This window comes from Nicotiana tabacum, chromosome 2 (genome assembly GCF_000715075.1).
Source record: "Nicotiana tabacum cultivar K326 chromosome 2, ASM71507v2, whole genome shotgun sequence".
Taxonomy (NCBI): Eukaryota; Viridiplantae; Streptophyta; class Magnoliopsida; order Solanales; family Solanaceae; genus Nicotiana; species Nicotiana tabacum.
In genome coordinates, this window is record NC_134081.1 from 86175887 (window position 1) to 86320065 (window position 144179).

Below are 144179 nucleotides of genomic sequence, written 5' to 3' on the forward strand. Positions count from 1 at the left end.
TACTTAGAAATTTTCTGTACATGTGTCAGTGAAACGTACGAAGTAGCAAAGAAGTTGGAGCCCCAGAAACTACACGGAACCCCTATTTATGTTCTCTCCTCCTGTCCTCCAGCTCATTTCTTTTCCAACCTTTCCCTTTTTAATTCGACTTAAATTATATACTTAGTAAAGTAGTATACAATGTAATAAGTATATAATATTATTTACACTATCAATATATTTTACTTTATTATAATAAATAGTTTTAATATTTATTGGAAAGTTTTGCCTACAATCAAAGAGCTTGTTTGTACAAGTACAATCAATACATAAAATTTAAACTCTTTTTTATTTGGTACTCACTTCCCACAATTTTGTTTGTCTTTTTTGGTTATCTTCTGGAGTACTTGCCCATTTTTATTTCTTTAACATTTCCTAAAAGGCATCCCTTCAGTCAACATTTGCTATTTTAAGTTCAGAAAACCCATAAAGACTGGACCTTTCTGTTCTCAGTGAAAGAGTAGCTGTTTATGTGTATGTTCTCATTAGTTTCAGGAATCATTTTATTACCTCATTATTATTAAGTGGGTCTTAGCTCTAGACATCAAATCAAATCTATTATAGTGTTGCATTTGGCACATCTGTTAGGTTACTGGCACAAATCAACAACACCCTTTTTCTTGCTGGACTTCATAATTTTTGCAAATTGAACACATCTTTTTTGAAAGTTTCAGTCTCTATTGGAAAAAGTTCAGAGTTTCTCCTCTACTTAGTAGGTAATGTGAAAAGGTTTAAGTAGAGGACAATGCAAGAAAGTTTTGATTTTTATGTCAGGAGTACTTCCCAATCATGTGGATTGCAAGAAAGTTGTAATTTTTATGTAATTGGTGGTAGAGTTTGATTCAATTGTGGGATAGATCAATTTGAAATTTTTTTTCACTGGGAATGGAAGAAGGTAACAAAGAACTTCGGTCATTGGCCTTGACACCAACATGGTCTGTTGCTTCTGTATTGACTATATTTGTTGCTGTTTCACTCCTTGTCGAGCGATCCATCCACCGCTTATCTAATGTAAGCACAATTGCTCCTTTGATTTCTACCCTTCTTCACTTTAGTAGTTTTGTTAGTTTTATTGGAACATTGCTCTAGGACTAATTTTTTGTTTGATTTTTGGGTTAGTGCTATTCTCAGGCTTATTGAAGAGGTTGGGGGGATGTTATAAGAATAAGAGGTTCTCTCTGTGACCAGTAGGAAGGGTCTAAGTATTCATCAGTAGTTCTTGGTCATATACAAATTTGCTTTTGATTGCTGAAACTGCTTAAACATTGAGGAACTTATCCTAGATTTTCTGGTCTTGGATAGTTGCTCATATTTAACAAGCCCCATTTTAAATTCCAGGTGGAAAGAGAAATATAGGGAACAAATGCGCAACTTCTTTCTTTTCAAGATCATAATATTTGTTGAAACAATTTTGTTGTATTTGGTTGATTATGTTTCTTGTAGCACGGATGATTATGTCTTTAAAAACTAACTACTTAACTTTTATTACTTTCTCATGTCAGTGGTTGCAGAAAACCAATAGAAAGCCATTGTTTGCAGCTGTCGAGAAAATGAAAGAAGGTACTCTGTGTTGAAAAAATTTGGAAAAGTCTCTTTGAAATTTGGAGTCCTCTCATTCCATCCCCCAAAGCATTGTTTTTCGTGTCATAACCGTTTTCAATGTTTGGCATACAGAGTTGATGCTTCTTGGATTCATTTCTCTCCTACTCACGGCAACTTCCAGCATCATATCTAGTACTTGCATACCGTCAAAGTTTTACAATAATGTATTTGCTCCATGTACAAAGTCTGAAGTTGATGAAGAAATGGAGAATAAAGATTTGAAGGAGCGTAAACTTTTGATGGCTTTTACTCTTCAGAGGAGAGTATTAAATACCTTCAATCAAAACACCTGCGGAGAGGTAAATTTGATTTTCCATGTGGCATATTAGACCATTATTTCAATATCTTGTTCGATTCTATTTCTGTTTCCATAATATGGATCTGCAACTGGCATCCTCAGAAATATGTACCTACAACTGATTATCTTACAAAAAGGAAATAACTCTTAAGTTTTCTAAAATTGTTTCTGAAGTAGTAGTGTCAATAATCTGAGTCTAACATCTTGTCAGAATCATGAACCATTTGTATCATATGAAGGCCTAGAGCAGCTGCACCGCTTCATCTTCGTCATGGCCATTACTCATATATCTTACAGCTGCTTGACAATGCTGCTGGCGATTGTTAAGGTAGTATTATCTATTTTACTTGAACCTTGCTAAACAAATGCACATTGTGTTGATGAAATCTTTAAAGTCCAGTTTTTTTTTTTTTTTGTATATGTTAATCTAATTGTCCATGCTTTTCCGAGTGGCTAGTTTGATTGGACGTAAAAGTAATTTGTGATGTATTGATCTGGCTTGCAAAGTCTACAGTCATATAAAAAAAAACTACAATCATATATGATGGTAATACAATACATCCTCACTTATTTCCCCTTCACTTAGTACCTTGTGGACCGAAGATTTCTGCTTGAGTTCCTGATATTCTTAGGGATTGCTTGGTTAAACGGTTAGGAAAGATATACTCTGCATAAAATAATAAAATATTTTGTTAGAGGGATTAGGAAAAATAATCCCTGCATAACTAATGTAGCGCTTGGTTGGTCGTATAAGAAAAAGTAATCCCTGCATTACTAATACAGCTTTTGATTTGCTGTATTAAAGCATAATACTCACATTAAGTTATGTTGGAATATATGTAATAAAATGCAGGAGAGAATTTGAAATAAGAATGTGCATTATCAATACTGAGATATAATGTACTTATTCTATGTCTTAAGTCTGGGTCCTTTTGCTAATATTGGTTATGAGGAAATATGTCCATTCAAAAGTTGCACTGGTCTACAAATATGTAACAATATCTGTTTGAACATTGTCCTCATACAAGATTTGCTGCTCTTATTTCGACATTTAAGCATATCATCTCTAGCAGTTTCATTCACTCTGCAGCCAAGCTCGTCTTTGATTTTACATTAGGTGAACATCCGATTGTCTATATTGAAATTGGTGAATGTCATGCCATATTGGCTATAATCCAGAGTTTCATTTCTTTATCACTTCCTAATTGTGTTAGCTACTAGCCACTTCCTTGCAGAAGTAGCCATTTATCTGTGAAATACCTCTTTTTGATCTTTATCCTCATTATTATCACTGCTCTCTTCTTGTTTTCTTCTGTGTTTCCTCTTCACATGTTCTTCATTGCTAGCTGACTGATAACTGAAAATTTGGCCAGATCCACAGTTGGAGGAAATGGGAAGATCAAGCTCAAATGGACAGACATGATGTGCTAACCGGTAAGCTATACTTGCATATGATTTGTCAAAATGTAATCTTGTTCTCTAGCTTCTACCATTTGTGGTTTCCTTGTAATCATCGTGGATAAAAGCTGCTTATTTTTTGGGGTAAGGAAAATCTGCTGATTTTAAATTCTTATTTTAACAAGAGATGCAATTTTAAATGTGTTCAGAACTAGAAAGCAAAAGCCTTTGTATAGTTTATCTAAAAGGAATTATAAGGCCTTTGTACTAGAAAGAAAGTCAGCTGTGTCAAGAACCATGCATGTGTTATGATGGAGATGGAGCAAGGCAAATTAGCAGTTTAATGTATGACCCTTTGTACTGTAAGTATAATTTGGATTCTGATAACTGGAATAGTTCTGGCTAATTCAGGGCTAGACGTTGCTCTACATGATACTTATTATGTGGTTGTACATTTCCATTATGTACTTTCTATGGGAGCCGTTTTTGCTTTATTTGCATGATTTCACTATTGGGTAGGTAAAATCTTTGGTCGGACATACCCTGAAACTTTAGGTCAAATCCATTTTTGGATCACTTTTTTCGGGGAATCTTCAGAGACTCTACTCACTCTTGAGAATGTACATGCATAAGCTGATGTCTAAAGTGAGTATTTGGAAACAACCCGAAAGTTAAAGAAAGCTGATGGCTTTCCCTCGACTTGGTGAAGTTCTCCTTATTCTAATTTAAGATCAACTAAAGAAGAGTATCAAGGGTTCATCTTTCATGTAACTGTAGAAAGGTGAACTGGTTCTCTCACTGTCTTTTTTATAAACCCTTGTATTCAGTAGGACTAGATCCAAGTTTAAAGATACATCTTCATATCGTCATAAGAATTGAAGCAAGCTGGAGAAAGGCCATTACAGATTTGATTAGACCAAAGCAGAGAACCAGTGTTATTAAAGTTGGAAAATCATACTGAGTTTTGGGTTAATCTACCTACTGCTAGTGTCCAAGATCAGTGCCTTCCAGTTAATAGTAGATGTGGTAACATGCTCTATTCTTGAGAGTTCTTCACAGGACAAGGTATGTGTCTAAATTGGACACTGCTTGGACTTGCAGATCAAGTAAGATCGGATAGAGCCATAGAGAATTGATTATTATCTCATATTTTTCTCCTTCACTTTGCTTCTGTGCTTCTGTTTATCTGTATTTATACTTCAGTACCTGCTTGGTATTCATTGAAGAGATCAGCGATTTATTCTTCTAGAAATATGTCTTAAAACCTCAATTTGTGCCCCTTTGAATGGCTTAATGGGGAGAAATCCATCATGCTCTCTATCTTTGATAAAACTGAAAAAAGCTAGTAAAATAAACTGAATTTTTTTCCACTGCAGAAATTTCTAGAGCCAAGACATTCCGAAGGCAGTCGACTTTTGTCAGAGTTCACACATCAAGTCCTCTTGCCAGGAATCATTTCCTTGTTTGGGTGGTTAGTTCTCTTCTTACATATTTCATACTAGCCCTCACATAATTTCATTCTCCAAAATAAATAAATAAAAGCATTTCCTCTTTAATAGTTAAGCTTTTGGATGAGGTGGTTCACACAATTATGTGGTATACTACTCTGGATTTGAATCTAACCAGTAACCACCACTTATTTTCAAAGTATCCCACGTGCTTGGCTCAAGAAAAAGGGGAAAAAGTTGCAGACTTTAAAATGTAAATAAAGAAAAAGGGGCCACGTTGCCGACCTAAAGTAAATAAGTAGGTGTATTCCTCTCCAACAACTTAAGTTTTCTAGACGAGGCATTTCACACAATTCAACAAATTTGATTAACGATGGATTTAATTATTCAATATCTATATCATTTCTCTCGTGAAACAAAATAACAACGGATTTTAGTTAATTGATTTTTTTTTTAAAATAGGTACAAATACAAGCCTTAAACTTTTCAAAACTATAGTATTTCGTTTTGAGGATTTTGTTATTATCTTTTTTACTACAATTTTTTTACATTTTATTTTTGGATATTAGGTTTTCTAGTTAAGGTATTAAATTGAAAGTTAAGTCCGAAAGAGGGCATGTACAAATCTAACCAAAGGAGCTCGTTAAGTGCGAAAGAGGAGTTTGAGTGCTTAGATTACTGTAAAAACATATAAGGGCTTGCATGATACTATGGACTTGAGGGCTTGTATTATCATTTTCCCTTTAAATTGTGATTTCCAATCTTCTAATTGTCTATTTATTAGCATTTTCTTGATTAAAGGTTTTTTGGCTGTGAGTTTGTATTATCATTTTCCCTTTAAATTGTGATTTTCAATCTTCAAATTGTCTATTTATTAGCATTTTCATGAATAAAGTTTTTTTGGCTGTGATTTCCCTCTCTATGGGTACTTCTCTTGACAAGCACTACTATGTTTACTTAAATAAATTTTCTTTTAAAACACATTTGTGTATCTAACTGATAAATGCTTTTTGAGACATTTCATTCTTCATTTTACTTTCTGCTCTCAATCAATAATATTTCAGTTGCAATCAATGGTTAACAAGAGGCGCAATGATGACAATACCAATCTAGCAACACAATATACATCCAATAATGTCCACCAATATTTGTTGCAATGTATCTAAAGTTACTTGTATTGACTTACTCTCTTTCTTTTTCTTTTTCTTTTTAAGATTGACATATAACCCTTGTATATTTCTATCAAATTTTGCAGACCTGTTTCTTTCGGCAGTTTGGCCGCTCAGTTGTTCGTGCCGATTACCTTACTCTACGCAAGGGTTTTATCACGGTATGGATCCAAGACAACTTGTAAAACCATGTAGTGAAAAAAGTTAGTGAGACATGATGTTGAATGCGTGCATTTGTCTGCATGCAAGAGGGAAGAGGAGAGAGAACTTGAAACATTTTCAAGCAAGAACCACTTCCCTTTAATAACCAGGAAAAAAAGAACTAATCACTTGCAAAAGATGAAGTAAAATATTCTAATGCTTTTGAAGGCAGTCTTGCAAAGTAACTTAAAATTCAAAAAGTAGTTAGGATGTGGAATTTCTTAGTCTAGGTTTGAGGAAATTACCAGGTCAAAAAAGGACTCAGTCTGATGATTAGAAGAAGCAGTCATAGCACAGTGTAATGAGCAGGAAATTTCAAATAGATGATAAACAACAACAACAACAACAATATGAATCCTCATTTCTTTCGTTAGGCTCAACTTTTATCGTCATCATGCCAAAATAAATTATGAGTAGTAGTGAACACGCACACACACACACACACACTGAACATAAATTTTATATATATATATATAATGGTAATAATAATACAATTGATGCACACTATCAAGAATGGAACACTTCCTTTCATAGCTAGACATGAAACTTACCCTGTGCTCGTTTATCCAAAAGATTAGAATGCTATATAACAAGTCCGGTTCATTACGGGCTCTATTTTAGGGATCTTTTCTGAGTTATCTTCATGTTTGTATCACTGATTTTCTTTTCCATCACAAGAGTGTCTCTTGATAAGATAGAGATTTCTGTTATAGATTACTAGTTACGACCTTTCTCCTCTTATTCATGGCAGAATCACAACCTTACATCAAACTATGATTTTCACAGCTATATGATTCGCTCAATGGAAGAAGAATTTCAAAGAATAGTTGGTGTAAGGTAAGCATATAAAGTACTCCTTTCACATTTTTCATACCTCTTCTTGACTAGGCAGAGAGTTAAAAAGTTGTTTAAAGAGAAGTGGTCCCAAATGTGGAGAGAAGTTGATTTTGATTAGTTCTAAGATTTGATGAAAAAGTGGATCTCATATAATACAACAATCTTTCTTTCTTTCCATCATTAGTTTCTTGATTTAAACTTTCTGTCATAACTTTTTTGATGTATATTTGTAGTGGCCCTCTCTGGGGATTTGTGGTGGGTTTTATGCTGTTCAACGTGAAAGGTACTGCGTCCTCCATTCCTTGGTTTTTGGTCATTAGATAAGCTTGCATTTTCTGCTTCCCAACAATTGTTGTAAATGAATGACCAATTGAACTTCAACATGCAGGATCAAATCTGTATTTCTGGATAGCGTTAATTCCTATCATTGTAAGTGCTTCCACTGAAATTCTATTGTGCGATTCTTAATATATGCATGAATATGTTTGTGTATATAAAAGTAAAACAATGCCTATTTCCTTTTTCTCTTATTCCTTCTGGAGTAGTCGCCTTTCTTAATTTAGGACTTATAGTGGGTTACAAGCATATCGGTTGCACGGTTTCTTTTTCAGGAGATACACTTGGATTAAGCCCTTCAGCCACGTAATGTTTTATTTCCCCCAATGAGAGATATTGAAAGATTAACTGGGATAGAAGAGGACTATAGTTGAGTTAACATACATATATGTGATAGAACATATGCTTGCTTTAGCTAGAGGGTGAAAATAATTTGCAGTACTGTAGCCCAAACATTAAAATCTCCTCCTTGGGATAGTAAGATATTTATCTCTTCCCTTACATTCTGAATTATTTGTATATTAACTTATGGACGTGGTAATATGATAGAGATAGTCGTTCACTTGTGCTTCTGTGCAGCTTGTCCTACTCGTGGGTACAAAACTGCAGCATGTAATCGCAACCTTGGCATTGGAGAGTGCCGGATTTACTGGCTCATTCTCAAGGGCAAAGTTAAAACCACGAGATGAACTTTTCTGGTTCAAGAAACCAGAATTACTTTTGTCCTTGATTCATTTTGTCCTTTTTCAGGTTTGTTTTATTTTCATACTTCAATTGTTAATTGTTTTGACTATCTACTAACATAGTTTAATGACTATATATTCTAACTTGTTTTTGCATGCTTATTTTTGCAGAATGCATTTGAGCTAGCTTCATTTTTTTGGTTCTGGGTATTCACTGTTCCCTTTCTTGTAGCTTAATTTTTCTATAACTTAGAACTTTCATTTAATACCTGGTCAAAGCATTTTCCTTTTAACTGTATTAACATTCTTGATCTTTAGCATTTGACATTGTCAAATTTTCTGCAAATACTAATACTTGTTTCTTTTTAACTCAAATCCTTTCTTAGAGTTGAATGAAACGACGTTTTCTCCCTGAAATAATTTCTTAACATTGAGGGCTTTTTTCCCTTCACCTGTGGATCTCGCTAATACAATCTCCTATAGTTTTACTAATAGAAGCGTGCGCACAGTACTGGAACACTGGGGTGAACACCCGTTCTTTTTCCATTTTTGTTGTCATTTGCTCAACAAAAAAACGCAATTTTTTTTATTTTTGTAAGTCAAAAATATTCTTTTTCTTCTGTGTATATAACCCTTGGATTATCAAAATCTTGTCTGAGTGTTCTTCTGAAAAACTGTAAATATCCTTGCTTCAAGTTAGTAATGCAGTATTTCCAAATTTCATTTGACTCTTGTCACCAGGAACCAATAGACACCTTGTGTTTTCTGTCATTGATAATTTCTCTCTCAGTGCACCCTCAGTGTTTTGGGATCCTATAAGCTGATTTTTCACAAAATATTCTGTATCCTGTGAGCTTGAATAATATGTTCTACCACATGCATATGTTGTTTCTATGTGTAGTAGACACTAATATTCTGAATGTCTGAGTTTCGACAATGTTACATTTTTATTCCAGTGGCAATTTGGGTATAACTCATGCTTCATAAAGAATCACACACTTGTGTATCTACGACTAATTATGGGGTATGTGTAATTACAAACTGTATTTTTATCTCTTATTTAAGGTTTTACATTGTTACCAATGTATATCTGTTTAGCACAATTGTTTGAGCTTGTGCTGTTGTCACCCAGGTTTGCTGGACAATTCCTTTGCAGTTATAGCACCTTGCCACTCTATGCTCTGGTTACACAGGTATATGTCATGACGGATATAACCTAAATTAAGAAGTCAGAATTAAGTATGATATTCTCTTTAACTTTCCATTTTGCATAATATTACCTCTCTGACCTTCTACAATATTCTCATAACCTTCTTAAGGTTTATGGACTACATGGTTAAATCCCTTCCAGAATAATTAAACTTGGTTAGAAGACAAAACTGCTCTGGAGTGGACTTGTTCTTCCCTCGTCTTTCTTCCTCTCTTCCTTTTTTTTAAAATTTTAATTTTCGATTCTAGTTCTTTTTTCTTCTTCCACATGACAAACGAACACTATAGATTGGGAGACAGCAGAGACTGGAGTAGGTGAGGAAAAAAGGGGGGTGATGGCACAGGGGAAAGGGAAGGGGCTTTACTTTTTTCTATTCTCTTTAGGTATATGTTAAATCATGAAAGGTTATTTTCTGTCTAAAATGTGGTACTTCAAAGTGGCGATGGATGTTATGAGATCAAGGTAATCGTCCTCATAAAATCTTCTTGATCATCCTAAAAGGTGGTAGAAGTGAACAATTGTAAACATTAAGCTTTATAAACTACTGCACAACCTGGTTCACTTTCCTAATTACATCCATGATTTAAGTCTGATCCTTAGCTCATTTTGCTTCCAAAAGAACTTGAAGATAAACCAACATAATGATTGTGACGGCCAACAGTCTGAGTTATTAAGCTGCGCCTGAAGTTCATTTTTTCCTGTATCTTTATATGGGTAATTCATGGCTGAAGAAAGGAACAAGTCCATTATTTGTGGTCTTGTTTAGGAAGTTGAATGGCACTGAAGTCAAAAGTAAAAAAATATTCATAACACAAGGATGATGAGTTTAATTCTTGTGTTTCTAGTTACTTGTATTCTGAACAAGTCTCTAGGTCATGTATACATCAGACATTCCAAATTGTAGATGTACTGCTCTTATGCTGTGACCTGTGAAGTAAATTCTTTATAAACAATTCTTCTTTTCTTTATAAAAAAGTAAATTCTTTTCTATCTTCACTAAATATTGTGATGTCTACATGTAGTTCATCATGTTAGTCTTCTACCAATGGAGGGTGCTTGAAAAGTAAATTCTGTTTTATAATACTTGTCTGCATTGCTAATTTCTGGCCATTTAGCATATGATCTAATGCAATTCACCTTGCTAATAACTCTGCACGTTGCACATCCTCATTGAACTTCCGAATAATTTTCATGGACTAATAAATGAGCTTGTAGTTGTTCATATTTTCACTAGCCAAGAGCAAAGCTTTGAGCATGCTATACTGTCTCCTTTGCAGATGGGTACAAACTATAAGGCTGCATTGATTCCACAGCGAATAAGAGAAACGATCCATGGATGGGGAAAGGCAGCAAGAAGGAAAAGGAGGATGCGCATGTACCCAGATGATTCAACTGTGCGCACTGATACAAGCACAGTGATTTCACTCGAGGAATACGATAACCAGTTGGTTGATAGCCCTCGAACAGTCCATGGTGCAGATACTGAAATTGAGCTACAGCCGCCATCAATTGTCACGGATGATCATCATTCAGTAACAATTAACGAAACTTCAAGTCGTGTTGGTACTCCTCTCCTTCGGCCCTGTGCCTCTATTTCTTCCGCAGCTTCCCCAAGATTTCCACATGAAGTATTAGCAAGATCATCTTCAATGCCTGCTAGAGGAGATTTGGGTAAAGATTAACCGCCACAGCAAAGTTGAACATGACATGGAGTTGGTGTTAATACTTTTGCAGGCTGTTTAACTTGGCATATAACAATATACTTGGAAAATGCTTACATGTGAATGTGTATCAAAGAAAATCTGCAGATAGTAAAGAATAGTTTTTATAGTTACAAAAATATTTTCTCTCAAACGCTTTATATAACCGCTGTTTCTCTATCTAGTTTCCCTTGTACAATCAGTTAGACGTATGAGATGGCTAGGTAAGATGGAGCACCTTAAAGCTTGCATTGCTTATTTTTTCCCTTAAATAGTTAACGGTTCAACTTATATACCATTAGTTTAAAGAATTTTTACATTATCCGTGTATTTTAACTTGTTGCAGTAGGTAATTTACCTTATTTTTATGGTTACGAATTTCATTTTTTTTGGATGATTACATACTACTTTGACGATCTGACATAGTAAAACTCTTTTTATACTGTCTCTATATAAAATAGAAGTTAAACAAGTCACAAACTCGAGATACTATGGTTCAATTGGACTTGCAAGCTTGTATTTCACAATCGATGTATTTGTCAATCCTGTATGATTTCCAATAGTCATAACATTCATAGAGACTACAAAGTAGAAGAACCAGTACATACTGTATTATTAAGGATGCTTAGAGACAAGCATCTTTATTAACGAAGGTGCCATTATTAGTAAAGGCTAAAGCCTTGGCCTATGCAGGTGTCAGCTTAACTGCTCCAAATTAGTCATGTTTCTCAAAATTGGGTGACACTTGTTCCTCCCTGTTTCCATTTTCTTGATCACCACCATCTTGCTTTTCCTTGTCAGTCTGCTTTGCATTCCCAACAATACAGCCAAAACCTGGTGGCTGACATCCATAAGGGCAAGGATATTGGATTGGTGGAGTTGGGCAATTGCATACTCCACCAGGAACACCAATTCCAGGGGTGTGAATCCACCCCGGAGTTCCTGGTTGGTTACAATTTCCACTTCCACAAGAGCCACCGTAGCCGCCGCCTCCTCCACCACCTCCGCCTCCTCCACAAGGAACACCAATTCCAGGGGGAATATACCCTGGAATTCCTGGTTGGTTACAATTTCCACTTCCACAAGAGCTACCATAGCTGCCGCCACCTCCACCACCACCTCCTCCACCTCCGCCTCCGCCTCCTCCTCCACCACCGCCTCCTCCGTTGTTATTGCCATCGCTTCCCCAACCCCAACCAAAGCCTCCACCACCGCTAGACGGTTTTGTCACTCCATTGGGGTTTTGGGTGTTTTCTGGTTTCTCGGCTTTTGTGGGTTCCAGGAGGACTCTATGAGCAGAGCCAAGGCTTAAACTAATGAAGAGCCATAAAATTAAGGGAATACATCTTTGAGAAGCCATTGTGGCGATAAATAAAGTAGTGAATTGGAAATGCTTCTTTTGCATGAAATCCCACTGGACTCATCTGTACTTATAGCTTGCTAAATGCATGCGAAAATTCATCTTGAAAGAAACACCCTTGACATTGCTCTAGCATTACGGGAGTCATCAACCTTGCATGGATACAATATAGTGTAAGCTATATGTCACCATTATTGCCGCTAGTCGTCAACCTTGCATATATATTTGTTCTTTTTTAGATCTTTTTTCTTTCATGATCAACAAGCACAAGACATACAATTTGACAAACGAGATTCCTCAGCCTCTAACTCAGATCACCGTCAGAAAGGAATTTTAAAAAAAAAGGATCAAGAAACCAAGCTAGTCCAGACTGCACAGTTTATTATATTTTTTTTTTAAATCAAGAAGCTAGTAGAAAATGTCAAGGAACTTATTAAAGAAATAGAATATTCTTTTCCACCCTGATACGTTGGTATCTTCCAGTAATATACCTGAAAACAGACACCTAACTGCAAAACAAAGTTCAATATAAGTACGGTTTCTCCTTTATGCTGCGCAAACCAGAATTCATTGTATTACCGATGTTCCCCTCTTTGCTGCTCTGATGGTAGCAGCCACCAATTTAATTTAGGACGAGCAGTTTCTTTTCTTTTGCATTCCTAGTTCCAAACTTATGCTGCGCAAATGCTTAAAGTACCAGAGTCCCACATTTCCCAACTAGAATTCTTGTCCACCAATGGGTTTTTCTTTTTGAGGATCGTGAGTATTTATTACAACAGAAATAGTTTCTAAAGCATGATCCAGACTGGCAAAAGATAAGAAAAGCCCCATGAACAAAAAGGAAGTAAGAAACCTAATGACAAGGTACTAGCATTATCACAAGTCCATATTCAACTTCTGTCGCTGGCATCTATACTTGATCCTGCATCCGCCAGTGCTTCAGCCATCATCTTTTCTCTATTCTGCATTTGTCTTTCCACAGCAACCATATAGAAGCCTAAACAAGTAAGATATCAATAAAGAACAGCATCAAATATTCAAACAGAAGAGCTAAGAATAATTTAAGAACTCAGAAATGATAAGTTGCAGTAAACGTAAATATATATCAAAATCTTAGTGTATCATTATTATTCATAATTTTTCATTAGTCAACGACAATCGGTGTGTATACTGAGACTAGACTATTAGAGGGATGGAAAAAGGAGGTAGATTATCTCAGCGTCCATACCCCATAATGTCCCATAGCACCCCTCAAGACCTATACAAAATTAAAAGAATCTGAAAATTGGCATGTAAATAAAATCTAGAGAATAAAATTAAAGATACAATCCACCGCTATCATGAAAAAAATGAAAGATATGATTGAACTTTAATGGTTTTAGTGAATAAAAGCTGATCCATTCGGCCAGCGGGGTTTTGGTTCAGATTTTATCATTACTTTTTAGTTAACCAATTCTAATTAGCACAAAGAAAGTCGAAAATTAGTTATTCCAAATGTTTGAAAATTTTAAAACAAATTATAACATAGAGCATTGAAGAACAATATTTCAGTTATCTAGGAAGAACTTCTCTATGTCTTGACTGGTAGAACATTCTTTTACCCGATAGGATGTTTCTATAAGCTCTTTTCCCAATAGAGTAAACACCTTCCATATTTTAACAGATACCATCAGTTGACGAACATCACATGCAACAGTTTTAGGATGAATAAATAAGCACTTAGCAGTCAAGTAGGTACTTTCTAGCTTAATAAAGAGCTTTCGTTGTGGATCATCAATTAATATGTGGAGATTTCTGACGTATGACATTATTAAGTTTTGACGACGACAACAACAAACCAGTATAGTCCCACAAGTGGGGTCTGGGGAGGGTAGATAGTATGCAGACCTTACCCCTTCAGTGAATGTAGAGAGGCTGTTGCCAGGTAATTTGTTAATTATTTGAATTTCTGCCAGTCTATTACAGGCTTAAAATACAAATCCCTTGACTAAAAAAATCTCAAGAAACACTCAAAGAAGATTGATAGCCATACCAATTGCACTCCCAATTGCACAGACCCATAAAAGCCTCCCTGACCATTTGTCACCAACTATTCCTCTATTCCCAAAGCCCATCAGCTAAAACTGGAGCAAGGAAAACACGTATTAGAATGTGAATTTCTCGTCATGAACTACAGGGGAGGAAGGAAAACAAATTCAAACAGTAAGAAAATAGAAAAACCATGTATAACAGGGAAAAGACTTAGAACTATGAAAGAGATATTTCTCGTAGTACACCAGGTATATAGAACAATAAGAAAGCAATTAAAGTTGATTCCATGATTCCAGCTATGCTTAGCGTTAAGGCTGGTATCAACTAAATGACCCACTAAGAAGTTTCTGGAGAATATATAAACAATTGTTCATGAATATGCTTCTTATGATAGCATCTGAATGTTTTGTCCTGTATCAAATTTTATAATTTTATGACTAAAAATACCTCAAGCGTTAGAGAACCCCTAATGTATCTTTAAAGACAAATTATTATTGGGATGAAACAGGGCCCAAATAAAGCTGAAGAGATATTGAGGATTCATATGGCCGACCCCAACAAGTTTGGAATTGTGACATTGTAGTATTAGTTGTTGCTGCTGTTAATCAAATCATTAGAATTCTAGCTGTCATCATGCTTTCAAAAATTACACCAGGAATCCTTTCTATTTTAGTTTTTTCTTTCACGGGGACAGAGACATTTGACCAATACAACGGCCGCACAGCAAAGCTAAAAATAATAATTAATTACCATCTTTTTCAATCAGTAAAGGAGAAAACTAAAAATTTAATTATCATTTTACCCAATGATCAAAGTTCATAACTTTTGCTTTATAGTAAGGTCCAGTTTAGCAATCAGATCAATGAGTAAAACCAAGATATGCAGCCTTAGAAGTCCCAGAAGATCATGTAAATACTAGCACAATTTTGAAGGAAACGAGACACTGTAGGGACTATAGATCAGAATCATTCTGGAAACTGCCACCACTCCCCAACACCAAAAAAGTGTCTAAATTGGACGAATGAGAGAGCATTATGTAGCTTCTATGCAGCAAATCAAAGCTGATCCATTGGATGTTTGGATCGCTCTTCATATTTCCTAATTAGCTCCAATAGCAAAAAGTGAAAGTTCACTTAGATACGAAAGAAAGAGTAGGGAGCACTGAAATAAAACAATTGAAAACGAAAAAAGAAGACCAAAACCCACAAATACAAAACTATTTTGCAGAAACAATGCTCGAAAAGGAGAAGCAAGCGAGAGCAACAAACATAATAATAAATGAAATCCAAACACTCAGGTGTGAGAGAGAGCGAGACTGTCAAATTGTTCTTCAAGGGACCAAACAGGTCAGCAAACTCAATGCCAGTGCCAGATAGTAAAGAATGAATACTATTTTCAAGATAGCTATAATTATTGCAAGAACATTCAGAAAGTTATTAGATACTTAGCATGAGAAACTATAGGGAGCGACTAGGTCAGTAAACTCCAATACTAGTAGCAAATAGTAAAGGATGAGTATTAATAAACGAAATACGCGAAAACCATTTCTATTTATTTTCCCCTCAATTACAAAATCAGTTAATAAGGGGAATGCAGCATTATGAAAAAAGAAACATCTTGAGTCAGGGCTTAGATAATATAAGCTGGACAGAGTTAAAGCACTCTAGTTTGGCACCTGGAACCAACTTGGAGTAGTCTAATACTCTAATATGCATCGGGAGTTATTGATTGAAGAAGTTCATTAGGGTAACATTTGGACGACGGAATCTGGATATACAAAGAGGATTCCAAGTCATGAATCTTGTATTTAAGGGTATGAAACTCTTGGCAATTGAAATCCCTTTTTTGGATGTTGAAAATGATTTCATCATTTGAAACCTAGGAATTGAAAGGAATGGAACATAGTGGAAAGTTTTATTAATTGATGAAGCAGTTCCTAAATTTTTCTTTTCTAGGGAAAATGGTATAATATTTCACATATGATATGAGAAGTGGAGAATATAATAGAGAACTTTGTTTCGAGAAAAACGGAAAAGGAAAAGAAAGAAGACAGAGAGAGGAAGCAAATAACACCAAAACAACTGTTTTTTTTATATGGTAACTTTAAAACAACTGAACTTGTAAAAGCGCAAACAAGATAGGTCCTTGAGATGATTAAAATCAGAATAAAACCAATAGCAAAGCTACAAAACAAGAAAGAGCTTGAAGTTACTCCTAGCTAAAGAAGCATATGTATTGAAAAATCAAGGGCCCTAGACCATCCAATTTTCCATCTCCTTACTTCTGAGGTTTAGGCACTAAAGTTCAAGTTCAAGGCATCTGCAAAATTCCATTATTAGTACTTTGCCTGCTGAACTAAAGTAGATCAAACTAACTATCCAATTGGATGATCACTCGGTTCGCAGCAAGATCATATTTTTCCATACATTTTACAATAATTTTAATACTAAAACATTGTGATTTATATAGAAGTATTTTCTTATTAAGTTTCTGAATATGTAAATTTTGTATTGCAACAATTAAGGATGCCCAATGCAAGACTATATATGGTTTAACCCTCATCCTTCTTCTGGAGAAAAGAAAAAAAAACTTAGTACTTTGAACTTTTCATTTTCGAAACAGAGGGAATTAAAAAAAATGCTCAAATTCAGTTTCCAAATCAAAATTATACAGAGTGGTTGAAATGAATTCAGGAAATAAGTCATAAATTCAGTAAATGAACTAATCAAATGAATAAAAAATCCTCGTACAACAAATTGCTCTAGAGTTCTGACATCCTCTATCAGGTCAGACACACAAAAGATAAGAAAAAGAGATAAAACATAAAGGACGAAGAATCTACCGTCTGATACGGTTAGAAATTGCTTAGCCACAAACTAAAGAGAACTGCGGTGCGAAAAACGGAAAGTCCTTCAGTCGAGTTTACTGGATCCGGAACTTTAACAAGCCCAAGACTTTGTGGGCGAGTTCTGTTAGTATTTAAATTTATTTTTTGTATTAATAATATTAAGTTCAATAAATATGATTAATACAGTTTGTATTAATTATTAGCTGAAGTTGCCAAATATACTTTTTTTAAGGGCATTATTTATGTTTTGTTTCTGTTTTAAAAGGTTTTGCACATATTCCCTATTTTTTGCTTTCATAATCCGAAGATGGAAAACTTTATCCTACCGTTTTTTTTACAAACTTTAGAGCAATGGCCTTTAGGTTGGTCATAATATTTGTCTCTGGAGCTCAACTTCTCTTGCGCGTTGAGCCGGACCAATGCTTTCTTTCAGAGGCGGACCTATGTTATCAAGTGAGGGGTCACCGACACCCGAACAGTTCGGCAAATTTTTTTATGAATGCATATATATATATTTAGAAAATATTAATATATTAGCAATGGCACCCTGTATAAAAAGTAGGGCGGTTCAAAATCGAACCGTAATCGTTAACCGAACTGAACCGATAGCTTATTGACTAATTAGTATCGGGTTATCGGGGTAATGGTTGGTGAACAGATTGAGATTTTATAATTAAGAGCTTAATGATTTGAGAACGAATTACTCAATTTTCTTATCAAATAAACCGTTAACCCGTTAAATTTTTTTTATACTTTTGCTCCTATGTATATAAAGTACTATTGAAATCCTAAATGGCTACATCCCTAATTCTCACTCTCAATTGAATTCATTCCGCAACAGAGAGTGAGAAGTCGACCAATCATCTCTCATAAGTCCTGTGAGCACCTAATTTTTGACTATATTTGAAATTTTATCACCTTACAACAACAACATAAACCCAGTATAATCTCACTAGTGGGGTCTGGGGAGGGTAGTATATACGCAGACCTTACCCCTACCATGAGGTAGAGAGGCTGTTTCCAATAGACCCTCGGCATCCTTCCCTCCAAGAACTCTCCACCTTGCTCTTGGGGTGACTCGAACTCACAACCTCTTAGTTGGAAGTGGAGGTTGCTTACCATCAGAGCAACCCCTCTTGTCTAACAGGTTGATCCAAATGTTTGCAAAATGTAAGTTCACTCCTATTATAAGAAATTATCTTCTTAATTTTATATGCAGCAGATCAGAGTTGTGACGAAAATGGTACGCACTTTATATTATTTTACCAGGACAGAGAAAGAGCTTGGATGTTTGCAGGAGATGTACCATGGCAGTATGTACTTACATTTTCTGTTCTTTTTAGTTATTTTATTTTAAATTAAAAAACGGATGGGGATTAAAAAATAGGAAAAGTAGAAATATAAAATTAAAAAGTAAAAGTAAAAGTAGGTAGAAATTGTTTAATAAAAAAAGTAAAAGAAAGTGAAAAATTAAAAAAATAAAAGTAAAAGAATGTGAAAATTTAAAAAATGAAAAGTAAAATAAAGTTGGAATAAAAAAAATAAAAGTAAGGGTATCTTAATTTATTTATTTTTAAAAAAAAGTAAAAGTAAGTGGGAAATAAAAAAAGAAAAGTAAAATAAGTGGAAAATAAAAAAAGTAAAAGTAAGTGAGAAATAAAAAAAGAAAAGTAAAATAAGTGGGAAATAAAAAAAAAAAGTAAAAAAAGTGGGATTTTAAATATATTAAAAGTAAAAAAAGTGAAAAATTAAAAAATAAAAGTAAAGGAAAGTGGAGAATTTTTTTTAAAAAAAAAAAATAAGAAAAATGGGAAATGAAAATTCTTTTTAATTAAAAATAAAAAAATAAATAAAAATCTGAAAATTCCGAATTTTTTTTAATGTGATGGAAAAAAAAGAGAGAAAGAAAGGAAAAAAAAATAGGGAGGAAGGAATTGAGAAAAAAATATTTTCTTCTTCTAGGATAAGGAAATTTCTACTCGTGTCATTCTTTCTTCGGCTTTCTTTCGAAATATCCAGCAGCTTCACCACCCCAAAACCACTAGCCCTTGACTACTTTTGAGCCATCATTAACCCCTCTCCCCTCCCCTCCCCTCCCCCCCCCCCCCACTCCAAAAAAAAAAACTCTAAAAATAGCCACTAAATCGTCAGTTTTGCAAGGTCGATTGAGGTTGCAAGTTGAGATTTGCCGCTCGAGTTTTTCGTGGTCCGAAGGGTCCAGTTGAGAGCTATCCGATCATTGAGTGGTTGTAATTTAAATCCACAATCATCAATACAAAGGTTCACTTCTCTTTCTATTTTGTTTTTTTTTCTCGTTAATGTTTTGGGTCACTCTGTTTTAATTTAACTTTGAGTATGATATGATTGAGTTCGCATCTGAGTGTGCTAAGATTAATTTGTTCTCATGTTGAGTATTTGTTAAGATTAATTTATTGTCCTTTTTAGTAGTTCATATGGTTAATTTTATTGATGAATATGTATTAATTCGTTACTTTTCTTGTTTATTCAATGAAGTAATGGCTTTCCATTTTAACATGCTTTAGTTTCATTTTGATCTCCTATCTTAGTGACTAAATTGATCCTGATCTATCTTTTCCTGCCATAAATTTAGTCTAATTTCAAATATTGTTTAGCAGTAAAATTATAAGAGATTAGGTTGGGCCATGATTGGTGTAAGACTTTAATTGAACTTCCCTAGCGTATTTATGGGCTAATTGTTGTACATGACCAAAAATAAATAAACATTCACAAGCTAGCCAACTTTTTCCATAATTAATTTACTTCATTTCCTCCGTAACAATATACATACCTCATGACCTTACAATAATGTCAAATTTAGTAATTGAATAATATTCGAACACCGTAGCTTGATTTAGGCGCGATTAATAATAAATTATCGTGACTATGGGTACGGTTCCTATGGCATAGTCATGATACGTAAACCCCAATTCAAGTGTGCGTTTCACGCGACTTGACCGTAACTTCAAATAATAATAAAAATAAACATGTTATAAATCGCGGGTGCGTTTCACGTGGCGCGGTTCGCAATGTGTACCAAAACGACAAGTGTGCGATATCGCGATTTGTTCAAATAAATTCCATAAATATTAAAAAGCGGTAAAAGACAAAAATGCACAATGAGTTTAAAACATGTAATAAATCAGATAATTACGCCAAGTATTAATTGTTAAGCGACCGTGCTAAAACCACGGAACTCGGGAGTACCTCACACCTTCTCCCAAGTTAACAGAATTCCTTACCCGGTCTTCTGTGTTCGCGGACCAAAAATAAGAGTCAAATTTCCTCGATTTGGGATTCTAAAATAAATCGGTGACTTGGGACACCATAAATTATTCCAAGTGGCGACTCTGAATAAATAAATAATCCTATTTCGAATAATGTCACTTAAATTGGAAAAATTCCCTATCCCCTATCCCCTCGGGAAAAAGGAGGTGTGACAGCTCTGGCGACTCTGCTGGGGATTAAGAACCCAGAATCTCTGGTTCAGGGTTCAGAATTCGAGCTTAGAATAGCTGTTATACTTAGCTTTTATTTATTATCTGATTTTTATGTGTTTGAGCCTAATGTGCTAAATGCCGCTTTTTACCGCTTTGATATTGCTTGAACTGTATATAAACTGTTACGAAACCCTCTTCTCTCTGAGTCTTCTAAATCTTTTGGGAAGCGTGTGCTTTGCGTGGCTTCTTTTCTGTTAGAGTCATACCCTAATTTTAGAACGAGGTTCGGACAAGTTGCAAAGCCGGTGAAGCTTCTGTATTCCCGGTACGTTGTCCCCCCTCGGCTCGAGTTGTCTGCTCGGGTAAGCCAGGTCTAGAACAATACACCTAGGATCTAAACCTAGAATAACATAGCCTCATGCCGGATCTCTAGTAGGAACGTTTATTTGCATCACGTGCATTTGACTTTGGGGACTCAACATAGGGGTTGGGTCCGTCTAGGATAGGTGTACCCAATATATTGGACCATCTTGATGCATTTTACGTGCTATTTGTGCATATATTTGTTTCGACTTGCATGTTGACCGGCTTCTAGAATAGGAAAAGGGAACCAAGAAAAAATAAAGAGTGAGGTAAAAAAAAAAAAAATTACCCGATTTTGAAAATCCAGGTATTTGAAAAATACTGAAACTCTAGAAAAAAAAAATCATTTTCAAAATAAGTTGTGTTTTCCTATTGCTCCAAAACCTACCGAACTACGCAGGTCTGATTCTCACCGGATGTGAGATACGTAGGCAACCCCTATCAGGTCCGACCACATTTTTTCAAAACTAACCAAAATAAGAACCTTTTGAAACATGATCATCACCAAAGGTCGTTCTTGTCAAAATAGCCTTAAAACATTCTCTTGGAGCGCCGAAAAGCTGTTTTCACAAAAATAGCCACAATGTAAACCCAAGTTAGTCTTTTCTCCTATAACCAACCTCAGTTGGCAGAAACAACCCTAAAAACTTTTCTCAAGTGTTGAAAGGGCCGTATTTGCAACAAAAAAAAAATATTACGAAATTTACCGATTTGGATTTTTAAAATTAACCACTTTGTGTTTTTGAAAAATGTGTTGTTTTGATTTTTGTCCTCAATTTGTGTGCAGAATGAGCACCGTTGAGAATGTACCTTTCGGGTCGTAGATGAGATTCCACTGGGACTCCACATGTGGTGGAATGACCTGGGGGAGGTCAGCAAGCTTTATGTGACAAAGGCTTTAGGTGGGCTCACCGGGCTTCTGAAAATTAAACCAAGGCTTGATATAATTGAAGCTTTGATACCGTTTTGGGACCCGACGCACAATGTTTTTCACTTCTCTGATTTTGAGTTGACCCCTTTGCTAGAAGAGATGGCAGGTTATGTTGGTCTTGACGGGAATCTCAGGCACCGATATCCAGTAGCACCAAGACCTGTAACTTCTCATAAGTTTTTGGACCTTCTGAGCATTAGCCGGCAGGTTAAAGATGGAAATTTGGTCAAAGGATTTTGCACATTCCACTTCTTATACAGCCGGTATGGGGATCCCCGAGGATTTGAGGCTCCGGACAATGGTTTGAGTCATCAGGGAAATAAACACAAATGGGAAGCACACAGAGGTTTAGCCTTCATAGTTGCCTTTTTAGGCACTCTGATATGCCCAAGGAGTGACAGACATATAGAGCTAGGACTTGCAGGAATGGCCAACTTTATGGTCAAAAAGGCCAACGGCACTCTTATACCGATAATTCTCGCAGAAATCTATCGAGCTCTAACTGCCCGTCGAGCTGGAACAAAGTTCTTTGAGGGTTGCAACTTGCTTTTGCAAATGTGGCTGGTGAAACATCTTTGCCATCGCCCGAGGTACATGAACTACGGTCTGACCGGACTCGATTCCATTGAAGAATACGGAAACCGGGTAAACGGTCATGAGTTACCGGAGGTTACTGAGGCTTGGTTCGCGTATTTGAGTTTTTTGACCGCAAACCGAATTGAGTGGACTTTCAGTTGGCTCACGGTCAACGAGGTTATTTACATGTCTGCCGGAGTGTGCTTTCTTTTATTGATGGGACTTCAGAGTATTCAGCCATATGCTCCGCATCGAGTCCTACGCCAATTGGGAAGATACCAAACAGTCCCTTATGATGAAGATTTGAGTCCACAGGTTATTGAACTATGCCCAAAAGCCGCATTCCCAGAAGAAAAGGTTCGCCAGATTTGGCACCAATGTAGGTTTCTGGAGCCACAGACTCAAGTACGGGATTGTTCCTCGGGTGAAGTAGAATCTAACTACACAACCTGGTATGGTAAGAGAGTTCGAGTCGATCAAGAGACAGAACATCCCGCCAAAAGACCCCATGTCCAACAATTCACCGATGGAGCACGAGAACAATAGGTTTGGTTAGCTAAAAAAAAGGAATACCGGACCACCATAAGCAAACTAGAGGATCAAATCAAAAACCTTAAATTTAACAGTAGTTTGCAGGCTGCCGATGATGAAGGAGAAAAGAAAAGGTTGGCCCGAGAAAATGAAGCCCTCCGAGCTCAGATTCAGAAAATGAAAATAGTTGCTGAAAACCCGGTAAAAAGCAAAAAAAATGAAAGACTCATAAGCAATCTGAAGCAGAAAGTTCATGATTATGGGTTTGATTTGACAAAGGCCGAGGATGAATTGGCAAAAGCTCAGGCAAAATTGGCGAATAATGCAGAAGAACGGGCAAGGTGTGTTCAGCATTTAAAGCAAAAGTATGATAGAGGGGTCGCGATCTTAAGGGAAAAGCTGACTAATCTCGAAAATAAAATGGTCCAACAAATAAAGGATTTCAAAGCTGAAAGAGAGCATTGCTATACATTGATTTCCCGATTGGAAGAAGTCATACAACAATTGCAAGACCAAAACCATACGGCCACACAAGTGTTGGAGGCCCGGTTTCAGCAAATTGGACGCTTGCTCCAAGAAAAGGGCGTTATTAGAATGAGGATTAAAGAAATCGCTGATTACGTTGCAATGAAATGCCATGAATGCGAAGATATGACCAGGTCCATGTTCTTTACTTCTGTGATGACTTTTGTCCGTCATGTGATGGATGATTTAGAGTATCTTCAAGAAGAGATTGCACGCATGCCCACGTCGAGACCGACTGATGTACCACGGGGCCCCGGAGTAGTATTAGAGGCTCTTATGTATTTCTGATTTTTTTATTATTATTATTTTTGGCTTTGAGTCTGTATTTTACCTTTTCGAGTCTATTTTTTTTTGTTTTGAGTATGTATGTTTAATTATCAGTATTTCCAAAATCTTTGTAATAGAAAAACCCAAAAAGATTTTATTTAATGAAATATTGAAAAAAACCAAAAACCAAAATTTTCTTTTCTTTTATTCTGCATTTATTTCCTGAACTACGTAATGATCTGATTCATGCGGCGTCATGATACGTAGGCAATCCCCATCGGATTCGATCGTAGCTATAGACAATCTGAGTGAAAAATAAAGAAAAAGAGAGGAAAATAAGGAAAATTGAGTGAACAAGAAAGAAAAAAGAGTGAAAAATAAAAGAGCAAAAACAACAATAAGGGAAGAAAAAATAAATAAGGATTCGAAATTTGAGAAAAGAGATAGTAAAGCCGGGATAAAACATACAGCCGTTGCAAAGACATTTAGAAACATTTAATTGTTTAAGTGCATGGCATCCCCAATATGTGATTCCTTATCTCTTAAAAATCTCAAACTAACCAGATTGTTGTGTGTGCAAATATCAACGGTCCTGTTTAGGTAGTTAGTTTTGTGGTAATCTGGCTTCCCATCCTTACTTCACGAGATCTAAAGGCAGTGTTCATATGGCCTCTGAAAGTCATCTACCAATTATTGAGCCTGAGGATAGTCCTGTATAGGCTATTCCACAGTTAGAGTCCGCAGCCACTGAGGGAAATAGGAGGTTGCGCGTCCGCATGTTAGAAATGTGGGAAGCTTGGTCTAATGGCAAAGAACCGCCCAGTATAATCCCCGGATTTCCTGAACTTCTTCCCAGGACGAGTGGAATCTCTAATGTCCCCATCCCAGTAACAAACCCATTCATCCCGTTTGGGTACCCCACTATATCGGCCAATTTCACCGGTATGCCTTCTGAGGTTCGCCCTCAGGCACCATTTTCAGGGGTACCTTCTACATTATTCACCGCACCACCAGTCTCTACTACGGCACAACCAAACAGTTCCCAGACCATGCTTCTAGCCTTCATCTTTCACTTTTCAAGTCCCGTAATTTCAGCTAGATAACGCTCATGTTACCCCAAACTCTTACCCTCAGCACCCGCAGTTTGAGTCTTCTATGGAACAGGAAAGAGCTATGAGAAACCCCGAGCAATAAGAGATGGTTCGGAACATGAAAAGCCTCAAAAAAGGTCTGAAGAACATGCAAGGCCTGAGTAGCCAAAAGAGTGTCTCCTACTCCGATCTGTGTATATTTCCTCATGTTCATTTGCCCGTTGATTTTAAAATACCAAAATTTGAAAAGTACGATGGGTACGGAGACCCGATCGCTCATTTGAAAAGATATTGCAATCAACTGAGAGGGGTAGTTGGAAAAGAAGAACTTTTGATGGCCTATTTCGGGGAGAGCTTGACGGGAATTGCGTCAGAATGGTTCATAGATCAGGACATCTCCCATTGGCATATATGGGATGACTTGGCTCGAGATTTCGTCAGGCAATTTTAATACAATATTGATATAGCTCCAGGTAGGAATTCTCTGACCAATTTCAAGAAGAAAACCGCGAAAAGCTTCCGTGAATATGCTATCAAGTGGCGTGAGCAAGCATCCAGAGTGAAACCGCCTATGGATGAGGCAGAAATGGTCAATGTTTTCTTGCAGACCCAAGAGGCCGATTACTTTCAGAACATGATGTATGCAATGGGCAAACCTTTTGCAGAGGCCATAAAAATCGGAGAAATGGTAGAAAATGGCTTGAAAACTGGCCGAATCATAAGTCAATCTGCTTTGAGAGCCACCTCCCAAGCCATCCAGAACGGCTCGGGAGGTTTAGCAAATCGAAAGAAGAGGGAAGAAAGAGCCATGATGACTTCAGGCTTGAGAGGCCCACATCGATCCCGCGATCATTCTTACCTGCCTTCCAGAACCCCACAACACTACTACCCCCATCAAGATGCAGCATATGTCGTGGTGCCGCCTCCCTATGCGGTGATGAATGCCCAACCTTATACACGGCCACAACAACACTACAACCAAAACTGAGCTCCACCTCCCAGAAATAACCATCCTTACCAAGCTCCATATAACCCCCGTCCCCCACAAAACAATTACCAACATAATACACGCCCTCTTGAGCATCCTAGGAGAAACGACTTCACCCATATTGGTGAGTCCTACTCTAGCTTGTTTCCAAAATTAGTCCAGATGGGTCTATTGCAATTTGTGCCTCCAAACCGGCAAAATCCAAAATCTCCATCATACCGGTCCGGTACTAGGTGTGCCTATCATTCAGGGGCAGAGGGTCATGATACGGAGGATTGTTGGACTCTCAAGAGAGCCGTTGAGAATTTGATAGAACAAAAACGAGTGGTGCTGAGGGACGAGGAAGTCCCCAATGTGACTAACAATCCATTACCGACTCGCAACAACGGGACGGTCATTGGAATGATTTGTGATGATAAAGAGTTTTATCCAGCTTTGAAAGCTATCATCGCCATTGTCGATTCAGAGGCAAGACCTAAAGCGGCGGTGAAACAAGCCAGAAATGAGAAGAAAATCACTCTAACTCCTCAAATTACAGAAACAAATACTGGGGCAGCACCTGCTAAGGACGCAATTCTCTATGTTCCTAGGGCCCCAAGGAAAGAACAACTCATGTTGAATACTCCCAAAAGATTTGAGCAGAGGAAAGTCACGCTAAATGTGCCAAAAGGGACTTATGTGGTGCGGGGCCGGTAATTTCACCAAGGCTGAATGAGCCCGTGGTTATTAGCCGCGCACCACAAAACCTTATGAGAGACCCCAGTGCAGTCTCCTGGAATTACAGCAAAACAGTGGTTACTTACAAGGGGAAAGAGATTATGGGAGAGGTGAACGAAATGAACCAACCTAAGAAGTACCACAACCTAGAAGAGCAAAAGATGTTAAAATTGAGCAAGGATAAACGGTTTTCGCCTAAGAAGCCTATGAATTCTGAGGAAGCAGAAGAGTTTTTCCAAAAAATGAAAACTTTGGAATATGCAATAATTGACCAGCTCAGGAAGACTCCTTCCCAGGTTTTACTTTTATCTCTTTTTATTAGCTCAAATGAACATCAGAAGGTACTCCTGAAAATATTGAACGAGGCATATGTCCCGGTTGAAACTTTAGTTGAACAACTGAAAAGAATGGCTGAACAATTCTTTGAAGTTAATAGGATTTCCTTCAGCCGTGATGATTTTCCCCAATAGGGAGCCGCCCACAACAAAGCCCTTCACTTGACTGTCAAATGCGAAGGTTATTATATGAAGAGAGTCATGCTAGATGGTGGGTCTGGGCTCGATATTTGCCCTCTCTCAACGCTCCAGAGGATGAAAATTGGAACAGAAAGAATCCGACCAAACAATGTATGTGTGCGCGCTCTTGATGGTGTCAAACGAGACACAATAGGGGAAATTGATTTGATTTTGACCATTGGCCCTGTGGATTTCGACGTAACTTTCCAGGTTCTGGACATGGATACTACATATAATTTTCTCCTAGGAAGACCATGGATTCACACTGCAGGATCTGTGCCCTCCACTCTTCATCAAATGGTCAAATTTGAACATGAAAACCAAGAAATTGTTGTCCACGAGGAGGATGAACAGTCCATTTACAAGGACCCTTTCAGTCCCATGTCTCGAAGCTAGAGAAGGAAGTGAGCACATTATCTACCAAGCCTTCGAAATTGTGATTGCTGATAAATACGAAGAAGGCGCCCCGTTTCCTCAACCTTGCTTATCTAATTCCTCGGTCATGGTTGCCACTGAAATGATTAAACATAGGTACAAGACCAGAAAGGGGCTCGAGGTATATCTACAAGGCATCATAGAGCCCGTTACGTCAACCGCCAATGAGAAGTTCTTTGGCGTAGGTTTCCGAGCTACAGAGGCTGATAGAAAATGGGCTGATGAGCACAAGAAAAATGGGTGGGTCCTGGCTCAGCCCGTTCCGCATCTCACCAAGTCATTTATTGATCCCAAATATGTAGAAGAATAAGAAGAAGAGGCCTTCACGGCTGAAGAGATTGAGGATATTTGTGAAGCCATGAAACGAATGATGTATGAGTCCCACATGGTCCAGCCGAGGGAAGGAACGAGCACTGCTGAGGTGTTATACATGGGGCCAAATTCCAAGCTTCAGAATTGAAAAGCTACCCCATTCCCTGTCAGGCGGGAATCCCGGTAGTCGAGTCTTGCCATCTTTTCTACATTACGAGTTATTTCAGGGTGTAACTCGAATGTTTTTATTTTATTTTCTTTTGATTTCGATGTAAACCCTTTTATCTTTAATTCAATGAAATGAAATCAATATTTCATCATCAATGGATGCTTCCTTTTTCTTTATTCTAATTTTACTATTTTTCTTATCTTTTCCTTTTCAGTTCTAATAATGCGGACTTAAATAACATGACATGCTTGCAGACTTCATGCCCAGATCCTAAAACGCCGTCTAACTGTGAAATAATGAATCAAGATCCAGAATATGATGAAGATGAGGCTTTTAGGGAAATAAATCGAGAATTGGAACAATTTGAGAATAATCCTAAGCCAAACTTAAATGAAACTGAGCCAGTTAATTTGGGTAGTCCAGAAGAGGTCCGAGAAACCATGATAAGCATTTACGCCGATGAAAGAACTAGGGATGCATTGATCCAACTTTTGTTTGAATTCAAGGATGTGTTTGCATGGTTCTATGATGATATGCCAGGTTTGAGCGTTGATTTGGTAGTACATAAATTGCCAACTTATCCCAGTTACCCACGTGTACAACAAAAGCAAAGAAAGTTTAAAACGGAAATCAGTGATTTGATCAAAGAAGAAGTCACCAAACAATTAAAAGTTGGTGTGATTCAGGTGGTCCGATACACCACGTGGTTGGCTAATGTGGTCCCAGTGCTGAAGAAAGATGGGAAAACCCGAGTGTGTGTTGATTATCGGGATTTAAACAAAGCAAGTCCCAAGGACAACTTTCCACTACCAAATATTCGTATTCTTGTTGACAACTATGCCAAACATGAGATACAGTCTTTCGTGGATTGTTATGCTAGGTATCACCAGGTTCTGATGGATGAGGATGATGCAGAAAAGACGGCTTTCACCACGCCGTGAGGCACTTATTGTTACAAAGTCATGCCATTCGATTTGAAAAAGACCGGGGCAACTTACATGAGAGCCATGACTGCCATCTTCCACGACATAATGCACCGGGAAATTGAGGTGTATGTGGATGATGTGATCATTAAATCCAGAATACAAGAAAGCCATGTGCAAGATTTGAGAAAGTTCTTTGAGCGTCTGCGCAGGTATGATTTGAAATTGAATCCAGCCAAATGTGCATTCGGAGTTCCATCTGGGAAACTTCTGGGGTTTATAGTTAGCCGAAGGGGTATTGAGTTAGATTCGACAAAGATAAAGTCTATTCGGGATTTTCCACCTCCGAGAACCAAGAAAGAGGTCATGAGTCTGCTAGGGAGATTGAATTACATCAGCAGGTTCATTGCTCAGCTTACTACCACGTGTGAGCCCATATTTAAGTTGCTGAAGAAAGATGCAGTGATCAAATGGACAGATGAATGTCAAGAGGCTTTTGATAAGATCAAAGAATATTTGTCAAATTCGCCAGTATTGGTTCCACCCGAGCCAGGAAGACCTTTGTTCTTGTATCTGACAGTCTTGGAAAATTCCTTTGATTGTGTCCTGGGGCAACATAATGTGACCGGGAAGAGAGAGAGAAGGCCATATACTACTTGAGCAAGAAGTTTACCATTTATGAAGCCAAGTATACTTTGTTGGAAAGAACTTGTTGCGCCCTAACTTGGGTCGCCCAGAAGCTCAGACATTATCTTTTGGCCTACACCACATATCTCATAACTAGAATGGATCCTCTAAAGTACATATTCCAGAAACCAATGCCCACGGGAAGGTTAGCAAAATGGCAAATCCTGCTCACTGAGTTCGACATTGTCTATGTCACCCGTACAACGATGAAAGCTCAAGCCTTGGCGGATCATCTAGCTGAGAACCCGGTTGATGATAAATACCAACCCCTAAGTACTTACTTTCCGGACGAGGAAGTAAATTCAGTTGAAGTAATTCCAGAAGACACCAATGCTTGGAAAATGTTCTTTGTCGGAGCTGTAAATGCAAAAGGTGTCGGGATTGGGGAAATTTTGGTTTCACCCACCGGTCAGCACTAACCGGCCACAGCGAGGCTTCGGTTCTTCTGTACCAACAACACCGCTGAGTATGAAGCCTGCATTATGGGCATGAATATGGCAGTTGATCTGGATGTAGAAGAATTGTTAATCATGGGAGATTCAGATTTGATCATTCGACAAGCCCAAGGTGAATGGGAAACTCGAGATATCAAGCTTATCCCATATAGGCAACATGTAGAAGATCTTAGCAAACGATTCAAGTCCATCGAGTTTGGGTATATTCCTCGATTCCACAACGAGTTAGCTGATGCATTAGCTACTTTGGCCTTAATGATGCCGTATCCGGGCAATGTCCATATTGACCCGCTGGAAATCCAAATTCGAGAGAGGCATGGTTATTGTAATACAATTGAAATAGAACCAGATGTTCAGCCATGGTATCATGATATCAAAAGGTTTATGAAAATAAAGAAATATCCCGAACAGGCTAGTGGAGACCAAAAGAGAACCATTAGAAGGCTTGCCAGCAGTTTCTTCTTGAGCGGAGAAATCTTGTATAAAAGAACTCGAGATCTGAATCTCTTGAGGTGTATAGATACCCTAGAAGCTGAAAAGATCATTAACGAAGTGCATTCGGGAGTATGTGGACCTCACATGAACAGATATGTCCTTGCAAAGAAAATCCTTCGGACAGGTTATTACTGGATGACCATGGAAAAGGATTGCTTCAGTTTTGTCCAGAAGTGTCATCAGTGTCAGATACACGGTGACCGGATTCATGCACCGCCTTCAGAGTTACATCCTATGTCAGCACCTTGGCCGTTCGTTGCCTGGTGTATGGATGTTATTGGGCCAATCGAGCCGAAAGCTTCAAATGGGCATAGATTCATCTTGGTTGCCATTGATTATTTCACAAAGTGGGTTGAAGCAGTCACTTTCAAAGCCGTCACCAAGAAAGCGGTGGTGGACTTCATGCATTTCCAACATTATTTGTCATTTTGGTATTCCTAAAACTATCATTACAGACAATGCTGCAAATCTAAACAACCACTTGATGAGGGAGGTATGCGAACAATTTAAGATTACGCATCGTAATTCTACCCCTTATCGGCCTAAAGCTAATGACGTTGTTGAAGCTGCAAACAAGAATATCAAGAAGATTCTCGAGAAAATAATTCAAAGTTCTAGGCAGTGGCATGAAAAGCTGCCTTTCGTATTATTGGGATATCGCACAACCCTGCGCACATCAGTTGGGGCTACGCCTTACTTATTGGTTTATGGCACTGAAGCCGTAATACCTGCAGAAGTTGAAATTCCCTCTCTTTGAATCATTGTTGAAGTCGAGATCAAGGATGATGAATGGATCAAGGCCCGATTGGAAAAATTAACTATGATTGATGAAAAGCGAATGGTCGCAGTTTGCCACGGGCAGTTGTACCAACAAAGAATATCTCGTGCCTACAACAAGAAAGTGCGACCCAGGAAATTCGAAATGGGGCAACTCGTTCTGAGACGTATTCTCCCGCATAATGAGGAAGAAAAAGGAAAATTTGCTCCAAATTGGAAAGGTCCGTACATTATAAGAAAACTATTGCCGAAAGGAGCGTTGTACTTGGGAGACATTGAAGGAAATGACCCCGAAACAGCTGTCAATGCAGATGCGGTCAAGAGGTATTATGTTTGATCCTTTTTTGTTTCTTTGATCACCCTCTTTGGAACCTGGAAGTTACTACGAAAAAAAAAAGTTCCTTGAACTACGTTTGACTTGATTCCGAAAGGATACGTACTTACGTAGGCAGTATCTCTCTGGGGTTCAGTCACACCAAAATAAAAATCTAAATTCCCTCAAAAGTGAAACTGGGGCAGATGTTATAATAGTTTGGTGATGGTTTTGTGTGAAAGGTTCCAAAGTTGTAATTCAATCCAAATCCTTTTTACCCAAATCCTTTTTAAGTCCTTCCGATCAATCGGCAAAGAGATTCAAAATGGGAGGATACAGTTACTCGGATCTGATACAACAAAATAAGAGAAATAAAATGAGAGAGTCTTATTGGTGAAAACCTCACGGGCACCATAAGGCGATGGTAAGCAGAGAAATTCAAAAATGAGAGAGTCTTGTTAGTGAAAACTCACAAAGAGCACTATAAGGCGATGGTGAGAAGAGAAATGAGAGAGGCCAGCTGGTGAAAACTCGCAAAGGGCGCCATTGATCGAAAAGAGGATCCTCACAGTCATTGTCATCGACACAGTCTTGGGCAAAGTTTCTCAGTCTCAAAGCAAGAGTTGTGATGAATTTCTGAGAGTTGGACGGTTTACACAGATCATGCATCTAGTCCAAGAGGCATGTCATGTTCATTGAAGTCTGTATATACTCCAGATAAGTCCTTCTTTCTTTTCCCCGAAAAGGATACCTCTTGTCTAAATTCATTTGTTCATTCCATTGTTTTCTTTTCTTTGAATCCTTTTCGGTTTAACTCTGTTCTAAAATTAAGACAAAGAAGGGAAGGCAGGACTGATTTACAGGGTTCTCACTTGATACAAGCCAATATGCAAAAGAAAAGGCACCCAATCTCGGCAAGGGCATCAAGTTGACTCCAACTGGCCATGTTGGCCGATGTTTAGAAATAAAAAACTGTTGAAAGAGGAAATTCAAAGTCAAATGCCCACAAGGGAAAAATAAAAGTTGAAAAGGTTAAGTCCCACGTGACTAACCATCATGGCAAAGTCCGAAAAAGCCAGAGGTTCTCCGAGGTTAGAAATGCAATCGATATTCAGGAAACAACCAGTTGCAACTGAAAGGATAGAGACCAAGTGACTGAAACAATCAAGGCCACAAAACCAACCACCGTTTCAAACTGACACATTGTTCTTTGTTTGAAAAAAAATAGGAAACGGGTGCAATCCAAAAGCAACCTTGCAAGAAGCAGGTGCAACCAAAACGAAATTACGCAAAGGCTAGAAATAGTATTGAAGCAACTACTGCAAAATGGAAGTCTTCTCCAAACTCTTTACCGCATTTTACTCATTATCTTAAAAAAATATATGAAATTAAAAAGAAAGAAAAAACAAATCATAGTAGTATAGGGTCTCCAATCCCTAGCTGTGTTTTCCAACATAGGGTCTCCACTCCCTAGTTGATAATTTTTAGACATAGGGTATCCACTCCCTAGTATCTTTTCCAACATAGCGTCTCCACTCCCTAGTTGATGTTTTTAGACATAGGGTCTCCATTCTCTAGTCTGCTTTTCCAACATAGGGTATCCACTCCCTAGTTGATGTTTTTAGACATAGGGTCTCCACTCCCTAGTCGCTTTTCCAACATAGGGTCTCCACTCCCTAGTTGATTTTATTTTTAGACATAGGGTCTCCACTCCCTAGTCGCCTTTTCCAACATAGGGTCTCCACTCTCTAGTTGATTTTATTTTAGACATAGGGTCTCCACTCCCTACTCACCTTTTCCAACATAGGGTATCCACTCCCTAGTTGATTGATATTTTAGACATAGGGTCTCCACTCCCTAGTCTTTTTTCCAACATAGGGTCTCCACTCCCTAGTTGATGATTTTCCAACATAGGGTATCCACTCCCTAGTTGATGATATTTTAGACATAGGGTCTCCACTCCCTAGTCTCTTTTCAAACATACGGTCTCCACTCCCTAGTTGATGATTTTCCAACATAGGGTCCCCACTCCCTAGTTGATGATTTTTAGACATAGGGTCTCCACTCCCCAGTTTCTTTTCTAACATAGGGTCTCCACTCCCTAGTTGATGTTTTTAGACATAGGGTCTCTACTCCCTAGTCGCTTTCGCAACATAGGGTTTCCACTCCCTAGTTGATATTATTGTAGACATAGGGTCTCTACTCCCTAGTCGTCTTTTCCAACATAGGGTCTCCACTCCCTAGTTGATTTTATTTTCGACATAGGGTCTCCACTACCTAATCTCTTTTTCCAATATAGGGTCTCCACTCCCTAGTTGATTTGATCTTAAATGCAGGGTACACCATTTCCCGATATCTTTGCCAATATAGGGTATCCCATTCCCTGGCCATATTTTCCCAACATAAGGTACACCAATCCTTAGTTGAGACATCCTTTTGACAATAAAAGAACACAATCCAAAAAAAAAATAACATTTTCAGGGTACACCACTCCCGACCTTTTATTGCTTTCAATAAAGAAGTAGTTTAGAATTTTCTTACAATAACTCACGAAATTTTCCTAGTGCAAACTAGGGCAGAAAAATTTCGTTCGATTGTTTGTTTTGGTGTATGAGTAGGTTTTACCTCGAGGCACAGGGTTCGAGATGACCAAAAGAAGAAGTCTCAATTCAGAATAAAAGAAAAAAAAAGTGAATTCAAAATGGAAAAGCAATTGAAAAGATGTGGAATGCTAAGACATTACTGAAGCCACGGGCATTGGAGTCCCATTTTGATTAGAAGAAGCTATAGAACAATGAACTAGAACCTACAGCTAGCGAGCATCAAGGTTTAGATCAGAGTCTGCATGAAGAACCAGTTAAGACTCAAGATCAAGTTTCTGAAGACTCATAGATAGGAATCTTGTAACTCATAATTGATAGGCTTGTTTAGTTTCTTTTTTATTTTATTTTGATATAATAGCAGGACCGCGGACCAGAGCCTCGACTGAACCTCACTCGACTCATCAACTCATTATTCCACCATTCTTCTTGAACTACACGTGACCTGATTCCCCTATAACCCGAGATATGTAGGCTGTCCAAAACCCAGTTCGGTGACTTGGGACACCATAAATTATTCCAAATGGCGACTCTGAATGAATAAATAATTTCAATTCGAATAATGTCACTTAAATTGGAAAAACTCCCTATTCCCTATCCCCTCGGGAAAAAGGAGGTGTGACAAGACTTAATTCCCTAATCAATATTTCTCTGAATCTGCTTGTGCTCGTCACTCGTCACTCGTCAATCTCGTCTCTCTCTTGATGATCTTGGACACCAGTTGCACGGGGGTAACACATGTAAAGGACCAATTAAGAGTAATCTAATCACCAGACCAACTAGTTGAAACAAGAAAACTATGCAGTTTGGCCGTTTGGTATTCACAAGACTAGCGCCCGTTTGGCCATAGATTTTGCCAAGTTTTTTTCAAAAATTATTTGGCCAAACCTGTTTGTTTATAGATTTTATCCATATCTTGGCAGATTTTAAAAACAAAAATTTCAAATCCCAAAACTAGCTTTACACCTGTTTTGTCCCAAAAAATTATCGTGGGATTTTTTTAACAATTTTAAAAGTTACCTCAAACTTTAGTATTTTATAAAAAATTCCATCATCTATTATGACCCAACTAATCCACCAGCTAGTTACTATCATTTTTTTGGACTGATGGATCATATAATATTATTGCAATTTGATGAATTATAGTAGTTAGTAATTATGTTATTGACATTTAATAGTAAAATAATAGGTTATGGTTTTAGGATAGTTGTGAGCACCTAATTTTTTATCATAATTGGATATTTTTACCACTTTTTAGTATGTAAATATTTTTTGATTTTAATCTACAAATTTTAGCTTTTGTTTCACTTTTTAATAGGTTTTTATTTAAGAAAATTAAAAATCACAAAAGAGTTATTTTTTTAGAGTAGTGGCTTTTATTCTCGCAAGGAAAGAAAAGTTTTTCAAAGGAAAAATATGTCTTTTTTTAGCTTAGTTTCTTAAGTTAGAATTTTTAACAATAAATATCGAGTGATTAGTAAGAAAACAAAAAGAAACGGAAGAATGAGTTAACGAAGAGGAAGAAATGAAGAGGTAAATAATTTTTGTCCTTCACATGCCTTTCTTCTTTTTAAATTTTTGTGGGGACTACTTAATTTGGCATTCTGCATTTTGCATTTTGCATTTTTGCTCTCCATTCATTCACATGGGCACGTCACTTTCATAGGATTCTTTTGCACAGCTCACACACGATTTTGGAGAGGCACAATCACATATCACACAAACTTGCTCACCAAGAATTGGTTCATTATATATTTACTCCACATAACAGGAGCTAAAAAGAAAAAGAAAACGCAGCAACGAAACAAAAAGAAACCAGTTGCCTTCTTCTTCAACCTTGAGCCAAAGAGTTTCAGCCATAAAAACAGCTCTGTTTCTCACGTCAAAAACAGCTCTTTCCCCCCCTTAAAACAGCCCCAAATTCCATGATTAAACTCACCAAAAACGCAACTCTAAAGCCACCATAATTGCTGCCAAGAAACAGCCATTAAACCCACCTGCAACGACCCCAAACCAGCCGCAAAAATTAGTCCCAAACCAGCTGAAAACATAGCATGAAAACAGCTCCAAAACACCTCTAGATCACCAAAAAAACGCAGCTCAAAAACCAATCCAAACAGCCTTGAATAATTTCCAGAAAACGCAGCAAAGTCCCGATTTGTTTTTCCTCATTTTGTGTGAGGTTCGAGAGGTCCTGTTCGAGATTTTAAGTCGAGGTCGCCGGCGAGAGGTTCTATCCGACGTCCTGTTTGAATTTGAGGTTCCTTCTTAACTTCCATCTTACTATCGGTGTGGCTCTGTTAATGCCTATTTTGTACGTTAAATTTGTAACTTACTAGTTTTCCTTCGTCTTTGTTCTAGCTTTATGGTATTCTTACTATTTAAATGAGTTTTGAGGGAAGTTTGTTTGTCGATTCGTGAACATTATTCCCAGATCTTACCTTATTTGTTCTTGAAGTAGAAAGCATGATAACTTTGGTTTTTCTTTCATGACTGTCGCTCCTTTTGATACAATTCTCTTTCCCATTATTTTTTGAGAAAAATACATTACCTAGCATCTTTCAAAAAGTATTTAAGAAAATGATATTAATTCTTGTTTATTCCGTATATAGCATATTATTTCACAATATTAGCATATGATAAAGATTTTGTGCACAATTAATGAGTAACACAAATTATGTGATAAGTTTTATCCTTATTTATCTTTTTACATTCTCTCTCTTACTATTTTCTATTCTATTTTAGTTGCTTGATTTTGCATTCAACTCTCTCTTTTTTTCTATTCTAAATTTCTTTCCTTTAATTTAGCATTCAAATATTCAAAGAATATTTGTAGCACTTCGAATATTTATATGAGTAGTATAAATAAAATATGTCATATATATTGTTTATACATATATTATACCCCATATATATATACACACACTCTGTTATAATACCATGTATATACTTATTCCATGACTGAAGTATAATGACAACAACATACCCAGTATTATCCCATATCGTGGGGATACTCCGTATATTAATATACTAAAAAAACTATTGTAATTTATAAACTATTTAATACTATCATTATATTGTGTAAAACATTTCTTGACATACAATTAAAAATATAACTTTATACCAATAGTATATATGAGTATAATTTTACCATTTAATTTGATATTGTTTGTCAAAAATTTGTGCGAGCGTATTATTCTCCAACAAGTAAGATACATAAAAAAAAAAATCGAAAATAAATGTACGATATGTTTTCAAAATGTAACAGAGTCTATTAATCTCATATATGCACATATCAACAGAAAATGCATTAATCTCTTCATTATTGTTTGTCAGTAATTTAATTAGGAAGTGTATTCAAAGGAGAATCGGAACCGCTTTGAAATTTTTTAGTAATTGAATGCTTTGGATTTTTTTAAAACGTGATTCTAGGTTCATATTTATAGCTTGTTGCTAAGAATATAATTATTTAGCTGCATGTTTTGTAAAATATCTATTGTTGCTAGGTATCTGAAATTTTTTCTTAAATATTGCCTACTTGTATTTTCCCCCCTTTTATGTTTTCTCATTTGTTTAGATCCAATTTAATAATGAAATTCAACGAAGACTTGGGCATATAATGGAGAGAATTTTACCTAGAATACAACAATCTAAAGAGTTATTTATAAGAAATACAACCACATTTAAAAAAAAATACTTTATATACAATTTATTACAACTTTTAACTTTTTAATTAAATTAGATAAAACTTTTGATATGCCTAAAATATCTCATTACGGAACTTAAAAATAGGGATTATGCCAACTAACACATAATCCCTTAAATTCAAAATAATCTCACAGTTCTCTCTCATCTAATCCGTGTAGACTATTAATTTTCCAATATTATATTTTATATACCATTATTATATGTAAAGAACTATATTACATATATTTTTAATAAATATAATATATTAGTATACTCAAATCAGTAACCATATATTATACTAGTATGTTAATATTCTATTACATAATTAATGAGTAAATATTCCATTATATAATCAATGGTATATTAAGTATTACATATTTTTTTTTTGTGTGTGTGTTTTGTTATTCCTTTTCTATTATGTATATCAATATTTGACTTTTATATATATATATATATTGTATTTCTATATATATATATATATATATATATATATTATTTCTTCTATACATTAAATTTATCTATACAAGAAATAAATATACCTCGAATAATATAATAAATTAATATACTTAAATACTCATATATTAGTATACAATGAATATACTATATAGTATATATAGTATAACAGATTTCATACTTACATTATATAGTATATTGTATAGATTATACAAATATAATATAATAATATAAGATAAATATGATATTACAGATTTCATACATTTATTATATTTGACTCCCATATTATATAGATTACATCTCTCACTCATTTGAATGGTTGCATTTGAATTGAGGTCGATTTGGTTAGGCTTAGTTTTAGGGATGTACAGATATTTTAGGAAAATTTAATTGTATTTGAATTGTAGTCAATTTGCTTAAGTTTAAATTTAGGGAATGTTAAGAATTCTATTAAATTTTGCTAAAATTTTGGAATCTTCATTTAACATAGGTTGAATAATGTCCGTAGAGAGAACCTTTTAACTTGAATATCTATTAATTATATAAAATAATAATAATGATGTTGTATAATATATATTAGTTGCAAATGATGAAATATACTATCTATAAAGTTGTAGTTATGTAAACTTCCCTGTAATGGACCATGAATGGGTATACCTTCTGTTTGGGCTTACTAGCACAAGAAATGAATTAGTGGCCCAGGTAATTTGATTCTTTAAGCCCGCTTCTCAAACAATTAAGAACTACCTATACATGCTCTCAAAAAATTGGTAAAATTAGCCTCCTCAAAAATACTTTATTCATCAAATAGTTTCATATCCATAACTCTTAAACCTTCACATTTCATCCCAAATTAGGGAGATAATAATTCTTTGAATATTCGCAGGATGCTTTAGGCGTGTTCTAATCTATTATAGTGATTGTGTACACGTTCGCGTGACATAATTATGATTTTTAAAATAAATCAAAGTACGCGTTCGCGCGACTTTGGCCAAACCATCTTAATAATAATAAAGTGTTATCAATTGTGTACATGTACGCGTGTCATGATTTTAGCACAATAAACATAATGGATATACACACATGTGATCCGTTTCAAAGATAAATCCATAAAACGCCATAATTAAAAGCGATAAAAAGAAAAACACAAATAGGTTCTAAAAATACAGAATTAAACAAATTGATTAAGCCATGTATGATTAAAGCGACCGTGCTAAAACTACGGAATCCGGAAGTGTCTCACACCTTCTCTCGGGTTAACAGAATTCCTTACCCGATCTTCTATGTTCGCGGATCATAATTCAGAGTCAATTTCCTCGAATTTGGATTTTAAAATAAACTCGTGACTTGGGACACCATAATAATTATTTCAAGTGGCGACTCTCATTAAATAAATAATCCTATTTCGAATAATGTCACTTTAATTGAAAAAACTCCATATTTCTCGGAAAAAATGAGGTGTGACAGTAGTGTGTTATATAGTTCGTCATAAAAATGATAATTTTGTGCCAAACTTATTTATGTTCAAGACTATGGTTTGTGATAATGATAATGAATAACACCGATGAAGGTTCTGCATATACAAGATTAGCAAGTTTTGTTTGTTTGGTATTGTTGGATATTTTTTTATAGTTTTTAGAATTTATGGGTATAATTTACGTTTCATATTTTTTCAGAAAAAAGTGAAATATATATTTTTTATCTTCAAAACAAACTTCACCCAAATCAGATTTCTTAAAACAAATTTGGGAATTTATGGCCAAACGCTAGCTAGGATTGTTCAAAAATTTTCTATTTGGTTTAGCCGACAAACCGCCCGATAATCGTTAATCCGATACCAATCCATCAATTATCTTATTGGATGACTAGCAGATTATTATATTTATAATCCGATAATCGATAAGCCGAAATATAATTATTCGCCTGATTAGCACCCCTAATACAAAACGGATTTTGGCCGAAAGCAAAAATACACCCCGGAGCTTCAAAATTTGGGTCTTCCTCTGCTTTCTTTAGTTTCTTAGCTTCCGTTGGAAAGATTTTTTTTCTTAACCTCATTTTTCAATGTTGTTTTGGTAAAAGAATGACGTACAAGAATTGAGTCATACGAGAGAATAGTGTTACAAGTGACAAGTAACTGAGTTGCACTAGTTGTTATAACCAAAATACGTGCATATATTTCAATTCAAAAATCATCAAGGATGGTTTTTATAAAGCCCCTTAAATTTAAACCTTAGTTATAACTAATTACAGCCCTAATGACGTAATTAAAGTAAAACTGAGATGTGAATGGACCCATAGGAGGGTGGTAAAATGATTAAAATATAATTACAAGTGTATGGTGGAAATGGCAAAAATAGGTGAAAAAATAAATAAAATTCCTTAAGACCTCTCGAGTTAGGCTTTCCTTACTTTTAAAAAATAAAACACCATTGACGCTCTTTAAATGCACGTGTACCATGAATTTGTTCGGCTCAGCCATATAAATGTCACATAAGGTCAGTCAATCGTTAGAGACGTTCAAATCAATAGTTTTAACCAACATGAGGAATCTGGTTTGAATGACCGGAGTCGAGGGGGTCGAAAACACAATCTCGTGCAATACGAACGTATGTTTGATTATTCCGCCAATATTTTTCAACAAAATATTTTTAAAAAAATATATATAATATTTATTTTTATATTATATACATCTGGCATCAAAGTCCACTATAAATTATGGTGATTTGTATTGCATAAGCATAAGACCACTAAAAATGAAGGTTTACGTTCATCCCTATAATTATTTTTAGGTAATAGTATAAAGAAATACGAAGAAAGAAAATTACAAGTGATTTTCTATAAACATACCAAACACACTTAAAGAATCTTTTGGTAATTTACCTTGGACACTTTCCGCGTGACTCGAGTCAAATAATTAGCAGAACAACACTTCTCTCTCCATTCTCTTTAACTTCTTCCTCCTTTCAGAAGCAGAGGTTGGGGATGGGGACTACGCACTGAGCAGAGCGTGGGGTGGAGGGAGAGAATCGAGACGTAAGCAACTTCTTTTCTTCCACTCTATCTGAATCATCGACCTTCAAATATTTTGTATGAAACTTTTTCTCTTTCTGCACACTGATTAATCACGTCAATTTTGTTTTTATTGGATGGAAAATTTAATCATTCTCCATAATTTTAAATGAATCGAGATGCATTGCATTGTGTAGCATTCGTAGAAGCAAGAAACTTTTCGCACAATGAATAAATTCATCGCTTTTGAGCAAAGCGTTGATGTTTAAGATTCCGAAGAATGTTTGTTTGCTTGTTTATCTTCGTTGATTGATTTCTTTTTGGATAATATCTTAGTGCATTGCCTTGTCAATTCCAAAACCTGCCTTTAATTTGTGAGTCGACCGTTTTTTTTTTTTTTTTTTGTGTGTGTGTGTGTGAAAGTGTATGTACAGTAGCATTGATCGTCATTTGTTAATGTACAGTATAATTTGATAATATGTGTTCTTTCCTTAATGAATGTTAGTTTATTATTGTTCACTATTATTTTTTTCAGGAATTTCTGTAACTTGAGGATTATTTTTCATTTTCTGAGTAATAGTGTGCTCAGCATCTTTTTCCATGGTAATATTTGTATGCAAATATTCAGTAATTTGAGGAAGAATATCGAATTTCTGGAAAGCTGAAATGTCAGTCTCACAATGTGCTTCTTTGCGATTTTCTTCAAAACTTGGAAGTTCAGACTTGAATGTGCCTTTATGCCAAATCTGAATAGTTCTAAAATTTGGTATTCTTAAAGGGATTTTATTGGGCTGTGGGCGATACGAGAAGTGAATTAGGTTGCAGCAGTTTCATATCATTTTCTCGTACCAAAAGGATTTACCAACATTGTTCTTATGGCAATGTGATGACGTTGCGTAGACAAGCTGGAGAGTAAAAAGTAATTCTTTGATCACTTCCGTTAGATCTAAACAATTAATTAGTAGTATTTCTCCATTTTTCTTATTAAAAATCAGTATTTCTCCATATTTACTTTTATTCCTTAGTTCCTTTTCTCCTATCACAGTTATTGGTTCTATTTAGGTTCTGTTATCCACGAAATGTTGGATTCTCTTGTTGTTACACTATCCAATTCCTGCTACTTCCTTTTCTTTGTGGTTTCTGTTACTTCAATATATGTTACACAGACTTTGATTAATATGGGATGTTCTCAATATAGTTGCTTCTTTACTCTTATCGGAGGTTCTTTATTTCATCTTATGCTGGAAGGATGAAGATGGAAGCACCTCCAACAGTTTTGTTTACTGATGATGATAGAAAGAACCTGGAGCAGTTGCTTGATGTCTTTGGACGTGTTGTCTCTCTTGATGACATTGCTGCAGCTTATTGTAAAGCAGGTCGGGATCCAACTATTGCGGGTGATATACTCGGAGATCTGCAAGCTAGCACCTATATAATTACTACCTCTGCATCAGAAGAAAAAATAGAGGATTCCTTGACACTGACTTCTGAATCTCAATTTGAGGAAGTAGGAGATTCTGTGACATTAACTTCTGAATCTGCATCCGAGATTTATGCCAAGAGAGCTGGTCCCAGTTCATCAAAGCAAAAAAAGTTATCAGTGTCTATGGGGACTGTCTCAAGCATGATCCCAAGAGACTATGTGACAAATAGGCCACTCATTCCAGAAACTTCTACGAGAATCAAGCCACTGAAATTAACTGTGGATGATTTTTTTACCCCAGAGATAAGGGATGAGAAAGCTCCATTAGGTGCTGCAGCTATGAGTGAAACCCTGCCAGGCAGTGTTGAGGAGTTCCTCTTCAAAATGCTCGGAGATGGATTCTCTCTTGACATGAGTGTAATTGAAGATGTTGTGGGTGAGCACTTTGCTTAAGTCTATTCTAAGTATTTGTAAGATTACTTGAGAAGTAGCTTTCATATATGGAGTGACGCTAATGTTTACTTTTAATGCCTGAAATTGTGTCATTTCTTTGATTCTTTCTTCACTTCTTTTTGGTAATCTTCCAATAAAACTTGCAACAGTCGGTTAAATGTTTCTTTAAAGTCTACTTTGGGACTTAATTTTGTGAGCTAGAATGCAACATGTGGATGGTCCACGTATTCCGGTTGTGCTTAATATTACCAAACCCCTTCCTGGAAAAGAGTATCTGCTTTATAGGTTGCACTGAGATATCTTTACTTTCCATTCCTTCTATTTCTTCCTTGTAACTGCATCCTAATTCCTATTGAGCTGTCACAATTTCTGGACAATTTGTTTGCTAATCTGATGTTGTTGGAGTTGCAGGCCAGTGCGGCTATGATCTAAATAAGGTTAGTGTGCTCCAATTCCATCACATCTTATACTTTCTATATCTATTTTGAGCCATCAAATGGTAATGTTATATTTGGCTCAATTTTATATTTACATTCAGCATCCGCATGTTTGCACTTAATTCTGTATGCTCTTACTCAGTAATTGGCAACACGGCATAATCGAAATAAGTCTTGAGCATACATGTGAAGGTTGTTCTTCTAAGCATCTGCATATACCATCTAGCCCGTCTATACTCCCACTCCCACATGTTACCTAGGTACTATTGAAAGCAAGTCTTGTGTTTGGTTTGAGTTGTGTCTAAAGTTTGATTGGCTATATGCTTCTCTAGGTTCTCTTTAAGGTTAATCCTGTTTCTGGTTTGGAAGTTTTATAAGCAGTTTTAAGGATTCAAGTGTGTGGTATGAAGTCATTATTTAATTTAAAAATTAATTATGCTCCATTGGATTTACCTAAGTAGCTATTAAACCTCTTTCATGGTTAAAGTAATAACCTCATGTACTTAATTAGAATTAGGGACTAATGAGTGGATTTCTTGCTGACTCTGGTTTACTTTCATGGTAAGAAACCACAATGCATGTGTGGAATCATGCAAAATTGCAGGAGGAATGAGGCCAGGTTGCTGTTAGACTTGTAGAAGCTTAGTTCTCATGCTAAGCAGACAAGACAATGCTCGGCTAGTGCTGTTTATCTTCTGTTTTTGAATAAATTGGCCTGTATTTTTAGTGTCCTGCTTGGGGTGCTTGTATGTTTGCCTTTTCCTGATTTTCAGAAACTATGCATACATACTACATACAGATTGATTTACTTTTCTAGACAGATTTGCTTGTCGCGTTAACCTGCATGTTTCCTTATATAAGACCTCCTTTCCTTTGAATATGCAGAGTATGGATAAGCTGCTAGATTTGTCAGCATCAACTTTGGGAAAGAGTGATGATATTTTAGACATAGGTGTTCAGAAAGTAAGTTTTCTTGTATGTCACTTGGTGTTGCTCCTGTCTGCTGTAAAACTGGATACAGATAATGTCACTTACAAATGACAATAATTTAGTGGTAATGATCTTGAGGCAGTCTGTTTAGCCTTGCTTTCATTCTTCCTGGCCATGGTCTTGTAGGAAAATGAGATTTCTTTTTCACAATAAAACTTGGGAAGGATGGTGCTTTCTCTTCTATTCTCCTCTTCCTCCCCCTTCCCTCTTTCCATTCACTCCTCACCCCAGTTTGTTCTCTCCCCCTGGCTCTCACTCTCACCTGGCCTGAGAAGGGTCCTAATGTGTGTAGTTATACAGATTGTTTTGCTTTGAGAGATGGGTTCCACGTCTATACAAATCTACATGGTAGGTAATCTCTTGACTGAATACCAAAGGCCAGGTCATGCGCTAGAATTGATGTGCAAAAATAGATTCAAGTCAAAATTAACTACCCCTTCAGAAAAAAAAATTAGCAATGTATTCCTTTTGGGAGGTAATTTTATAAGGATTTTATTTGTAGACAATAGATTTCTATGAGGTAACTTCTCTAAAATTGGAAATTGTTTTGGATCTGTAGCTTATGCAGTCCGTCTAAACCAAATTGACGTTGCTTCTAGCTGTAAAAAGAGCTTACACGATTAATAATGTTTGACTCACCATATAATTATCTGTATTCCCTTGAAATCTAGGAATTTTATTATTATTGGGCTGCTTAGATGGTCAGACCTGTTTCCCCGTCTCTCAAATTAAAGGGAACATATAACCAACCACTCGTCTCCTATCCTTTATTACCTGAGCTACTCCACCTGTAAGAATTTATTTTAATCTTTAGTGATAATTTTATATCAGTTCCAGATGCAATTGAAATTATCCAAGTATTCAAGTGTCAATCACATGAATTTTTTCTTTACTTACTATGCTTTATCTGATCTGATGTAACAGTCTGGGGAGAGTCCAGATTTTGCATCAGTTGCATCGCAAGAGACACCTTCAATGCAAGATCCAACCAGCCGGTACTTTGCCCTCCAGAAACTATCTTCTAGAATTTTTGTGTTCCTTTTTGTTAAATAGATTTCTTAATTTGCAAGGTTTTGTGACTTGGAGGTCATCCTTCTTCTTTTGCTAATGCAGTTCCAAAGCAAAGAATATGACTAAAAATGGGCTCAACTTATCTAAGAAGGAGAAGGTCAGGTATGAGTTTCAGAAGGAAGTTCTACAGACGTTGTTTAATGTGCCTGCAAGACATGATGATGTGGATGTTGTGATTCGTCATGTGAGGGAAGTTGAAAAGTCTAGGCGATTAAGTCAGTTTGTAGTGAAACCATTACAGGAGACTGTAGAACGCCAGATTCTTATCAGGACACCACAGAGTGATGCAAAAAGTAAGCACTTCATTTGTTTATTACTTGTGTTGTGCAGATGAAATAAGTGTATATGGTAACATATGGCTTCTTATCAAGGATTTCATATCTTCTTTTGATTGCCTTTTTCTATTGATTTTGTACTCTTTTTTTTTGATAAGGTAAATAATTTTATTAACAATTGGGGAGAAACCTCTGTATATAAGCCGTATACCAAAAAGAGAGAACCTGCAAGAAAATATGGTTCTCAACAAAAGAAGCCCAATCCTCTATACAAATAGGGACCTCATGCATACATCCAAAAAAAAGAACAAGAAACAAAAGACGTTTTTGCAATTTTACAAAGTCTGTGTTGTTGGCAATGATTGAGTAGTGTTGCATGATATTCAACCAATCCATGGTTGCACTTTTAGATGGCTTCAAACTGCTAAGTAACTAAGCTTTGTTCTCTCTCTTTTTTTCTTTTGGGTGGGGGGTGGGGTGGGAGGACTTATTTCTTTAATAGAATATCACTAATGAAAGTGTTTCATTCTCTTAGCTATTTTATTTCACTTTGTTACATAAACACCTCATAATTTTCTATTATTAGATGGTGAGGAGAATGAAGAAAGCTACGAAGTTCTCCGAAAAGCTGTAAAGGAGTATTGGCTTACAATGAAAGAGTACTATAAAGCAGTGAGTCACATAACCTCTCTTTTACTGTTTCATGATCAGAATAACATTAAGATACTTGTTATCCAAAAAAAAAAAATCACATTAAGATACTTCATTCTGTGTTGATTGAGGTGAAAAAAAGTTTAGTATGTTAAGTCATGACTGGTATTATAAACTTAAATTTTGTTCCAGGCTGCTGAAGAATTTCAAAAAGGAGATCATGTCAAGGCACGCAGATTCCTGGAAGAGGTATGATGTTTGTTCCTTTATCTAAAGTGACTTTCCTTCGTGCTTACATTTGAAAATGTTAGTGGAAATAACTGGGCTCTCTATGAGACGCTTTACTTAGTGGTATCGGCTGGGTGGATGGTGTGCAGTTACCACCTTAGCTTATTAAGTGGTCAGACTTAAGAGTTCTGTCATCTTCTGTCAAACTATCCAAATATCTACTTGGTTCTTGCTCTATACCTATCAAGGGAGGTTTTAGCTTTTAGTTAGCCGATACCAAAACACAAAGTAAGTTGAGGAGTATAAAATGCCTTTGAAGATAGTGCTGCCAGGTTCAGTTCTTAATATTCCATGACATCTTTCACTTCTAAAATACTCCAACATCACCTATCACGAAAAAAGGCTCTAAATTCGTGCTGGAGTACATGTCCAATATGTGTGAACTCTTCTCTTCCCAAAAGTTGATCTTGCCTTGGTTGATCCACTTGTTTAAATTTTCATTATGGTGTTGTGCTGGCATTTTACTCATAATCTTCTCATGAGACAGGGAAACTTTTTCATGACAAAGGCCCGAGAGACTGATGAACAATCCGCTCAAACGCTTCTTGAAAACAGGTTCGGCAGAGAACCACCTTCCTATCTCTTGCCTTTCTCTACTCGTATATTTTGCTTACAGAGTTTGTATTTACACCAATACCTTGGGTGCAGTTACAACAAAGAAATTGTGACTGTCGATCTTCACGATTTCGAGCCAAAGGAAGCAGTGCGCTGTCTCAAAATTCAGTTGACATCTCTTTGTGGCATCTCCTGTAGGTTATTGTCATTACATGCCTTCTTCAACTTTTTAATATAAGAAATGACATTGATAACTTTCCGTTCACCAGCTATTCAGTATCTCAAAATCGTAGTTGGGATCACCAATGAAGAAGCCAAAGGTCTTCGGAAGCGTGTGGTATGACCTGCTTCTATGTCTTTTTTTTTTTTTGTATGTGTGTGCTGATATTTTTGAATAATTTGGTCCATCTCCTTATCAGAAAAGAATAATTTTATCGATCTGCTGTTGTGTTTCTCATGGACGTACATTATCGATGATTGGAATATTATACTTTACAAAAAAAGAGGGTTTCTTAGGACCTAGAAATTGCTTTGTGAAGAACATTGCTGTTTGTGATTCTTCTGTCACTGCCATGTCATGCATGGTGTGGTCCCTTCTAAAAATCTAGATGGTTCAGAATATTTGACCTTGATGTCTAAACAATTCATACCAGATTGGTAATTCTAGAAGATTATAGACCTAAAATATGAGATGTGGGAAGTTTAAATACAAATAAGATGTATGCCAGTTCATCTTTTCACCTTTAAAAATATGAAAGGGAAAGATCACACTTTCATGAGCACAAGTCTTCCATTTACATCTTTCATAAATGTAAATCCTCAATGTTGAAGCAGCGATATCTTCTTCTTTATACTCGCTTGCTGGTAGCGCAACAGTGCTGAAATGGTTACTATTTAACTATACAGTGGAGCACCTTCTGGAACTTTACTGAGGTGTCAGTATAGTTAGGTCTAGTTAGTGTAATCATTCATAGCATCAACATAGGAAATTTAATGGTGATATTTAAGTTGTTATTTCTAGGAAATATATGATATGATTATTTCCAATATATATAAGAAAGCGTGTTGTAGAGATTGTTCTAGTCCTGATCTTCTCATTTCCACTATTTTGATCAAGAGTATTTTTATGCATAGGACTTTGGATAAAATAGGATTGCGAAAGGATGCATTTAAAAGGATTCAACCCATGCTGTGGGATTAGAAGGAATTTTTTTATGAATTTTATTCTATCTGATATCTGTTGTTTCATATCCCATATAGTAAATCTGAAGGAATAAATTTTCTTTGTTCTACTTATGTTACATGTCATTTCTTTACCTACTTGAATCAACCTTGGTTAAATATAAGTATGATACTGAGATATTTGAAGCAGATAATCAAACTTTTGGAGAGGGCCTCGATAGCATGGACGGAAGAAGATAATGGCAAAGCAATTGTGATAAAAGCAGATGAAATAGATCCAAGGAAACTGACTTTTGCTAAAAAATCAACTGTCTGAGCCTGAAATACTTCCGCATTTTTTTGCGCAGACGGGAAACAACCTCGTTGAAATTGGTCTTTTAGCCCCTTTTTGCTGGCAGAAAGACTTCAGAGGGATCCTTAAATTTTCTGTTCCTCTTAATTCTCAACCAATAAAGTTCTGCTTTGGCACCGTTTACTCAGACTAATGTTTTGCTCATTGATATCACGAGTGTGTGTGTGTGTATATATATATATATATCAATTCTTTTTACAAGATGCATATCAAAGAATAGTTAGAAATTGTTAATATGCATATATAGACATTCGAAAAATATTTGAAGCCTCTCTTTTTTTATTTCAATATACATGTCACGCACAATTTTTTTTTTTCCTCGTATACAACTATTTATTTAAACACTTATAAGTATTAGCGTTCAAATTTTATTGTTGGATATGAATGATTAAATTGCTTATTGAGTCCTTTTTTTATCTACTGTAAATTAGGTAATCAAGCATCTAAAATTAAAGAAAATATCCAAATACGTCATGTACTAATAGAAATTACTCGTTTTTTATATTTTTCAATAAATTCTTTGAGTTTAATAGATGGTCGTGGAATATGAAGGGTTGCAATGCATACTGAGTTCTCTTTTATCTACTGACTGAAAATTAGGTAATCAAGTAAGATGGCACCTCTATTACATGATCTCACTATACACCCAAAATACCTGGACTAAATACTCTAATGTTGCTTTGCGGAAAATGGGCATACAAATTAGAGGCAGCTCAAGCACATATGTGGCCTAAAGCCAAAATTTAATTTGAGACCTAAATTTTTAAAAGAATATTATGATATATATTTTTATTTGAAATCTATTATTTTTCTATCTTTGGAGATGCAAAGTTGTTAATAATTTTTTTATAATCGATTTCTCTAATAATTCCTTTTCAATTGATAGTATAGCCAACCTATTTAATCTTTCTTGAGACATTATTGATCTTAGGTAAGATTTTATCAATTATAATTTTGAAAAAATTATTTTCTTTGAGGCAACTATTATGGAAATTAAAACCCTACTTTTGTACTAAAAGTACTAAATATTTTTTTTAAAATATTTATAAACCTATTATTTCTAAAAATAGGGCCTCCAAATTTGGGGGCCTAAGTAACAAGTCTTACTTGTGATAACCTTAGAGCCTGTCCTGATACAAATGAAGTCCAATCTTCGTACAATCTATACTATGATTTTTCAAACAAGGTTACAGAATTTACTCACCTCTACAGAGTGCAGAAAGTTAATCCCTTGGCCCTGCTCACAATCACAAAATACTCCATCACTCAAGTACTGTAGATGGATAATCCACTGGAAAAATTCATCCCATATATATATACATCAACTAACAGTCAGTCACTTACTGTATAAGGCCAATCCAGTCAAGGAAAGATCCATCCCCGAATATAAATAATTCGGACAAGATCCATCCCTCAATATAAATGCTTCGGGCAAGATCCATACCCAGGGAAGATCCATCCCTCAATATAAAATCAAACACGCTCACTGTGGGGGTGCAGACTCCGGAGGGGCTCCTTCAGTCCAAACGCTATAATAGCCAGATCCAGACATAAATAAATAAAATATGTTGCGACGTGCAGCCCGATTCCATAAATTATCACTCAAAATCTCCAACGCATATGTATTTATTGCTTTTCCTTTGTAAAAGAAAGAAATGATATTTCGATTAGATAATCTATGGATGAATGGATCAGAAAGCAGGGACAGGGTAGGGGTAATTGGAAATATTACAAACTATTACGATACAATAAGTCCTCAGTTTTGTGGCTTTAATAGAATCTGTTTGCCAAGAGATTGGAACTTAAGGAAGAGATGCCTAATCTTCGAGGAATATTTTTTGTGTATGTGAATATATATATATATATATATATATATATATGCTACTCTAAGGAACCTATTCATAATGGTTAACTTGAGAAATAAATATGTGGCAGCAATACGGTTGGGTAAATCAATTTAAAATATCGGACTCCAGAATTCTTAAATCAAGAACAAGAGTATTTCATGAAAATCTTCAAGTGTGTAAACAGTTATTCTACTAACATGCCATAATACTCTTCTCCTCCATATAGTAAAAGAGGGCAGAGTGCAACTAATCGTTTCATGTGTATGATTTAGTGGGCGTTTGGACATAAGAATTGTAAAACTTCGGGAAGGGTAAAAAATAAAAAAATCAAATAAAAATGATTTTTAAAAATATGAGTTGTGTTTGGACATGAATATAACTTTTGGGATATTTTTGAATTTTTGTGAGTGATCTGAAGTGAAAATTTTAAAAAATAGATTTTTGGAGTTTTTTACATTTTCGAAAAATTCCGAAATTCATATTCAAGTGAAAATTGAAAATTTCATGGCCAAACACTGATTTCGAAAAAAAAGTAAAACAAATTCGAAAAAAGGAATTTTTTTATGGCCAAACAGGCCCTTAGTTTTTATTCAAATGTAAAGATAATTATTTCAATTTAAAAACTAGTAGCACCTGTCTAGCTATCAAATTTCCGAGGAAAGAGGTTTACTAAATCAATGTAAACTAACTGTACAAAATCTCCTTTTGACTCTCTGAATAGTTAATTAAGTAAACAAACAACGAAAAAGAGACATCCAACTTGAAACAGAACAAAGAAATTTACTTAAACTTTGTTGATGTAAGTAACCTGCACTTCCAACCAAGAGGTTATTAGTTCGAGTTATCCAAGAACAAGGTGGGGAGTTCTTGGAGGGAAGGATGCCGAGGGTTGCCGAGGGTCTATTGGAAATAGCCTTTCTACCTCATGGTAGGGGTAAGGTTTGCGTATACACTATCCTCCCCAAACTCCAACCCCAATAGTAAAATTATACTGGATTGTTATTGTTGTTGTTGTTATTGTTTCTTTAAAAAAAAGAAGGGAAACAAAGGCAAGCAATCGAAAAAAGAAGATGTAAAGTTTACCTGTTTGCAACACCACAAACAATAGTGACGCCGGCAGCCACCTTCTTAACCGAAATTGAACTGAACAATGACACTTTAAAAAAGAAGTATGTTTACCCGAAAAACGGATAGAGTTGAATTTATACGTAGTTCTAAGAATACGTGGTATAACTTGGTACAAATCGGAAAAGTAAGTAGAAATATATCGAATATTGATTGTATAAAGGAATAAAATACAAACCAAATTGAGTAAAGAACGATTTATAAACAGGCAAGATGAATCAATGTCCAAACTGAAAAAAGAATAATCCCAACTATATATCAATGTAATAATCTTTAGAATGTGAGTGTATCAATATTTTCTTCTCTGGATGTTGAATCTGCCCTAAACAGAAATAATACCCACTTTTAATATAGTAGAAGAATCTTACTTTGGATATAATAAAAAATATATAGTGGGGATCCCATGATAGATTAGTTGATCATCTTTTCCTTAATTTCCGCCGAGATTCTCTTCCTGGTGCGGCTACAACAGCTCTTTGTCTCTTAGCTAGATCTTGATCGGTCTTGTTATCGGTCGATCTCTGGATCTCGAGCTCGATATTGACTCGAGCTCAATATTGACTCGAGCTCGGTATTGGTTGGTCTCTGACTCTTGAGTTCGGTAACGCTACTTCATGTCATAGCTCGATATTGACTTGAGCTTGATATTGACTCGAGCTCGGTATTGAATCGAACTCGGTATCTTGAGCTCGATAACCCGGCTTTACTTCTGATCTCGATGTTACAATGACGACCCTCGGTTTATCACGTTCCAATCTCGACTAATTACATGAAGGGCAAACTCAGATTTGACCGTATACAGATAGTTCCCTCGTTTCTCGGAAAGAATGTGGCGAGAAACGATATGATTTTTTAACGACATGACTAGATACATAGTGACGTCTGCATCGAGCCCGACCATGACGTACGTGATAAATGTCCCGTCGGTTCAGTTACCAAGGCATTAAATGTGCGTCAGACGATGATCGGCCACTGCTGGTATTGAACCGTCATTGCCAACTCTATAAATAGCTCCTCTCTTCACCATTTTCTACTTTTAAATTTCTAATCTCCAAATCTACTAAGTTCTTTTTTTGCATATTCTGAGTTTTTCATTTGCAAATCTGCGATTTTCACTGCTAACCTCTTCTTAAAACACCAAATCTTATCATCTCCCTCTATTTTTAATCTTTAAATCCAAAATGGCGAAAACGTCAAAAACTGTTCCTCAAAAAGAAAACGCTTCTTCATCGCGGCCGGCCGGCGATAGAACACTGGTGGAGCCACGACCTGAGGAGTGCGTTCCCGGGGGTTGCGTTCTCACTTCTGATTTTAAGACCGACAAAGCCTCGCCAGTTCCCGGTCGATGCGAGCCAGTATCAAGGTATATGTGCTCGATAACTGAGGAATACCTTAAACATGTAAGGAAAGATTGCAACTGGAAGAACAAAGAAGTGATAATCCCGGCTTCCGAAGAAGATATTACTACTCATGTGAAAGGGTTTTTAAGTGTTTACACTTACTCTTTCACGTTGGCCCCCCTCGACCCTGTTGTCATCGATTTTTGCCGCCAATACCAAATAACCCTAGGCCAAATCCATCATTCTTTTTGGCGAATCGTTATTCTGATCCGTTTCTTCGTGAACAAAGTCGAGGGGATGCTTTTCACCCTCGACCACCTCATCAGGTTGTACAGCCCCCGCCTCTATCGAGGTGGGTTAATAAAACTCCAACGCCGGGCTACCAAAGTGCTATTCTCGAGCATAGACGAGGACAAGGACCGTGGCTGGATGGGCCGGTTCATTCGAGTGAGGACTTCCGACTTAATCCCGGCCGAGAAGATGCTATTTCCCGAGCAATGGAACATGAAGCGTAAGTATAATCCCCTAGTTAGTTCCTATTAATTGTTTTGCTCCTTTGCTTTTTCTTATCGATATCCTTTTCCGTGATGTAGCGATCGCTTGGATGTCCGGTGCAATTCCTAACCTCAAGAGCTGGGTTCGAGACCTAGCTTCGACCTCTACGTATGCCGAGCGCTCATGGCGCGATCTATTAAAGGGCCGATGGGAGGCCAAAACTCATGGTAATCCCCTTTTTTGTGCCTTTGATGATTTTGTTTGAAGCATTTCTTGCTTAATTTCCTTTCATACAGGCCTTGGCAAAGACGCTGTCATGAGGCCCTTATCTGGTGAGGGGGAGACTTCGATCCCGACACCAAAACCGGCGAAGGACAGAGAGAGGAAAACAATCTCAACCCCCGAGGACCCCGAACCTAAGAAGAGGGCAGCTCGTAAGCCGAGGAAGAATATCATCCTCCTAACTGAATACTCTGTTCGGCGTCTAAGGGATGAAGATAAAGGAGAGGAAGAAGACGACTCCGGGTTGGTAGCCCGAGTAGGAATTAGCACCGAGGCTCCAAAAGTCATTTGATCGGTGAAGTCTGCAGAGATTCCGTCTCGAGATGAGGGGGTCTCGGGAAGAGATTCAGGCGAAGTCCCCGAGTCATCGAGGATTGAGGATGCCTCCCACCATAATGAGCCAATGGTGGGAATGGTTGTAGGGGCTAGTCTCGAAGTCCCTCGAGATGCAAAGAACGCCCCGAGCGATCCACTTGGGGCAATAGAAATTGGAGGCTCCCCGATGCTTCCCTCATTTTCCGAGGAGATGATTCAAGAGGCTCGGGCCTTGAAGACCCTCTCTATCGAAGGGGTCCACGGAAGGGAGGATCTTTTTCGTGATTACCCAGCGAAGATGCTACCGGCCTGAGTGACTTGTAGGTCTCGAGGAAGGACCCGGGCGAGGCCTTGAGCCTCTTCAACGAAGCACATCAAGCTCTGAATCGGGTAAGCCTTAACTCTACATGTTGGTATTTATACTTGTGTTCGTTTTTCTCTTTGTCTAACTTCTTTTCTTCTTTTTGCGTGGGCCTCAGCGCTTCATCGGGAAGCATTTTCTCGATCTCGAGCTGAGCTGAGTCGGTATGAGGCCGATCTTCGAAGGCTCACGGAGGAGAGAAATGCCCTTAAACTTCTCTGTGGAAAAAGAGAAGAGGAAATCAAGGACCTCCAAGCCGAGTTGGCCAAAGCTCACCAAGATCAGTCCGACCTGATCGAGCAGGTAATAAAAGTCTTTAAAGCTCATGGGCAAGATTAGGGAACGGTGGCTAATATTTCAATCTCACAGCTGCAACAGAAGATCGAGGTGATCGGGCAGCTCCGCGATAAGGTCGATATGATGAAGGCGGAGACCTTGGGTTGGAAGGAAAGTATGGATCGCTTTGCTGCAGAAAAAGAAACTGCTTTATCCCAATTGTCATCGGTCGAAAGTCTGCTTCGAGGCATGAAAGAGAAGAGCTCGGCTCAGGAAGGAAAAATAGCAGAGCTCGAAGCTCGGTTGGCTTATGAACTTGAGAAGGCCAAATCTGAACCCGAAAAGGCTAAAGCTGAGGCTGATGCGATCGTGGCCGTCTACCGAGCCGATGCCGAAGCAGCTCAAGTACAAGCGAGAAAAGCAGCCGAGACCACTAAAACTCGAGCATATTAGATTGCTGAACTCGCAATTGCCAATTTCGGAGGGAAACCCTCGAGGAGATCCACGCTCGAGGTTTCGATCTTGCCGACGAGATAATAAAGGCTAAAAAGTGTGAAACCGAAGCTGCAATGTTGGCCTCTGATGATGACGACGATGATGACGAGAGAAAAAGCAGGTCCGAGAGCGGGGAGGACCTCGATGGAGAAGAAACTGCCCCCGGATAAAATCAGGAACCTTAGGATTTTTCATTTTTGATCTTTTGTGTAGGGTCTTGATCGGACCATGTAAATATCTTCATATATATAAATATCTCTTTCTTTTCCGTCTTGCCTTTATTTCATTCTGTGCCTAGTGAAAATTTTGTTTCATTGATGCCTTATGAAAATTTTATTCATAAGTTCGAGGCTTTAGGTAGTTTGATCGAAGTCGAACTAGTCGAGTGAGTACTTGCTCGAACTCGGAGTAGGGTGACCCTTAGAGTTTAATTGAGCGAGGATGATTTCTCGAACTCAAAAATAAGATGGCCCTTTAGGCTCTCGAATTAGGTCGATACGGCCTTTGTTTGATCATATAAAATCTGTTGTGTCTTAGAATTGAACAAGGGATTTGCTTGATTAGGATTTTCAAGGGTCGATATTATCCACCATTTGGTTCGAACTCGAAATAAGGTAGCCCTTGGGATTTATAGTCGAATGAGTATGATTTCTCGAACCCAAATTAATGGCAGCCCTTGGGCTCGATAGATAGTCCCCGAGTGAGAATGGTTGCTCGAACTCGAGTTAGGGTAGCGCTTAGGCTTTATAGTTGAGTGAGGATTTGCTCGAACTCAAAATAAGAATAGCCCTTAGGCTCAGTGGTCGAGTGAGGACTTGCTCGAACTCAAAATAAGAGTAACCCTTAAGCTTTGTAGTTGAGTGAGAATGATTTCTCGAACTCGAATTAAGCCAGCCCTTAGGCTTTTCAGTCGAGTGAGAATGATTTCTCAAACTCAAATTAATGACAGCCCTTGGGCTCGATAGATAGTCACCGAGTGAGAATGGTTGCTCGAACTCGAGTTAGGGTAGCCCTTAGGCTTTATCGTCGAGTGAGGATTTGCTCGAACTCGAAATAAGAATAGCCCTTAGGCTTAGTGGTCGAGTGAGGACTTGCTCGAACTCGAAATAAGAGTAGCCCTTAGGCTTTATAGTCAAGTAAGAATGATTTCTCGAACTCGAATTAAGGTAGCCCTTAGGCTTTTCAGTCGAGTAAGAATGATTTCTCGAACTCGAATTAATGGCAGCCCTTGGGCTCGATAGATAGTCCCCGAGTGAGAATGGTTGCTCGAACTCGAGTTAGGGTATCCCTTAGGCTTTATAGTCGAATGAGGATTTGCTCGAATTCGAAATAAGAATAGCCCTTAGGCTTAGTGGTCGAGTAAGGACTTGCTCGAACTTGAAATAAGAGTAGCCCTTAGGCTTTGTAGTCGAGTGAGAATGATTTCTCGAACTCGAATTAAGGTAGCCCTTAGGCTTTTCAGTCGAGTGAGAATGATTTCTCGAACTCAAATTAATGGCAGCCCTTGGGCTCGATAGATAGTCACTGAGTGAGAATGGTTGCTCGAACTCGAGTTAGGGTAGCCCTTAGGCTTTATAGTCGAGTGAGGATTTGCGCGAACTCGAAATAAGAATAGCCCTTAGGCTTTGTAGTCGAGTGAGAATGAATTATCGAACTCGAATTAGGGTAGCCCTTAGGCTTTTTAGTCGAGTGAGAATGATTTCTCGAACTCGAATTAATGGAAGCCCTTGGGCTCGATAGATAGTCACCGAGTGAGAATGGTTGCTCGAACTCGAGTAAGGGTAGTCCTTAGGCTTTATAATCGAGTGAGGATTTGCTCAAACTCGAAATAAGAATAGCCCTTAGGCTTAGTGGTCGAGTGAGGACTTGCTCGAACTCGAAATAAGAGTATCCCTTAGGCTTTGTAGTCGAGTGAGAATGATTTCTCGAACTCGAATTAGGGTAGCCCTTAGGCTTTTCAGTCGAGTGAGAATGATTTTTCGAACTCAAATTAATGGCAGCCCTTGGGCTCGATAGATAGTCACTGAGTGAGAATGGTTTCTCGAACTCGAGTTAGGGTAGCCCTTAGGCTTTATAGTCGAGTGAGGATTTGCGCGAACTCGAAATAAGAATAGCCCTTAGGCTTTGTAGTCGAGTGAGAATGAATTATCGAACTCGAATTAGGGTAGCCCTTAGGATTTTTAGTCGAGTGAGAATGATTTCTCGAACTCAAATTAATGACAGCCCTTGGGCTCGATAGATAGTCCCCGAGTGAGAATGGTTGCTCGAACTCGAGTTAGGGTAGCCCTTAGGCTTTATAGTCGAGTGAGTGTTTGCTCGAAATCGAAAATAAGAATAGCCTTTAGGCTTAGTGGTCGAGTGAGGACTTGCTCGAACTCAAAATAAGGTAGCCCTTGGGCTTTGTAGTCGAGTGAGAATGATTTCTCGAACTCGAATTAATGGCAGCCCTTGGGCTCGATGGTCGAGTGAATGTTTTCTCGAACTTGAAATAATGTAGCCCTTAGGCTTACGTGGAGCTTGATCTTGTTGATTTTTCGGTTGGCAGTCCCCGATTTATGGGGTAATTTTTCAAAATCCGGTCATGGTCGGCCCTTGAGCCTTTTTGCATAATAGATCATAAAATAGTAGAATCTTTTCGAGATATGAGATATTGGTAAAGAAGAAATTTTTCTTTACAAGTCATTATACATGTGTTCATGTTTTGTGCCAGGGCTCGAGCAAACTACACGGGCATGGTTCGTTTTGACCATTTGGCCCTTACAATTTTTCCCATCGAAACCCTATTGCTATGAAGTAACTTTCTTGCATCGAACATAATATATTCGAGGGTAATGCCCCCCAGTATTCGAGGTTGATTGTAAAGAGGCCTCGGATACTGTTGAGTTGTTCTAAGTTAGCACGATCAATGGTTGCCTCATTAAAAACCTTGCCAAAAAATTCATTTGGGATAAAACCGGTCTAAGGGAAAAAGAGTGCAACGCGTGCTTTCAGACCTAAAGGCTTCGGGTTGAATAATCCACCCCATGTTTCTAGTCGAACACCTGCAAGGGTTAATTTCAAAATATAAATGAACATGGGAGGGTCGTACCTTAGTAGTAATATCGTTTTAGGTGCAAAATGTTCCAGTTGCTCGGTAGTTGTTTGTCGTTTATCATGCCTAGCTTGTAGGACCCCTTTCCGACGATTTCGAAGACCTGATATGGTCCTTCCCAGTTCGGACCCAATTTTCCTTCATTCGTATTTCGGGTGTTGAGAGTAACTTTCCTTAGTACCAAGTCCTCAATTTTAAAATATCGAAGATTGGTTCTTCGATTGTAGTATCTTTCGATCCGCTATTTTTGGGCGGCCAATCAGACAAGAGCGGCCTCTCGTCTTTCATCCAATAATTCTAGGCTCGTATTCATGGTCTCGTTATTCGACTCATTTGTTGCATATCGAAGCTTGATGCTAGGTTCTCCGACCTCAAACGGGATCAAAGCATCAGCGCCATAGACCAATGAGAATGACGTTGCTCCGGTACTAGATTCTGATGTTATGCGATATGCCCATAGGACCTCGGGTAGTATTTCTCTCAATTTTCCTTTGGCTTCGGTCAATCTCTTCTTAAGATTTTGGATGATGGTTTTGTTGGTCGATTCAGCTTGTCCGTTTCCGCTGGGATGGTACGGTGTTGATAGGATCCTTTTGATCTTGTGATCCTCGAGAAATTTAGTTACTTTGCTGCCGATGAATTATTTTCCATTATCATATACAATCTCGGCTGGCACCCCGAATCGACATATGATGTGGTACCAAATGAAGTCTATCATTTCTTTTTGTCTGACTTTCTCGAAAGCCTGTGCTTCAACCCATTTAGAAAAATAATCAGTCATAAGCAATATAAACTGAGCTTTAGTTGGGGCCGATGGGAGGGGGCCGACGATGTCCATCCCCCATTTCATGAAAGGCCATGGAGATAGGACCGAATGGAGTAGCTCCGCGGGTTATTGAATCATGGGTCCATGTCTTTGGCATTTGTCGCATTTTCAAACGAACTCCTTCGCATTTTTGCTCATATCGTTCCAATAATACCCTGCTCTGATCGCTTTATGGACCAGCGAATTGGCACCAGAATGGTTTCCACAAGTTCCCTCGTGAATTTCCCGTGGTATGTAATCGGTATCTCCTGGTCCCAGACATATTGCCAATGGTCCATCAAAAGTCCTTCTGAATAGCGTTCCGTCTTCGGATAAGGTGAATCGTGCTGCCTTTGTGCGCAAAGCTCTCGATTCCTTTGGATCTGATGGAAGCTTCCCGTTCTTGAAGTACTCTATATATTTGTTTCTCCAATCCCAGGTTAGACTTATGGAATTTATCTCGGCGTGTCCTTCTTCGATCACCGATTTTATGAGTTGTACGACAGTCCCCGAGTTGAGTTCGTCATCTTCGACCGATGAACCTAATTTCGCAAGAGCGTCAGCCTCGCTGTTCTGTTCTCAGGGTACATATTGCAAAGTCCATTTTTTAAATTGATGTAGAGTCACCTGTAGTTTATCCAAGTACCTTTGCATTCGATTTTCTCGGACTTCAAAAGTCCCGTTAACTTGGTTTACCACGAGGAGGGAATCACACTTAGATTCTATGATATCTGCTCCCAAGCTTCTAGCTAGTTCGAGACCTGCAATCATGGCCTCATACTCGGCCTCATTGTTAGTCAATTTCGTAGTTCTGATAGACTGTCTAACTATATTACCTGTGTGTGATTTTAGTACAATGCCTAATCCGTACCCCTTCGCGTTCGAGGCACCGTCCGTGAAAAGGGTCCAGACTCCCGATTTTATATGTAGCTGTCTTTCAAACTCGGGCACGAGGGTTGGCGAAAAGTCAGCCATGAAGTATGCTAATATTTGAGACTTGATAGCGGTTCAGGGTCGATACTCGATATCGTACCCACCGATTTCTATGGCCCATTTGGCCAATTGACCCGAAAGCTCGGGTTTGCACAAAATGCTTCGAAGAGGATAAGTCTTTACAACATGTATCGAGTGAGATTGGAAATATGGTTTTAATTTCCTAGAGGTGCTTATTAAAGCAAGCGATAATTTTTCTAAGTGTGGATATCTAGTTTCGGCCTCGCCTAAGGTCCGACTAACATAATAAATAGGGAATTACGTACCTCGTTCTTCTCGAACCAGGACTCTACTTACCGCTATCTCCGAGACAGCTAAGTACAAGTAAAGTTGTTCGTCCACTTTCGGGGTATGAAGCAGAGGCGGGCTCGATAAATACCGCTTTAGTTCTTCCAAAGCGTATTGGCATTCTGGAGTCCATACAAAGTTGCTTTTACTCTTAAGTAGTGAGAAAAATCGGTGGCTCCTATCTGAGGATCTCGAAATGAATCTTCCCAAGGCGGTTATTCTCCCCGTTAACCTTTGCACGACTTTCACATTATCTACTACCGTGATGTCCTTTATGGCTTTGATTTTATCGGGGTTTATTTTGATTCCTCGGTTGGATATTATGAAACCAAAAAACTTGCCCGAGCCAACCCCGAATGCACATTTTTTGGGGTTGAGCTTCATATTGTACTTCTTTAGCACGTGAAAGTTTCCTGCAAGTATTTTAAATGGTCCTCTACTCGCAGGGACTTAACTAACATGTCATAAATATAAACTTCCATTGATTTTCCTATTTAGTTTTCGAACATTCGATTTACTAGGCGTTGATAAGTTGCACCAGCATTTTTTTAGACCGAATGGCATTACGTTATAACAATAGGTGCCGTACTTGGTAACAAACGAGGTCTTTTATTGATCCTCCAGGTTCATTTGTATCTGGTTATACCCAGAGTAGGCATCGAGAAAATTGAGAGTCTCGTGTTCTGCAATGGCATCGATCATACGATCGATGCTAGGCAAAGTAAAGGAATCCCTAGGGCATGCTTTGTTCAAGTCTTTATAATCTATACACATTCTAAGTTTGTTTCCTTTCTTAGGGACCACCACCACATTTGCTAGCCATTCGGGGTATTTAAATTCTCGAATGGATCCTATTTTAAGAAGTTTGGTTACCTCGTCCTTGATGAAGGCATGTTTGACCTCGGACTATGGCCTTTGTTTTTGCTTTATCGGACGGAATTTTGGATCCAAGCTTAGTCTATGAGTGGCTATCTCCGGTGGGATTACTGTTATGTCGAGATGGGACCAAGCAAAATAGTTCATGTTAGCTATAAGAATTTGAATAAGCTTTTTTCTAAGCTCGGGATCTAACCCCGTGCCCAGGTATACCTTTCGTTCGGGCAGATGTTCAACTAGCGTGATTTGCTCCAGTTCTTCGACCATTGACTGGGTAGCATCGGTATCATCGGGGATCACAAAGGATCGAGGGATCCCATAGTCATCGTCTTCGTCAGTCTTCTGATTCTCTAGTTGGGTCGAGGCTGACATTTGTGATTGCTATTTGGTATCCTGTTCCCCCTTCGAATCTGATCCCTTTGTCGATGATAGTGTAGATATCAGAATCACCTCATCGATGGCAAATATTTCTTTTGCGGCCGGTTGCTCTCCGTAGACCGTTTTGACTCCCTTCGATGTTGTGAATTTCAGAACTTGGTGGAGGTTCGAGGGTACAACTCTCATATTGTGGATCCACGGCCTTCTAAAAAGAGCGTTATACCTCATGTCGCCTTCGATCACGTGGAACTTCGTTTCTTGGATGGTCCCGGCCACGTTTATTGGCAGGATTATCTCTCCCTTAGTAGTTTCACATACCATATTGAATCCGTTTAGAACCAGGGTTGTTGGCATGACCTGGTCCTGTAGACCAAGCTGCTCTACGACCTTCGATCTGATAATGTTGGCCGAACTACCTGGATCAATTAACACACTCTTAACTTGAGTTTTATTCATAAGTACAGATATTACCAGTGCATCGTTATGGGGTTGCATGATTCCTTCTGCGTCTTCATCACTAAAGGACAAGGTTCATTTAGGTGTGTAATCCATAGACCGAGATCGCTTCTCTCTTTCAATCTATATCTTAGTGCATTTAAGCATCGGTCCCTGGGGGATATCGATTCCGCCGATGATCACGTGGATGATGTGTTGTGGCTCTTCTTGTTCGTTTTGTCTTCTGAAATCCCTGTTTTTGAAATGGTTTTTGGCCTGGTTACTTAAAAATTCTCGAAGATGTCCTTTATTGAATAACTGGGCTACCTCCTCTCTCAATTGCTTGCAATCTTCCGTTCTGTGGCCATGGGTGCCATGATATTCGCACATTTGATTGGGATTCCTCTGGGCTGGATCAGTCTGCAGAGGTCGAGGCCATTTAGTATCTTTGATGCGTCTGATAGCCGACACGATGGCGGATGCATCGATGTTGAAGTTATATTCCGATAATCGTGGTGCTTCTTTAGGTCCAGTATGCCTGTCAAACCCATTCTTGTTCATCAGCCCCCGAGACCCTTGGCCTCGATTACTTCTTTTATTGTTTTGTACGAGGTTACGTCTTGGTTCGTTACCCCTATAATCTTCACTATACGGCCGGTATCGGTCCTTGATCAGCCTTTGTTCTCTGTTGATGTCCTTTTTAATAACGGACCCAGAACCCAACTGGTCGTCTTCGACTCTAATCTTCGATTGATACCAATTTTGAACATTGGCCCAAGTAACAGTTGGGTACTCGATCAGGTTCTGCTTCAACCATTGTGAAGCTATTGAGCTTCGTTTGTTCAGACCTTGAGTGAAAGTTTGAACAGCCCAATCATCTGTGACTGGTGATAGGTCCATTCGTTCCATTTGGAAATGATATACGAATTCTCTCAGCATCTTGTTATCCTTTTGTCTTACCTTGAAAAGGTCCGACTTCCTGGTTTCGACCTTTATGGCTCCAGCGTGTGCTTTTATGAAGGAATCTGCAAGCATAGCAAAAGAATCGATAGAGTTAGACGGTAAATTATTATACCATATCATTGCTCCCTTTGACAGGGTTTCACCAAATTTTTTCAATAATACAGATTCAATATCGTCGTCCTCTAGATCGTTCCTTTTAATGGCCCATGTGTAAGAGGTGACGTGTTCGTTGGGGTCGGTCGTTCCATTATACTTAGGAATTTCGGGCATGCAAAACTTCTTGGGGATTGGTTTCGGAGCTGCGCTCGGGGGGAAAGGCTTTTGTAGGAATATTTTGGAATCCCAGCCTTTTAATATCGGTGGTGCCCCCAGGATCTGATCAACCCTGGAGTTATACGTTTTCACTTTTTTGTCATTTGCTTCAATCCTCCTTTCCGCTGACTCTATTCGTTTTGTTAGTTCCTCGAGCATCTTAAAAATTTTGGGATTAGTCCCTGATTCTTGCTCATTTGACCTCGCTACAGCTGACACCGCTTTCTAGGTGACTTCTTGGGATGGACTGGACTCGAGCCTGGTTGGTGCCTGGGTTTGGCTCTACAACTGGGCTATTGCTACTTGTTGAGCTTGCAACATTTCGAAATCATACGCAAGCTGATTCTGTTTTCCTCAGCGTTTTGGGTATTTCGAGCTGCAGATCGAGTTCCGCCATGAATGTTATTTTCAGGGTCAGAACGTTGGTTTGCCTCGATGGCCACATATAAGTTAACCTCTATTGGTTCTTCGACCCGAGCTCCAACGGGATCGACAAGTGGCCTTTCACCCCCGGCGCGTTAAGTTATTGTTTTCATCTTGAAGGCCTGCTTCGTTGTCGATAGGTAGGGCCATTAATTGAGAATTCGTCGTTTTCAGCCTGAAATGAAAGACACTTCCAAGAGCAAGTGTAAAATAGTGTGTTTCACAGAGATTCATACCAAATAACCACTATTATCCTTAGCCCCACGGTGGGCACCAAAATGTTTACCCGAAAAACGGATAGAGTTGAATTTATACGTAGTTCTAAGGATACGTGGTATAACTTGATACAAATCAAAAAAGTAAGTAGAAATATATCGAATATTGATTGTATAAAGGAATGAAGTACAAACCAAATTGAGTAGAGAACGATTTATAAACATGCAAGATGAATCAATGTCCAAGCTGAAAAAAGGATAATCCCAACTATATATCAATATAATAATCTTTAGAATGTGAGTATATCAATGTTTTCTTCTCTGGATGTTGAATCCGCCCTTACAAAAATGATACCCCACTCTTAATATAGTGAAATAATCTTACTTTGGATATAATAAAAAATACATAGTGGGGATCCCATGATAGATTAGTTGATCAGCTTTTCCTTAATTTTCACCGAGATTCTCTTCCTGATGTGGCTACAACGACTCTTTGTCTCTTAGCTCGATCTTGATCGGTCTTGTTATCGGTCGATCTCTGGATCTCGATCTCGATATTGACTCGATCTCGATATTGGTTGGTCTCTGACTCTTGAGTTCGGTAACGCTACTTCATGTCATAGCTCGATATTGACTCGAGCTCGGTATCTTGAGCTCGATAACCCGACTTTACTTCTGATCTCGATGTTACAATGACGACCCTCGGTTCATCACGTTCCAATCTCGAATAATTACACGAAGGGCAAACTCGGATTTGACCGTATACAAAGCAAAAACTGGAAATTCAGTACCAATATATTCGTTGCTGGAATGAAAATTCTCTTTTTGAAATAAATTTTAAGGGTAAATTAGAAGCTTAAATTACAATAACTGCTAATAAAGATAAAAGAAAGTCGAAAAGGGGATCATAGCCGTTGTGAACACCGTCTCTAATGCATATCGCAGATATTTATTCCAAATAGAATATTTCGTCCCTTTCTTATATTTTTATTTTGGGTGGGGGATTAATTTTCTCCTAATGATTTTGTAAATATGTGAAAACTTACTTTTAGATCAATTAGCAGACGCTACCCCCTTTTGCATGAGATGGTCCTTAGAAGTAACTTTTCTGAAGGAACACATCCCTTATATGGATGGGTTTGGGTAAATTAGATTCTAGTGACGCTTCAAATAGGGGATACTTATAGGGGTTCTTATTTAAAAAAATAAATTTATTAAGACAAGGGTAATTTTATAATTTGACTTTCAACTAAAAATCTTAATATTTTTAATATATTACTAGTCTTATAGCGCGTGTACCTACGACTTTTTAGAAAATCGTAAGTACTACTCCTATATAATAAGTTTGTATTATAAAATCAAAATTATTTTATACTACTTAATATATATAGATATAAATTTTAGTTAAAAGACTTATCTATAAAACCTTCCATGTTAATTTTTCTATTTTTTTAAATTTTCTTTCACAGCCAATACTATTCTTATGAAAACCAATTTAGGCATCCTAAGAGTTTTGTCAACTTGAAAAATAATTTTAGTTATATGATAAATTTGATAAATAATTGAATTGGATTTTTAGACTTAATTATTTGGTTTTAACATTAACTAATTTTTTTTTTGTTGATTACAAGTTTTAAATAATTAATTATAACTTAAAAGAGATTATAATTGTGTTACATCGTTCAAATAAGAAAATAATTATATAAGGCAATTAAAATGTAATTTATTTAAAGTACTGAATAAAAAATTTTACATAGTTCAAATAAAAAAAATCTTAGTTAATTTTCAGATCTTAAATATTTAAATAATTAATATGAAATATATTATAATTATGTTAAATAATTCTAATGTGGAAGGATTAAGAGCTATTGGCTAAGATAAAACACCTAAATATTGGTCAGCAATTCCCATATAATCACTACGTTTGACCCAAAAAATATATAATGATAGGACATTTTATTATAGCCTCCATAAGATTTTGTTAATTGTATCCTTCCTTTGGTATCTAGCATTCCATAAAGTTTTCACTAATAAGCATTAAATGCATATGTATAATTTTTAATTTTTACAGCAATTGTAGAATAAGATTGTACTTATTCCGACGCGTAATGCTTTTTTCTCTTTGTCATCCTAGCTTTCGTTAGTAGTCTATATAAGTAAACTTTGATTTGAGTTTAAATTTCTAACTATTAGGATTTTTACATAATTTAAATAAGGAAGGATTTTGATTACCAAAATTTTAGCTAACTTTAAAGTTCAAAATATTAGGAAAATAACTTAAATTACTATTTTGAGGAGGTCGTGGGAGCTATGCGTAAGATGAGTAGGGGCAGAGCAACCGGGTCAGATGAGATTCCGGTAGAATTTTGGAAGTGTGTGGGGAGAGCAGGTTTGGAGTAGTTGACTAGGTTGTTTAATATTATTTTTAAGGGGAAGAGGATGCCGGATGAGTGGAGGTAGAGTACGGTGGTTCCATTGTATAAGAACAAAGGTGATATCCAGAGTTGTAATAATTATAGGGGTATCAAATTACTGAATCATACCATGAAAGTGTGGGAGAGGGTGGTTGAAGCGAGGGTGAGGATGACAGTGTCTGTATCCGACAACCAGTTCGGGTTCATGCCGGGTCGTTCGACTACAGAAGCTATACACCTTGTTAGAAGGTTGGTGGAACTATACAGAGAGAGGAAGAAGGATCTGCACATGGTGTTTATTGACCTAGAGAAAGCGTATGACAAGGTTCCTAGAGAAATTCTCTGGAGATGCCTGGAGGCAAAAGGTATGTCGGTTCCCTACATTATGACGATTAAGGACATGTATGATGGGGTTAAGACTCGGGTTAGGATAGTAGGAGGCGACTCTGAGCATTTTTCGGTTGTAATGGGGTTACACCAAGGTTCGACGCTCAGTCCGTTCTTATTCGCCCTGTGATGGACGCGTTAACACACCATATTCAATGGGATGTGCCATGGTGCATGCTATTCGCCGATGACATAGTTCTGATTGATGAGTCGCGAGCCGGTGTTAACGAGAGGCTGGAGGTTTGGAGACAGGCTCTTGAATCTAAGGGTTTCAAGCTGAGCAGGACGAAGACGGAATACCTGGAGTGTAAGTTCAGCGCTGAGCCAGGGGAAGAGGGCGTAGATGTGAGGCTTGATTCGCAGGTCATCCCGAGTAGAGGCAGCTTCAAGTACCTTGGTTCGGTTATCCAGGGGGAAGGGGAGATCGACGAGGATGTCACACACCGTATTGGGGTAGGATGGATGAAGTGGAGGTTAGCATCTGGAGTCATGTGTGACAAGAGAGTGCCACCGATACTCAAAGGTAAGTTTTATAAAGCGGTGGTTAGACCGGCCATGATGTATGGGGCTGAGTGTTGGCCCGTTAAGAACTCACATATCCAGAAGATGAAAATAGCAAAAATGAGGATGTTGCGGTGGATGTGCGGGCACACTAGGAATGATGATATCCGGGAGAAGGTGCATGTAGCTCCCATTGATGACAAGATGCGGGAAGCGAGGCTTAGATGGTTCGAACATGTTCAGAGGAGAAGCCCAGATGCTCCGGTACGGAGGTGTGAGCAGCTAGTTGTGGATGGCACGAGAAGAGGTAGAGGGCGACCTAAAAAGTATTGGGGAGAGGTGATCAGGCAGGATATGGCGAGGCTCCAGATTTTCGAGGACATGACACTTGATAGGAAGATGTGGAGGTCGAGCATTAGGGTTGTAGGTTAGGAGGTAGTTGAGTCGTGCTTTACTTCGTACCATTGTGGGACTAGCCATGTAGGATTTTTGTCTAAGATAGCTATTGGCAATATTGTGGCTTACTATTTCACTTTTCGGTGCATGTCCTATTTACTAGCTATCGCTTTTGCTTTGCATCTTTCTTCTAGATTTCTTGGTGTTCCTATTGTTCTTATGATTGTTGTGGTGATACTAATATTTACTAATATTGTCTCCCTTTGCTTTGTATCTTTCTTCTGGATTTCATGGTGTTCCTATTTATCCTATGATTGTTGTTGTGATAAGAATATTGTTTCCTTGAGGGTCTTTCGGAAACAGCCTCTCTACTCCTTTGGGCAGTGGTAAGGTCTGCGTGCACACTACCCTCCCCAGACCCCATTAGTGGAATTTTACTGGGTTGTTGTTGTTGTACTATTTTGTCCAGTGTAAAATCCATTTTTAAAGGGTAAAAAAGGCGAACAACATTTCGCTAAGGGTCTTCGTGCTTTTAATATAGTATAGAAGATATAGATATAGATACATAGATATATAGATAATATATATTAGAAACTATAATTTGCATTCCATGATTGATTGCAATTTGCAAGTACGTTGATCCAGGATTTTGAGTCTGACATGAACTCCCAACTTGTAGAGCTTAATTTTTGTAAGGGACTTAAACCATGTATGCTCGATTCAAGTTTCCAATTTTAAGACACAAATGATTACAAACTAGTACATATCTCCCTGAAGGTAGTACACATCTTTTTCCCCAAAATTCTCACCAACAAGCTTTGAAAAATATTCTTCAATATCTTACTTTTCATTGTCCCTAACTTTCTATTGTAATCCAATATTGCATGTTACTGCCAAAGCAAACTCTTATCGTTGGGCATTGAAGAAATTGCAGAGTTTGCTTGATCTAATTTGGACTAAAAATTATTTACAACTATAAGATACAAAATCTATCAAAAAGGCTAAAGAGCAAGTTAGAGAAGGAACTAACAAAAACACTCAATTAATTTAGATGACAAGCGATTACACCTGAAATGATAACATTCAAGCTAATGCAGGAGATATCATTCGTTGATCATTGTGTTAGTCTTTGCATCTCATTTTGGTCATTCAAAGTCTCAATAAGAAGAGGAGGGGCGTATTGGGCAGTTCCTTGGTGCTCCTCTGAGTCTTGGCAAAATGAAAGTATTATGGTATCGATTGACATCTCCACAACGGCAAAGAAAAGAGTTGCCACAACGTAGCCAAGACTCCAGCAGACCTGCATTAGAAACACGGATCAAGCGTAGAGATACTATACTTAATTAGCTATGCTAGTCTTGCGTCATTATCATAAGCAATCATCAAGTGAAATCTTCTAACCAAACCTTCACTGAATTGTATTCTGTAAGTTTATAAATATAGATCGTCTTTCTCTCTGTATAGTTCTACACCTTGCATAATTTGAAGTGGTAATTAAATTGCTCAAAGGATCTGAGCACTTTGTTAATTTTTAGTTTTGTAAAATAGATAGTTGCTTTGCTTAAATGGATAATCCCATCAAACAGAATTAGACTTACCAGCACCGGGAATATTGGAGATGAGATCTTGTTATGTCCAGACTTGTACTTGTGAGTATCCAACATGAGAAAAGCAAAAAGTGCACTTGCAAGACTGACACACAGCTTCCCAAGAAAGAGAATAACATCGCCAATGACATTCACCTTTCCAATCCGAAGGATGTTGCTGATAATGAGATCAGTTGCAATCTCAGAAGACTTGAAAAAGCTCTTTCCTGTTATAGCTATCTGCAAGGTAACAAGCACTATCATAACTGATGCTGTTACTACAAGTCTAGATCATGTGTACAATGATGTCATGCAGAGGTAGAGCCAGGCTTTGAAGTTACTGGGCTCGGGACTCTAGCCTTTTTATGTTACTGGGTTCTAGAGTAAGAATTTGTACCTATTCAATTCTTAAGACAAATATTCAGTTTGCACTAAAGCTACTCGGTTCGGCCGAAACCGTTACCGAAGCTCTAGCTCCGCCCCTGATGTCATGTTCTCATTAAAAAAAAAGTATGAGTTGGGACTATAAAAGATCAAGGGCTAGCTGGTGGCAGCTAGTCGCCAGAAAAAACAGCCCACAGTAACAATGACGGACATACCATAGAGCAAGAGACCTAATTAAAATTTGAAATCTCATCATAGATTTGAGAGAAACAACAGGCATTACCCCTTTCTAAAAACAAGCAGTTTAATATCATTCAGGACCTTAGGAATTTAGCACCAAGAATTGTGAAAACAAACAAAGTGTCATGTTTTTTTCAAGCATGCCACACTAGACTTGAGGAACATCCAATGGGATTACAACATTTTTTACTTACCAAGATGTAAGCATTACGATTCACAGATTTAATGATCCAACTAATACACCGCAGGCAACCTTGTGAGGAATTATATACCATTCTTCCAACCCAACTTTCTGGTGCTGAATTAGCAACTTTAAGTTTACGCCGGAGTGCTTCAAGTAGAAACCTGATAGACTCTATAAATGAAACAATCAGTGAACCAAGAGCAACAGATCCAATGCTGTAACGTATAAGCCGCTTCATAGAGGAGAACACTGGGAGAAATGAAATTTCTGGCTGCACTTGCAAAAATAGAAGCTGATCAGTCACAAGAACATACACAAAAAAAATACTCTTGTATTAAATCAGGAACTTTTTTATCTCAACAATATATGAAACAGGCTATTAAAGCTGATTGCATGCGAGTATCAAACGATAAACATGATTAAGAGAGGAAATAGCAGAAATTCAGAATGATTTGGAAAAGATCATCTAATGATAATTGAAAGAAAGTAATATGGACTAGTAAGAGTAAGTTAAACTAAGCAAAAGATGAAATAGTTCTGGAATGTAGAGATGAAATTATTCATGTATATATGTTCAAAAGCATTGCTGGAAAAATAAGAGATCAGGATTTATGACCTACCGATGTTCCGCCTCGAGCCCAATAGTATGTAGCAACAGAGCCTGCAATGACCGTTGCAGAGCTTGCCACAAAAAACTGTGTGGCCCAATAGCAGCCAAACAAGTGGAAAAGAATTGCAACACCAATATGAGAAGTATACTGGATGCTATATCCGCAGCAACGATCACAGCTCACCCTTTTTGATTTAAGATCATAAGCACAGCAGTTGGTGTTGCAATCATTCTGGACAATCCGTCCAGAACTAAAAAGATGAAGTGCAGCTGAAAACCAAAACATGTAAAAGATTGCTAGGATAGCATATGGAATGATGGGGAAAATTATTAGTGCTTGCACTTCTCCAATGACCTTAGCAGCTACCTGCAATTTAAATGCTCAATCATCATTTTAAGTAAATTTATCTAGAGATAAGAAACTTATACTCAATCCATGAACAGGAAAATAGCAATATGCTATGAAGTCTATCCTTCATTATCTAGGGAATATAAATTAAGATGAACTACTCTTCTAGGTTAACGTCTTGCCTCAGAGAACAGAAGACGTGTTTTCTTAATGTAAATCTTTATTCTTATAGTTATTCTGGTGTTAAGAGAATAAATTTGACTTCATGAAGATACAACTGAAATAAATGCATAGACATACAAAACCTGTAATACCAAGAAATAGTCACAAATGCTCCTTACTCTTTTTCTGCAAATAGGAAAATTCTCTCTGCATGAGCATAAACTAAGTAATTATCTATAATATCTAGAATCTACCACATGCTTCTCGTGTTTTTGATAGTCTTTATTTTCCTTTTTTTTTAAAGAAAATTAGATGACGTTTATCTAGGAAAAGGGATTTACAACATTCATTTTGTGTATGTGGGGGTCATCATTTCCATGTAAAAGGGCAGAATAAAATCAGGTCATAAAGGGATAAAATATAGAGAGGAAAAAGAAGAAGAAGATGAAGAAGAAGTTTTAGAAGGTGTTACACTCTGAACACATATAGCACAGTTCTATAAGGCTCAGAAAGGGAGAGAGATGGACTTACCTTCAGGACAGAAGTAGCCATAAGGATACGCCGCACTATAGCGATGGATGACAAGACCGAAATTATCATCACAGCAGTCATGAGAACAGCAGCAGCATGGAGGTGACTTATTTCCTACCAAGTAGATAATCTGATTAAATGCTACACCAAACGAAAAGCAAACTATTACATAGAGAATAATGGTACAATTGAAAAATCAAGTATACCCTTGCAGACACATGATAATACGGATCATGTTCACCAATAATGGGGGAGATAGAGTCGTTCCCAATCCATCCAGCTTGACAGGAAAGAAGGATAATTTTATCAGTTTACTCAATGGAAAAGATATGATGTTAAATTACACAACAAACAATAAAAAGATTGTAGGACTATGACCAAATCTTCACGGATTGGAGGAAAAAAGTAGGACCTATATAAGAAAGAAAGATTATGCTTTATCAAAAAGAAAGAAAGTATTGCATCAGGAAACTGATATATCCTAGATGAATGTGCACAAGAGAAAGCAGCAGCTCTTATACATAAATAGGCATCATGTAGGTCTTTCTACTAGTATTTCTTTTTTGATCAGGGCCTTTTACAATTTCTATTATCTATCAAACACTTAACTTGCAAAACTTCCAGTTTGGACTCATTTGGCTCCTTCAATTAGCTTTAGCTTTTAAGGTCTGTTTTTGGTGCTGTTTTAAGAAAATAAAATTGGAGGGGAATAGAAAAGGGAAGGAAGAAAAAGAAGTTATTCTTCCCATGAACCACTCTTAGTAGTTAGTACAAAGGTGACTTTTCTTTAACCCTGGGGAAAAGAGGGAAGGGATGAAGCGATGGGGTTATGGTGAAGAACAAAAAGCCAGAATGACAAGTCGTAGCTGTCCCAGGAGCCTATTGGACATAGAACTACAAATAGGGGGTATAAAGTTCGTCAGAGAGTACACCATCTCAATTACAAATTGGACGTAGAACTGAAAGTTGACATGAATTACAATTACACTACATAACAACAGAGGACAAGCATTAGGAAAGAGGGCCTAACCTTTCAGGTAGTAGAACATTGTGACTGAAATAATAAGGGCATTAAAGAGGAAGACAGTTATCCAAGGCATTGCAGCCACAAAGTGACGAATCATCAAAAGCCATATCACTGATAGAAACACTGGCAAAATTCCTCCACAAACAATCAACACTCCCCATGACTTGCCAACATCAGCTACATATCTCTGCAAATCAAACTCAAATATGAAATTTGAAATCTTAAATATCAGAATGTGATACGATAGAGACTATAAGATACCACGTTTGATATACTACGTATAACTCGAACATTTTAGCCTTCCATTCTTTTAGTCACCGTTTGACCACTGACCACACATGCGAAAGGAAACACATTTGTTGTCTATGAAAATGAGTTACACTTTTACTGATTGGAAAAAAAAATCCTCAGTTTTTGTGAACCTTTTTACATGCGCTAATGCATCCTGATGCAGTGCAAAGTGAAAACGTCATCTACAGCCAATGAAACGGGCAATTTTACCACTATCACTCCTGAGTGTCCCATTTTTCAAAGGAAAATTTCTAAGAAAATATATTAGCTGAGTACTTTAAAAGCAAAACAAGAGAACAGTAAGACACTCAACCTTTAATACCAACGACCGAGAGTTAATTAAGCCATGGATGGATTTATCAACTGCAATGTCCTCAACAATGTTAACACCGCCCATTTCCTTCCAATGCCGCAAAGACACATTTGATGCACGGGCAATAAGCTGACAGCTCCAATAAACTGGCACAAAAGGTTTGAAGATTGAAAAGTAAATTAAATATCTCAAGACACTCGAAACTTCAACAGGAAATTAAACATCTCAAGTACTTAAATCAATCACAAATACTTAAACAAACAATATGCTTGACATTTCAGGCCACAAATGTCTTCCCCAATTAATTTGGCTCATCTGTCTTCACTTACCATTAACACTTGGAAATATGACAGGGTAACAAGGACCTTGAAGTTGAAGAGAAGTATTTCTTAGGTCCGGAGTAAGGTCTGCAAAATAATCATAATTCCTATCGATCCAGTCATCTACTGACAGGCGAACCTCGCCCTCCGGATAGTCACACACCCAATTTAGAGAATCTTCTGATGGGATAGGACAGTCCATTAAGCAAATGGTCCTGGCATTAGAAATCTTGGCCTGGTTATCTTTTGAACCACTTTCGTAAACTTGATTAGGGTTCAACCAGTATCTGAGTTCCAATTCACGAAGATCTGGATCAGCATGTGTATCACCACAAACATTGCCTTTATAGTCCAGCCCATATGTTAGCCTGCTAAGCAAGATCAGATGCAAGAGAAATACGACAAATGAGTGAATTAGTATATCCGTAGACAAGCCTAAGATATTAGTTTTGCATGGACAGGCTGAAAACACCTCCTCTGGTAGAATGCTATTTGGAGAAAGGAACAGTTCATAGTTGAGCAAGCAGAACACTAAAAGATGATGACATAATTAAGTAGATATAAGTGTGCTTTCTCTAAAAGCTTAATCTTTTAGATGAAATGGTTACACAATTCAATATAGTATCAGAAAACAGTTTAAGATTCGAGTCTCAGCGCCTATTATCAAAAAAAAAATCCACATTTTTGGCCATGAATAAATGAATCAAGCCAACTGTAAGGGGGCGTGTTGAAGACACAATTGAGTAAATATAAGTGCGCGTTCTCTAAAAGTTTAAGCATTTAGCTGAAAAGGACACACAATTCACAATTCTGCAATTCCTATTTTCCCCTCTAAGAAGTACATTATCTTGTTTCCAAAAAAGGAGTTTATGTATACCATCTTTAACTGAAAACTTTGGACATAAACCCAGGTTCCTTTAATGACAATCTCAATCACAAAGAGCCAAAAAAGAACAAATCTTGGGCAAGAAAAAGGACATTCTTTTTTCGACTTGTGTCAAAACTTGTTGCATTCTTTTCACCCTTCAAAAACATAACAAAGGTAACATCTGAAACTTGCAGTCAGCACAAAACAACTACAAAGGAGTAACCTTTTCAAAGAAGAGGTGGATTAAAAGGCATATATGAAGCTCATAAAACCCCAGATTAAAGTAACTCAAGATGCAACAAAAAGAAGGGGAAAAAAACATCTTACACTAAACACATTAAACTAACAGATCAAAATGTAAAAGACTTCACAGACACATTTGGGCTATGAAAAAACAGTAAAAAGCAAGCAACTTTATCATTTCTTTTTTATTTTCTTTGTGTTTTACCTCAATGGGTTTCCTTGGTTAAATCCAAAGCTGGAATTGACAATCATAGCAACCCAGAAAGCAATGAAGATAACAAGAAACACAACATCTCTACATTTCCTGTTGTGTTTGATTATACCATCCCCTGTTTGTGTTGTACCATCACTTGAAGGGTACCTCCCTATTACTGCCCCTAAAGGTCCTCTCATTTTCATATATATTTTGCAAATCTAAAGAATGAAGTAGAGAAAAAAAAAGGGTTTTACAGAAATGGGGTTTTGGATTTGCACACAGATAAAAAGAAGCAAGATGAAAAAGAGTTTGTGGGGGAAGAACAGAAGAAAGAAGCAGAAAAGAAGAGTGTGAAAAGGGACAGGGGTTTATGGGAATATTTTCTGCTAATTAGTCCCACTAAGTTCTGATTAAAAATGTTACTACTTTTTGTGTGATGAAAACTTTTTTAATTAATAGCAAGTGTTAAGACAAAGATTGTATTGGATAATTTTTAAAGGGTAAGAGGACAGAATCTAATGCCACCAGGACCAGGTGAAAGGGGACTGGTTTGGTTTGAGCTTCATTTATTTTTAGACCCTTGTAAGTTAGTATAATACTAGAATTGCCCAAATAAATACTCTATCTATTTAGGAAATACGGAGTTAGATTGCTCAATATTCTTATAATTAGATTGCTTAGCTATCGTTAAAAGTAAATTTTAACTTTAAAAGAAAAAAAGGCTTCATTTCTGGAAACAATATTTCTTTTTTCAGTAAAACAGTCACAATGGTGTAAACAGCATTTTAAATGAAAGAATAATAACATAAAGGGATAAAATGAAGCTATCACGAAACAAGCGAAAGATATAGTAAAAGCTTTCACTTTATCCAAGAATAGATCATTCCAATGTCTTTACACACACGTCGGGAAAAAAGAAAAAAAATAGAAAAGAACATTGACTACAAAATCTCTGACTGGAAATATATATATTGGCGCTAGGTAATAAAAACTGTTAACCTTAGAATGCAATTTTAGAGAACACATTTTATCTTCAGTATTGCCAAGGATATTAAAATAAAACAAGTGTAAGAAGAGCAACCGAAGAGAAGAAACATTCCCCAGTCGCCGTAAAATATGGAGTTTGCAATAGTAGCACAAAAATTAAGTAACAAAGAAACAAAACACTACTGGGGTAATAAAAGCCAATAGGCTCCCCCTCGGCCCTCCTATATATTGTCAAATGGAAAATGACAGTATCCAACGTCGGCGCCAGACCCACAAGCCCGACATATCTACGACTTGAGATGTTTGCGAAAAAAGTGCGAAGTATTATGTTACATCAATATTCAAATGGATGGTATAGTTATTTAAAAAGTTAATAAAAAGAATAACTTACTCCGATGCAAGTTCAAGTGTTTCTCTACTTGCAATAAGGAGTCATGTGAATTTGCATTTAGAATACAAAGTAACTCAACATTTTAATTGAAGTACGTATCAAGAAAGTAAAAAGTAATTACATATATTTAAAATTGCAGAATTTCTGGAGTTAAGTTATCAAAGTTATGTTATAAAGTTATTTATCCTTAAAATTGGATAACAATTAAACTTATAATGTAGTTTTAAGGACACGTGATTTCACCTAAGTAAAGCGAATCAGTGTTGAAACGGAATTCAACCCTCGAGCTAGGGTACCCCGAAATGATTGATACCAAAACAATTAAAAATAAAGCAAGTTGATGAACAATAGAGTGTAAGCTAAAGAGAGAGCATTATATTGGCTTTTTATGCGAGGACGATGCCTCTTACAAATGGTTAATACTCCCCTTTATATAGTTGAGGAATTCTACTTATGGTATAACTCTAATTACATAAGGAAATCTCATGATTAGCTAATTAACCGTTCCGAAATTTCCGCCATGATCTTCGACCAGTCACGGATATTTCGTCTTTCCGTTATTATGTTATCTTCGATCTTGCTCGATGTGTGTCTCATTCAGTCTCGATCGTTGTTGTCCTCGATCTCGACAGGTACCTCGAATCCCGAACTTGGTACCTTGTCCTCGTACCTTGGTCTGATCCGCTACGGGGCCGACCTTCGATGCAACTCCCTGGTCCCGGTCATAAAAAAATTGGGTGGACTTGGTTTTAACCGTATACAGATAGTCCCCTCGTTTTTTGGAGTGTAATGACAAGAAACGAATTGAGCCTTCGATTTTTACCTCGGCCTGCCATGACGTCATCGTCGTGACATAAGCGACGGAAGTGACTAAAATGTTCCGTCGGTACAGTTCCCCAAGTTATTAATGAGTGTCAGTTGGTGGTCGGCCACTAGTGCCTTTGAACCGTCGCCGTGAATCCCATAAATAGGCCTCTTTTCACACTCTTTCAAACTTTACCTTCAACCTTTTCTAATCTCCAAAGCTTTTTACATCTTCTAAGTTCTTCATGTGCAAATCTACGATTTTCACTGCTAACCTCTTCTTAGAACACCAAATCTTATCATCTCCATATATTTTTAACTTCAAATCCAAATAGAGAAAACGTCAAAAACTGGTCCTCAAAAGGAAAATGCTTTTTCATCGCGGTCGGCCGGAGACAAAATACCTGTGGAGTCGCGCCCTGAGGAGTGTGTTCCCGGGGGGTACGTCCTCACTTCCAACTTTAAGACCGACAAAACTTCGTCGGTCCCAGGTCGATGCAAGCCAATGTCGAGGTATATATGCTCAATAAGTGAGAGCTTTAAATAGGTGAAGAAAGACTGCAACTGGGAAGGCAAAGAGGTGGTGATACCGACCCCCGGGGAAGACATCACTACCCACGTGGAAGGGTTTCTGAGTGTTTAAACTTACCTTTTCACGTCCGGCCCCCTCGATCCCATTATAGTCGATTTTTGTCGCAAATATCAAATAACCCTAGGTCAAATCCATCCCTCATTTTGGAGAATTGTTATTCTGTTTCGATTTTTCGTGAGCAAAGTTGAGGGGATGTCTTTCACCCTCGACCACCTCATCAGGTTGTACATCCCTCGCCTTTATCGAGGCGAGTTATAAAACTTCAGCGTCGGGCTACCAAGGTGTTATTTTTGAGCATGGATGATGACAAGGACCGAGGCTGGATGGGCCGATTCGTTTGAGTGAGGACTTCCGACCTAATCCCGGCCGAAAAGATGCAATTTCCCGAGAACAATCCCACTGTTAGCTCCTATTTATTGTTTTGCTCATTTGCTCCTTCTCATCGATATCCTTTTCCGTGATGTAGCGGTCGCTTGGATGCCCGGTGCAATTCCTAACCTCGAGAGCTGCATTCGGGACCTGGCCTCGACCTCTACGTATGCCGAGCGCTCATAGCGCGATTTATCAAAGGGCCGATGGGAGGCCAAGACTCATGGTAATCCCACTTTTTGTGTATTTGATGATTCGATTAAGATGCCATTCTTATACTTATTAATTTTTCTTGTGTACATGTATGGGCAAGGATGCGGTCATGAGGCCCCTATCTGGTGAAGAGAAGACTTCGATCCTGGCACCGAAACCGGCAAAGGACAAAAAGAGGAAAAGACCTCACCCTTCGCGGATCCATAACCTAAGAAGAAGGCGGTTCGTAAGCGAAGAAGAGCATCATCCTTCTGATCGAAGACTATGTTCGGTGTCTAAGGGAGAAAGACGAAGAAGAAGAAGACTCCGGGCTGGTGGCCCAAGTGGGAATGAGCATCGAGGCCCCAAAGGCTACTGAATCGGTGAAGGTTGCAGAGGCTCCATCTCGAGATGAGGGGGTCTCGGGGAGGGACTTGGGCGAAGTCCCCGAGTCATCGAGGATTGAAGATGCCTACCACCATAATGAGCTAACGGTAGGTACAGCTGTAGGGGATGGTCTCGAGGCCCCTCGAGATGGAGAGAACACCCCAAGTGATCCACTTGGGGCAATAGAAATTGGAGGTTCCCCGTTGCTCCCCTCATTTTCTGAGGAGATGATTCAAGAGGCTCGGGCCTTGAAGACCCCCTCCATCGAAGGAGCCCACGGAAGGAAGGACCCCTTCCGTGATTATCTTACTGGGGTTGAAGATGCTACCGGCCTGAGCGACTTGGAGGTCTCAAGGAAGGACTCGGGCGAGGCATCGAGCCTTTTCAACGAAGTGCAGCAAGCTCTGAATCGGGTAAGCGTTAACTCCCTTTGTTGGTATTACCCTTGTGTTTATTTTTCTCATCCTGTCTAACTTCTTTTCTTCTTTCTACGTAGGCCTCAATGCTTCATCGGGAAGCATTTTCTCGGTCTTGAGATGAGCTGAGTCGGTACGAGGCCAACATTCAAAGGCTTACCGATGATAGGAATGCCCTCAACCTTCTCGGTGGGCAAAAAGAAGAAAATATCAAGGACCCGCGAGCCGAGTTGGCCACGACTCACAAAGATCAGACCGACCTGATCGAGCAGGTAATAAAAATCTTAGAAGCTCATGGGATCAATTCGGGAATGGTGGCTAACATTTCAATCTCACAGCTATAGGAGAAGATCGAGAGGATCGAGCAATTCTGCGACATGATGAAGGCGGAGACCTTGGGGTGGAAAGAAAGTATTGACCGATTTGCTGCAGAAAAAAGTCTGCTCGAGCCCAATTGTCATCGGTCGAAAGTCAACTTCGAGGCATAAAGGAGAATAGCTCAGCTCAGGCAAAGAAAATAGAGAAGTTCGAGGCTCGGTTGGCTTCTGAACTTGCAAAGGCCAAATCTGAAGCCGAAAAGGCAAAGGCCGAGGCAGAGGCGATTGTGGCCGTCTACCGGGATGATGCTAAAGCCACTCAGGTCCAAGCGAGAGAGGCAGCCGAGACCGCTCAAACTCGAGCACATTGGATTGCTGAACTCACCAAATGCCAATCTCGGAGGGAGACCCTATAGGAGATCCACGCTCGAGGTTTCGATCTTACCGACGAGATAATAAAGGATAGAGAGCATGAAGCCGATGCTGAAGCGTTGGCCTCTTTCGATGATGATGATGATGATGGCAGTAAGAGCGGGTCCGAGAATGGGGAGGACCTCGATAGAGAAGAAGCTGCCTCTGAGGAAAATTAGAAATCTTGGGCTTTTTCTTTTTTGATTTTTTTGCGGGACCCTGTTTTTTCTTTTTTAATTTTTTGTGCGGGACCTTGATCGATCCTTGTAAATATCTTCGTATATATAAAAGATCTTTTTTCTTTTTGACTTGTCTTTATTCTATTTCTTGTCTTGTAAAAATTCTATTTCATTCATGCCTTCATGCCTTATGGAGATTTTGCTCACAAGTTTGGGATTAGGCAACTAGACCGAAGTCGGACTAGTGTAGTCTTAATAGAGTGAGTACTTGCTCAAACTCAGAGTAGGGAGACCCTTAGGTTTTAATTGAGTGAAGATGATTTCTCGAACTCATAAATAAAATGGCCCTTTAGGCTCTTGAATTAGGTCGATACAACCATAGTAAAAAGAATGGTTTTCTCCCCATTTTCGGCTTGAAAAGTTTATTGTTTAATCATATAAAATATGTTGTACCTTAGCATGAAATAAGGGATTTTCTCGAGAGTTCGAACGATTCTGTACCCATTTAGGGTTTTCAAGGGTCGATATTATCGAGACCATTTGTTTCGTAATGCCTTAGCATAAAATAAAGATTTTGTTCGAGAGTTCGAACGACTTTGTACCCATTAGGGTTTTCGAGGGTCGAAATTGAGATCCTTAGTAATTCAGCCGAAGGTAGCCTTTTTAACCGGTTTATGAAAATATTCGAAGGCCTGTTTTATAACGAAAATCGGACGTCTCCGACCCGTGTTAATTTGGCCATAGCCTTTAGCTTGGGATTCACCTTTTGGGCTTGTTCCCCTGTTATACTTCGAACTTCAGTCCTCGAGTGGGGTGGCCATGGCTTATAAAATCGAGGGTTGCCTTTTTAAGGTCTTACGATCTTGAGGTTTTAGTAATTCGATCATGTCGATTGTTTGGATGGCAGTCCCCGAGTGCGGGGTCAATTGTTCAAACTTTTGTTGTGACCGTTCCTTAAGCCGGTTTCCACAATAGATCACAAGCAGACATTGTAAAGTAAAAAATTCTCTAAGGCATGAAATATCTGGCAGGGAAAAATACTTTTTTCAATAGATTAACATGCGTACATATTTTCCATTAGGGCTCGAGTAATCTACATGGGCACGGTTCGTTCGACCATTTGACCCTTACAAAATTTACCTATCGAGACCTTGTCGGCACAAAGTATTTTCCTTGTAACTATCCGAGGGTGATGCCCCCCAGTATTCGAGGTTGATTGTAAATGAGCCTCAGATACTGTTGAATTGCTCTAAGTTAGCACGAACAATGGTTGCCTCGTTAAAAACCTTACCGGAAAAATCCATTTGGGACAAAAATCGGTCTAAGGGAAAAAGAGTGCAATGCGTGCTTTCAGACCTAAAGACTTTGTGTTTGGAGAATCCTTTGATGTCTTCGATTAAACACCTGCAAATGGTTAGTATAAAATATAAATGAAAGTGGAGAAGGTCGTACCTTAGCAGTAATATCGTTTGATGAGTGATATGTTCCAACTGTTTGGTAATTGTTCGTCGTTCATCGTGCCAAGTTTGTAGGATCCCTTTACGATGATGTCAAGGACCTAATATGATTCCTCCCAGTTCGGGCCAAGTTTTCCTTCATTTGGTATCGAGTATTGAGGGTGACCTTCCTTAGAACCAAGTCCCCGATTTTAAAGTGTCGAAGATTGGCTCTTCGATTGTAGTACCTTAGATCTGTTATTTCTGTGCGGCCATTCGAACGAGGGCAGCTTCTAATTTTTCATCTAGCAATTCGAGGCTTGTATTCATAGCCTTGTGATTTGACTCTTCCGTTGCATATCGTAACCTGACGTTGGGTTCCCCGGCTTCAACTGGGATCAGAGCTTCGGTGCCATACACTAAAGAGAACGGTGTTGCCCCCGTACTGGATTTTGGTGCTGTTCGATACGCCCAAAGGACTTCGGGCAAGATTTCTCTCCATTTTCCCTTAGCGTCGTTCAATCTTTTCTTTAGATTTTGAATGATGGTCTTGTTTGTCGATTCGGCATATCCGTTCCCACTAGGATGATATGGCGTTGGCAGGATCCTTTTTATTTTGTGATCTTCGAGAAACTTTATCACTTTGCTGCCGACGAATTGCTTTTCATTGTCCTATACGATCTCGGTAAGCATCCCGAATCGGCATATAATGTGGTCCCAGATGAAGTCTATGACTTCTTTCTCTATAATTTTCTCGAAAGTTTGTTCTTCAACCCACTTAGAGAAATAGTTAGTCATAAACAAAATAAATTTAGCTTTACCTAGGGCCGATGGTAGAGGCCGACGATATCCATTCCCATTTCATGAATGGCCATGGGGATAATACTGAGTGGAGTTGCTCTCTGGGTTGGTGAATCATCGGCGCATACCTTTGACATTTGTTGCACTTTCGAACAAACTCTTTTGTATCCTTTTCCATATCGGCCCAATAGTATCCTGCTCTGATGACTTTGTGAACCAATGATTCGGCACCAGAATGATTTCCGCAGGTGCCCTCATGAATTTCTCGTAGGACATAGTCGGTATCTCCTGGCCTCAAACATATTGCCAATGGTCCATCAAACATCCTTCTATATATTGTTCCATCTTTGGCCAATGTGAATCGTGCGGCCTTCATACGTAGAGTCCTCGATTCCTTAGGATCCGATGGAAGCTTCCCGTTATTTAGGTACTCGATATATTTGTTCCTCCAATCCCAGGTCAGACTTGTGGAGTTGATTTCGGCGTGGCCTTCTTCGATTGCTGACCTTGAAAGTTGTACGACAGTCCCGAGATAATCGCGTCGTCTTTGACTGATGACCCTAAATTTGCAAGGGCATCAGACTCATTGTTTTGTTCTCAAGGTACATGTTGTAGGGTCCATTCTTTAAACCGATGTAGAGTCACCTGTAATTTGTCCAAGTACCTATGCATTCGATCTTCTCGAACCTCGAAGGTTCTGTTGACTTGGTTACCACAAGCAGGGAGTCACATTAGGCCTCGATGACCTCTGCTCCCAAACCTTTAGCTATCTCGAGACTTGCAATCATGGTCTCATACTCGGCCTCATTGTTAGTTAACTTGGAAGTTTTGATAGCTTGTCTAATTGTATTACCCGTGGGCGGCTTCAAAATAATGCCTAGCCCGGACCCCTTCACGTTCGAAGCGTCGTCTATAACGAGGGTCCACACCCCCGATGATGTACCCGACTCTAATAATAGTTTCTTTTCAGGGTCGATACTTTCGGGCCGTTCGGGATCGATACTCGATATCGTACCCATTAATCTCGACAGCCCATTTGGCCAATCGACCCGAAAGTTAGGGCTTATGCAAAATATTGTGAAGGGTATAAGTAGTCACCACACAGATTGGGTGACACTGAAAATATGGTTTTAATTTCCTAGAGGCGCTTATTAGGGTAAGCGCTAATTTTTCCAAGTGTGGGTACCGGGTCTCGGCCTCACCTAAAGTTCGACTAACATAGTAAACAGGAAATTGCGTACCTTGCTCTTCTCGAACTAGGACCTCACTTACCGCTATTTCTGAGACTGCTAAGTATAAGTAGAGTTGCTCGTCCGTTTTCAGAGTATGAAGCAGTGGCGGGCTCGAGAGGTACCGCTTTAATTCTTCCAATGCTTGTTGGCATTCCGGGGTCCATGTAAAATTGTTCTTCTTTTTTAGCAGTGAGAAGAACGTGTGACTTCTATCTGAAGACCTCGAGATGAATCAGCCTAGAGCGGCTATGCGCCCTGTTAATCTTTGTACGACCTTAACATTGTCCACGACTGTGATGTCTTTGATTGACTTGATCTTATCGGGGTTGATTTTGATTCCCCTATTTGATACCATAAAGCCGAGGAACTTGCCAGAGCCGACCCCGAATGCACATTTCTCCGGGTTGAGTTTCATGTAGTGCTTCCTTAGTATATCGAAAGTCTCCTGCAAATGTGTCAAATTGTCCTCTGCTCGCATGGACTTAGCTAGCATATCGTCAATATAAACCTCCATGGATTTACCTATTTGTTCTTCGAACATTCGATTTACTAAGCGTTGATAAGTGGCACCAGCATTTTCTAGTCCAAACGGCATTACATTATAACAATAGGTGTCATACTTAGTGATGAACAAAGTCTTTTCTTGATCCTCCGGGTTCATTTGTATTTGATTGTACCCGGAGTAAGCATCGAGAAAACTAAGGATCTCATGACCGGCTATGGCATCGATCATATGATCGATATTCGACAGAGGAAAAGATTATTTAGGACATGCTTATTTTAAATCTTTATAGTCTACGCACATTCTAAGTTTATTTCCCTTTTTAGGGACTACGACTACGTTTTCTAACCATTCAGGATATTTTTACTTCCCGAATGGATCCTATTTTGAGAAGTTTGGCTACCTCATCCTTGATGAATGCATGTTTTAACTCGGACTAGGGCCTTCTCTTTTGTTTTATCGGGCGAATATTCGGGTCCAAGCTTAGTCGATGTGTAGTGATCTCCGGCGGGATCCCTGTCATATCTAGGTGGGACCAAGAAAAACAATCCATATTATTGATAAGAAATTTAATGAGTTTTTCCCTGAGCTCGAGGGTTAACCCCGTACCCAGTTATACCTTTCGATCAGGTAGATGCTCGATCAGTACGACTTGCTCGAGCTCTTCGACTGTTGATTTGGTGGCGTCAGAATCCTGGGGGATTATGAAGGATCGAGGGATCCAATAGTCACCATCCTCGTCCGTTCCCTGCTTCTACAACTGAGTCGAGGTTGGTGGTTGTGGTTGCTATTTAGCTTCATGTTTTCCTTTAGACTCTGATCCCTTTATTGACGAAAGTGTCGATACCGATATTACTTCATCGACCGCGAACATCTCTTTGGCAGCATGTTGTTCCCCATACACCATTTTTACTCCATCCGGTGTTGGGAACTTCAGTATTTGGTGAAGGGTAGAGGGGACCGCCCTCATATTGTGAATCCAGTGTCTTCTGAGCAGTGCGTTATATCTCATATCACCCTCGATCACATGGAACTTTGTTTCTTGAATTGTTCCGGCTACATTTACTGGTAGGATGATTTCGCCTTTAGTTGTTTCACTCGCCATGTTGAAGCCATTGAGAATTCGAGCTGCGGGTACGATATGATCTTGTAGGCCGAGCTACGGGTACGATCTGATCTTGTAGGCCGAGCTGCTCCACGACCCTCGATTGAATAATATTGGCCGAGCTACCTGGATCAATTAAAACATGTTTTACCTGTATTTTATTCATAAGGATAGATATTACCAAAGCATCATTGTGGGGTTGTGAGATCCCTTCTGCTTCCTCATCATTGAATGATAAAGTGACTTTTGGCACATAGTCTCGAGTTCGTTTTTCCTTGGTGATCGATACTTTAGTGCATTTGAACACGGGGCCTTGTGGAATATCGATCCCACCAATGATCATGTGAATCACGTGATGTGGTTCTTCTTGCTCATTTTTCATGTTCGCACCCGTGTCTTTGAAATGGTTCTTAGCTCGGTCACTCAAGAATTCTCGAAGGTGACCCTCGTTGAATAGACATGCCATCTCCTCCCTTAGTTATCTGTAGTCTTCGGTTCTATGACTATGTGTACCATGGTATTTGCATATTTGATTGGGGTTTTTTGGGATGGATCGGTTTTTAGGGGTCTGGGCCATCTAGTATCTTTGATTCTCCCAATTGCTGTCACAACACTTAATGCGTCGATGCTGAAGTTGTATTCTGATAACCGTGGTGCTTCTGTGGGATCGGCATGCTTATCGAAGACACTTTTGCTCATGAGCCCTCGAGAGCTCTGTCCTCGATCGTTCCTTCGATCATTTCGGATGGGATTGCGTCCTAGGCCATTATTTCTACGATCTGCCTTATATGGTTGATACCAATCTCTATTCGACCGAGGTTCTCTATCGATATCCCTTTGAGTTCTGCCGATGGACATGTTTGGATAAACGGAATCGGAAGGGGTCACCAATTGGTCATCCTCGACCCTGATCTTTGACTGGTACCGATTATGTACATCGGTCTAGGTTACCACTCGATATTCAATTAAATTCTGCTTTAGCTGTCGTGATGCCATCGAACTTCGTTCATTCAAAACCTGAGTAAAGGCTTGAACAACCCAATCATCTGTAACCGGTGGTAGTTCCATGCGTTCCATCTGGAACCGTTTCGTTATCTTTTTGTTTCACCTTGAAGATGTCTGACTTCCTAGTTGCAACCTTTATTGCTCCGACATGTGCCTTTACGAAGGAGTCTGCAAGCATGGCGAAGGAATTGATAGAATTAGGCAGCAAATTGTGGTACCATATCATTGCTCCTTTCGACAAGGTTTCTCCAAATTTCTTCAGTAAAACAGATTCAATCTCATCGTCTTCCAAGTCATTCCCTTTTATTGCGCATATATAAGGAGTGAAATGCTCATTTGGGTCGGTGGTCCCATTATACTTAGGAATTTCTAGCATTCGAAATTTTTTCGGAATGGGTATCGGAGCCGCACTTGGAGGGAAAGACTTCTGTACGAATTTCTTTGAATCCATACCCTTTAGAATCGGCGGTGTCCCCGGTATTTGGTCAAACCGGGAGTTGTATGTCTCTACTTTCTTGTCATTTGCCTCGATTTTCTTTTCTCCCGATTCAATCAGCTTAGTGAGCTCTTTGAGCATTTTTATAATGGCCGAGTCAGTCCCCGATTCATAGGCGTTCATCCTTTCTGGCACATGCTCGGTCCTGTGGACGACTTCTGTTTCGATCCTACTTGGTGTTCGGTGCTGATTTTGTAGTTGTGCTATAACGTCTTGTTGAGCCTATAACATTTCGAATATCAATTGGAGGCTAACTCCACTATCTTCTCCGCTCAGCGTACCTCGACCACCTGATCGAACTTCAATGCGTATGCTACCTTCGGGATCAACGCCCAAATTTTTATTTAGGGTGACATGTGAACTGACATCGACGAGATTTGCAATTGGTGCTCCCTCGAGGTCAGCCTGAGGCGCCTCAATCCCTGGGGCGGCTATATTATCATTTTCCCTGTGAAATTTGAGGCCGTTGTCACCGTGTGTAGGCACTGCTTGTGAGTTTGACAAAACAAAGATTCTTACGAGAACAAGTGTAAAGCGGTGTGCGTTATCGGAATCAGTATTAAGCAATCACTATTATCCTTAGTCCCACGGTGGGCGCCAAACTGTTTACCCTTAAAATTGGATAACAATTAAACTTATAATGTGGTTTTAAGGACACGTGATTTCACCTAATACCAATTGATAAATATGAAGATTAATAACAGAAATGGGCTATAAAGTAAAGCAACCAGTGTTGAAACGGAATTCAACCCTCGATCTAGGGTACCCCCGAACTGATTGATACCAAAACAATTAAAAATAAAGCAAGCTGATGAACAAGAGAGTGTAAGCTAAAGAGAAAGCGTTATATTGGCTTTTTTATGCGAGAACGATGCCTCTTACAAATGGTTAATACTCCCCTTTATATAGTAGAGGAATTCTACTTATGATATAACTCTAATTATAGAAGAAAATCCCATGATTAGCTAATTAACCGTTCCTAATTTGATCTGTTCTGATATTTTCGCCATGATCTTCGATCAGTCACGGATATTTCGCCTTTCCGTTATATGTTATCTTCAATCTTGCTCGATGCCTGTCTCATTCGGTCTCGATCGCTGCTGTCCTCGATCTCGACAGGTACCTCGAATCCCAAACTTGGTACCTTGTCCTCGTATCTTATTCTAATCCACTACGGGACCGACCTTCGATGCAACTCCCTAGTCCTGGTAAGATAGAAAAATTTGGTGGGCTCAGTTTTAACCGTATACAAAAGTAACAAGTCATGTATGTTTATAACTGATATATGTCTTGAATTCAACTATTAGAAAATAAATAGATTATTTACTACATTATCCGACAAAATTTTAATATATGTAGTTAATGGAGTAATAGTCTTAATTTCAACGGAAAGGGTCCAAATATTCCCTTCTACTATATGAAATTGAGCACATTTTCCTTTTGTTAATACTTTAGCTCAAATATGCCCTTACCGTCATATAGTTAGTCCATATATGCTCTTAGAGTTACACAGTTGGCCCATATATACCCTTTTCGAAACGAAATCCACCCAAATTAATTAGCTCTTTCGTTAATTGTATTAAAGTGTATTACAAACACTATTTCCTTTTTATTAGTATTTTTTTTTCTTTACCTTTCTCTTTTCTTTCTTCTTTTTTCTTTTCTTTTCTTCTCTTTTTTTTTTCTTTTTCTTTCTCCCTTATCTGATTTTCTCCATTACTGATGTCTTCTCTATTTTCGTCACCAATTTCACTTGACAAAACTCATGAATTTCAATTACTAAGAAAATTCTCCCATAAGAATTTTTTTATAGATCATATGTTTGTCAATTTTTTAATTTTTACTGAACATATATTTAGTTCTAAAATATTTAACAAAGTAAGATTGAAATAATATTTATGTAACAAAAAACCCAAAAAATCTAACAAAACTGTACAATCCAAACCGATATAATTGGTTTGGTTTGGTTTTGATAAAAACCGAACCAACCCGTTCCATGTACACCCTTAATTTACATAGTTAATAAAAAAATAGAAAATATCGTGAAAAAGATGAAAAAAGACTAACAACTCAAATTTATAAAACTACAAGAACTCTAGGCTTTTAATCATTAAATTATCTTTCTGAAAATAATTTAAATATTTTGGTCTTTTGAGTATTATTAAAGGTTGAGATATTTTTATTATTTTAAAGTTTAAACCATAATTTTTGAAATAATTTAATTTCGTTTATTTAGAGAGCCAGTGAAATTGGAACTTGATTACCTTATGGGAGAATTTTCGTAGTAATTGGAATTCATGAGTTTTGTCAAGTGAAATTGGTGACGAAAATGGAGAAGACATCAGTAATGGAGGAAACAGATAAGGGAGAAAAAAAAAGGAAAAAAAAAAGAGAAGAAAAGAAGAAAAGAAAAAAGAAGAAAGAAAAGAGAAAGGTAAAGAAAAAAGTACTAATAAAAAGAAAATAGTGTTTGCAATACACTTTAATACAATTAACGAAAGAGCTAATTAGTTTGGGTGAATTCCGTTTCGAAAAGGGCATATATGGGTCAACTTTGTAACTCTAAGAGCATATATGGACCAACTATGTGACGGTAAGGGCATATTTGAGCTAAAGTATTAACAAAAGACAAATATGCTCAATTTCTTATAATACAAGGGCATATTTAGACCTTTGCCCTACTATCAAATAAAAATTATGAATATAATCATTCAGATATAACAGTGATCTAAATTTAAACGTATCTACATGGCACGCATGACGCAACCAAAATTTCAACTTGTGGGTAAAAAAAGAAAGAAGCAAAGTATACTCATAAACCTCATTGTTTAGAATATCAAATACTCCTCCGTTCACTTTTAGTTGTTAAATATTCTAAAAATAAATTTTTATTTTTACTTGTCACTTTTCGCATATCAAAAGAAAAATAATTTATTTTTCATATTTTGCTCTTAGCATTAATTACTCATTCCAAATCATTTTTCAAATTCACTAAGACTATACACCAATTAATATGGATATCATGATAAATTAGGCACTTTATTCATTATTTCGTAAGGGGTGTGCAAAGTCAATAGTTGACAAGTAAAAGTGAATGGATTTAGTATATTTTTGTTCGTTTATAGAGCTAATTTAAGTAGCAGCATATCTATGTAAGAAAAAGAAACTTAAACTTTTGTCATTAATACAACATTATTAATATTAGAGCATGCTTTGTCTGCGCCATAGCGTTGGCATTCACACAGTGAAAACAAGAGGTTCATTTTAAAATTTGAAAATTTGAATGGCCTAATAGAGATCTTAAAGATAGTGTTATTCCTTCACTCAAACAACATGTCCACAAATTTAATTTCGGTCTTAGGATGTCCAGTCAGCAACATTCAACCTTATGTATATTTGCCTTGTTGCAAATAATATGATCTGACATTGGAAAACCACGCAAGTATTATTCATATCAACAAGACCTAAACTCTTCACTTGTAAATAGTCGGGCATCAATATTTTCATTTCTTTCTTAACAAAAACAATTTTACTGTTATAAGAAAAACTAAAATATGGTGAATGTCTACTCTTCTCTATTATCTATATAACTCACACTATTCTAATACTGATGGAGTTATGATTGTAACTTCATGATCTTTCTCTCAAATGCTTAATGACATATTTCTTCATTTTTCATGCCTATATAAAGGCCGGGTTAATTTCATTGTTAGTCATTGAACTATCTTTCAATTTCAGTAAAGTCATTTAACTATTTTTTGTCACTTAAAAAGTAACTAAACTTTATCATTGTCACTTAAAAATTATTTTGCCTCAAACCCCTACCATAAATATGACATGGCATTAAATTTTTGATAAAAATCTAAAAATAAATGCCACATAAGCTAATATGGGTCATACCCATTTTAGATCCATTTATCCTTTAATGTGATTTGACCCTTAATCCAAATAAGTTTCGATAAAAAATAAAATAAATTCCACATTAGTTTAAAATGATTATCCTATATTACAAAGTTTTGCCTTTTCTGTAAATAATACATATTCATAATTATTCTATACTAAAATAATCTTATGTAACAGAAAAGGCAAAACTTTGTAGTATAGGATAATCATTTTAAACTAATGTGGAACTTAATATTTTTTTTTATCAAAACCCATTTGGATTATGGATCTAAAATGGGTATGACCCATATTAGCTTATGTGGCATTTATTTTTGGATTTTTATCATAAAACTTAATGCCATGTCATATTTATGGTAGGAGTTTGAGGCAAAATGATTTTTAAGTGACAATGATAAATTTTAATTACTTTTAAGTGACAAAATAGTTAAACGACTTTACTGAAATTGAAAGATAGTTCAATGACCATAAGTGAAATTAACCATATAAAGGTCTTGTAATAGATAGTAAAAGATACACAATTGAAGAAGAAATAAGAATCTCTCATCTCTTTCTCTTTATATCTCTTAGCTTGTTTTTCCTTGTTCCATATTGTTACTCGTAAAAAAACAATTTTCATTTCTTTCATAACAAAAACAATTTTACCTAAAAGTCAATTATTGTTTAAGGGAATTCATAGATATAGGTTCACCTTATAATAGTATAGATATGACCTCACCTATAATAGTACGTATAACCTTTAATTTTAACTTGGATCTTGGACTTACTCGGCCAAGTGATGTTGATGGATTCAGATTTCAATCATACTGGCTCTTTTCAAACAAATCAATTTAGGTAATTCTCCATCAATTCTCTTTGTGAATAAATCATGTATGACTAAGCTGAATGAGCAATTGTAAACTGTTTATTTCAAAATTAAGAATCAATGACCTTCAAATACATCCTTTATCTTTTCAAACTCTAGCTTTAGAGGGGGGAAAACAAATATATAACTGTAAACACCTAGTAAATGCCGATCTATTTTGTGAACAAAAATCTTAACTGGGTTGCAAAACCACCAGTTCTCTTTCTCCTATTTGACAGCAGAAGAAGCAAGCTCGCTGCAATTGTATACCATTGTTCTCCATTGTTCTTTGCAAATCTTCAAGCACAGATAATGAACAAATTATTAGTATAGAAGCTAGCCCCGACAGTAACAACACCACATCTTACTCTTTTTCATCTCTGTTTTCTCCAAACAAATGGAGGTGGGATAATAGGAAAAAATGAGCCAGGAGCCTTTCCTCCAGGCTGAAGGATAGAAGTTTACTTGCTATGTTCATAGCTTACAATTTCTTCAATTTCATTCTCTTCTCCTATTCCACTGGCTTCTGTGTTTCCAAGGGTATCATGCACATCTTTATTTCCAGTAACTACAGTCTTTAATGAGCTAAGGAAAGCCTCTTGTTCTCTAGTGTCTTGTTGGTCACCGAGCCATTTGCTTACGCTTGATACCAGATGGGGTTTTGGTCTCCATCCTGGATTTTGTGCTCGTACTGCTATTGCTTCTTTCATGCATTCAAAGGCCTTTTCCATCTCATCCGAATTCAAGTACCCTGCAGCGATGATAGCCCAACTATTCGGGATTGGTGTCTTACCTTTCTTGATAATGTCTTGCAGCATTATTTCGGCTTTATCAACTAAGTCATTCTGGCAATATCCAATTAGAAGGACATTTGGCACTCTAAAATCGTAAGTGTGATTAGAAGACTCCCACTCTTTTAGCACGGCCTCAGCTGTCTCTAGATCACCAAGCTTAACCAAGGAACCTAGCATGGTGATGTAGTCCCTGTTAATTTGCTTTTTACACACAATCTTTTGTACACCCCACAATCTCAACATCTCTTCCTTATTGCCTAGATTCGCATAGTGGGAGATCAAATGATTGTAACCTATTGGATCTTTATGTAGCTTATCTTCTAACTTTTTCAAGAAAGCAAGAGCCTTCTCCTTGAACTTGGCTTTTATATAAACATTAGCCATCATGGAATAGGTGATCCAGTCCACTGATATGAAAGGCTGGCTTTCCATTTCTTCAAGAAGCTTCTCCATACCACTATAATCAGCTCTTTCTCCACAGCAATTGATGCAGATCCGATAGCTGAAGTTATTAGGGGTGACACCATTCTCCTTCATCTCCGACAGCACATCAGAGACTCGCTCGAGTTGCCTTGTACTTCTGTAAAGGCACATGAGATTGTTGTAAACAAGAGTGCAGGAAGCATAACCAAGTTTCTTCATTTTCTGAAAATGGGCTAGGGATTTCTCAACTAGACATTCTCTAATATAACAGTTGAAGAGTGCACCATAAGTCTTATCATTCTTCTGTTCATCTGTTAGGTTATTAAAGTAGCACTCTGCCGCTTCCCAACCATGGACGACACCAATAAGATCCAAATGCACAGCACAATCTCCTGACTTGAAAGGGCAGAGACCACTAACACTCATCCACTCGGAAACCTACATGGCAACAAGCATTCACCACCAGCTTTAGAAAGAAGGGCAGGTCAGATGTAGTAGTAAAATGGGTAATAGTATCATGACACAATGTCACATTTTGATCCAAAAAGAAGAAAACTTTCAGACATTATGTGTGGGAACATGTTGCCATTTTTAGATGAGTTTGGAACAAGTTGCCATTCTCCAGTTCAAATATGAGCTGCACAAGCATTTTCCTTTCTTACTTAATATTAGGGTTGTCTAAAAAAGCTTCAATAACAGGATTTTAAGTTCTACATGCTAGGTGTAAACAATATTAAAACAACCAGATCACTTATAAAGTAATTACCGCTAAATGCTCTATGATGAAAATTAATCGACAACCTCGTAAAAATGGTAAGAAACCTACTATAACATTAACAAGTTAAAATTCACTGATAGTGTAAAAACCCTTTATGCTGTCAGTGTACATAACTTAAATCCCAACTAAGACAAAGAATACAAGCTCAATTTCAATACCCTGCTCCTTGATCCCGCTTCCCATAGCCCAAAAAGAAACCAATCAATCAATCAACTAAACCTCCATCTCAAATTAGTTGGGTCGACTATACTAATTCATCCATATCTATTCCACTTTCTCTCTTTATGTTTAGAATGAATATTTAGTCCACTCTATTCAGTAATCTCATTCTAATACTACATAAGAAAAATTGCACGAATTCTTAAAAGACTAAAAGAAAGGATAGACAGGAAATGGAACCTGTAGGGCTTGGGAAAAACGCTTACGGCTACGGAGATCACGAACAATGCGCTGAAGCTCCAAACTTGTGACCTTTCTGCCCTCGACCACCCATTGATCCAGAACTGGAATTATGAGATCCGCGCGTCTAACAGGGCTAATTCTGGAAAATAAATTATTACGCTTTGAGGAATAGACAGTGCAATATGCGCGGAATGGGAAAGCCCTACGCAGAAGATTGTAAGAAATTGATCGATTCAAGGTTGCGTAGTTCATTGAGTTTATTGGCTTTGGGGCCTGTAGTGCTACTGAACACTGGTTTGAGCTCCCCAACATTGAAAAACAGAAAAAGTACCTGAACAGAGAAGAGAGTCGAGACCCAGTTCAGGATTTAGGGTTTTAGACAAATGAAAGCTCGACGTAATAAATTAATTGCAATTTGACACTGATGATAAAAGATTAAGGGATATATTACCCTCCTTTGGTTTTTTAAAGAAAAAATTACTTCACTAAACTACAATAGAACCTCTCTAAACTAATATTAGGTAAATTAATAAATTCTCTAACATAATATTTTTCTCCGGTCCCGACTTGGATCTGTGAAAAATATCACTGATTTCAATAAGATAATATATTTTCGGAAGACCCCTATATAAATATATGATCCGATTAATATTATAAATTAATAATTCTATAAAATTACAAAAATATCTTAGACAATTTAGTGAAATAGATTCTAGTGTTTTTTGTTTTTCTTAAAATTTAAAGTTGAAGCTCATCTCTAACTTTTCTTATTGTATCTGAAAGTTCTGGTGTGGTCTTCTCGAATTGCACCAAAAAATTGTAAAGAGTTCTAGACGCGATAAGTGCTTCCCTACGCGTAACTGGTTCCAAAAGGTATTGTGTCGTCTTCAACTTCATCATCAACATTGTTTTCGCCGATGGTATCCATAATTTTTTCTAAACTCTAGACCTCTGAACATGTATCATTTTCACTCGGGGTAATCCAACAAGCTATTGTCATTCATTTTATTGCGGTAACTAAGATCATTAATCATGATCTCGAGTTCATGAATGCCGTTTTCACATGTGAGCTTATTTAAATTCCTTGAGGCTTCATCCCTCGAATGAATTTTGCAGTGTCGAAAATAATTTGGTATTGTGTCTTGCTGAACATTTGTCGTCCAAGCCGCGATCGCAAGATTGATATCATCTAAACATTAATATTTCCTGGATCAGTTTGTCCCAACTCATAACCTTCTAATATCCTACGGTAAAATCTACTGTGATAATGCATCTTGAAACCTCTTATTATCCCAACATCACAAGGTTGAATTTTTGATGTCATGTTGGATGGCAAGAAAAGCAATTCAAAATTTTGTAGTACTTAAATATTTTTTGGATGTGCGGGACAATTATCTACCACAAGCAAAATTCGTCTACCATGCATCTTGTGGTCAACCAACGGATATATTCATCAAAAATACACTTGTCATCCATGCTCGTTTGTTTGCACGATAGTGACAATTCAAACTGTTCATGTTGACATTCTTGAAGCAACGTGACTTTGTATATTTTTTAATAATCCATAAAGGAATTTTTTCAGATCCATCCTTGTTGCAACAAATAACAACTGCGGGCCTTTCTTTGTCCTGCTTTCTTCCTTCAAGTTGTTTCGTAGCAAGAGAATAATCAACTTATAACCTGTAAAACAAACCAGTTTCATTCATATTTTCATAGAGAATTGGTCAATTTTTTCCCTAATGGACTTCAATTTCGTCTCCATGTCTTGTATATCAACGGAACCACTCTCTCTGAAATGACGAAATGACTTGATACCATGTCTTAGCTTGAATTTCTCAAGCCAACCTTGAGAAAAGTTATGCTCAAAATCTTGTTGACGATATAAAAGTTTCATTGTATCTCTCGCATTATCCAAAATTAACTCTCTGGTTATATTCACACGGGCTTGGTATTGGAAAAATCACTCATAAACAACCTTCTTCATGTCTGAAATTTTTGCTGGCTTGTGCCGCTTGATATCCCTTCCTCTTTCTATGTTAGCCGAAAGATACTAAGTTGATCGTTTGAGTGTGTTTGATATTGTACCTTGACTAACTTTCAAATTAAAATTTTCATCAAGCCACAACTGCAAATCATTTTGAATGCATGTGGGATGATCTCTTTTGTACTCACATAATGATTTGTGTATTTGATCTGTCATTGTTGATTTTGTGACACCTTTTACATGAGAAGCCATTTTAGATTTTGTGACACCTAATTATTAGAAAACAATGAACATTACAATGATTTATTAATTACAATGAATAAACAATGAACATTACAATGAATCATTTAATAAAAAAATATTACAATCAATCATACATCATACATTGTACTTTATGTATAATGAGTTTATTTTTTATATTAATTCAATAAATATGATACATAAATAAGTAAGATATAATAATTTTGATGTAATCCAAATTAACCTTCATTGAATCTTGAAACACTCTTTAAATTAATAAATATTAATTTATCGATTAAAATAATACTTCTACAAAATAATAATATTTCATGGTACCGACACTATTAATTTAGAGAGGTTCTACTGGTACTAGGACTTCTTATATAATTCAAATAAGGAAAAATCTATTAACCAAAAATATAGAATTTTAGAATCATAAATATTAGGAAAATAATAAAATTATTATTTTGTCCAATGTGAAACTCTATTTTAAAGAAAAAAAAAAGCGAACGATATTTCACTAATGGCCTTTGTGCTTTTAATACATACCAGTCTTAGGGTACGTACATTGTGCGTGTATCCTAACGTGTTCTTAATGAGTTTAAATTTTAAAATATTACATTAAAAATTTGTGTTTGAGATATATATAAGGTAGAAGTTAACGAAGAAGTTTAAATCTTTAAAAATGATAATTGTCGATCCTATTTAGGTAACTCAATAATGTAAGAAATTCATCCTTGCAGAAGTCCTCAATTACCTCAATCAATATATTTAACTTAAAATTTATTTTAGTTTTATAATTTTATTACTTAATTTTCTGAGGTTATTATGCTTCCTTTTTAGTATCAACACACAGATCCTTGAAGATTAAGAGTTTTTTTTTGGAAAAGTATATATTCATATGTTCATTATAGAAGATATAAAATAGGATGTCTTTCTTATTTTTTCTCCGGATGCCTAAAACCAAAATATTGTTCAATTTTTTTACACGTTAAAAATATATTTTATACTGGAAAAAAATATTATTTAACTATTTTTTTAGTATTTAAATTTTTATGCCAACTATAAATTTTTTATTATATCTTTACTTATTTGAACTATATATAAAATCCTAATATGCAGAACTTTAAAATTAATTAAGATTAGCTTTTGTAAAATTGTTCTAATGTTTAGATGGTAGCTTAATTATAATGGACCAAATATATTTTAGCTCAGCACAAAAATTAAATATGATAATGAAGACTTATCATAATCAAGTAGACTTTGTATTGTATTCAAATTTCATTAGATAATATCAACAAAATAAACCGATGTCACAATTATATTGCCAGTTAATAGAAAACTTATATAATGAAATAAAATTTAAGCCACGTACATTCTAGGACCATTTATTTGAGATAAAAAATAATTTAATTAAGTATGCAATCATTTACGGCTGGAAATAGAACATGGTGTGAAACATTAATGTCATTAACCGACTAGCACTTCAACTCAAATTGCTTGAACAACATATATCACTACAAGAAATCGGACTTTTAGTGGCAACCAAAGTCGCTATTAAAGCTATTAAAACATGGAAAGTCGATGCTATACACATTTAGTGGCGACTTTCTGGTCGCTCCATGTACTACCGTTACTAAATGTTTTTGTAGCGCCACAAAATATACAGTTGTGGTAACTTAACTCGCCACAACAATATGCAGTAAATACCCAACCACAAAATAGATTTGAGGTAGGTCGCCACTGATGAACGACTTTTAGTAGCGACGGTAGTCGCCGCAAAAGGAATTATACCTTAAGTGGCAGCTCTTATCGCCACAATAACATGAGATTTAATAGCATTATTGGTCGCCATAAATAGTAATTATTTTGTAGCAAGGTTTGGTCGCCCCTAAAACCTATTTTTTCAACCGATATAATTTTGTAAAAATAATTAAGCAACAACAATATTTTTTTAATAATATTACACAAATGTATTGAGCAACTCATTAATGTAAGAAGAGACACCATTAAATCTCTTATCAAACAAAAAGATCAACGAACGTTTTATTAAAATTCAGAACATATAGGAATCGTCCATTTATACACATGAAATGCCCCAAAAAAACAAAAACAAAGAAGCAGCAAAAATAAAATGTCTTCAAGCTCCTCCTTGGCTAGTGCCATGTCATCTTGAACAATATGGCCTCAATAACAAACTCTCATAAGAGAATAATATTGGCCTCTCCAAGTGCGGCTCCTGTTGTACTATTCCATACGAAGGCACATTATTATCTTTTGCATACATTGGACAGATTGGTTACTATCTACAAAAGAAATTCAGGAATTTTTAAAATATCGTCAATATATTTTAAGAAATTCACACTAACAATGATGAATAAAATTACTTTATTTCATGTGTAGCTGCCCAAACTATCAAAATTGATCAGCACATATCAATAACTGACGGTAAATATAAAGAATTAAAGCTTTCTCTATTGATTATTCACTTAATCATACTTTCTCTCTAAAAGAACAAACTTCCTCAATACCATATCTAGTGCACATTGATGAAAGTATAGTTTGACAACATTAACATTTGAAATAATTCCCGAGTAGATGGTTTAAAATGAGTCAGACAATGTTGCGCAAATTCAATTTGCGCCTCAATACTAATTGTTAGACATTATTCAAGATAGATAAGCAGCTAGATATACTTCAAAAAAAAGAGTGCATGTTTTCACGATAGTATCAATGGGTATGGGAATTAGCCAACTACTGGTTGAAAGCAATATTTTTCTAAAAAAGAAAATTGAGTATTTCAAAAATCTATATGTACACTATGAATAACAATTATCTTCAGAAAATGTCTAATGAAAAAAATAAGAATAGGTTTCATACACAAAAGAGAGAACTAAGAATAGAAAACAAACCTTTGAGTTTCACGATAATGGATAAAGACTATATGTTCAAGAGTCCTGATAACAGAATTGGGAAAAATCCATAATTCATGGATGCAATTTTTTTTTATCTAACTACTAAAGTGAGCCATCAAATTTTGACCGAAGAAAAACAAGAAAGGAGGAAATCCAATAGATCAGACCAAAGCCATGGGTGCAAGATACCTATAGCAATTACCTTGATTGCAATAATAGCATTTTCACGACCCAAAATCTAACCATGGTCGTGATAGCGCCTATTGTGTTACAAGGCAGGCTTACTTCCCAAAATATTACTAATAAACCGATTATAAGAATTTAATAAAATATTTCAATATTTAAATTTTTAATAAACTAAATCAACTCTAAATATAATATAGAAAACATACAGAAACGAGCCCCAAACATCGGGGTGTCACTAAGTCGTGAGCGTCTAAAACTATAAACTAAGATATATAAACTGTCTAACTGTCCAAAAGAAGAAATGACAAAAGGAGTAAAAAGGTCCTGCGGACGCTAGCAACTACCTTGCAATCTCCACAGATAGCCGGCTTGAACTCAACGATCGCCGCGCTCTAACTCACCCGGATCTGCACCTAAAGTGCAAGGTGTAGTATAAGTACAACCGACTCAGTAGTAACAGAAATAACTAAGGAACTGAGCAGTAGTGACGAGCTAAGTAAAACAGTCCAATTATTTATTTTCACAATATAAAAATAAACAGAAATAAACAGGTAAATTCCATAACTCAGTAAATGCCACAAGAAAGTTTAACAGATAAATGCAGCAACAACACAAATAAATACAACCTCACAACAGTGTCACTCCATCACTCAGCACTCGCACTCAGAACACAACACTCAAAACACTCAACACTCTGCGCTCACTGGGGGTGTGTACAGACTCCGGAGGGGCTCCCAAAGCCCAAGCGCTAAACACGAACAGCTCACGTGCCATAATATCAATACCTGGATCTGCACGGTCAGCTCACATGCTACGCGGACAACTCACGCGCTATGGTATCAATACCTGGACCCGCACGGTCAGCTCATGTGTTACGCGGACAGCTCACGTGCTATGGTATAAATATCCTCACAACTAGGCCCTCGGCCTGACTCAGTCATGTACCTCTCCAGCCTCACAATGCACCACAAATAAGGGGACACAACCCACATCAAGTATCACAACATATCAGCAAAATAATAGAAATTGAGGTAAACATGTACAATAATTTCTATGACTGAGTACAAATAATGTGAGCATGAATGAAGCCTAAACATGATCTCTAACGTGAAGGCAGACAAGTTCACCAACAAGTAAATACATAAACACAGATAATGGTTATTAGGCCTCACGGCCTCACGGGACGGACCAAGTCTCAATCCCTCAAGGTATACACCCACACGTCCGTCACCTAGCATGGGTATCACCTCCAAACAATCACATGATATCAAATTCTCCGGGTTTATACCCTCAAGGCCAGAGTTAAAACTGTTACTTACCTTATCATTGTAAAATCCTACTCCGGGATGCCCTCGTCTCTGGACTCGATCTCCAAAAGCTCCGAATCTAACCAAAATCAGAATACTACTATCGACATGTGCTAAAGAATCGAATTCAACAATAATAACTACAAAATATGCCAAAAATCTAAAATCGGCCAAAACCCGCCCCGGGCCCACGTCTTGGAACCAATCAAAAATGGAAGAATTAGAACCCTCGCCCTCTCCCGAGTCTAACCATATAAAATTTATCAAAATCGGACTCCGTTTGGTCCTTCAAATCCCTACCTAAAACTCTCCAAAACTCAAGCCCTAACTCCCTCAATTTCACTTTGAAATCATCAATCAAATCCCAAAAACGAAGATGGATTCATGAAATATAACCAAAATCGAGTAGAGAACACTTACCCCAATCCCTATGGTGAAAATCGCCTTCAAAATCGCTCAAATCCGAGCTCCCCAACTCAAAATATGACCGAATGAATAAACTCTTATTTTATATATTTTTCTGCCAGTTATTCTGCCTCGTTTCTCACGTCAAACAATCCCGAAACTCGCTTTGTATGCCTCCAGTAAATTCCTTGTGAAATTTTAGTCAACTTAGGCTTTTGAATCACTCAATTTGACCTTATAATGAAGGAGATATGTAGGTTTTAATATTTGCAAATAGTGCAGATTTTTAAAATACACCGTCAGTGGCAACTTCGTAATTAATCTGAAAAATCTGATAACCTAATTCTTAATAAAATGACCATAAAATCCTCATAAGATGTCCAAATTCAACGATTCTTTTTGCTACGGGTCCGTAATTACGATACAGATCTAATGCTTCAATCAGAAAGAAAATCGGAGCTAAATTGGATGTAGGAAATTCCTTAAGAGGAAAGAATTAAGAGAAATTCTTAAGGGACAAGATATTTATCCGCAAGATAGAAACTTCTTTTTATTCTTGTGCATAATAGTTACACATGTGTACAAATTTTGTGCCAGGTCTTGAGTAGTCTATGCGGGCATGGTTCATTTGACCGTTTGCCCTTACAATAAACCCTATCGATCAAGCCGAGACCATTCAATTATAAAGTTTTTTTCCTTGCTAAAGTCGCTATCCGAGGGTAATGCCCCCCAGTGTTCGAGGACAATCGTAGAGAGGCCTCGAGTACTATTGTCATGATCTTCGATACCGGTTCATAACCGGCCTTCAATTCTAAGTTAGCACGATTTACTGTTGCCTCGTTAAAAACCTTGTCGGAAAATCCATTTGGGACAAAAACGGTTCAAGGGAAAAAGAGTGCAATACGTGCTTTCAGGCCTAAAGATTGTATCGTTCTTTGATGATTGCCTACAAGTGTTAGTTCGTAATGCAAATAAATAAAAGGAAATGCACGAAGTCGTATCTTAGCAATAGTATCACTTCAGTTGAGCTATGTTCCAGTTGTTCGGTAGTTGCTCACCGTTTATTTTTTCGAGTTTGTACGACCCTTTACTGGTGATCTCGATAATTTGATAAGGGCCTTCCCAATTTGGTCCCAAGTTCCCTTCGTTTTGGTTCCAGATATTTAGCGTGACCTTCCTTAACACCAAGTTTCGGAGTATGAAGCAGTGGCGAGTTCGAGAGGTACCGCTTTAATTCTTCCAATTCTTGTTGGCATTCCGGGGTCCATGCAAAACTGTTCTTCTTTTTGAGCAGTGAGAAGAACCTCTGACTTCTATCTAAAGACCTCGAGATGAATCGGCCTAGGACGGCTATGCACCCTGTTAATCTTTGTACGACCTTAACATTGTCCACGATTGTGATGTCTTCGATTTCCTTGATCTTATCGGGGTTGATTTAGATCCCACGATTCGATACCATGAAGCCGAGGAACTTGCCCAAGCCGACCCCGAATGCACATTTCTCCGGGTTGAGTTTCATATTGTATTTCCTTAGTATTTCGAAGGTCTCCTGCAAAAGTGTCAAATGGTCCTCTGCTTGCAGGGACTTAACTAGCAGATAAGTGGCACTAGCATGTTTTATTCCAAATGGCATTACATTATAATAATAGTTGCCATACTTAGTGATGAACGAAGTCTTTTCCTGATCCTCCGGGTTCATTTGTATTTGATTGTACCCGGAGTAGGTATCGAGAAAACTAAGGATCTCATGGACGGCCGTGGTATCGATCATGCGATCGATATTCGGCAAAGGAAAAGAGTCTTTAGGACATGCTTTGTTTAAATCTTTATAATCTATGAAAATTCTAAGTTTATTTCCCTTTTTAGGGACTACGACTACGGTTTCTAACCATTCGAGATATTTTACTTCCCGAATGGATCCTATTTTGAGAAGTTTGGCTACCTCGTCCTTGATGAATGCATGTTTTACCTCGGAGTGGGGCCTTCTCTTTATTTTTACCGGGCGAAACTTCGGGTCCAAGCTCAGTCGATGTGTAGTGATCTCCGGCGGGATCCCTGTCATATCTAGGTGGGACCAAGAAAAAGAATCCATGTTATTGATAAGAAATTTAATGAGTTTTTCCCTGAGCTCGGGTGTTAACCCCGTACCCAGGTATACCTTTCGATCAGGTAGATGCTCGATCAGTATGACTTGCTCCAGCTCTTCGATTGTTGATTTGGTGGCATCGGAATCCTCAGGGATTATAAAGGATCGAGGGATCCAATAGTCATCATCCTCGTCCGTTCTCTGCTTCTCCGACTGAGTCGAGGCTGGTGGTTGTGGTTATTATTTAGCTTCCTGTATTCCATTGGACTCCGATCCCTTTGTTGACGAAAACGCCGATATCGATGTTAATTCGTCGATCACGAACATATTTTTGGCAACATGCTGTTCCCCATACATCATTATTACTCCATCCGGTGTTGGGAACTTCAATATTTGGTTAAGGGTTGAGGGAACCGCCTTCATGTTGTGAATCCAGGGTTTTTCGAGCAGTGTGTTGTATCACACATCACCCTCAATCACATGGAACTTTGTTTCTTGAATAGTTCCGGTTACATTTACTGGTTGGATAATTTCACCTTTAGTTGTTTCACTCTCCATGTTGAAGCCATTGAGAATCCGAGATGTGGGTACGATCTGACCTTGTAGGCCGAGCTGCTCCACGACCCTCGATCGAATAATATTGGCCGAGCTTCCTGGATCAATTAAAACATGTTTAACCTGAATTTTATTCATAAGGATAGAGATTACTAAAGCACCATTGTGGGGTTGTGAGACCCCTTCTTCTTCCTCATCATTGAATTATAAAGTGCCTTCTGGCATATAGTCTTGAGTTCGTTTTTCCCCGGTGATTGATACTTTAGTGCGTTTGAACATGGGCCCTTGTAGAATATCGACCCCAGCAACGATCATGTGAATCACGTGTTGTGGTTCTTCCTACTCATTTTTCATGTTTGCATCCCTGTCTCTGTAATGTTTTTTAGCTCGGTCGCTCAAGAATTCTCGAAGGTGACCCTCGTTGAATAGACGGGCCATCTCATCCCTTAGTTGTCTGTAGTCTTCCGCTCTATGACCATGTGTACCATGGTATTTGCATATTTAATTTGGGTTTCTTTGGGATGGATCGGTTTGTATAGGTCTGGGCCATCTAGTATCTTTGATTCTCCCAATGGCTGACACAATACCTATTGCGTCGATGCTGAAGTTGTATTCTGATAATCGTGGTGCTTCTGTGGGATCGGTATGTTTATCGAAGCCACTTTAGCTCATAAACCCTCGAGAGCTCTGTCCTCGATCGTTCCTTTGATTATTTCGGATGGGGTTGCGTCTTGGGCCGCTGTTTCTACGATCTACATTGTATGGTTAATACCGATCTCTGTTCGGTCGGGGTTCTCTGTCGATATCCCTTTGAATTCTGCCAAAGGGCCTGTTTGGATAAACGAAAACGGAAGGGGTCCCCAATTGATCATCCTCGACCCTGATCTTTGACTGGTACCGATTATGTACATCGGCCCAGGTTACCGCTGGATATTCAATTAAATTCTGCTTTAGCTGTCTTGATGCTACCAAACTTTGTTCGTTCAAACCTTGAGTAAAGGCTTGAACAACCCAATTGTCTGTGACCGGTGGTAGTTCTATGCGTTCCATCTGGAACCGAGATACGAATTCCCTCAATATTTCGTTGTCTTTTTATTTCACCTTTAAGAGGTCCGACTTCCTAGTCTCAGCCTTTATTGCTCCGGGATGTGCCTTTACGAAAGAGTCTGCAAGCATGGCAAAGGAATCGATGGAATTAGGCAGCAAATTGTGGTACCATATCATTGATCCTTTCGACACGGTTTCTCTAAATTTCTTCAGTAGAACAGATTTGATCTCATTGTCTTCCAAGTCATTCCCTTTTATTTCGCATGTATAAGAAGTGACATGCTCGTTAGGATCGGTGGTCCCATTGTACTTAGGAAATTCTGGCATTCAGAATTTCTTCAGAATGGGTTTCAGTGCCACACTTGGAGGGAAACGCTTCTGTACGAATTTCTTTGAATCCATACCCTTTAGAATCGGCGATACCCCCAGTATTTGGTCAATCCGGGAATTGTATGTCTCTACTTTCTTGTTATTTGCCTCGATTTTATTTTCTCCTGATTCAATCCGTTTAGTGAGCTCCTCGAGAATTTTCATAATGGTGGGGTCAGTCCCCGATTCGTTGGCATTCGACCTTTCCGGCACAGGCTCGGTCTTGTGGACGACTTCTGGTTCGATCCTACTCGGTGTTCGGTACTGATTTTCTAGTTGTGCTATAGCGACTTGTTGAGCCTGTAATATTTTGAATATCAATTGGAGGCTAACTCCACCATCTTCTCTACCCTGCGTATCTCGACCACCTGACCGAACTTCCATGCGTATGCCACCTTCGGGATCAACGCCCAAATTTGCGTTTAGGGGGGACATATGAACTGACATCGACGGGATTTGCAATTGGTGCTTCCTCGAGGTCAGCCTGAGGCACCTCGATCCCTGGGGCGGCTATATTGTCATTTTCCCTGTGAAATCCGAGGTCGTTGTCACCATGTGTAGGCGCTGCTTGTGAGTTTGACATGTTTATCCTGAAAACAAGGATTCTTACGAGAACAAGTGTAAAGCAGTGTGTGTTATTAGAATCAATATTAAGCAATCACTATTATCCTTAGCCCCACGGTAGGTGCTAAATTGTTTACCCTTAAAATTAGATAACAATTAAACTTATAATATGGTTCTAAAGACACGTGATTTCACTTAATACCAATTGATAAATATGAAGATTAATAACAGAAATGAACTATAAAGTAAAGCAAACCAGTGTTAGAATGGAACTCAGCCCTCGAGTTTGAATACCCTCGAACTGGTTGATGCAAGAATAATTAAAATATAACAAGCTGATGAACAATAGTGTAAACGAGAAAGGGAATTATATTGCTTTGATATTTGTGAACAATCTATCCCTTACAAATAGTTAATACTCCCCTTTATATAGTAGAGGAATTCTACTTATAGTGTAACTCTAATTAAAGAAGAAAATCCCATGATTAGCTAATTAATCGTTCCTAATTTGATCCGGTCTGAGATTTCCGCCATGATCTTCGACCAGTCACAGATATTTCGCCTTTCCGTTATTATGTTATCATCAATCTTGCTCGATGCCTGTCTTATTCGGTCTCAATCGCTACTGGCCTTGATCTCGACAGGTACCTCGCATCCCGAACTTGGTACCTTGTCCTCGTACCTTGGTCTAATCCACTATGGGGCCGACCTTCGATGCAACTCCTTGGTCCCGGTCAGATAAAAAAATTGGATTAACTCGATTTTAACCGTATACAGATAGTCCCTTTGCTTCTAATGTTAAACTGATATATAGCTTCTATAAACATTCAATCATGAATCGTTTTCTTAAGCTCCAACGAATGAAAAAATTGTTATCAAGGACTACGGGATCTCTAAAGGTTATTCTTACCGTCGAGGTAAGCTTTTAATTTTTAAATTTTGCAATTGTTGCTTAATGTTAATTTTTGATTTTTTTTCCTTTTTTCTATTACTTTAAAATGGGCTTTCACCCATAGTGGATGAGTTTAAGACATAACTTCTTTAACTTCACATAGTAAAACTAGTTTTTACTCCCTTCGTTTCAATTTATGTGAACTTATTTGACTGTGCATGAAATTTAGGAAAAAAAATAGGCTTTTAAACTTGTGATATAAAATGAGACACATATATTTTGTGTGTTATAAATCATTGCATAAAGATAAATTATTTTCAAATATGAAAAGAAGTCATTCTCTTTTGCGCGGATTAAAAAGGAAATAAGTTCACATTGAAATGGAGGGAGAATTAGATATGGACTAATTCAAGCTAATAAGATACTAGCAATGTTTGCAATATGTTGGGTGAAATCCAAAATTAACCAGATTTACAAGTGGTAATTGAAAAATAGCCACAGTTTCAAAAGTAATCCAAATTTAGCCACTTTTCATGTAAAGATAAATCTGAACGAAAACACTGTTCAAAATTCGAAAAATATTCCAGCATAATATACTGGAGTTCGAATTTTTTACATGTGAACTTCAAGCATAATATACTGGAGTTCCAGCATAATATACTGGTCCAACATAATATGTTGGAAGTTAATACACATATGCTATAATCTCCAGTATACTATGCTGGAACTTTCTGTGTGCCGAAATTCCAGCATAATGCGCGGGAGTTCCAGCATAATGTGCTGGAGTTCCAGCAGAATATGCTGGACATTCATACACAGGTGCACCAATCTCCAGTATATTATGCTCGAACTTTCCGTGTTGCAGCAAAATAGAGGCTATTTTTTAATGACTTTGTAAACACTGACTATTTTTCAATTACCATCCCGAAAACTAACTAGTCCGTGCTATTTTTACCAATATGCTACCTTGGATGTTATTGTAAAAAAATTTATTTACTAAAACAAAGATTTAAGCAGTTCAATTCAAATTCTAAAATATTTCTATTGTTATAAAGTAGGCAGCCTTTCTTCTTCATTTTTATATATAAAAGTTTTGTACTTATTTTCTTTTCCTCTCCTGTAAACTTCATTAATGTCTAAGCAAAAATCACTACTAAAAATCCCCCTCTTACTGATGCGGATTAGCGAGGGACGTCTCTCGCTAACAAAGCTTCACCGACATCGACGGTTTGTTGTCAGTACATGATCAGTAGGTAAATCACTCTTTAGTAAAAGTAATCGACAGAGTCTTTCGGTAAATATCGATGTACCCTATCACACAGACATCGATTAGCCATCTCACACAATTCATTCAAAAAATTATCTATACTGATATATATCTCTCGGTATATTATTAAAATAATATAATATTAATGATATTTATGTCGAGAGTTCTTCCTCGATCAGGTAAATATATTTAAAATATTAATTTAATATTATTGATGGACCCTCTCAAAAAAATTAAATATTTCAAAACTAAATTATTTCATAATGTATTATAACTGTTAATACACCAATGAAGGTCAGTATTTTAAAAATAAAATTTAAAATAATTATAAGTGCAATAGAGATTGAATTCGTCGGTATATTTTATTTATTTTTATAAATGCACCGAAAAAGATAATTTTACCTTAGTGGCGAGAGAATCCCTCGGTAATCAACTGACGGATGACATCGGTACAGTCAATTCAATTTAGATTGGTCAAAGTCTCGTTATCTTCCGAGAGATATCTGTCCGAATACTTTTGAAAAAAAACTAGAAATTAAAACACTTATATGTTGTGTTAGACTCTAACGAAAAGTTTAATGGAATAGTGGCCTTGTTTGACCCAAAAATAGAGTTTTCGATTAAAATCAATATTTAGAAGAAATCTGAGTTATTGATAACCATGATTTACTTCACTTTCCCAACAATTTGAAAGAATAGATCAAGGAATGGAAATGATTGACAAAGTAAATATGAAATGAACTGATAATCACTCTCAAAATTTTTGCTCAAACCTTGAAAGTAAAGTAAAGAATAACTGTATAAATTTCAATAATCGTTCCTCCCATTACAAATGAGATTTCAGTCCTTATATAGGAACATATAATTATAGCGGTTCCCTTACTTAATTCGGGCTCACTAATGGTATTAATTGCCCCGGTTGCCCGTTACCATGTACAACCGTAACGGAAAACATTTATGATTAACGAATCCTTGTAACTGTACCGATTTTCCTTCCTTATTTATGACATGTTCGTGTATCTTTCCTTCTTCACAACCTTTATTCATTTCGTTCCTGTTTCTTCTTTTACAGTTGTCACGTCTGATTTTTTCCTTAGTGTAACCCCGTGGATGTTTCTCCCGTGCCATTTTTGCATTCTTTAACTCGTCTAATTAAGAACGTCACTTGTCATTACATCGATGTTCCACGTATCATGCCTTATCACCTTGTTAATAGTCCACATGTCATGTCTTTTTTTTTACCAATACAGATAGTCCCCCCACTTTCTGAATATTCGAGAAGTCGTAAGTTTTTATGGTAGAAATTATTTGCCGCCGTTTCTCGAGTATCATTATGCCTCCTTCAGAATCAATGCGACGTATGTCACATTCATTTAATGTCCACACCACGTGGCTTCTCATGATTGATTCTGCAGTTTCTCAGCGCTTTTTTAGGGTTTTTTCTATGGCTGCGTCAGTCACGAAGTGGCGGTTCCATTATGACACTTCATAATGACTAATTTTAATGACGGTTGTATCTCCTTATAAATACTTCACCCTTTTTGATTTCGTGAAACCTTCTTCCTTCTTCTATGTATCCATCATCTTAACCCCCCTTCGTAGTTTTGTACCTTTCCTCTGTATTTTCTTTGTTAAACATGTCTTCTTCAATACCAGACTCTCGTAAAGCTGTGATCGTCGACGAGCTTGCTCCTTCTACTGCCCCTACTAGGAGTAGGAGAGGTGGTAGACTCCGCCGCCTTGGTTCGTTATCTACTCGTAGTTCTACTTCTCAAAGTAGTTCCGTTAGGATATCTTCTTCTAGACCTAAGGCTCATTTGACCCCTAGATCTTCTTCTAAAAATAGGGACGTGAATGAACCCATGCGTGAGCCTACGATTTATGAGATTGTTCCTCAAGAGTTTTCTTTTGCATCAGACAGTGAGAGCATGAAGAATCAAGTTTCTTCTATAGCTTCCCTTAACCCTGCTGAACTTTACCAAAGTTTAATCACTCCTGGTCTTCTTTCTTTAGTCCGAAGAGAATGTCATTGGAAACCAGATTTCCCAGTTTTAATTCCTGGTGCCAATTAAAAAATCACCTCTTACCATGTTGGCTTTTCTTTCGTTTATACCTACCCTTTTCACTTTAGGGTTTAAGTCCCATTGATCCGGTGATCATCGACTTTTATCACTATTTTAATGCTTGCCTTGGCTAGATTGGTCCCATCGTGTGGAGGGTTGTAGCATGCCTTCGCTATTTGTCGGATTTGGTTTCCTCTCCTTTTACCTTCCGTCACTTACTTAATCTTTATTCTTCCAAGTTATTTTGTAAAGGAGTCTTTTCCCTCGTGGCTAGAAGCAAAAGGGTTTTAGTTAGCCTCGAGGATGATCGTGATCGTGGATGGTACACCCGTTGTGTTGCTGCCCCCATTAGTGGGTGAAGAAAATATGCCTTTTCTACAAAAATGGATCTTTGCACGTAAGTTTATTTTTGTCTTCCTTTGATGCCTTGAATTCCTTCATGTAACCACATATTCATTTTTTTAGCAACCATGGAAATCTTTGAAGAAATTCATAACTTCCGTGCTTGGGTAGAAAAAATATTGACTGCTTCTCCTATGGACAAAAGATGTTAGAAATTTCTTTCACAAAAAATCGGTTGGAAAGTGAAGACTCACGGTACTCTTTATCCTTGTAGTTCCTCTCCTCCTTTACTTGTTTATACATAAATCTTTTATAATTCCCCCTTTTTTATTAGGGTTTGCTATTCGTGACATTAGTCCTGCATCTGTTCCATCAACCAGGATTTCTGTAAGTCTTGCTCAAGAATGGATTTTGAATGCTTCTTCCTCCAAGAGGAAAACTGTTGAAGCCTCTGAGTCTGATGATGAAGAAGATGAATAAGAAGGTTCTTTGGTGAGAAAACCGTGTGTCAGAAGATGCGTGGTTTCTGATGATGAAACACTTGATTCTCATGATCCCCCATCAAGTTCGATTCCCTTCAGACTCATTGATGAGCTAGAGAATGCCTCTTTAGAAATTTCTAATGAAGACGCTGGTAACTCAGCTAATCCATCATCATATCCTGTTGAACGGTTATTCTCCCACGTCTTTGAGGGTGAAGAAGGCCTCGGGCCTATTTCTAAAGAATTGCCACTTTCTCCCCTTCCAGTTTTGTCATGACCCAAAACTAGCCTGTCGTGATGGCGCCTAAAGTGGTACTAGGAAAGCCGACACTTCAAAATACTTCCAACACTCTTAAATGAAAAATAAGAATAACACAGGTGTAAATCATCAAAACCTTCAAACTGGATAGAAAGTCAAAAGCCAATACGGAAATTCCCAACATCAGGGTGTCACTGAGTACATGAGTGTCTATACAACACAAGTTTAGAAACATTGTCTATGAAAGACTAAAACTAGATACAAAAAGCTGAGAGATAGGGAAGGAGAGACAAGGTTTGCGAATGCCAGTCAACTACCTCGAAATCTCCAAACGATCAAGTTGTGTAAAGAAATCAACACCCACCGTGACCAGAAGCACATGGATCTCAAACCACGCAAATCTCTACTCCAACACGCCCTTTCCTCGCAAAACGGCCTCTGAATGCCTCGAATCCCAATCACCCACTTGCAAATCTCTCCAAGAATAGCCTTCCACTGAACTCCCAAAATCAATTTTGTGTTAAGAACTCAAACACTCATTTTTGAAATATTTAAGTCTGCCCACGTGACCCTTCTTAGCGAAAATGACACCTTTCTCGTGTTCACGTAGCACCATCAAATATGCTACCTAAAAGCCTCTTTCGCGAGTGTGAGTCACCTTTCGCGAACGCGTTGCCTTGCTGACCTCAAGTTTCGCGAACGCGATCCTCCTTACGCGAATGCGTAGACCAAACGCGTGGGGTCCAATTGCCTCCTCTCCTCTTCGCGAACACGTTCACCTTATTGCGTTCGCGATGCACCAACTACCCAGACCTTCGTGAACGCGTCTCCCTCTTTGCGAATGCGAAGAACAAATCCTCACCTGCCATCAACTACCCTTCGCGAACGCGAAGGAGGAAACCAGAACTGGACACCAGAAACTCTTCAGCAGTCTTCCAAGTCTAACATTGATCTGTTAACCATCTGAAACTCACCCGAGGCCCCCAGACCTCAACCAAACATACCATCAAGTCCTAAAATACGATACAAACTTAGTCGAGCCTTAAATCACCTCAAACAACATCAAAAACATGAATCGTATCCTAATTCAAGCCTATTGAAACTTAGGAAATTCCAATTTCTACAAACGACCGAAACCTATCAAATCACCTCCGATTGACCCCAAATTTTGTACACAAGTTACAAATTATACCACGAACCAACTCCAACTCTAGAATTCCAATCCGAGCTCAGTAACCACAAAGTCCATTCTCGGTCAAACTTTCAAATTTTCAACTTCCGCCATTTCAAGCCTAATTCCATTATGGACCTCCAAATTACAATCCAGACACGCTCCTAAGACCAAAATCACCCAACGGAGCTAACGGAACCATAAAAACTCCATTTCGGAGTCTTTTATACATAAGTCAACATCCGATCAACCTTTTCAATTTAAGCTTCCAACTTTGAGACTAAGTATCTTAATTCATTCCAAAACCTCACCAGAACCGAACCAACTACCTCGGCAAGTCACATAGCAGTTATAAAGTACAAAATGAGCAGTAAATTAGGGAATGGGGCTACAACTCTCAAAACAATCGGCAGAGTCGTTATAAGTTTTATCTATTGTTAACCCCTCTGTGTCTTTTCTTTGTATTACACTAGTGGTTTCTCCCGCTGCTGCTTCTCATGTAGAAGTTGAGCTTTCTAGTAGCAGACGGGAAATAAAAAAGGTTATGATTGAAGTCCTTAAGGGTGTAAATTTATTGAGGAAGTCTAGACAAGTTGACGTGTGGTTGAAGCCATTGTTAGGACCCGTGGAGAAGAAGAAGTTGGAGGGACATAGTTGTAACGACCCGACCGGTCGTTTTACTTACTAGAACCTCGTTCCCCTAAAATAAGAATTTCGTACTTTCTTTTACTGATTTATGACTTGTGGGGATGGTTGGTTCAGGATTTGGGAGAGTTGAGTTGAAATCGAAAAACTTAGTTCCTTAAGGTTGGTTTAAAAGGCCAAGTTTGACTTCGGTGAACATTTTAAGTAAATGATCTCGGAATTGGGATTTGACGGTTCCAATAGTTTTGTATGATGATTTTGGACTTAGGCATATGTTCGGATCGAGTTTTGGATGACCCAGGAGCGTTTCGGCGCCTAATAGTGAAAGTTAGTTCTTGAAGGTTTTTGAAGTTCTTTAAAATTTGGTTAGGAGTAGGTTTTGGTGATATCAAGGTCCGAATGGAATTCCGAGACTGGGAATAGTTCCATAATGTCATTTAAGAGTTGCACGCAAAGTTTGGTATCATTCCGAGTGGGGTAAGCACGTTTCGGCGTATTGGAAGTAAATTGAAGAACTTGAAGTTCTTAGGTCTGATTCAATTTGGTTTGAGGTGTAATTCTTAGTTGTGATATTGTTTTACATATTCCGAGAGTTCGATCGAGTCCGTTTTATGATTTCAAACTTGTTGGTATGTTTGGACGGGGCCCCGGGGGCCCCGAGTGTCAATCGTAGGAGGCTCGGACCAGTTTGGAATTTGGAAGCCTAAGCTGAAGCTCCAGCTACTATCATAATCGCACTTGCGCTTGCCCAGCCACAGGTGCGAGCTCGCAGGTGCGAACCCCATGTTGCAGATGCGCCCAGCATAGGCTTCCCAGCCATCACAGAAGCGAAAGAAGGACCGCACCTGCGAATGCGCAGGTGCGAAGGCAGGCATCACAGGATCGGGTAGTGTCGTAGGTGCGCTTCGATGGTCGCTGATGCGCGACCGCAGGAGCGATCACCTGGGCGCAAAAGTGAGATTAGGCAACCTGGCTTGGGTCCGCACCTGCGCGAGTTGGTCCGTAGAAGCGGAATCACACGTGCGCCAAGTGAACCGCAGGTGCGGAAATCGCTGAAGGGCAGTGAGGTTTTAAATCAGGGTTTGAGCATTTTGCTCACTTCTTACTCTTCTTAGGAGCGATTTAGGAGCTGGTTAGAGAGAGAATTTCCATCAACTAGTTTAGGTAAGTAATCCCTATCAAATGTGAGTTAGATACAAGGTTTATGGGTAGATTATAACATATAAATTAGTGAACATTACTGGTTTAGATGGAAAAAACCTTGGTATTTTATAAAAATGAGTTTTAACCGCGAAATTTGTTATGGAATTTAGTAAAAATCATATATTTATGTTCCTAAGGTTATGGATAACGACTTTCTTTAAATATTTCTGGAATCCGAGCATGTGGTCCCAGGGGTAGATTTTAGGAAATCTTGCAATTTAGGTTGAGTAATCACTTAAATGGTGGAATTATAAATTTGTGATCATAGATTGATTAGTTTATGTAATGTTTGACTAGTTTCAAGTCGTTTGGCATCAAATGTGGAGATTTGAGCGCGTTCTTGAATTGGGAAGTAAGCTTTGAGACGAGGTAAGTTTACTTTCTAACCTTGTAAGAGGGAATTAACCTCATAAGTGAATTAAATAAATGATTGTACCTAATTGTGGGGACTACGTACGTACGAGGTGACGAGAGTCCGTACGTAGCTACTATTATGCTATTGTCTGGGTAGTTTAGGACCCGTATCATGCTATACTTGGAAATGTTTTTTCCCTTTACGTGCTAATATATTCACTTAGTCATCATGGAAATTGCTAAAAGAATTTTATAAAGTTAAATTCACGTACTTGAAGGTTTGTATGAGATACTTGACTGCAAATGAGAAACTTGTGTTTTCTTGAAAAATAAATTGCTATTTGTGGATCGAGCCGAGCGCCTTGGTAGTAAATAGATGCATCTATGTTTCATGTCGTTCGACCCTCTGGCAGAGCACAGTTTAAATATTTTTTTCGATCGGGTCGTACGACCTCGGCATAATTGCGCATGCTAATTATTTGGAAATTTTCAATGATTTATATTGCTTATGTGCCTGGAAATGTAAGTTGTTAAATGATATCCATGCTTAGTATAATACTTTGATTACATTATTATTAGCCCAAGTAGGTGTCAAGCCGACCCCTCGTCACTACTTCTTCGAGGTTAGGTGAGATACTTACTGGGTACATATTGTTTATGTACTCATACTATGCTTCTGTACTGAATTGTACAGGATCCGAAGCTGGTACATCTAGTTACCCGTCCGGCGCGCATACCTGATCTTGGACCGAGACTTCACGGTGAGCTACCCCCTTCTGAGTCATTCAGCAGCATGCTGGAGTTTCTCTTTTGTTTTTATCTGTCTATTCTATTTCAGACAGTAGGATAGTCATCTTTTATATATTCTACTAGTTGCTCACACACTTGTGACTCCAGATCTTAGCACGTGCTAGTAGACTTTGATTTTTGGGTTGTAATTCAATAATTATAACTCCTTTTAGATGTTTCTGTTTGTCTGCCTTAAAAATCCTTTATTTATCAAACGCATTGAATATAAGTAAAGTTAAATGTTGGAACTTCTTAATAAACAAAAATGGGAAATAACTAAGTTGTTCATTGTTGGCTTGTCCAGCAACGGTGCTGGACACCATTATGGCCTGACATGGAGTTGGGTCGTGATAACATGGTATCAGAGCACTAGGTTCATGTAGGTTTAAGAAGTTATGGGAAGGCCTAGTAGTGTCTTGCGGATCGGTGCGGAGGCGTCCGTACTTATCTTTGAGAGGCTATGAGGTGTTAGGAAAACTACTCTTTATTCATATCCTATCGTGCAATTGATGGCACACTAAGTTTTCTTTCTTCTATTCTCTCACAGATGGTGAGGACGCGTACGGCAGACGTTCTAGACCCGGAAGGAGCTGCTCCCCCCATTGCTAGAGGCCGAGGCAGAGGCCGGGGAAGGGCACCGGCCTGAGGTAGGGGACGAGGGCGTGCTAGAGCTGCCCCAGTAGCACCAGCAGCGAATCTAGTGGAGGATCCCATTATTGGGGAGCAGGGCGAGGTGCCTGCCGCAGAGCCAGCCACAATAGATTTGATGACAGTACCAGGCTTTCAGGAGGTCATGGGTCGTATGATGCGGTTCATGGACACTATGACTTAGGCTGGTTTATTTCCAGTAGACCCAGCCATATCTCAGGCAAGAGGGGGAGCACAGACCCCTACTGCTCAGGCTCCTGGGCATATAGCTGCAGTATATCAGACTTCGGGTGCACTACCCGTGGACGTAGCCCAGCCAGTTGCGGCAGCTACACCTGAGCCGAGACCAACCGTGGACAGCGATCCGCATAAGTTATTGGACAGATGGACTAGGTTACACCCTCCTGTCTTCTAAGGCGAGTGCCATGAGGATACATAGGATTTCGTTGATAGGTGCAGGGACAGACAACACAACATGAGAATACTGGAGTTCACTTCTTTCCAGCTGGAGGGCAGGGCCCGTAGATGGTGGCAGTCTTATCTTCTTGGCAGACCAGCGGGTTCTCCTCCCATGACTTGGAGCCAGTTCACACAGCTTTTCCTGGATAGGTATATTCCACCCTCCGAGAGGGAAGAGTTGCGGTATCAGTTTGAGCAGCTTGAGCAGGGTCAGATGTCAGTGACCGACTATGAGGCGAGGTTTTCTGAGTTGTCTCGCCATGCACTTATGATAATTACTACGGACGCAGAGAGAGTGCGAAGGTTTGTCGCGGGGCTGCATTCCGGTATTAGGGCCAATATGGCCCGAGAGGTAGAGATAGGGACTTCTTATCAGCTGGTAGTGGAGATTGCTTGGAGGATTGAGGGCTACCATCAGAGGGGGAGAGAGAAGATGCAGCAGGACAAGAGGGCCCGTTACTCTGGAGAGTTTAGAGGTGCCCCGGCTAAGGGAAGTGGTCAGTATAGGAGGGGTCAACCTAGCAGGCCCCCATATTCATCACCGCCACCTCCTCGAGGTGCTCCAGCGCGCCCCTATTTCAGCGCCATGCTAGAGAGTTTTTAGCGCCCACCAGCCACCCAGGTTTCTTCCAGTGGGTACTCAGGTCACCAGGGTTCTTCCAGCTCCTATTTTAGTGCCATGCCGGAGAGTTCATACCGCCCACCGGCTATTCAGGCTTCTTCCAGTGGGTCGACGGGCCATCAGGGTTAGACATTAGGGCAGCAGATCGCCGCACCAAGGGGCTGTTTCGAGTGCGTAGATCTCGGTCACATGAGGAGATTCTTCCCCAGGTTTTTGGGCAAGGCAGTGCAGCAGGGCCAGTACCCCTTAAATTCAGCACTGGTTGTCCGGCCGCCCAGGGGCAAAGGGGATGCTAGTAGGGGCCGTCCTAGAGGTGGAGGCTAGGCAGGGAGAGGCCAGTCAGCTATTGTTCAGTCCTGCAGGGGCCAGCCCACCGGCGCTCCAGCCAAATTCTATGCTTTTCCGGCCAGACCAGATGCATTGGCCTCAGATGCCGTGTTCACATGTGCTATTTCTGTATACGGTAGGGATACTTCGGTATTATTTGATCCAGGGTCTACCTATTCATATGTGTCATTTCTGTTTGCTCAATTTCTGGATGTTCCTCGTGAGTCCTTGGGTACTCCTGTTTATGTGTCCACTCATGTGGGCGATTTTGTGATTGTGGATCGGATCTACCAGTCCTGTGTGGTCACGTTCTGTGGTTATGAGACTAGGGTGGACCTTCTGTTACTTGATATGGTCGACTTTGAGGTCATCCTGGGCATGGACTAGTTATCTCCATATCATGCCATTCTTGATTGTCATGCCAAGACTATTACCTCAGTGATGCCAGAATTTCCGAGATTGGAGTGGAAGGGTTCCTCAGTTAGTATAGTTAGTCGGGTCATCTCTTTTCTAAAGGCTGGACATATGGTCAAGAAGGGTTGTTTGGCTTATCTAGCTTACTTTCGGGACCACCACCACAGAGTCTCCGATGATGTATTTGGCTCCAGAAACCTAGCCTATATCTATCCCACCATACCGTATGGCTCCGAAAGAATTGAAGGAGTTGAAGGAGCAGCTTGAGGAGTTGTTAGCAAAGGGGTTTGTGAGACCCAGTGTATCACCTTGGGGTACACCAGTGTTATTTATGAAGAAGAAAGATGAGACTATGCGGATGTGCATTGATTACCATCGGTTGAACAAGGTTACCATCAAGACCAAGTACCCGCTGCCGCGTATCGATGATTTGTTTGACCAGTTGCAGGATGCTAGGGTATTTTCTAAGATCGACTTGAGATCAGGGTACCATCAGTTGAATATTCGGGACTCAGATGTTCCGAAGACTGCCTTCCGTACCAGATACGGTCATTATGAGTTTCTGGTGATGTCCTTCGGCTTGACTAATGCCCCAACAACGTTCATGGATTTGATGAATAGAGTGTTTAGGCCTTATATTGATTCCTTTGTTATTGTCTTCATTGATGACATCTTGATTTACTCACATAGCCCGAGGGAGCACGAGCAGCATTTGAGAGTGGTACTTCAGACATTGCGAGAATAGGAGCTATATGCTAAGTTCTCCAAATGTGAGTTTTGGCTAGAATCTGTGGCATTCTTGGGGCATGTTGTATCAGGAAAGGGTATTAAAGTGGATCTCAAGAAGATTGAGGCAGTTCAGAGTTGGCCTCGTCCTACTTCGGTGACTGAGATCAGGAGTTTCTTGAGGTTATCAGGCTATTATCGCTGGTTTGTGGAGGGATTTTCATCCATTGCAGCACCTTTGACTAGACTGACCCAGAAGGGTACTCCGTTCTGTTGGTCTGATGATTGTGAGGCGAGCTTCCATAAGCTCAAGACAACTTTGACTATAGCACCGATTCTAGTATTGCCTTCCGGCTCGGGGATGTATATGGTATATTGCGATGCTTCATGTGTTGGCTTGGGATGTGTATTGATGCAGGAGGGGCAAGTTATTGTATATGCTTCGCGTCAGTTGAAGATTCATGAGAAAAATTATCCTGTGCATGATTTGGAGTTATCCGCGATTAATCATGCTCTTAAGATATGGAGGCATTATATATATGGGGTATCATGTGAGGTCTATACTGATCATCGCAGCTTACAGCATTTGTTCAAGCAAATGGATCTCAATTTGAGGTATCATAGATGGCTCGAGTTACTGAAGGATTATGACATCACCATTCTTTATCATCCGAGCAAGGCAAATGTGGTCGTGGATGCCTTAAGCATGAAGGTAGAGAGTATAGGTATCTTGGCATTTATTTCAGTGGAGGAGAGGCCACTAGCTTTGGACATTCAGTCCTTGGTTAACAGACTTGTGAGGTTGGCCATTTCAAAGCCCAACCGAGTTCTTTCATGTGTTGTGGGCCAGTCTTCATTATTGGGGCAGATCAAGGCCAGACAATTTGATGATCCGCACTTGGCAGTTCTTAGAGAGACGGTACTACAGGGTGGTGCTAAAGAAGTTTCTATTGGCGAGTATGGTGTTCTGCGACTCCAGGGTCGTCTATGTGTTCCTAATGTTGATGGCTTAAGGGAGAGGATTCTAGAGGAGGTACACAGTTCTCGGTATTCTATTCACCCAGGTGCTACGAAGATGTATCGTGACCTGAGACAACATTATTGGTGGCGGTGGATGAAGAAAGACATAGTGGAGTATGTAGCTAGGTGTCTAAATTGCCAGCAGGTCAAGTATGAGCACCAAAGGCCAGGTGGCCTACTTCAGCAGATGACTATACCTGAGTGGAAATGGGAGTGCATCACTATGGACTTCGTAGTTGGATTTCCGTGGACCTTGCGGAAGTTTGATGCAGTTTGGGTCATTATCGATAGATTGTCCAAGTCGGCCCACTTCATTCCGGTTGTGACTACATATACTTCAGATAAATTAGCCCTGATTTATATTAGGGAGGTAGTTCAGTTGCATTGTGTGCCTATTTCCATCATATCAGATAGAGGCCCTGAGTTCACTTCACATTTCTGGAGAGCCGTACAGAGTGAGTTAGGGACCCATATAGAGCTCAGCACAGTGTTTCATCCATAGACCGACAAGAAGTCAGAGCGGACAGTTCAGATATTGGAGGACATGCTCAGAGCATGTGTGATTGACTTTGGGGGACAGTGGGATCAGTTCTTGCCGTTGGCCGAGTTTGCTTACAACAACAGTTATCAGTCCAACATCTAGATGGTTCCATTTGAGGCTTTATATGGTCGGCAATGTCATCCTCCCATCGGGTGGTTTGAGCCCGGCGAGGCTAGGTTATATGGTACTGATTGGTAAAGGATGCCTTGGAAAAGGTAAAGTTGATTCAGGAGCGACTTCGCACAGAACAATCCGGACAGAAGAGTTATGTTGATCATAAGGAGCGTGATGTATATCATTTATGGTAGGCGAGAAGGTTCTCTTGAAAGTCTCGCCGATGAAGGGTATTATGAGATTCGGAAAGAAGGGCAAGTTGAGCCCAAGGTTTATAGGCCCATTTGAGGTGTTCAGACGAGTTGGGGAGGTTGCTTATGAGCTTGCTTTACCTCCCAACCTATCGGGGGTTCATCCAGTTTTTCACGTGTCTATGCTCCGGAGATATCACGCCGACTTGTCACATGTGTTAGATTTCAGCACTATCCAGTTAGATGAGAGCTTGGGTTATGAAGAGGAGCTAATTGCTATTGTTGCTAGGCAGGATCGCCAGTTGAGATCCAAGAGGATTTCCGCGATAAAGGTTCAGTGGAGGGGCCAACTAGTCGAGGAGGCGACCTGGGAGTTCGAGGAGGACATGCGGAGCAGATATCCACACTTATTCAGCACTTCAGATATGAATCTAAACCCGTTCGAGGAGGAATATTTGTTTAAGAGGTGGAGAATGTAGCGACCCGACCGGTCATTTTACTTTCTAGAACCTCGTTCCCCTAAAATAAGACTTCCCATACTTTCTTTTACTAATTTATGACTTGCGGGGATAGTTGGTTCGGGATTTGGGAGAGTTGAGTTGAAATCGGAATACTTGGTTCCTTAAGGTTGGCTTAAAAGGCCAAGTTTGACTTCGATGAACATTTTGAGTAAATGACCTTGGAATCGGGATTTGACAGTTCCAATAGGTTCGTATGATGATTTCGGACTTGGGCGTATGTTCGAATCGAGTTTTGGATGACCCGGGAGCATTTCGGCGCCTAATAGTGAAAGTTGGTTCTTGAAGGTTTTTGTAGTTCTTTAAAATTTGGTTTGGAGTAGGTTTTGGTGATATCGAGGTACGAATGGAATTCCGAGATAGGGAATAGTTTCGTAATGTCATTTAAGACTTGCACACAAAGTTTGGTATCATTCCGAGTGGTGTAAGCACATTTCGGCGCACTGGAAGTAAATTGAAGAACTTGAAGTTCTTAGGTTTGATTCAACTTGGTTTGAGGTGTGATTCTTAGTTTTGATGTTGTTTTACAAATTCCGAGAGTACGAGCGAGTCCGTTTTATGATTTCAAACTTGTTGGTATGTTCGGACAGGGCCTCGAGTATTAATCGTACGAGGCTCGGACCAATTTGGAATTTGGAAGCCAAAGCTGAAGCTCCAGCTACTGTCATAATCGCACCTGTACTTGTCCAGCCATAGGTGCGAGCCCCATATCGCAGATGCACCCCATCATAGGCTGCACAGCCATCGCAGAAGCGAAAGAAGGACTGCACCTACGAATGCGCAGGTGCAAAGGCAGGCATCGTAGGAGCGGGCAGTGTCGCAGGTGCGCCTCGATGGTCGCTGATGCGCGACCGCAGGTGCGATCACCTAGGCGCAGAAGCGAGATTAGGCAGCCTGGCTTGGGTCCGCACCTGCGCGAGTTGGTCTGCAGAAGCGGAATCGCAGGTGCGCCAAGTGAACCGCAGGTGCGGAAATCACAGAAGGGCAGTGAGGTTTTAAATCGGGGTTTGAGCATTTTGCTCACTTCTTACTCTTCTTGGGAGAGATTTTGGAGCTGGTTAGAGAGAGAATTTCCATCAACTAGTTGAGGTAAGTAATCCCTATCAAATGTCAGTTAGATACAAGGTTTATGGGTAGATTTTAACATGTAAATTAGTGAAAATTAAGGGTTAAGATGAAAAAACCTTAGCTTTTGATAAAAATGAGTTTTAACCACGAAATTTGTTGTGGAATTTAGTAAAAAATCATATATTTATGTTCCTAAGGTTATGGGTAACGACTTCCTTTAAATATTTCTGGAATCCGAGAATATGGGCCCGGGGGTAGATTTTAGAAAATCTTGCAATTTAGGTTAGGTAATCACTTAAATTGTGGAATTATGAATTTTGGAGCATAGATTGATTAGTTTATGTAATGTTTGACTAGTTTCAAGTCGTTTGGCATCAAATTTGGAGGTTTGAGCGCGTTCTTGAATTTAGAAGTAAGCTTTGAGACGAGGTAAGTTTCCTTTCTAAACTTGTAAGAGGAAAGTAACCTCATAAGTGAATTAAATAAATGATTGTACCTAATTGTGGGGACTACGTACGTACGAGGTGACGAGAGTCCGTACGTAGCTACTATTATGCTATTGTCCGGGTAGTTTAGGACTCGTATCATGCTATACTTGGAAATGTTTTTTCCCTTTACGTGCTAATATAATCACTTAGTCATCATGGAAATTGCTAAAAGAATTTTATAAGGTTAAATTCACGTACTTGAAGGTTTGTATGAGATACTTGACTGCAAATGAGAAACTTGTGTTTTGTTGAAAAATAAATTGCTATTTGTGGATCGGGGCGAGCGCGTCGGTAGTAAATTGATGCATCTATGGTTCGTATCGTTCGACCCCCGGCAGTGCACAGTTTAAATATTTTGTTCGATCAGGCCGTACGACCTCGGCATAATTGCGCATGCCAATTATTTGGAAGTTTCCCATGATTTATATTACTTAAGTGCCTGGAAATGTAAGTTGTTAAATGATATTACGGAAATCTAAAATTTTAATGATGAAAGAAAGACTTATCTCGTCCTGTTATTGAACTGTCAGAATTATTCATGATATACATACTTAGTATAATACTTTAATTACATTATTATTGACCCTAGTAGGTGTCAAGCCGACCCGTCGTCACAACTTCTTCGAGGTTAGGTGGGATACTTACTGGGTACATATTGTTATGTACTCATATTACGCTTTTGTACTTAATTGTACAGGATCCGAGGCTGGTGCATCTAGTTACCCACTCGGCGCGTATACCTGATCTTGGACCGAGACTTCACGGTGAGCTACCCCCTTCTGAGCCGTTCAGCAGCATGCCGGAGTTTTTCTTTTGTTTTTATCTGTCTATTCTGTTTCAGACAGTAGGATAGTCATCTTTTGTATATTCTACTAGTTTCCCACACACTTGTGACACTAGATCTTAGCACGTGTTAGTAGACTTTGATTTTTGGGTTGTAATTCAATAATTATAGCTGCTTTTAGATGTTTCTGTTTGTCTGCCTTAAAAATCCTTTATTTATCAAACGCATTGAATATAAGTAAAGTTAAATGTTGGAACTTCTTAATAAACAAAAATGGGAAATAACTAAGTTGTTCATTGTTGGCTTGTCCAGCAACGGTGCTGGACACCATTATGGCCTGACATGGAATTGGGTCGTGACAACATGGTATCAGAGCACTAGGTTCACGTAGGTCTCAGATGTTATGGGTAGGACTAGTAGAGTCTTACGGATCGGTGCATAGACGTCCGTACTTATCTTCGAGAGGTTATGGGGTGTTAAGAAAACTACTCTTTATTCATCTCGTATCGTGCAATCATGTACAACGGACGTTCCAGACCCGGAAGGAGCTGCTCCCCCCATTGCTAGAGGCCGAGGCAGAGGCCGGGGGAGGGCACCGACCCGAGATAGGGGACGAGGGTGTCCCAGAGCTGCCCCAGTAGCACCACCATCGGATCCAGTGGAGGATCCCAATATTGAGGAGCAGGGTGAGGTGCCTGCCGAAGAGCCAACCACAATAGATTTGATGACAACACCAGGCTATTAGGAGGTCATGGGCCGTATGATGCGGTTCATGGACATTATGACTCAGGCCGTTTTATTTCCAGCGGACCCAGCCACATCTCAGGCAGGAGGGGGAGCACAGACCCCTACTGCTCAGGCTCCCGGGCATGCAGCTGCAGTATATCAGACTCCGGGTGCACTACCCATGGATGTAGCCCAGCTAGTTACGACGGCTACACCTGAGCCTAGACCGATTGCGGACGGCGATCTGAAGAAGTTGTTGGACAGATGGACTAGGTTACACCCTCCTATCTTCGGAGGCGAGCGCCATGAGGATGCCCAGGATTTCATTGATAGGTGCAGGGACAGACTGCCCAACATGAGGATACTGGAGTCTCACGGGGTTGACTTTACTACTTTTCAGCTGGAGGGTATGGCCCGTAGATGGTGGCAGTCTTATCTTCTTGGCAGACTAGTGGGTTCTCCTCCCATGACTTGGAGCTAGTTCACACAGCTTTTCATGGATAAGTATATTCCAACCTCTGAGAGGGAAGAGTAGCAGTATCAGTTTGAGCATCTTGAGCAGGGTCTGATGTCAGTGACCGACTATAAGGCGAGGTTTTTTGAGTTGTCTCGCCATGCACTTATGATACTTTCTACGGACGCAGAGAGAGTGCAGAGGTTTGTCGCGTGGCTGCATTCCGGTATTAGGGCCAATATGGCCCGAGAGGTGGAGATGGGGACTTCTTATCAGCTGGTAGTGGAGATTGCTCGGAGGATTGAGGGCTACCGTCAGAGAGGGAGAGAGCAAATGCTGCAGGATAAGAGGGCCCGTTACTTTGGAGAGTTTGGAGGTGCCCCGGCTAGGGGCAGGGGTCAGTTTGGGAGGGGTCAGCCTAGAAGTCCCCCATATTCATCACCACTACCTCCTCGAGGTGCTCCAGCACTCCCTTATTTCAACGCCATGCTAGAGAGTTCTTACCGCCCACCAGTCACCCAGGGTTCTTCCATTGGGTACTCAGGTCACCAGGGTTCTTCCAGCTCCTATTTTAGTGCCATGTCGGAGAGTTCATACCGCCCACCGGCTATTCAGGCTTCTTCCAGTGGGTCGACTCTAGGACCAAGTTTTAATTTGGAAGCCAAAGCTAAAACTCCAACTACTGTCATAATCGCACTTGCGCTTGGCCCGCCGCATGTGCGAGCTCGCAGGTGCAAGCCACATATTGCAGATGCGCCCCAGCATAGGCTTCCCATCCATCGCAGAAGCGAAAGAAGGACCGCACTTACGAATGCGCAGGTGCGAAGGCAGGAATCGCAGGAGCGGGAAGTGTCGTAGGTGCGCTTCGATGGTCGCTGATATGTTACCGCAGGTGCAATCACTTGGGCGCTGAAGCGAGATCAGGCAGCCTGGCATGGGTCCGCACCTGTGCGAGTTAGTCCACAGAAGATAAATCGCAGGTGCGCCAAGTGAACCGCAGGTGCGGAAATCGCTGAAGGGCAGTGGGGTTTGAGCATTTGGCTCACTTCTTACTCTTCTTGGGGGCATTTTTGGAGCTGGTTAGAGAGAGAAGTTCTGTCAACTAGTTGAGGTAAGTAATCCCTATCAAATGTGAGTTACATTCAATGTTTATGGGTAGATTATCACATGTAAATTAGTGAACTTTTCGGGTTTAGATGAAAAGAAACTAGGTTTTTGATAAAAATGAGATTTAACCACGAAATTTTTATGAAATTTAGTAAAAATCATATATTTATGTTCCTAAGGTTATGGGTAATGACTTCCTTTAAATATTTCCGAAATCCGAGCATGTGGTCCCGGGGGTAGATTTTAGGAAATCTTGCAATTTAGGTTGGGTAATCACTTAAATGGTGTAATTATGAATTTTTTAGCATAGATTGATTAGTTTATGTAATGTTTGACTAGCTATGAGTCGTTTGGCGTCAAATTTGGAGGTTTGAGCGCGTTCTTGAATTGGGAAGTATGCTTTGAGATGAGGTAAGTTTCCTTTCTAACCTTGTAAGAGGGAAGTAACCTCATAAGTGAATTAAATAAATGATTGTACCTAATTGTGGGGACTACGTACGTACGAGGTGACGAGAGTGGGTACGTAGCTACTATTATGCTATCGTCCAGGTAGTTTATGACCCGTATCATGCTATACTTGGAAATGTTTGTGCCCTTACGTGCTAATATAATCACTTAGTCATCATGGAAATTGCTAATAGAATTTTTTAAGGTTAAATTCACATACTTGAAGGTTTGTATGAGATACTTGACTGCAAATGAGAAACTTGTGTTTTCTTGAAAAATAAATTGTTATTTGTGGATCGGGGCGAGCGCCTCAGTAGTAAATAGATGCATCTATGGTTCGTGTCGTTCGACCCCCCGGCAGTGCACAGTTTAAATATTTTGTTCGATCAGGCCGTACGACCTTGGCATAATTGCGCATGCCAATTATTTGGAAATTTCCCATGATTTATATTGCTTAAGTGCCTGGAAATGTAAGTTGTTAAATGATATTACGGAAATATGAAATTTTAATTATGAAAGAAGGACTTATCTCGTCCTGTTATTGAACTGTCAGAATTATTCATGATATACATGCTTAGTATAATACTTTAATTACATTATTATTGACCCTAGTAGGTGTCAAGCCGACCACTTGTCACAACTTCTTCGAGGTTAGGTGGGATACTTACTGGGTACATATTGTTATGTACTCATATTACTCTTTTGTACTTAATTGTATAGGATCCGAGGCCGGTGCATCTAGTTACCCGCCCATCGCGTATACCTGATCTTGGACCGAGACTTCACGGTGAGATGCCCCCTTCTGAGCCGTTCAGCAGCATGCTGGGATTTTTCTTTTATTTTTATCTGTCTATTCTGTTTCAGACAGTAGGATAGTCATCTTATGTATATTTTACTAGTTGCCCACACACTTGTGACACCAGATCTTGGCACGTGTTAGTAGACTTTGATTTTTGGGTTGTAATTCAATAATTATAACTACTTTTAGATGTTTTTGTTTGTCTGCCTTAAAAATCCTTTATTTATCAAACGCATTGAATATAAGTAAAGCTAAATGTTGGAATTTCATATTAAACAAAAATGGGAAATAACTAAGTTGTTCATTGTTGGCTTGTCCAGCAACGGTGCTGAACGCCATCACGGCCTGACATGGAGTTGGGTCGTGACACTAGTCCCTTGATCTTAATGAATGACATTGTTCATTCTTATCTCAAGGTATAAATTTACTTACATTTTCTTCCTTCCTTTTCCTCATTCGTAACTCTCCTTCTTTTTTGTAGATTAATTTGACAAGCACTGAACTTATGAAAAGGGTCTCTTGGACTGATCAGCAACTCTTGGCTGATAACTGGAGAGAAAAATTTAAAGGTCTTCATTTGGAAGAGGACATTCTTGGAGAAGAGAAAGATGCTTTGGAACAGCAAATGAGAATGATATTCGCTGAGTTAGCAGTTCTAAAAGCTTCTTCTAGTCAAGTTGATTAGGATAAGGATAGACTGGAATCTTCTTTGGCTGAACATCTTTCCAAGGCTACAGAAGAGATAAGGAGTTTGAAAGAGCTCCTTAATCAAAAAGAGGTTTACGCGGGTGAATTGGTTCAAACGCTTACCCAAGCTCAAGAAGATCTCCACACCTCTACAGATAAAATTCAGTTCCTAGAAAGTTCTCGTGCTTCTTTGAAGACAGCTTATGAAGCCTCGGAAGCATAAAAAGAAGAGTTGGGGGCAAAAATTGATCAGTGAGAGAAGGACTATGAAGCCCTCGAGGATAAGTCATCGCTGGATGTTAGTTGAGATTTTTTGAACACTAACCTCGAGACTTTAACTAAGCCAACCATAAAGGTTGTGACCTTAACACTGAGATATCTAAGTCTAGAGAAATAATTGAACAGACTCAGCAACGTCAAAGCTTTTCCACACCTGAAGACGAAGGTTCTAATGGTGATGGAGATGGACTTGTTCCTGGTGAAGCTGATGTTCAACCCTCTTCTCCCCAAGTTGATCCTTCTTCTCCCATTGATAATGCTCCTTAGCTTTTCCCCTTTTCCAGACTTTTTGTCGAAAGTATTTGTTTGTTGGTTTTTGCTTGGAACTCCCTTATATTTATTGGACAACATTTTTTTGGAAGGTTTTGTTGCCCCTTTCGTTCTGGGGTTATGACATAAATACTGCCCCTGTTCTTTGGGGTTATGATATAAATATCTTTATTGCTTTTTCCGCATATTATGCTTTTTGTCCTTTTAATAGTTGAGCTTTCTACTGCACTTAAAAATGCTTTAATAGACCATGACTTCAATATACATGGGTTTTTATAAAAGAGGGATATTTTATATTAACGACACTGATGAAGATGATATCTCATCTTCATATTGGTGTAAATATATGAAACATGAAGTAGATATGAAAAGAGAAATAATTTGAGAAGTTTTATGTTTTGAACTTTCAAATAAATAAATTCCGTACACTATTTTCATAATTGTTCATACAACACATTCATAACTGCTTTCATTGTAGCAGGTTAACAAATTCGGGTCTATTCTCCCGTGACTAAATTTATGGCTTTAACCTAGAAACTCGTGGGAATATCTTGTATCCTTTTGCGAGTTAGAACTCCTTTGAAACGTTTTCAAGGGTTTCTTCAAGGTTTTGATTCAGGATGAACTATGCCCTTGGTTCGTTTTCCTTACTTCAATATGCATAGTCCCCCCAGTGTTGGAACTTTGAAGTATAAAATCTCGAACACTGGATCACTCTTTTGTTTTGGTCATTTCCCTGAAAAGGGAAATACAAATGGGACTTGGAGATAATTTCTTAGATGATGACTGCATAATCCTTTTTCCATCAAAAGAGTTGTAACCTAGACCAGGAATAATTCAGTATTCCGCATGTCTTTCGATTTTAATATCATCATTTGGTACGGGTCAGCTTTTTTCCTATCATCTAAAATGGTTATGTAAATTCAAAAAAACAAAATAAAATCGAACTTGCATGATACCCGACTGTGGGTATTTTCTTCGTTTAGAAGTAATACTTCTTCAAATGGACTGCATTCCAGTTTGACGGCAATACCTTGCCATCCATGGTTTCCAACTCGTATGCTCCTTTTCTAGCGATGCCTCGAACCCTATATGGGCCTTCCCAATTTGGGCTCAATTTTCATGCATTTACCATTTTTGTTGAGTCTCATCCGTACTAGTGGCATTCTTATTAAATCAATATTCCTTTTCCTCAATATTGAAGTACCTCAAATTAGCTTTCCTGTTATAATATCGTTCAATCATCTATTTTTGAGCCGCCAATCGAATTAATGTTGCTCATCTCCTTTCTTCTAACAAATCTAAATTTACCCGCAACTCTTCCTTATTTTCCTTTTCAGTGGCATGCATGTACCTCGTACATGGTTCACCTATCTCCACCGGAATTAAAGCTTTTGCACCATATAAAAGTGAAAATGGAATCTCATCCATACTAGTTTTTGCGATTATTCGGTAAGCCCATAGCACCCCTGGTAATACCTCTGGACATTTGCCTTTTGATTCTTCCAATATCTTCTTTAAGTTATTGATATTAACTATATTTGTCGATTCAGCTTGTCTATTGGCAGCAGGGTGATAAGGTGCGGATGTAATTCGTTTGATTTGCCAACTTTGGAAAAATTCTGTGATTTTCGCGTCTATGAATTGTGGGCCATTGTTACATACAATTTACTTCGATATTCCAAATCGGCATATAATATTTTGCCAAATGAAATCCTTAACTTCTTTTTCCGCACCTGTTTGAAGCACCTGCTTCAACACATTTTGAGAAATAATCTGTTAAAACTAACAGAAATAGTACCTTTCCTTTAGCTTGAGGCAACGGCCCTACAATGTCCATGCCTCATTGCATGAAGGGCCATGGTGAAATAATTGAATGAAATAGCTCTGCCGGTCGGTGCATGTTATTGGCATATCGTTGACATTTATCGCACCTAGCTACAAGGTTTTCTGCTGTAGCAATTGTGATTTCTTCTTATCTTCAGGCAAGATACCATATTGCAAAAAGTTCACAAATTCGTTTCTCCAATCTCACTCTTGGTTTGATTGAGTGCCGAATGAAACAAATGTATCACAATGGCATTTTCTGTATTTGTTACATCCATGACATATGCGAGATTTGCCAACGCGTTTGATTCTGCATTTTTCTCCCTGAGTATTTGCACGGGTTTCCATGTCTGAAATTATCTAAGCAATTCTCGTACCTTTTTCAGGTATTGATGCATTCACGTCTCTCTTGCCACGTAAGTCCCATGCATTTGATTAACCATCAGTTGCGAGCCACATTTGATCATAATTTATTCGATAGCAAGTTCTCGTGCTAATTCCAAGCCTGCAATCATAGCTTCATACTCTACTTCATTGTTAGTGATTGGATAACATTTTATTGCTTGTCTTATGACTTCACCTGAGGGTGGGATTAAAACAATTCCTAAACCCTCTCCTTTAACATTTGAGGAACCGTCAATAAACAGGGTCCAAGTACCCGGATTAGCTTCGGTAAACACCCGTAGTTCCTTCTCTGCCTCAGCAACTAAATTCGTGCTAAACTCCGCTACAAAAACTACTAACACACGTGTGATTTTATTGCAGTTCTAGGCTGATATATGATATTATACTCACTGAGTTCTATTGCCCATTTAGCTAATCTACCTGATAATTCATGTTTATGCAGTATGTTTCTTAAGGGTAAAGCAGTTATAACACAAATAGGATGACATTGAAAGTAAGGTCGTAACTTCTTTGATGACATAATTAACGCTAACACAAGCTTTTCAAGGTGTGGATATCGTGTATTAGCATCTAATAAAGACTTACTAACATAATAAATTGGGGATTGCTTACTTTTATCTTCTCGTACCAATACCGCACTTATCGCTACATCTGACACAGCAAGGTAAATGAGCAATATTTCATTGTCTTTCGGTTTGGCTAACAAAGGCGGATTTGATAGATACAACTTTAGGTCCTTGAGAGCTTGTTGGCACTCGTCAATCCATTTAAACTGATTTTGCTTTTTCAGTACTGAAATGAATTTAAAACTTTTTTCTGATGACTTTGATATAAATCTCCCAGAGCTGTTATCATGCATGTTAATCTCTACATTTATTTCTTGCTCGTGGGTATATTTGGTATCTTCTCGATAGCTTTGATTTGTGCGGGATTCTCTTCAATACCTCTGTTAGAAACAAGAAAACTCAAAAACTTACTTGAATCCACGCCAAAAGAACATTTTTCGGGTTTAACTTCATATTGTACTTGCGGAGAATCTCAAAGGTATCTGATAAGTGTTAAAAATGATCCCCTACTTGTGTTGACTTGACCAATATATCGTCTATGTAGACTTCCATGGTTTTTCCCAAATGTTCTTGGAACATTTTAGTCACCAATATTTGATATGTGGCTCCAGCATTTTTCAAGCCAAATGACATGACTTTGTAACATTTAGTCCCTCTATCTATGATAAATGAAGTTTTTTGTTCAACTAGAGGGTCCATTTTTATTTGTTATAACCTGAATATGCGTCTAAAAAACTTAAAAGTTCATGATCTACAGTAGAATCAATTAATTGATCTATATGTGATAAGGAAAATGAATCGTTAGGATAAGACTTATTTAAATCAGTATAGTCTACGCAAACTGACCATTTTCCATTCTTTTTTGGAACAACAACGGTATTAGCTAACTAGTCAGAATACTTTACCTCTCGTATTGAACCAATTTTTAAAAGCTTTTGTACCTCATCCTGGATCACTTGATTTTTGAAGGACCCCTGCTTGCTTTTCGTCTATTTAATAGGTGGGTGTAAAGGACCTCATTCAGCTTATGAGTCATCACCTTTTGTGGTATACCTGTCATATTTGAGTGCGACCAATCAAAGCAATCTGCGTTAGCACATAAAAATTCAATTAACTTACCTTTCATTTCTGGGCAGTTGTAAACTTTCAAGACTTAAAAATCCAATTAACTTATTTTCAATTAGCACGTAAACTTTTCTGTCTGACCAGTTCAAAAATAATATTATAGCTTCGAGCTCCTCGGTAGTTATTTTAATATTTTTATTTTCTTCTGGCTCTTGAATCACATCGGGTCTCAAATCAACATCAGTATGTCCTTGCGTGTCTTCAGTTGAGGTTTTCACAACAGTGTCATCAACCGAATTCTGTAATTGCTATTTCACGTCAGCATTATTGGCTACCGTGCTTGCGATCACCACTGAGTTGATACCTCTTGAAGCTTGTTGATCTCCACGAATTTGACGGATTCCCTTCTATGAAGGAAATTTGATAACTTGATGCAATGTGGAAGGGACAGTGTCCATATCATGAATCCACGGTCTTCCAAGAATTATATTACAGGCCATGTCCCCATCTGTCACTTGGAACTTTGTATCCTTGATGACCCCTTCTGCAAATGTGGTAAGTACAACTTCTCATTTTGTAATAATTCTTGAATTATCAAACCCAGACAAGGATCACGCTATTGGTATGCCCTTATCATTAGCTTGTATTTCATTCACCACCCTCAGTAAAATGATGTTCACTGAGCTACCTGGATCAATCAAAACACATTTTACGTTAGTATCATGTACAAGTAAAGATTTTACCAGTGCATCGTTGTGAGGAATCATCAAGCTGCCCGCATCCTCATCGTCGAATGTTATATTATCACCATTCAAGACTTGGCGAACTCTTTTTCTATGAGTGACCATGACTTTTGATGTCTTTTTTACGGTTGTATATGTTACTCTATTGACCTCATCTCCTCCAATTATAACATTGACTGTTCTTTTTGGTGAAGGAGGTTTTGGGGGCTCTTGTCTATTCTTCATGTATGATTGTCTCCCTTTCTCACTGAACAGATCAGTAAGATAACCGCGCTTCAACAAATGCTCGACCTCTCCTCGTAGAAGCCTACAATATATTGGTTTATGGCTAAGATCAATATGCAATTCGCACCAGATATCTGAATTTCTTTTGCTTGGATCTGATCTCATTTCTTTAGGCCATCGCACCCTATCCCCCATACCTATTAAAACAGCCACTAACTCGGAGATGCTGATGTTAAAGTTATAATATCATATTCTTGCTTGCGTACTGGAATCATTGCTTCGGGCATCTCGTTCCTTTTTGAACTTGGATGAAGAAATCGCGTCTTTTTGCCTTGGTCTTGAATCGAATCGTGCACTCTCTTGTTTAGATCGAGAGTCTCGCCCTGCAGGTCCCATATACGGCTCGTACCGGTTTTTATCAGACCTCCTTTCTGATTCTGAACGTCTCGATCCTGGTATTTCATCGGTCGTTGGTTGTGCGACCGTATCTTCTTCTATCCGCAGTTTGTACTCTACCTCTTGTACACATTGTTCCAAGTTGTCGCATGAAATTCTTGCAAACTTTCTATTAACCTCCTCATGGATTCTGAACTATTCTCGTTCAAGTTGCTTGTGAATTCCATAGCTGCCAGTTATCAGGTACTTGTGGCAACATCATCCTCTCCCGCTAGAATCTATCTACGAATTCCCTGAGAAATTGTGTATTCACTTGTTTAACCTTAAAGATATCTTTCATCCATTTTTCAACTTTTTGAGCTCCCGAATGTTCTTTTATAAATGAATCTTCAAGCTCAGCAAAAGAATCAATAGAATTTTTAGTTAAAAAAGAATACCACGTTAACGCTCCCTTTGTGAGTGATTCACCAAACTTTTTAACCAAAACCGATTCGATTTTCTATTTGGTTAAATCATTGCCTTTCACGCCGGTAGTGAACACAGTTACATGATCTCGAGGGTCAGTTGTTCCATCATATTTGGGAATATCTGGCTTTTTGAATATTTTGAAAATTGGTAAAGGCATCGCACTTGGCTTCCAGGGTCGTTGTGAATACTTGTCAATATCCACCCCTTTGATCACGAGGGGTACGCCAGGTATCTGCTCTATAGGATCGTTTTGTTTCTTCAACTGTTTCTACAAAGTTAGCACTAAACTTTTTAAATTAGAATTATTTTGTGTACCTGACCCTCCATCACGAGATTCATTAGAAATTTCTCCACTTCCAGAATTATCAAGCCCTGAATGCGGGTTCTCCAAAATTATTGTATTAATTGGTGGAGGAGTGTGTGTTGCATTGGGTAATCCTATAACAAAAGCTTACAGTGAACTGTTCATGTATTCCACAATCAATTGCTTTAGAGCATCTTGCTCCATAGTTTGGTCTTTTCCCTGTTGATCATCAGCGGTGGACCTTTCAGGTGAACTTCCACGTGACTGTTGAGGAGATCCCATAGGTGTGTAGTGTGGTAGAGTTTCATCTTGTTGGTTCAGCTGGTTGTTGTCATTAATGATTGGCATATTTGGTCATTAAAGATTGAAAAGTGAACAGATTACTAGATTCCTGGTAATGGAACCAATTTATTTTATCCAAAAATAGATTTCTCGGTCAAAGTCAATATCTTGAAGAAACCGGGTTACTGATAACCAAGATTTACTTCACTTTCCCAACAGTTTGAAAGAATAGATCAAGGAATGAAAATAATTGACAAAAAAAATATGAAATGAGCTGATAATCACTCCCAAGATTTCGGCTTAGAACCTTGAGAGTAAAATAAAGAATAACTGTATAAATTTCAATAATCGTTCCTCCCATTACAAATGAGATTGCAGTCCTTATATAGGAGCATACAATTATAATGGTCCCCTTATTTAATTCGGGTTGACTAATGGTATTAATTACACCGATTACCCGTTACCATGTACGACCATAACAGAAACATTTATGATTAAAGATTCCTTGTAACTGTACCAATTTCTCTTCCTTATTTATGACAGGTTCGTGTATCTTCCCTTCTTCACAACCTTTATTTATTTCATTCTTGTTTCTCTTTTTACAGCTATCAAATTCGGTTTTTTCCTCAGTGTAACCCCGTGGGTGTTTCTCCCATGCCTTTTCCGCATTCTTCAACTCATCTAATTAAGAGTGTCACTTGTCATTATATCGATGTTCCACGTACCATGCCTTGTCAGCTTGTTGATAGTCCACGTGTCATGTCTTTTTTTCTACCAATACATGCCTGAATTTGTCCAGCGGTACTCCTGCATCGGTAAAAGGCTGATTTTTAGTAGTGAATAATTATTTTTAGTAATGAATAAAATCATAAAATCCACTATTAAATATTGTAGGAGACTCAACATTTTGGAGTCCTAAAACAAAGGATTTACTAGCTTCCCCTTGAGCCGTCTCTGCTCACTTTAAGAGGGGCTTAAAATATGATGAAGAAAATAGGAATTTTTTCCTTCCTATACAATATTTGAAACTTATTTATTAAAATTATCCTAATTTATATATTACCCGTCCTAAATAAGGATTGGTTATAATTTATATACAATGCATTATTAATACCTTAAATTAAGAGATTCAGTTACACTATTTTTTTTATTTTTCTCTCCTCTCTTCTTTCCGTATTCTCTGCGGCCTCTCTCCATATACAATCCATTTTCTCCATTTGATTGGTTAGTTGGTTTTGTTGATGCAGGTCCTTTGTCCAAGTTAGTACAAGCGCAGAACACAAAGTTGTACTATGGCCCACCGAGGTTCTGGATTTGTTCGGATGGACAAAAATGATTAATTTAGCCCATAAAGAGTATATTTCGATGCGTATACATTCATAGAAATTAGGATACCAATCTGCGGATTTCTCATGTTATATTTCCACTTTGTTGAGAGTTAAATTTAAAGTAAAAAATTGATATACCTCTTTTCAAATGGTTAATTACATCTATTGAGAACCAAATCTTATAAAACTACTTTTTAATAGTTTGAACCAGAAAATAGCGCCAAACCAAAGCAATAGAGACACTGCCGATAGACAACACCTAAACCAAACAAGTTGAATGTTGTAATATTCAAATTTGATACAAATTTGATATATCTACAGCAATATATAAACTAAAAATAAATTTTATACAACTAATTATATAGTATACAACTTATTTATAACTTATCTAACTTTCATACATCATTTTTATCCAATTAAAAATAACTACAACATCATACAACTTAAATATATTTTTCATACAAATATGTCTTTTGTATGTATTTTATATGTGGTGTGTTTTTCTTCTTCTATGAAATTCCAATCAAAACTTCTTCTCTTAATACATTTGATATATATCAACAACTTTACGTAAAAAGAAAGTATTTATACCTTAAACACAAATTATATACAATCATTCATACATTATACAACAATTATTTTTTAACTTTCATACAATATTCAAAAAATATATATAACTACAACAGAACACAACTTAAATACAATTTACATACAATTATAATATAACTTTAATACATCTTCATCTTCGAGTTTCAATCTGAAAATTCATCCAAAATCAACTTTATTCTTCACCAAATACCTTCAAAATTGAGATATAAACTCCAAAGAATATTTCGATCTTTTGCAATAACACCCAATCAAAATAAATAATAATTTAAAAAAAAATAGAATTCAAAATGAAAGTTTCAACGTTTCTGATGGATTTCAGTGGCTGGCTGGGCAACAGTCATTGACTGACTCGATGGTGATAAGAGACGACATCAAATTTATTATTGAACTAGAAATGAGCAGCCCGTGCACAGCACAGGCCCAACGATAACCAAGTCAATATGATTGTTATTTTTTTTTTTTTGTTTTTTCTTCGTATTCTTTTTTACGTCTATTTGCAATACATTTCATAAATATAAAGAATTATTAAAAAAATAATGGGACGGAACAAAACAATGTAGTTCACAAATGTACTCCACAGCAACCAATCTAATCTGTCCTTGCAAATATTTTTTTTATTCTCTTAGCGGATAAATTCAGAGGGATTACATAATGCTCATGTGTACTTTGAACTAATTCAATACCTATACTTCATTTGCGAAATTAATGGATGACTTCACATATTTATGTCTATAATAATTAAAATAAAGAAATGCGAAAACAGATATTAAAAGGGGAAAAAAGGTCCAACAATGCATTGAGAAGTTAAATGTCATGAATTTTAGTTGGGGCTTCAAATTGTGGCAAGCTGCACCAAATTTTCGCTCTTACACACACACACACACACACACACACACACACACACACACACAAACACACACACACACACACACACACACACACACACACACACACACACACACACACACACACACACACACACACACACACACACACACACACACACACACACATATATATATATATATATATATATATATATATATATATATATATATATATATATATATATATATATATAACAAAAGGGAAGACGAATGTTACTAGAGAAAGAAACAAAAGTGTGAGAAGAACACCAATATTCAAGTCCCAAATGAATAAGAAACTTATGCCAGATATCTCATTACTCGTTATCAGATCCCAGAGAAGAACATATTTTAGGTATCTGTAGAAATACATGTAGCAACAATCAATTATATGCACAGTATGTGCCTTCAGTTTTCATGTCTTCCTAACATCCTCTTCAATGAAGTAATTGCATATAATGTATGACCTATTCTGATCATTTGTCTAATATATGGTGCAGAATATAAGCTTTTATATTAGAAATGCACAGCAGAAGTTCTCATAAGTTAGCCTCTTATGGCCTATTCCCGTAGTACAATGCACTCATGAGATTTTTCTCAAATTTCACAATCTTTCATTTACATGTAATATTTTCTAAATCACTGTAAACGATATTGATGTGTAACATCTCATAGTTTATTTCTTGCCTAGACAATGGTACTACTACTTACTACGGCAACATCATGTGTTACATCATCATCACAAGAGGGTTGGGGTTGAAGTGAACTAACTATCCAGTAGAATTGATTGGAGTAGTCACAACCATTTTACCTGCTAGTTATTGTTGTCCCTCCAACTCTATCAATTGTGAATTAAATATTAAATTGCTTTGGTCTGGCCACTAATTTCATCTAAAAAAAATTAAGAAAATATCAAAACTTAGTCAATAAAGGGAGCTTTTGCTACTAAATCAATTAGAGGGTATATTGTGCAACAACATATAGTAGTTTAATATATAGGAGGATTGACAGAATATTAAAGTAAAGAATTCTAGATTGCCCAATCCCTTAAAGGGGTGCATCTAATTGGGTTAACATTTATGCATCAATTTATTATGCAGTTATACATTAGCAGATGCTTACCCATCTTTTTTAACACTTTATATTGATAAACTTTCTTCCTGAATTTGTAATATCAAAATGCAGGATAACCATTTTAGTGCGCAGTTACCATATAAGAAATAAAGATGAGTAATAAGCACAAAATTCATGCAATATATAAACTTGTTTCAAGTTACTATTGATATCTATGTGCAACGTTCAATTTAATGATGATCCTTTTTTTTAAAAACAACTATGACATTTAAGCAAAAGCCAAAATAACATAATTTTGACATGAAAAGGTGATGATATTAGACAAAATGTTAACATTATCCTTTCCTAGCTTCGACATCGTGCAACCAGTGCTTAAAGCCATCAGGCGTGAATGTTCTACCTGGAGAGATACAAATTATCCTTTGACATGTAAAAAGTGTTAAACCAAATTTGCTACTCAAGAATAAAGAGGAACTGCATAATAAATATGTTGAAAGTTGATACATGGGAACTTCCTTACTGTTTGTTCCTTTAGTTCTAATTGAACCAGAAATTAGGATACTTCAATCACTCATAGTATTTCAGCTAATTATGTTCATCTATGCGGAGTGTTATTGCGACTATGCAATAATTGTATTATCATCGACGGTGTCTTTTAATTCAACTTTATTTGTTCATAGTTGCATTAAAAGGCCTTTTTTGACAATTGGGATCAGTCTATATAATTCCCGCAGCCTAAACCTTTTGTCAGCATGAACTTTTTCAATTATTTGATCATTTTTATGATTCCCAGAGAGAATTAGTAATAAAAAAAGGAATGGAAGAAACTAATAGATGGCGGAAACATAGAATTATTCTTCCTTCATATTATCATCAATTTGTCAGATGAAAATGTAAACTGAAAGTATGAGTGCAAGTCCGTTTAATAAAAGTAGAAAAAAGTGAGAAAAGTAGGAGTGGCTGAATTTATCTACCACTGAAACAACACCACCAGCAACAGTTAGAGAAAAGCTTTGACTATTGAATTTGATGCAGGATCAATAATTTACTCTATGGGATCATTTCCAAAAAACAGTATCATTTTTATTAATAGGTGTTTTGAAATGCATTTTGATCTACTTGAGTTCCTTCCTGAATAAGAGAACTTATAATCTGCATTTGTACTGCATTTGGTATTCATTTTCTCTATTTTCTACTTCTTAGGTAGAAACGAAAAGTTAAAAAGATAACTTTGAATAAACCATGACACCAAAAATAGAAAGGGAAACCATATCAAAGCAACAAAAGGCTTTTTTAGCCTAAACTAACATTTTAATTTTTCCTTCCCTCTTGAGACAGAATAATGTCACCATAGCAGAACAACCAAGGAAATATTATACAAAACAACAACATGCAATTCGGTATTTGAAAGAACAGAAGGAGTAAACTTTAGGATGAGTGAGCAATATCTATACAAACAAATATGCACCTGGAAATCCGAAAAATTGCATTTACTAAAAATCCTCAAAAATAAAGATGATAGAAATCAGCGGGGATCCAAAATATTCAGATCCAATATATTCAAAGCCTTAGTGTGTGTGTGTGTGTGTGTGTGTGTGTGTATATATATATATTGTCCACATAACTCAAAATAATAAAGAATATCAATATATTAGTTAAAAACTTACCTAAATCAAATAAAAATAGAGTAAAGTTCGGGAAGGGTAAACTGGCACTGTTAGGGCTTTTTTCTTGGACGAACCTGATGCCTCGAATTGGAAACTGTTCAGAGATTTGAAAAAATCAAAGAAAAAAAAAGGCAGAGAGAATATTGGGAGAGAATCATAGCTGAAACTGTAGGAGATTGATAAAAAAAATGAAGAACTGAAAATTGAAAAATACACCTCCGTGAATAGAAGAGAGATAGTTTTAGACCAATGTAGAATGAAAAATATACTAAAGCAACTTTATGATAGAGTAAAATTTCAAGTTTACCCCTGGTCGACTAACTTCTCTTTTCTATATAATAGAAATTCTCTAAAGAAAAAGAGAAAATGGAGATGAGAAAAGAGAATATGTTTTTCTTTACATACTTTTTCGTCTAACCGTAGGAAAATATTTAGTTGAAATTGTTCTGAAGAATAAATACAAAAGTGGTTGAGCTCAAGTAATTTTTAAGTGAAATGAACATAAGTATAAAATGGTTCAAAATTTTGAAACCATTAGACAATATTGACCAAGGTCTTTTATACGTACCATTAGGGCGGTCTAAGGGGTAGTGGATTCTTAAAGGGACTAGGTACGAGAATAGTATCAGTAAGGGAGTGCCTTAAGGAGACTTTTGTTAAGGGAATTTAAGGGTACGGGATAGGGGTACTTTTACAGGCATCCTATCAGTACCCCTACCAGTCCTAAGGGGGGAGGGTACTTAAAGGGACAGTACAGGTACTTAGGGGTATTTTTAAATTAAAATTTTAAAAAATATTATATTTAAATACAAACAAACTTTAATGGATTGAAAAAATTCCATACTTTTATTTTAATACTTATAAAAATAAAAATGCATATTATTTTTGAACGTTACGAAATTTTTCAATAACTTCTATTGATTCTTCACTTGAAATTGATAGCACTTATTCTTCTGCATCACCGCTGTCTCCGATAAATAGTATTTAACTATAAGCATCGCCGTCTTCTTGAATCATTTCTAGAAGGCCAAAGTTTCTTCTCTTCCAATATTTCAGCAAGTCTTCATTTCCTTCATCATTGCAAATATTATTTCTAACAGTTGTTCTACAAAAACATTGAAAAACAGAATTATACGTTTCTTGTATGTAACTCCTAAACCCGGATTGATTAGGATTTGTTCAAAATGAGGATCCCCTCCTTAGCATTACCCTTAGTTAATCTAGTACTCACTTTTTTACTAGTTTAGGAGCTATTTTTAATAATATTAAAATTATATCAAATAGCAATACAAGTATAACAAAAATAAATGCGAAACTTAATAATATTGTTAGAACATTAATTGCAATTAGAGATAGAGAATTGGAGAGATATGAGAGTTTTGTGTGAAAATTAAAAGAATAAAATTGAGTAATTATAGTTTTAATATAGGTCCAAAGTGTATTTGAACAAACTTAGAGGTTAAAAATATAAATTAGGGGTAGGGGTGTTAGGGGGATAGGGAGACAAAAATAGATGTTATTTCTTTTAAAATAACTATTGGCTAACGGCACAAAAACTGCTACATTTTTAAAAAAGCATAAAGGTACCAGTTCGGTATCTTAAGGGTACCAACCGAACCGGTTCTACCAGTACTTTTTTCAGTTCCCTACCAGTCCCCTTACCCTTTACCCAAATCCCCTACCCCTACCCGCAATTCAGACCGGTACGCAGCGGTACCAGTACGGACCGATACCGATTCGAATAATACGCTCCCCTTGGACAACTCTACCTACCATTCAAAAGGTTACAAAAATATAGTTTACTTGTAACGACCCGTCCGGTCGTTTTGAGTATTACAACCCGGCTTGTTTCCCTATTTACTACTCAATTTATGTCTTTCAGTTATTATGTGACTTGCCGGGGTGATTAGTCTGGGCCCGGTGAGGTTTTGGAATGAATTAGAACAATTAGTTTCAAGGTTTAAAGTTTAAGTTGAAATAGTGACCGGATTTTGACTTATGTGTAAACGACCCCGGAATAGAGTTTTGATGATTCTAACAGCTCTGTATGGTAATTTTGGACTTGGGAGCGTGTCCAGAATTTTATTTGGAAGTCCGTAGTTAAATTAGGCTTGAAATGGCTAAAAATAGGAATTTAAGTTTGGAAGTTTGACCGGAAAGTTGACTTATTGATATCGGGGTCGGAATCTAATTTTGAGAATTTTCATAGCTCTGATATGTCATTTATGACTTGTGTGCAAAATTTGAGGCAAATCGAAATTTATTTGATAGGTTTCGGTATCGAATGTAGAAGTTAAAAAATCTTAGTTTTATTAAGTTTGAATTGGGGTATGATTAGTGGTTTTAGCATTGTTTGATGTGATTTTAGGTTTTGACTAAGTTTGTATGTTGTTTTAGGACTTGTTGGTGTATTTTTTTGAGGTCCCGAGGGCCTCGGGTGAGTTTCAGATGGTTAACGGATCGAAATTTGGACTTAAACAGTTGCTGAAAATTTTAGCCTTCTAGTGCAATCGCACCTGGAGAATTTAGCTCGCAGGTTTGGGCCGAGGTCGAGGTCGCGACCAGGCATGGGCTGAGGTCGAGGTCGTGATCAGGCATGGGCCTAGGTCGAGGTCGCGACCAAGCATGGGCCAAGGTTGAGGTCGCGACCAAGCATGGGCCGAGGTCGAGGTCGCGACCAAGCATGAGCCGAGGTCGAGGTCGCAGAAGCGAGCAGATGGGTTGAGGTCGCGACCAGGCATGGGTTGAGGCCGAGGTCGCAGAAGCGAACAGAAGGGTCGAGGTCGTGACCAGGCATGGGTTGATGCCGAGGTCGTAGAAGCGAGCAGATGGGCCGAGGTCGCAGAAATTGCTAAGTTAGTCACATGTGCGAAAAGCCCTAGACAGAATATATAAATTCGGGGGTTGGCCATTTTTACCCATTTTTGGATTTTAAGAGCTCGGGTGAGGCGATGTTTGAGAGATTTTCAAGAAAACACATCGGGGCTAAGTGATTCTAACTCGGATTTGGTCAATATACACAAATATATCATTGTTTTCATCATTTAATTAGTATTTTGAGATGAAAATTTGGGGAACATTGTAGAAATCTTATAAAATAAATTTTTGAGATTTCGATGTCGATTGATAGTCGGATTTGAGTGAAATTAGTATAGTTGGACTTGTAATTTAATGGGTTGTCGGATTTTGTGAGTTTCGTCGTATTCCGAGACGTGGGCCCCATGAGCGATTTTTGGGTTAAATTTCGGATTTTGTTAGAAAATTTATATTTTGTTATGGAATTTATTTCCTATAATTTGTATTGATTGAATTGAATTAATTATGATTAGATTCGATCTTATCAGAGTCGGAAAACCGGGGGGAAGGCATACTACTTGACTGATTGAGCGTGGTTTGAGGTAAGTGACTACTCTTACCTTGTGTGGGGGGAATTCCCCTTAGGATTGGTATTGATATGAGAATTGTGATGTGTTGAAAGTCATGCACACGAGGTAACGAGTGTGTACACGGGATAAATGTGGAAGATTATGTATTTAAATTGTGTAGATCACTATCGCATATTAATTAAATTATTTTATCTTGTTATAATCATGATCATTGATCTAATTTTTATATTATAAATTTGTCTAACCTTTCCTGCTAATTGTTTTACCTGTTTAGTTGAAACTTTATTTTCTTTTATTCAGTGCATTATTTGAAGGTTGATTTTTTTTAATTTAAATATTATTAATATGAAGTATTTGACATTTTAAATTTGGTATTGAGGCAAAGTGTTAAAAATTGTGAAATATTACTTTTGCTGAGTTATTCATTCCCGAATATTTTGTGAGATTTTGTACTCATCATGACTGAGACGTGAGCTCCCTATTGTGAAAAATATTGTTGTTGTTGATTTATTTTGGCAAATTGAAATATTTGAGCACTTGAGGTGCAGATTGTGATATATTGTGATATTGATACGCATGCGGTGGTATAAGGTCTGGGTGTTGAAATGTATGCGGTGAGATAAGGGTGGCTAGTATGGGAACTACTAGAAGTCATGAGGTGTGATAAGGGTGGCTAAAACGCGGGATGCTATTTCGAAAAAAAATATTTTCTTTCAAATTTAATGTGAAGGCTCGCGCGGTGATATAAGGAAATGAGATATTGTGAATTTATGTATGATTTGGGACTAAGAGGTGGTGTCTCGGGAGTGCCCTTGTTGATATTTCTTTATGACTGCATTTGTCTTTGATTATTGTTGTGATTTTCTTAAAGTTGTAAATTTCTGTTTTCTTTCCGCGAGGTATTATTTGCCCTTATTCTGTATAATTTAATGGTGACATACTACTTACTTGATTTAT

General features: G+C 38.0%; 6 protein-coding genes, 1 long non-coding RNA gene and 1 other non-coding gene across 16 annotated transcripts; 4 read left to right on the forward strand and 4 right to left on the reverse strand.

Annotated features, from left to right (window-relative positions):
* The first annotated feature begins 431 nt into the window (after positions 1-431).
* On the forward strand, positions 432-11243 carry LOC107822541 (MLO-like protein 11). The gene is made up of 15 exons (XM_016649097.2): positions 432-1050; positions 1542-1599; positions 1714-1940; positions 2151-2267; positions 3313-3373; positions 4714-4808; positions 6041-6115; positions 6907-6992; positions 7226-7275; positions 7381-7421; positions 7908-8078; positions 8183-8218; positions 8968-9035; positions 9144-9204; positions 10499-11243. Exons 1-15 carry the CDS (start codon positions 925-927, stop codon positions 10901-10903), a joined length of 1677 nt encoding a protein of 558 aa, XP_016504583.1. The 5' UTR covers positions 432-924; the 3' UTR covers positions 10904-11243.
* A 1747-nt stretch (positions 11244-12990) lies between these two features.
* Positions 12991-17292, reverse strand: LOC107822542 (uncharacterized). The gene is made up of 3 exons (XR_012701550.1): positions 17155-17292; positions 14314-14404; positions 12991-13278 (listed from the first exon to the last, which is right to left on the reverse strand). It is a non-coding gene; the product is annotated as an uncharacterized LOC107822542 (transcript).
* Positions 17293-26052: 8760 nt separating this feature from the next.
* On the forward strand, positions 26053-27518 carry LOC142167059 (uncharacterized). The gene is made up of 3 exons (XM_075227212.1): positions 26053-26582; positions 26675-26948; positions 27078-27518. The coding sequence occupies exons 1-3, from the start codon at positions 26053-26055 to the stop codon at positions 27516-27518; spliced, it is 1245 nt and encodes a 414-aa protein (XP_075083313.1).
* A 2624-nt stretch (positions 27519-30142) lies between these two features.
* LOC142167064 (uncharacterized) lies at positions 30143-42105 on the forward strand. Its single transcript, XM_075227219.1, has 2 exons — positions 30143-30465; positions 41976-42105. The coding sequence occupies exons 1-2, from the start codon at positions 30143-30145 to the stop codon at positions 42103-42105; spliced, it is 453 nt and encodes a 150-aa protein (XP_075083320.1).
* Positions 36016-49376, forward strand: LOC107803657 (putative nuclear RNA export factor SDE5). Of its 8 annotated transcripts, XM_075235721.1 has the most exons (14): positions 36058-36548; positions 41399-41464; positions 42219-42359; positions 42689-43299; positions 43728-43753; positions 44639-44716; positions 45668-45738; positions 45857-46107; positions 46676-46761; positions 46933-46989; positions 47516-47583; positions 47677-47777; positions 47853-47920; positions 48956-49376. In XM_075235721.1, exons 4-14 carry the CDS (start codon positions 42690-42692, stop codon positions 49079-49081), a joined length of 1542 nt encoding a protein of 513 aa, XP_075091822.1. In that variant the 5' UTR covers positions 36058-36548; positions 41399-41464; positions 42219-42359; position 42689; the 3' UTR covers positions 49082-49376. The 8 variants fall into 8 exon arrangements, with proteins under 8 accessions (XP_075091817.1, XP_075091834.1, XP_075091832.1 ...); XM_075235716.1 differs by lacking the exon at positions 42219-42359 and having other exon boundaries at positions 36016-36548; XM_075235731.1 differs by lacking the exon at positions 42219-42359 and having other exon boundaries at positions 36038-36548; positions 42696-43299.
* Positions 48303-51123, reverse strand: LOC142171995 (uncharacterized). Its single transcript, XR_012701551.1, has 2 exons — positions 50462-51123; positions 48303-50354 (listed from the first exon to the last, which is right to left on the reverse strand). It is a non-coding gene; the product is annotated as an uncharacterized LOC142171995 (long non-coding RNA).
* Positions 51124-69042: 17919 nt separating this feature from the next.
* On the reverse strand, positions 69043-76023 carry LOC107803658 (choline transporter protein 1). 2 transcript variants are annotated; one of them, XM_016627427.2, is made up of 10 exons: positions 75444-76023; positions 74137-74495; positions 73808-73953; positions 73207-73390; positions 72383-72456; positions 72177-72290; positions 71145-71501; positions 70535-70795; positions 69729-69956; positions 69043-69430 (listed from the first exon to the last, which is right to left on the reverse strand). In XM_016627427.2, exons 1-10 carry the CDS (start codon positions 75635-75637, stop codon positions 69245-69247), a joined length of 2103 nt encoding a protein of 700 aa, XP_016482913.1. In that variant the 5' UTR covers positions 75638-76023; the 3' UTR covers positions 69043-69244. The 2 variants fall into 2 exon arrangements, with proteins under 2 accessions (XP_016482913.1, XP_016482912.1); XM_016627426.2 differs by having other exon boundaries at positions 74137-74498; positions 75444-75777.
* A 15728-nt stretch (positions 76024-91751) lies between these two features.
* LOC107787282 (pentatricopeptide repeat-containing protein At4g21705, mitochondrial-like) lies at positions 91752-94609 on the reverse strand. Its single transcript, XM_016608833.2, has 2 exons — positions 94195-94609; positions 91752-93455 (listed from the first exon to the last, which is right to left on the reverse strand). The coding sequence occupies exons 1-2, from the start codon at positions 94507-94509 to the stop codon at positions 92262-92264; spliced, it is 1509 nt and encodes a 502-aa protein (XP_016464319.2). The 5' UTR covers positions 94510-94609; the 3' UTR covers positions 91752-92261.
* Positions 94610-144179: the final 49570 nt, after the last annotated feature.

Coding starts and splice junctions, on each gene's coding strand:
- LOC107822541 (XM_016649097.2), top strand. CDS start 925: ATGGAAGAAGGTAACAAAGAACTTCGGTCATTGGCCTTGACACCAACA. Junction 1,600..1,713: donor TGTCGAGAAAATGAAAGAAG/GTACTCTGTGTT, acceptor TTTGGCATACAG/AGTTGATGCTTCTTGGATTC. Junction 1,941..2,150: donor ATCAAAACACCTGCGGAGAG/GTAAATTTGATT, acceptor ACATCTTGTCAG/AATCATGAACCATTTGTATC.
- LOC142167059 (XM_075227212.1), top strand. CDS start 26,053: ATGGGTCTATTGCAATTTGTGCCTCCAAACCGGCAAAATCCAAAATCT. Junction 26,583..26,674: donor ACTTATGTGGTGCGGGGCCG/GTAATTTCACCA, acceptor CTGGAATTACAG/CAAAACAGTGGTTACTTACA. Junction 26,949..27,077: donor GCTCAAATGAACATCAGAAG/GTACTCCTGAAA, acceptor TTTCCCCAATAG/GGAGCCGCCCACAACAAAGC.
- LOC142167064 (XM_075227219.1), top strand. CDS start 30,143: ATGGCAGTTGATCTGGATGTAGAAGAATTGTTAATCATGGGAGATTCA. Junction 30,466..41,975: donor GAACCAGATGTTCAGCCATG/GTATCATGATAT, acceptor TATTTTTTTCAG/GAATTTCTGTAACTTGAGGA.
- LOC107803657 (XM_075235716.1), top strand. CDS start 42,690: ATGAAGATGGAAGCACCTCCAACAGTTTTGTTTACTGATGATGATAGA. Junction 43,300..43,727: donor TGTAATTGAAGATGTTGTGG/GTGAGCACTTTG, acceptor TTGGAGTTGCAG/GCCAGTGCGGCTATGATCTA. Junction 43,754..44,638: donor GCGGCTATGATCTAAATAAG/GTTAGTGTGCTC, acceptor TTGAATATGCAG/AGTATGGATAAGCTGCTAGA.
- LOC107803658 (XM_016627426.2), bottom strand. CDS start 75,637: ATGAAAATGAGAGGACCTTTAGGGGCAGTAATAGGGAGGTACCCTTCA. Junction 71,502..72,176: donor TGGCTACTTCTGTCCTGAAG/GTAAGTCCATCT, acceptor TTTAAATTGCAG/GTAGCTGCTAAGGTCATTGG. Junction 69,431..69,728: donor CTCCAATATTCCCGGTGCTG/GTAAGTCTAATT, acceptor TTTCTAATGCAG/GTCTGCTGGAGTCTTGGCTA.
- LOC107787282 (XM_016608833.2), bottom strand. CDS start 94,509: ATGTTGGGGAGCTCAAACCAGTGTTCAGTAGCACTACAGGCCCCAAAG. Junction 93,456..94,194: donor GTTTTTCCCAAGCCCTACAG/GTTCCATTTCCT, acceptor GTTGCCATGTAG/GTTTCCGAGTGGATGAGTGT.